Source organism: Lotus japonicus, chromosome 1 (genome assembly GCF_012489685.1).
Source record: "Lotus japonicus ecotype B-129 chromosome 1, LjGifu_v1.2".
NCBI lineage: Eukaryota > Viridiplantae > Streptophyta > Magnoliopsida > Fabales > Fabaceae > Lotus > Lotus japonicus.
The window spans coordinates 107,867,432-107,982,259 of record NC_080041.1 but is presented as its reverse complement, the minus strand read 5'-3'; the positions used below and the strand labels follow the sequence as shown (position 1 = coordinate 107,982,259).

The 114,828-nt window shown below is 34.3% G+C and overlaps 5 protein-coding genes, 2 long non-coding RNA genes and 3 pseudogenes across 9 annotated transcripts; 2 read left to right on the top strand and 8 right to left on the bottom strand.

Moving 5' to 3' along the window:
• Nucleotides 1-50,303: 50,303 nt before the first annotated feature.
• Nucleotides 50,304-51,359, bottom strand: LOC130728973 (ESCRT-related protein CHMP1B). Its single transcript, XM_057580560.1, has one exon. It carries the CDS (start codon nt 51,234-51,236, stop codon nt 50,622-50,624), a length of 615 nt encoding a protein of 204 aa, XP_057436543.1. The 5' UTR covers nt 51,237-51,359; the 3' UTR covers nt 50,304-50,621.
• A 5,630-nt stretch (nt 51,360-56,989) lies between these two features.
• LOC130718099 (histone H1-like) lies at nt 56,990-57,945 on the bottom strand (annotated as a pseudogene).
• A 6,499-nt stretch (nt 57,946-64,444) lies between these two features.
• On the bottom strand, nt 64,445-76,973 carry LOC130728971 (uncharacterized; annotated as a pseudogene).
• LOC130728972 (uncharacterized) lies at nt 71,674-74,076 on the top strand. Its single transcript, XR_009015843.1, has 2 exons — nt 71,674-71,792; nt 73,272-74,076. It is a non-coding gene; the product is annotated as an uncharacterized LOC130728972 (long non-coding RNA).
• A 1,536-nt stretch (nt 76,974-78,509) lies between the features above and the next one.
• On the top strand, nt 78,510-79,718 carry LOC130718068 (uncharacterized; annotated as a pseudogene).
• Nucleotides 79,719-81,881: 2,163 nt separating this feature from the next.
• On the bottom strand, nt 81,882-82,557 carry LOC130732399 (uncharacterized). The gene is made up of 2 exons (XR_009017028.1): nt 82,496-82,557; nt 81,882-82,318 (listed from the first exon to the last, which is right to left on the bottom strand). It is a non-coding gene; the product is annotated as an uncharacterized LOC130732399 (long non-coding RNA).
• Nucleotides 82,558-89,288: 6,731 nt separating this feature from the next.
• Nucleotides 89,289-90,380, bottom strand: LOC130728967 (histone H1-like). The gene has a single exon (XM_057580556.1). The coding sequence runs from the start codon at nt 90,330-90,332 to the stop codon at nt 89,436-89,438; it is 897 nt and encodes a 298-aa protein (XP_057436539.1). The 5' UTR covers nt 90,333-90,380; the 3' UTR covers nt 89,289-89,435.
• A 6,196-nt stretch (nt 90,381-96,576) lies between these two features.
• LOC130728968 (uncharacterized) lies at nt 96,577-101,270 on the bottom strand. Of its 3 annotated transcripts, XM_057580559.1 has the most exons (11): nt 101,153-101,270; nt 100,892-101,064; nt 99,839-99,934; nt 98,731-98,815; nt 98,462-98,583; nt 98,321-98,345; nt 98,138-98,221; nt 98,020-98,049; nt 97,816-97,921; nt 97,171-97,235; nt 96,577-96,878 (listed from the first exon to the last, which is right to left on the bottom strand). In XM_057580559.1, the coding sequence occupies exons 2-10, from the start codon at nt 100,979-100,981 to the stop codon at nt 97,172-97,174; spliced, it is 702 nt and encodes a 233-aa protein (XP_057436542.1). In that variant the 5' UTR covers nt 100,982-101,064; nt 101,153-101,270; the 3' UTR covers nt 96,577-96,878; nt 97,171. The 3 variants fall into 3 exon arrangements, with proteins under 3 accessions (XP_057436542.1, XP_057436541.1, XP_057436540.1); XM_057580558.1 differs by having other exon boundaries at nt 100,892-101,160; XM_057580557.1 differs by lacking the exon at nt 101,153-101,270 and having other exon boundaries at nt 96,577-97,235; nt 100,892-101,131.
• Nucleotides 101,271-104,622: 3,352 nt separating this feature from the next.
• LOC130728966 (U11/U12 small nuclear ribonucleoprotein 35 kDa protein) lies at nt 104,623-109,292 on the bottom strand. Its single transcript, XM_057580555.1, has 8 exons — nt 109,089-109,292; nt 108,914-109,011; nt 108,562-108,613; nt 107,875-107,945; nt 107,508-107,598; nt 107,350-107,425; nt 106,085-106,163; nt 104,623-105,607 (listed from the first exon to the last, which is right to left on the bottom strand). Exons 1-8 carry the CDS (start codon nt 109,231-109,233, stop codon nt 105,143-105,145), a joined length of 1,077 nt encoding a protein of 358 aa, XP_057436538.1. The 5' UTR covers nt 109,234-109,292; the 3' UTR covers nt 104,623-105,142.
• Nucleotides 109,293-111,553: 2,261 nt separating this feature from the next.
• Nucleotides 111,554-113,755, bottom strand: LOC130728965 (pentatricopeptide repeat-containing protein At5g64320, mitochondrial-like). The gene has a single exon (XM_057580554.1). It carries the CDS (start codon nt 113,600-113,602, stop codon nt 111,872-111,874), a length of 1,731 nt encoding a protein of 576 aa, XP_057436537.1. The 5' UTR covers nt 113,603-113,755; the 3' UTR covers nt 111,554-111,871.
• Nucleotides 113,756-114,828: the final 1,073 nt, after the last annotated feature.

Below are 114,828 nucleotides of genomic sequence, written 5' to 3'. Positions count from 1 at the left end.
TCCCTTATCACCATAAATGCTGAGGCGGGCTTGGTGGAATCTCTGGGAAATTTCTCCCTCCACATTGAAGACCTCCCACCGAAAGTTCCCACGACCATAAATACTCCCAATCCCAAAACCACCCATGAAAATCACAAAATTATTGTTGAAACTCACGCAGCCAACGCTGCTCTGAACCCAGGAGAGGAATCCCACACAGAACCTCCCAATCCCAAGATAGCGGAGGAGGACCCAAAGAATCCAAGTGCCCAAACTCTGACCAAAAATGTCAAAACATGGAAGAGAAGAGCCAGGGAGCCCACAGGAGATGAAACCCACACGCAAGGACATCAGAAGGAGACCAAGAGGAAGGATATTTCCATGGATGAACCCACTCTCATGGACACAGACCCCTCACCTGCCCCTCAAAAGGCCCGACTATCATCGGTGGAGACTGCGGAGCAGTCCCGCCGCCAACAATGAAAACCCTAAGCTGGAATTGCCGCGGGCTTGGGACCCCAGAGGCAATTCGATTTGCACGCCAACTCATCCACTCACAAGCCCCCAACCTCGTCTTCCTTATGGAGACAAGGAAGAAGTTCTCTGAGATTCAACGCCTTCGACGATTTGAGGGTTTTGACTGCGTTTTTGCTGTCGATTGCAGCGGAATAGGAAGAAGTAGGGCAGGAGGCCTCGCCCTCTAATGGAAAACAGAGATGGACATCACCATCCTCTCCTCTTCCCTGAACCACATCAGTTTTCAATTCCTCCTCCAACACATCAATAAGACCGCAGTGGCTACTGCCTTCTATGGGTTTCCAGAAAAACACAACAAATGGAGATCCTGGCAAATTCTTAGAAGTCAAAATCCTGGACACCAAACACCCTGGCTCTGCTTTGGTGACTTTAACGAAATTCTGTGTCAAGAGGAAAAGAGAGGGGGCCTAGCTTGGGATTACCTTCAGTCTCTCGAATTCCATAACACAATCACGGACTGTGATCTGAATGATCTGGGTTTCTCCTCACCCTTTTTCACTTGGTCCAACAATAGAAATCCCCCTCACACCATTGAAGAGAGACTTGATCGAGGTCTTGGCAATGGTGAGTGGCAACGATCCTTGAAGTCTATTCAGGTGATCCACCTATCCCGTTTTGATTCTGACCACAGCCCCATTACCATTTTGTGCTCCCTCAGATAGAAGAAGAAAAGGAAGAAGGTCCACCTTTACAGGTTTGAAGAAATGTGGCTCAAAGATGAAGATTGTGAAGAAGTTGTGGCTACGGCTTGGAGCCACACTAGAGGCGGGGCTGACCGTCGTATTGCTGCCACCAGTGAACATCTTGACATGTGGGGAAAGGCGCACTTTGGGCACCCAACTAAGGAAGTTAATGCTCTGAAAGATAGACTTACAGCCCTGCATGAGGAAGACCAAACCGAAGAGGTCATATGCGAATCCAAGAAGGTCGAAGGAGAGCTCCATGAACTTCTTAAGCAAGAGGAAGTCTACTGGAGCCAGCGCTCAAGAGCAACCTGGCTTTCTCATGGTGATAGAAATACCAGCTTCTTCCACAAGAAAGCCTCACAGAGGAAGGCACGCAACACCATTGAGACCATCGAGGATGACATGGGTAACAAATTTGTAGAGGAAGAAGAGATCGCAGAGGTAATTAACTCTTACTTTGAACATCTCTTTAAGTCTACTAACCCTCCAAACTTAGTTGCAGACCCCACCTCCTTGGTACAAGGCAGGATTACAGCCTCACACCGTCTCCTCCTTACAAGCCCTTACATCAGAGAAGAGGTGGAGGAAGCCCTTAAGAATATGCACCCCACGAAGGCCCCTGGAAGTGATGGCATGCCAGCCTTATTCTACAAAAAATTCTGGCACATCGTGGGTGATGAGGTTACAGATCTAGTTCTCCAAATCCTCAATGGACAGAAATCCCCCAAAGACATCAACCACACGTTGATAGTCCTCATCCCAAAAATAAAGAAACCCTCCCACACAAGCCACTATAGGCCCATCAGCCTTTGCAATACCCTTTTCAAACTGGTTACAAAGGTCATTGCAAATAGATTAAAACTCATTCTCCCAGAGATCGTTTCAGAGCACCAAAGTGCCTTCGTTTCCAACCGCCTCATCACAGATAATGCCTTGGTCGCCTTTGAATGCTTCCACCACATGAAAAATAATAGAAGCAGATCGGGCAACATGGCACTTAAGCTTGACATGGCCAAAGCCTATGATAGGGTTGAGTGGCACTTCCTTGAGAAAACGTTGACCCAGTTTGGCTTCCCCTCACAATGGATAAATGTTGTCATGAGCTGTGTGAGAACTGTCACCTTTTCAGTCATGCTTAATGGTAGCCCTGATAAACGCTTTGCACCGGAGAGAGGGCTCAGACAAGGAGACCCTCTCTCACCTTATCTGTTCATTTTATGTGCAGAAGTCCTATCTTCCATGTTCCAACAGGCCATTACCTCCAAGGCACTCTCAGGCATCCGCATCACTCACAGGGCACCCACTATATCACACCTATTTTTCGCAGACGATAGTGTGATCTTCGCCAAGGCCTCAACACAAGAAGCCACAACAATCCTCCAAATCCTCCACAGGTATGAAGCTGTTTCTGGGCAAAAAATCAATCTGGATCAATCAGAATTGTCTTGGAGCCAGGGTGTGCCTAGATCCCGTGTTGAGGAGCTTAAGCAAATCCTCATGATGAAAGCTGTTGATAGCCACCCTAGATTTTTTTTTAGGTAAGCAAAAATGATATAAATAGGGAAGTAACCCTAGATACTTGGGTCTTCCAACACTTGTGGGCCGTTCTAAAACTCAAGTTTTTGCCTTTGTTCGTGATAGGGTCTGGAAAAAACTGAAGGGATGGAAAGAACGCACCCTCTCGAGGGCTGGCCGTGAAGTTCTTGTCAAGTCGGTGGCCCAAGCTATCCCGACTTACATCATGGGCTGTTTCGCGTTACCCCAATCATTATGCAACCACATAGAGAGTCTAATCAGCAGATTTTATTGGGGAGGGGATGCTGACAAGAGGAAACTACACTGGCTTAGATGGGGAAAGATTACAAAGAGAAAGTCAAAAGGAGGCTTGGGCTTTCGGTGCATCAAGGATTTTAACAAAGCCTTGCTGGCCAAGCAATGGTGGCGGTTGAGGGAAAACCCTAATAGCTTGATTGCCAGGGTCCTAAAAGCCAGATATCATCCCAACACTGACATTCAATCTGCTCCTTTAGGTTACCGACCCAGTTTTACGTGGAGGAGTATGCTGGGAGCAAAATCCGTCATTGACCAAGGCTCCTCTTGGAGAATAGGGGATGGCAAAACAGTGAGAATCTGGCAAGATCGATGGCTGCCAAATTCTTTAGCCCCAAGGAATCTTTCGAGCAATCACCCAACAGCCTTGAATCCAGTTTGGGTCTCGGAATTGATCCATGAGGACTCCAACACGTGGAATACACAGAAAATTACCTCAATTTTTCCACAATCTGAAGCAGATATGATCCTTAAAATCCCATTACCCTCTCAGGCCAAGGAGGATCGACTCATGTGGAACCATTCAAAACATGGTAACTACACGGTGAAATCAGGTCATCATCTCCTTCTCTCAGGGAATGCAGAAGCTGAAACTTCCAATCAAAGCCCCAATTCGTTTTGGTATGATATTTGGAAAACAAGCACACAACCGAGGTGTAAGGAGTTTATCTGGAGAGCCTCCCACCATGCACTTCCAGTGAAATTAAATCTCCAAAAGAGAGGAATAGCTACTGATATTATGTGCCCTGTCTGCGGGGAGGAGCCAGAATCTATCTGCCATGCTCTCCTCTCTTGCCCGGAAGCCAAAGCAACCTGGTTTCTCTCCCCACTCGGCCTGCACATCAACCTCCAAGAAGGAATGGATTTCAAGACCTGGCTTGGAAGCATGCTCTCCTCCCTCCCAGAAACAGGTTCACAATGGCTCTTTGCAGTGGCCTGGGCAATTTGGAAGAAGAGAAATTCCTGGGTTTTTGACAGCAAAAGAACATTTCCTGACCAAGTCATCCTTAACGCTTCTTTCATGATCATCCCTGAGAAAGAACCTAGGGTCAAACAGAAGAAACAGATCCCCAAATGGAAACCACCACGCAGGGATGCTTTTAAAGCCAACTTTGATGCCTCGATTAGGGAAGGAATAGGCACAGGCCTTGGAGTTATTTTCCGGGACCATGGGGGCAATGTCCTGTAAGATCAAGTTTTGATCTAGTAGTACAACTCTATGTTTTGATGATTACAAGTTAACCTTTTGATATGAACAATTGTGGTACTCTAACGTGTTTTTCTGAGTGTGCTATTTACAGGCTCTGACCTCAACTCAATCTCACACAAATCAGAAGCACTGTGTATAAAGAGCAACCCAAGCAACGCTTTCGCATTCACCATGTTCAGTATGAACAGTGGAAAAGCTTCAGAAGTTCTGAAGTTATACAAACTCTGATGTGGACTCAGTCACTAGAAGCTCTGAAGATCCAGAAAGTCTGATAACCAAGAAACACTGAAGGCTCAGATATTCTGACGGTGTAGAAGACTCTGAAGATTCAGAAGCTGATTAGTGAAATTCTGTTGTCCAGAAGCAAGATACTCTGAAGACCATGTTCTTCCCTCTGAGTTCAGAATCAGAAGAAACAATGGTCAGAGGATCTGGGCTTTCCCTCTGACTCTGATCAACCGGCTTCACAAGTTCCAATATGAAGCATTCCCCTGATCAGAAGTCTCCTAAGTTTAAAGGTCAAGTCGCTATCCAAGTACAAAAGCAACTGTACCTTCCTGACGACCTACCTAACAGTCTCAGACACAGCAGAAGCTGGATTTTCCAGAACTGCCCTCCAACGGTAGCATTTTTCATGCAACACTCAACCCTAATCCTTGGAGTATATAAAGAGGCTGAAGACTGAAAGAAGCGGCTAGAAGCATTCACATACGCGCAAGACATATTCAAATTCTTCTAAGCTTTCTTTCATCTGAAATTCATTGAGTTTACTATTAGCTTTTTAGAAGCAAATCTCTTGTAAACAATTCTTTGATAAACAGTTTGTTTAGTTCCTTTAGGAGATCAAGGCTGATCGGATCCTAGAGAAGACTAAGAGAGTGAATCTTAGTGTGAGCTAAGTCAGTGTAATTGTTAGTCACTTGTAGGTTTCAAGTGCAGTTGTAACTCTTACCTGATTAGTGGATTGCCTTCATTCTAAGAAGGAAGAAATCACCTTAACGGGTGGACTGGAGTAGCTTGAGTGATTTATCAAGTGAACCATGATAAAATCCTTGTGTGCTTTTCTATCTCTTATCTTTAGCACTTAAGTTCTCGAAAGATTTGTCAAAATCTTTAAGGTGGAAATCTTATACTGAAAACGTTATTCAAACCCCCCCTTTCTACCGTTTTTCATACCTTCAATTGGTATCAGAGCGAAAGTTCTGATTACCACACCTAACAGTGTTCAGTGATCCGGGCCGGTGTGAAAAACAATGGCTGCCACCACCAGTGAAACTCAAAGAGATGGTTACAATGCAAAGCCTCCTATGTTCGACGGTCAAAGGTTCGAATATTGGAAAGATAGACTGGAAAGTTTCTTTCTGGGTTTCGATGCAGATCTCTGGGATATTATTGTGGATGGCTACGAGCGTCCAGTTGATGCAGATGGCAAGAAGATCCCAAGGTCAGAGATGACTGCAGATCAAAAGAAGCTGTACTCACAACATCACAAAGCAAGAGCAATTCTTCTAAGTGCTATTTCCTATGAAGAGTACCAGAAGATTACAGATCGTGAGTTTGCGAAAGGCATTTTCGAATCTCTGAAGATGTCTCATGAAGGAAACAAGAAAGTCAAAGAATCAAAGGCATTGTCTTTGATCCAAAAGTATGAATCCTTCATCATGGAGCCAAATGAGTCCATTGAAGAAATGTTCTCCAGATTTCAGTTGCTTGTAGCTGGCATACGACCTCTCAACAAGAGCTACACAACAAAAGATCATGTCATAAGGGTCATCAGGTGTCTTCCTGAAAGTTGGATGCCTTTAGTGACTTCAATAGAGCTCACGAGAGACGTTGAGAATATGAGTTTAGAAGAACTCATCAGCATTTTGAAATGCCATGAGCTGAAGCGCTCAGAGATGCAAGATCTGAGGAAAAAGTCCATAGCCTTGAAATCTAAATCTGAAAAGGCTAAGGTTGAGAAGTCAAAAGCTCTTCAAGCTGAAGAAGAGGAATCTGAAGAAGCATCAGAAGATTCTGATGAAGATGAGCTGACTCTGATCTCCAAGAGACTCAATCGCATCTGGAAGCACAGGCAGAGCAAATACAAAGGCTCTGGAAAGGCAAAAGGAAAATCTGAATCCTCAGGTCAGAAGAAGTCCTCACTTAAGGAAGTCACATGCTTTGAGTGCAAAGAATCAGGGCACTACAAAAGTGACTGTCCAAAGTTGAAGAAGGACAAGAAGCCAAAGAAGCACTTCAAGACAAAGAAGAGTCTGATGGTGACATTTGATGAATCAGAGTCAGAGGATGTTGACTCTGATGGTGAAGTCCAAGGACTCATGGCTATTGTCAAAGACAAGGAAGCAGAGTCAAAGGGAGCTGTTGACTCTGACTCAGAATCAGAAGGAAATCCTAACTCAGACGATGAAAATGAGGTATTCGCTTCTTTCTCTACCTCTGAACTGAAACATGCATTGTCTGATATCATGGATAAGTATAACTCCTTATTGTCTAAGCATAAGAAGCTGAAAAAGAACTTATCAGCTGTTTCCAAGACTCCTTCTGAACATGAGAAAATTATTTCTGATTTGAAAAATGATAATCATGCCTTGATCAATTCTAACTCTGTGCTTAAGAACCAGATTGCTAAGTTAGAAGAAATTGTTGCCTGTGATGCCTCTGATTGTAGAAATGAATCTAAGTATGAAAAGTCTTTTCAAAGATTCCTAGCTAAAAGCGTGGATAAAAGCTTAATGGCTTCAATGATCTATGGCGTAAGCAGAAATGGAATGCATGGCATTGGCTATTCTAAACCAATTAGAAATGAGCCCTCTGTGTCTAAAGCTAAATCCTTGTATGAATGCTTTGTTCCCTCTGGTACCATATTGCCTGATCCTGTACCTGCTAAAGTTGCTAAAAACCCTCTTAAAAAGGGATCCTTCTCTATGACTAAATATCATGCAAATATTCCTTTAAAATATCATGTTGAGACACCCAAGGTGATCAGAACCTCTGGGGTAACTAACAAGAGAGGACCCAGAAAGTGGGTACCTAAGGACAAGATTATCTATGTTGCAGATATCCTTGATAGCTCCACTGAAACACCAATCATGGTATCTGGACAGTGGATGCTCGCGTCACATGACAGGAGAAAGGCGTATGTTCCGAGAGCTGAAACTTAAGCCTGGAGGCGAAGTTGGCTTTGGAGGAAATGAAAAGGGTAAAATTGTTGGTACTGGTACTATTTGTGTAGATAGTAGTCCATGCATTGATAATGTGTTATTGGTAGACGGCTTAACACATAACTTATTGTCTATAAGTCAATTAGCTGACAAGGGTTATGATGTTATATTCAATCAAAAGTCCTGCCGGGCTGTAAGTCAAATCGATGGCTCTGTTCTGTTTAACAGCAAGAGGAAGAACAACATTTATAAGATCAGATTATCTGAGTTGGAGGCTCAGAATGTGAAGTGCCTTCTGTCTGTTAATGAAGAGCAGTGGGTATGGCATAGACGGTTAGGGCATGCCAGTATGAGAAAGATTTCTCAGCTGAGCAAGCTAAACCTTGTCAGGGGCTTACCCAATCTGAAGTTCGCTTCAGACGCTCTTTGTGAAGCATGTCAGAAAGGCAAATTCACAAAAGTCCCTTTCAAGGCAAAGAATGTTGTCTCAACCTCAAGGCCGTTGGAACTTCTGCATATCGACCTTTTTGGACCAGTGAAAACTGAGTCTATAGGTGGCAAGAGATATGGGATGGTTATCGTTGATGACTATAGCCGCTGGACATGGGTAAAGTTTCTAACCCGCAAGGATGAGTCTCATGCTGTGTTCTCTACCTTCATTGCTCAAGTGCAAAACGAGAAGGCTTGTAGGATTGTGCGTGTCAGAAGTGACCATGGTGGAGAGTTTGAGAATGACAAGTTTGAGAGTCTGTTTGATTCCTATGGAATTGCACATGATTTCTCTTGTCCCAGAACTCCTCAACAAAATGGTGTTGTTGAGAGGAAGAACAGAACTCTTCAGGAGATGGCTAGAACCATGCTCCAAGAAACTGGCATGGCTAAGCACTTTTGGGCAGAGGCAGTAAATACAGCATGTTACATTCAGAACAGAATCTCTGTGAGACCAATTCTGAATAAGACTCCTTATGAATTGTGGAAGAACATAAAACCCAACATTTCTTATTTTCATCCTTTTGGCTGTGTTTGTTATGTTCTCAATACTAAGGATATATTGCATAAATTTGATGCTAAGTCTTCTAAGTGTCTATTACTCGGTTACTCTGAGAGATCTAAAGGTTTTAGATTTTATAATACTGATGCTAAGACTATTGAAGAATCTATTCATGTTAGATTTGACGATAAGCTTGACTCTGACCAGTCAAAGCTAGTTGAAAAGTTTGCAGATTTAAGCATTAATGTTTCTGACAAAGGCAAAGCTCCAGAGGAAGTTGAGCCAGAGGAAGATGAACCAGAGGAAGAAGCTGGTCCCTCTAACTCACAAACTCTGAAGAAGAGCAGAATCACTGCAGCTCATCCTAAGGAATTGATTTTGGGCAACAAAGACGAACCAGTCAGAACCAGATCTGCCTTCAGACCCTCTGAAGAGACCTTGCTCAGTCTGAAAGGATTGGTGTCCTTAATTTAACCCAAGTCCATAGATGAAGCTCTTCAGGACAAGGATTGGATTCTGGCCATGGAAGAAGAATTGAATCAATTCTCCAAGAACGATGTTTGGAGCTTAGTGAAGAAGCCTGAAAGTGTCCATGTTATTGGAACGAAATGGGTATTCAGAAACAAGCTGAATGAGAAAGGAGATGTAGTCAGAAACAAGGCAAGGCTAGTTGCTCAAGGCTACAGCCAGCAGGAAGGAATAGACTACACTGAAACATTTGCTCCAGTAGCAAGACTGGAGGCAATCAGACTGTTGATCTCTTTTTCAGTAAATCACAACATAGTTCTACATCAGATGGACGTGAAGAGTGCCTTCCTAAATGGTTATATTTCAGAGGAAGTCTATGTTCATCAACCCCCAGGTTTTGAAGATGAGAAGAAACCGGACCATGTGTTCAAATTGAAGAAATCACTCTACGGTCTGAAGCAAGCTCCCAGAGCATGGTATGAGAGACTCAGCTCATTCCTTCTGGAGAATGAGTTTGTAAGGGGTAAAGTAGATACAACTCTTTTCTGCAAGACTTATAAAGATGATATCTTAATTGTGCAAATTTATGTTGATGATATTATATTTGGTTCTGCTAATCAATCTCTATGCAAAGAATTTTCTGAGATGATGCAGGCTGAATTTGAGATGAGTATGATGGGAGAATTAAAGTACTTTCTGGGAATACAAGTTGATCATACACCAGAAGGAACATATATCCATCAGAGCAAGTACACTAAAGAACTTCTGAAGAAGTTCAATATGCTGGAATCTACAGTGGCCAAGACTCCAATGCATCCTACATGCATTCTGGAGAAAGAAGATAAAAGTGGTAAAGTATGTCAGAAGCTCTATCGTGGCATGATAGGTTCACTTCTATACTTAACTGCATCTAGGCCAGACATACTATTTAGTGTTCATTTATGTGCTCGTTTCCAATCAGATCCAAGGGAAACCCACTTAACTGCTGTTAAGAGGATCCTAAGGTATCTGAAAGGCACCACTAACCTTGACTTGATGTATAAGAAAACATTAGAGTATAAGCTTTCAGGTTACTGTGATGCTGATTATGCTGGAGATAGAACAGAGAGAAAAAGTACTTCTGGAACTTGTCAATTTCTGGGAAGCAATCTAGTCTCATGGGCAAGCAAGAGGCAATCAACCATTGCACTATCAACTGCAGAGGCAGAATATATCTCAGCAGCAATATGCAGCACTCAGATGCTCTGGATGAAACATCAGCTGGAGGATTATCAGATCCTTGAGAGCAATATCCCAATCTATTGTGATAACACTGCTGCAATTTCATTGAGTAAGAATCCTATCTTGCATTCAAGGGCAAAGCACATTGAGGTAAAGTATCACTTTATTAGAGATTATGTACAGAAGGGCGTACTTCTTCTGAAGTTTGTTGATACTGACCATCAATGGGCAGATATCTTTACAAAGCCCTTAGCAGAGGATAGATTTAAATTTATTCTGAAAAATCTGAACATGGACTTTTGTCCAGAGTGAAGATGGATCAGAACCTCTGACTATGATACTTCTTGATCAGAAGATGTCTAGTCCAGAAGGTAACTCAATCAGAGTGTGTGTACCCACTGGTACTGATTCTGAAGCTGAGACAGCAACACGTGTGTCAGTATTTCTGATGCATAGTTCCTTGTGCCCGTGTGACAGTCTGTTATGATTGTGTGTAGATGTGCTTCTCTCCTGTGTGTGATTTGTGTATTTACTGTTACTATCTATCTTTAATTTTCAACCGTTGATCTTAAATTGCTTTTTGAATCAACAACGGTTATTTGTCAAAACCCACTATACACACACGATCTCTTTCACTTCCGGTTTTTACTCTCTCTCTCTCTCTGCTATTTCAAAACCGCTTATCCTCGTTTTCTCTCTCGATCTCTCTTCATCTTTCAACCTTCATCTTCTACCTCAAACCTTCAACCGCTTCAAAAATGGTGAGTCAAACCAGAAGAGCTACTGCAGATGCAACCCAGTTCCCTCACATGGTAGTTGGTCTAGCAACGGGTCAAAGGGGCCCTGAGAATCCGACACAAGATCAAGGTCAAGCTCAAGAGCAGATTATTCCAATTGCAGAACGGGGCTGTGCCGTTCACTGCGTTTATGCTCCTGAGGAACTTCAAGTCCTGGCAGAATGGAGATTCGACCTCGACAACCTGGCTACAAATGGGTATGATCTCCGTCCTGAAGTCCAAGTTCAAGGTTGGGGAAATTACTTCAACAGACTTCGAGGACCGGTGTATGGTAAATTGATCAAGGAATTCTGGAAGCACGCCGACTGCGATGATACTCAGGTGGTATCTCACATTCTTGGAAGAAAGATCACCATCACAGAGAAGTCTTTCGTGAATTTGCTGGGTGCAGACACTGCTTTTGGGTATCGTTTCCAATTCACGGAATCGAAGCTGAAACCCAAGACGAAGGATGAGATCAACAAGGCCCTGTACACCAATTACAAACCGGGCAAGACGAATTACAAGGTGATGGACCTTCATCCCAAGCTCAGGATCTGGCACAAAATTTTGCTCCACTGCATAAACCAGAGACCAAAGGGCAGTTCCCCAGACTACATCAACTTCAACCAGAAGGTGATGTTGTTCTTCATCCAAGACCAGAAGAAGATCTGCCTTCCCTACTTCCTGTTCTCCTACTTGAAGGAATGTATCCGGAAGTCTCGTACCACTGCCTCCATCAAGTCAGCGATCAAGTATATTCCCTTCGGGAGACTTTTGTCTGATCTCTTCATTGAGAGTGGCCTCATTCAAGATCTGATAAATGTTGGATGCACAGAGGATCTGACCACCATTGTCAGTGATGTCTTCACGGCAAATTCTCTAAAGAAGATGGGCCTAATCAAGAAGAAGATTGCTCCTTCCCATGAAGACACATCTTCTGAGATCAGAAGTAGAAGGATGCCTCTGAATGACTACCCTCTGTGGACACAGGCTGACAATCCTGACGCCATTAGGTGCTATGTTGAAGACCTACGGGCTCAAGGATTCGAAATTGATCTCGATGATTTCTTCAGCAGACTGCCGCCAGCTCCAGAGTTTCCTTCTCCTCCCAAGAAGAAAGTTCAGAGGAAGATGATCCTAGAAGAATCTTCTGAGGAATCAGATGTCCCTCTGATCAAAAAGAAGAAGGCTGGTCAATCCAAGAGAAAGCACGATGAAACCAGCAAGCCCGATGATGGTGATGATGGTGATGATGGTGATAATGAGGATGGTCCTCCTAAGAAGAAGAAGAAGCAGGTCAGAATCGTGGTGAAGCCTACTCGGGTGGAACCAGCTGCTGAAGTGGTCAGAAGGATTGAAACTCCTGCCAGAGTGACAAGATCATCAGCACATTCAAGTAAGTCTGCAATTGCTTTTGATGATGATTTGAATTTATTTGATGCACTCCCCATATCTGCCATGCTCAAACACTCTTCAAATCCCCTCACTCCTATTCCTGAATCCCAACCAGCTGCACAAACCACCTCTCCACCACATTCCCCAAGGTCTTCGTTCTTTCAACCTTCCCCTACTGAAGCACCTCTCTGGAATTTGCTCCAGAACCAACCCTCTAGGTCAGAAGAACCAACCTCTCCCATTACCATTCCGTACAACCCATTAACTTCTGAACCCATCATTCATGAACAACCAGAGCCTACCCAAACAGAACCTGGACCCAGAACCTCTGATCACTCTGTCCCAAGAGCATCAGAACGACTGGCTCTCAGACCCACGGATACAGACTCTTCCACAGCCTTTACACCTGTATCCTTCCCTATCAATGTTGCTGACTCTTCTCCCTCCAATAACTCTGAATCCATTAGAAAATTCATGGAGGTCAGAAAAGAAAAGGTGTCTACCTTAGAAGAGTATTATCTCACTTGTCCAAGCCCTAGGAGATATCCTGGCCCTAGACCTGAACGTCTAGTTGACCCAGATGAACCTATCTTGGCCAATCCTTTACATGAGGCAGACCCTTTGGCTCAACAAGCTCACCCTGCCCCAGACCAACAAGAGCCTATTCAACCAGAACCTGAACCAGAACAATCTGTGTCTAACCAATCCTCGGTTAGATCACCCCATCCTCTGGTTGAAACTTCAGAACCTCACCTTGGAACCTCTGAACCCAATGCTCAAATGTTTAACATTGGCTCTCCACAAGGTGCCTCTGAAGCTCACAGCAGCAATCACCCAGCCTCTCCTGAAACCAACCTCTCCATAATTCCTTACACTCACCTCCGACCCACATCTCTCTCTGAGTGCATCAATATTTTCTATCATGAAGCCTCTTTGATGCTACGCAATGTGCACGGTCAGACTGACCTAAGTGAGAATGCTGAACATGTGGCTGATGAGTGGAACAATCTGGGCACTTGGCTAGTGGCTCAAGTTCCAATTATGATGCAGCTCCTGCATGCAGAAGGAAGTCAGAGGATTGAGGCTGCAAAGCAAAGGTTTGCTCGAAGGGTGGCTCTTCATGAACAAGAACAGAGACATAAGCTTCTTGAAGCTATTGAAGAAGCTAAGAGAAAGAAAGCTCAAGCAGAAGAAGCTGCACGTCAAGCAGCAGCTCAAGCTGAACAAGCCAGATTAGAGGCAGAACGAATTGAAGCTGAGGCTGAAGCTCTTAGATGCCAAGCACTTGCACCAGTAGTGTTTACTTCTGCTGCTTCTGCTTCCATTCCAGCTCCTCAATCTGCTCAGAATGTTCCTTCCGGTTCTACTCAGTCAAGCTCGTCCAGACTCGACATCATGGAACAGCGTCTTGACACTCATGAATCCATGCTAATTGAAATGAAGCACATGATGATGGAACTTCTGCGTCGAACTGATAAACCCTAGTTTTAGGATCTCTTCGCTTTTCTTTTTCTTTAACGTTGTTTCATTTTGTTAACTTCTGTTTCTGTTTCTTTTTATTTAATTATTCTACTTTGTTCGTTTGTGATTATCTATGCATATCTATATATATTTTTGTCACATGTGTTTGCAAAAATCTTTTTATTCATAATCTCTTTATGTTTACATCATACATTCTTTCCCTAAGTCTAGAATGGAGGATCTCTCCTCATTCTTCTGCACTCCTGGCGCTGCTCTGACCTATCCTTCTCCAGACGCTCCAGTACATGCTGGATGTTGTTGAGCCTGTCTTTTAGCTCATCCCTCTCCAGAATCTCTTCTGCAGTCTTGAGCTTCTCTTCCAAGATCTCTTTTTCTTCCAGCAGCTTGAGTTCAAGCCGGCTGAGTTCTTGCACCTCCTCCACGAAGGCAAGAAATTCCCTCAAGTCTCTCTTCAACTCTGGACGCAGGTCCCCCTCCAGCAGTGTCCGTGTCAGCTCCGAGATGGTCGTTGTACCCTCTGGATGCCTGATGTTCAGGAACAAGTCCTCCTCGAAGGCCTTCTTCCTCAGCTCTTCTAGTGCTACGATGTATGATGCCATTTTTTCCTTACTGAAAATTGTTCGAGTTGTGAAGCTTACCTCTCTCTCCCACTCTTTATATAGGCTTCACTTTCTCTCTGAAAGTTAATGCTCCTACAGTTTCTCGAGATTAAATTCTTGGTAACTGACCCTTCTCTTTACTCCCTTGACCGGTGGTAAACGTTCTTCTCTTGCATTACCTCTTCTATTCATTTCGCCTAACTCTGATTCTTGCATCGTTTTCATTTTCTTTAAACTTAGACCTTCTCTAAGGGGGAGTACCTTGTACTTCAAGCTAAGTTTTTCACACCCCAAGCTTTTTGCTTATGACAAAAAGGGGGAGTAAACCCAGTTTTTGATGTGTAAGATGTGTTAGTGTGATTTATTTTTCTTTTGGAGAATTTAAGAGTTCCACCTTCATGACCATAGATGTGTCACTGGGCAAATACAAGGAATACATTTCACTTCTTCTGAAGTGATTCCAAGTTGACTCTGATACCCAAGACTCTGATACCTTGTCCGTGACTCTGATTACTTATGCGCACTGATTACTCGATTTTCATCTATGTCATAAGTTTTTCACTCTGAACTCTTATATCATTTAGCTCAGAATCTAGACTTTACTAACGTTTTCATCAAGTATTAGATTCAGGGGGAGCTAAGCTCAGAATCAAGCAGTGACTTGAATTCAGAATGAGCAAGATAAACTATTCACATCAGGATAAGTCTTATTCGATATCTCTAAACTCTGAGTGAATTCAGTTTAATGTTTAAGAATTGTTCATCAAAAATCTTAGTTTTGTCATCATCAAAAAGGGGGAGATTGTAAGATCAAGTTTTGATCTAGTAGTACAACTCTATGTTTTGATGATTACAAGTTAACCTTTTGATATGAACAATTGTGGTACTCTAACGTGTTTTTCTGAGTGAGCTATTTACAGGCTCTGACCTCAACTCAATCTCACACAAATCAGAAGCACTGTGTATAAAGAGCAACCCAAGCAACGCTTTCGCATTCACCATGTTCAGTATGAACAGTGGAAAAGCTTCAGAAGTTCTGAAGTTATACAAACTCTGATGTGGACTCAGTCACTAGAAGCTCTGAAGATCCAGAAAGTCTGATAACCAAGAAACACTGAAGGCTCAGATATTCTGACGGTGTAGAAGACTCTGAAGATTCAGAAGCTGATTAGTGAAATTCTGTTGTCCAGAAGCAAGATACTCTGAAGACCATGTTCTTCCCTCTGAGTTCAGAATCAGAAGAAACAATGGTCAGAGGATCTGGGCTTTCCCTCTGACTCTGATCAACCGGCTTCACAAGTTCCAATATGAAGCATTCCCCTGATCAGAAGTCTCCTAGGTTTAAAGGTCAAGTCGCTATCCAAGTACAAAAGCAATTGTACCTTCCTGACGACCTACCTAACAGTCTCAGACACAGCAGAAGCTGGATTTTCCAGAACTGCCCTCCAACGGTAGCATTTTTCATGCAACGCTCAACCCTAATCCTTGGAGTATATAAAGAGGCTGAAGACTGAAAGAAGCGGCTAGAAGCATTCACATACGCGCAAGACATATTCAAATTCTTCTAAGCTTTCTTTCATCTGAAATTCATTGAGTTTACTATTAGCTTTTTAGAAGCAAATCTCTTGTAAACAATTCTTTGATAAACAGTTTGTTTAGTTCCTTTAGGAGATCAAGGCTGATCGGATCCTAGAGAAGACTAAGAGAGTGAATCTTAGTGTGAGCTAAGTCAGTGTAATTGTTAGTCACTTGTAGGTTTCAAGTGCAGTTGTAACTCTTACCTGATTAGTGGATTGCCTTCATTCTAAGAAGGAAGAAATCACCTTAACGGGTGGACTGGAGTAGCTTGAGTGATTTATCAAGTGAACCAGGATAAAATCCTTGTGTGCTTTTCTATCTCTTATCTTTAGCACTTAAGTTCTCGAAAGATTTGTCAAAATCTTTAAGGTGGAAATCTTATACTGAAAACGTTATTCAAACCCCCCCTTTCTACCGTTTTTCATACCTTCATGTCCTTGCTGCGGGAACAAACTTCATCCCATTCACCTATGACCCAACACTTGCTGAGGCACTCTCCCTCAAGCACTCTATTCACCTCGCCAAAGAATTGGGATTTCAGGCCATGGACTTCGAGTCAGACTGCCTCCAGCTGGTTCTAGCCTGGGATAGACCAACTCCTCACAACAACTACCTGGCCTCTGTTGTTCAAGACTGTAGATGTCTCTGCTCGGGTCTCACTAATTTCAGCCTTAAGCATTGTAATAGATTAGCAAATGTTGTAGCTGATCATTTAGCACATTTAGCATTTGATTACCAGGACCATGTTTGGGTAGAATTTGATCCCCCTGGTACATCACTTTTGATCCGTCAGGATGCATCTAGCTGTACCGGTTTTGAGGCCTCTACCTCTTAATTAATTCAAGTTAAACTTAAAAAAAAAAAAAGACACTGATTTAAGAATCTAAATGTACTTTTGTTCTGGAACGGGATGTATTTTTATTCATGTTGGGATTGTTATTTTACTGATATTTATATTTATGTTTCCCTATTTTTTTTTTCTTTTTAATAATTATAATACACGTGGCAATTAGGAGAATAAAAATAAAATCCATGTCAGCCCCTCCGTTAGTTTTCTAACGTCAAACTAACGGAAGGGTACTCGTTACACATTTTAGAATCATCGAGGGTATAAACATAGACAAAAATAGATGGAGGATGTCTTTTGCACAAACATGATACATCAGGGGCAACAAATGCTTTTAAGCCTTTTATATTCCTTTCATTCTTATGGGAACGCTCAATTTGAGCAGTCCTGCAGTTCATATCTCAAAACTTTTGGGTCATCATAGTTGATCAATAATTCATATCTCAACATTTAGGATTTTTTTTTTTAAAATTGACAGGTAATCTTGCATGGTTGAATTAGTGGCGAGAATAGATCAAACTGCTTGTGAGAGCCTACGGAGTTTATAATTTTTCAAAAGTATATTTAATTAAAAATATTATAGTACTTATCAGATCATTTTTTTTGGTGCTTACTTATCAGATCATTTAGAAACCCTTATAAACTCTACATATTATTTAAATAAACATGATTAATATATATTTTATCAATTTTTGAACGTATATATTTTATCATTATTATTATTGTTATGTTAGAATTTTGTTATAATTAATATCTTAATATTATACACTTAGATATTTTATTTAAACAAATTCACTTATATAATGATTTAAATCTGTTTTATAAATAGATTTGACTGTTTAAATTTTAAATATCTTCGTTATGACTAGGATTTTAATATGTTTTCAACCCTTGAAAATACAACATAAACATATATATATATATAGTTTAGCTTGTATCCATCTTTATGTATTTCCTTATAATTATACTCGTCTATTTGTAGAAAAAGTTGTTTTTCGTTTAATTTAATTAAGTTATTAGACTACAAGTCTTTATCCTCTTTACAAGTAATTAGTTTGTTGATATGAGATAGTTTTAAAAATCTATCAAGTTAGATTAGACTTTTAAGAAGGAAATATCAAACCCGATAAAAGAACTTACTACATATAAAAAATTAGGCTTATACTTTGAAAATTTTAAGTATGTCATATCTATTTACATAAAGTTTATCTCAGTCCAACATATTCTTATTTCTAGGTATGTTGTGATAGACTCTTGTAATAGATGACTTTAGCGGAATATTCGAATTTTTTCATCTTACATAATCAAACATGTCTATCAGACTACCACTAAACTAGCCTATATAATAATTAATCATCTAATGCATGTGAAAATTTTCTCATGTGTTTTTCATGTTGAAAATTTTAGATCTATCTCACTGTTTATAAACAACTTAAGGATTCCACTTATACCTAATTAAAACATTCATATAAAAAGAAAGATAAGTTACAAAGTTTGACACAAGAATTTATTCTCCACTTAATGGTAGCGGTTCTAGTAATATTACTATTGCTGTCTACTATTGAAATTGAAATTCTTTTACATTTTTTTTTGTACAAAATTCTTTTACATATGAATATGCTTCCAAGATCATTGAAACTCCCTTAAATTAAAGATGGGCTGGACAGGGAAAGCAGTGAGATTCTGATGATAAAGATATATAGGCAGTGGCATGGGCTCAATTTAATTAATTTTAAAAGAAGCGCGAGGTGGAGTGATATACACCCCTAGCAAGCTTGATAAGGGTATGTGATTCTGCAACTAGTATAGTGCTGCGCCCTAACGTCGTAATTTCTCTTGTGAGTGTGACACCTTGTTTGTCAAATCAATTAAATGTAGGTTGTGTGCACAAGGTGTACCATTTTTTCTGTTTCCTTTTTACATATAAGATGTTGAATATCAAAATTATTATCGTGACTTTATAACTTTAAAGTGTTACTTCATGCTGTAATCAGAATGGTTACTATTATCAATATCAATATCAATATCAATATCAATATCAATCAATATATATTAGAAAAGAAGAACTTTCATAGTGACGTGTCAGCACTAGATTAATTCTTAGTGACGTGTCAGCACCAGATTAATTCTCATAAAAATTATTCCACGTGTCAATTTGTTAGAGGATATAATTTTTAATTGATATATGTTTTAATTTTATATATTATAACCTAATTAATTGATATTATTTTAGAAGATATAATTTTCAATTGATATATGTTTTAATTTTATATATTCTAAAATAATTGATTGATATTATTTTAAAAGATAAGATTTGGTCTTTTAATTTATTTTAAATTTATTTTTAGAATATATTGATTAATTTTTATTGAATTTTCGAATTTTTTATTAATTCGGGATTTTATGAGTTTTTATTGTGATTTGCTAGATTTTGTTAGTTTTTATCTATCTTTATTTAATACCATTTTTAATATTAGATTTGATTGGGATTTAGGTTGTTTATTTCTTAATTTTATTTTAATTTATCGTATTATTTATTTTAAATCCAGAAAATACTTTATTTTATTTTAGATTTACTTTTAGAGTATATTAATTAAATTTTCTTAAATTTTCGGATTTTTAATTAATTCAGGATTTTATGAGTTTTTATTGTGATTTGCTAGACTTGGTAGTTTTTATCTATCTTTATTTAGTACCTTTTTAAATTTTAGATTTGATTAGAATTTAGGTTGTTTATTTCTTAATTTTATCTTATTATTGATTTAATTTTATTTCCAGGAAATATTTTATTTTATTTTACATTTATTTATAGAGTATAATAATTAATTTTTATTGAATTTTCGAATTTTTAATTAATGCAGGATTTTATGAGTTTTTATTGTGATTTGCTAGATTTTGATAGTTTTTATCTATCCTTATTTATTATTTATTTAATTTTAATTTCATGAAATATTTTATTTTATTTTTGAGTTACATTTAGAGTATAAGTGAATTTTTATGGTATTTTTATTGAACTTTCATATTTTTATTTAATTCAGGATTTTATGAGTTTTTTATTGTGATTTGCTAGATTTTGGTAGTTTTTATCTATCTTTATTTAGTACCTTTTTAAAGTTTAGATTTGATTAGGATTTAGGTTTTTTATTTCTTGATTTTATCTTAATTTATCTAATTATTTATTTAATGCTAATTATAAGAAAAGGGAGTTGATTTGGTACTGAGGGTCCACAAAGCTACCATGGACGCGCAGAGATTTGATAGCAACTATTTCTACCTCTGCCACATGTCGCAATCAGGACAGAGGTATGCCGTAAGATGATGTTACGTGAAGAAGAGTTTATCATGTTGTGATTGATGGTTTGTGTCATTTCAGTTCATCATTTGTTCGTAATTCAATCCTGGATTCTTAAATTTCACATATTTTGTGTGTTTTGATCCAAAAGTTTACAAATTTTTGCATAGACCCTTTAACGAATCATTGTTGAAGACGTAATGTTTTGATTCTGATGTAATGTTTTTTCTATTGTTCTTCTTCCGCTTTTGTATTTTTTTAAACCAGATTTTAGTATAGTTTGTAGAAATCCATGCGTGTGAAGCTATTCTAAACCAGATTTTGGTATAATTTATAGAAATTTACGAAACTTAGGATAGCCTGAATTTATATTCATTTCTCAAATTTTGCACGTTTTTATTCATCATGTTTGAACTGTGTGTATAAGCATACTATTTGCATTGTATGTGAATGATGCACAACTTACTAATTTTTTTTTTAATGATGCACAGGTCACTCAAATTGATGAAAGCATATGAAGAGCTCACATTTAATCTTCATGAGTATGTTTAGCCCATTCTTAAGGTTGATTCATGTTTTCCTCAAACTCATTAGTTTTGCATATACTCATGTTTTAGTATGTCAATTGGGTGACTTATCTTACTTTGCTCTATATATTTCCTTAAGTTCAATTTAAATTGATTGTTAGTATAAGTTTATTGGTGAAGTAACACAATTATTTTAGGTGGGAGAATTATTTTGTTTTTTTATCACATATATAGATATTTTGTTTTGACTGAAATGTTCCTTTGATTTTTTGTTTCACAAGGGTTCCACCCCAAGATTCACAAATACACTAAATACAATTCTTTCACCACAGTCATTTCAAATTGGTGAAGGAGGGTATTTTGTTCTTCAAGACTTCATTTTGGGTTTCTGTTTCAATCTTCTTCATGAATTGATTTTGTTCTTCAACTAATTGTAAGATGTCATATGCTTCAAGGATTCCTGCTTTTCTCTTCTTAATCAAAAAGCAAAAGGATTGAGGAAAAGAAAATCTTCTAGGGTGCAGAATATTCACTAATTGGAAAAAAAAAATAACACATGTCATTCTCAGATTAATTCTCATAAAAAAATACATTTTAAAATTTTAGATTTGATTAGGATTTATGTTGTTTATTTCTTGATTTTATCTTAATTTATTTTTGATTTTTAGATTTGATTAGGATTTAGATGGTTTATTTCTTGATTTTATCTTAATTTATTTATTATTAATTTTTAGAGTATTAATTAATATATTCCAGACTTTTTTTTAAAAAGAGTGAGTTTGAAAGCTATAGCTTAAGTTAATTTGTTAATATATTCTCAAATAATAATAATAATAATAATAATAATAATAATAATAACATGTGTGTGCGGATATGGGCCGGTTGGGTACTATAGTGCCCATACCCGCACCCATACCCTCTGTTTTTTGCGGGTAATTATCTATACTCAACCTCATACCCATTTAGCGGTTTTTTACCCTACCCATAGTGGGTACTTTTTGCGGGTACCCTATGATTTTGAGACCCATTGTCATCCATATAGATTTAGATTTTGGCAAAGATGGATAGCTTCCTGTAATGACATTGAATTGTCTAAAGGTGGAGAGCTTCGAGTTGCTACCCACGTGAGTATGGAGATGGGTACATGTAATTTTTAAAACGCGGGTATGAAGATGGTACTATAGTACCTACCCATTGTCATCCCTACTTAGTTGGAATAAATACAATAATGTTATACTTTATGATATATCTTACACAATCCTGATTTGTGCTACTATCACATTAATTTTTTTTAAGATTAATATGTTGATAATTCCTTATATCTATGATTTGTGTTATCGTCTTCATATTTACGAAGAATGTGAAACGAGTTCCTCTTGGTCTCAATCGGGCTTAGAAGAGAAGTCTTTATGTCCACTTTACTCATCAATTCTGACTTTTCTATTTCATTCGTTGTTTAATATATTTTTAATAATCAAAGTATTAATTAATGTATCAAATACAATAGACATATTTCCTGTGCAACGCGCGGGTAAAAAATACTAGTTAGAATAAAAAAAAAAGAATGGTTTCAATCTTCTTTTTTTAAAGTTGAATCAATCTTCTCTGCGAACACAACAGATTGTAGGTTTTGAGTTTAACTTTTCATTTCTCTATAGATCGAGGATTCATACATTTCTGTACGTGTTCAGTAAAATCTCAATTAGTATTGGTGGGCATATATCCCTCTTCAGAAGATGCTCTAACGCTTCTACTTAGAAGTGAGCATCTGTTGCCAACATGCCTCACGTTGATCGCTTTCTCAATTTTTTACCTTCGCTATGTTCTACCATCTTATCTGATAAAAAAATTCATATAACTCTTGTAAATTTGAAGACACCTAATTCATTAGGTTTGTTCATATATATAGTTACAACTACCGTATATTAACTGACATGAAGTTGTTCTAACTAAAGCAGAGGTCGTCTCAAGTTTGTCTATATGAATGCAACGCGTTAAATATTTAGTAGAAAGAGTTTTGTCACTTATAGTTATCATACCCGACTCAAAATTGCCACTCATAGTTGTCATAGCTACCGTACTTCTTTTTATTATTATTTTTTTGGTCGAATTCACTTTATTGTTCAATGTCTCGTAAACCCAAAATTCACTTCAAGTTTCAAGTTCAAAAAAGAATTGGGCTAGATTAGAGACCTTGAGTTTTGAAAATGGACCCAATAGACCATATATAACCCATCCCAGAAAAGGCCTACGCAGTAGTCCATATGTCTTGTCATAGGTCCATCCCAAGAGTTGATTATGAAATAAACCCTCATCTGATGGGGGAAAAAATCTAATCTCAACTTTTCAAAGATCATGAAAATAAATGTTTTTAAAATCATAGTCTTACACTTTCGACAACTCCACTAAAGTAGAATAATGATCATGGGATATGAATATAATCCTTACCCGAAATAGAAATTTTTGTGTTTGTGGAATATAGTAATTACTTTTGATTCGTTTTGACTTCTCTTTGTTGGGTGAATCTCTTCTGTTTATAATATTCCCTTTCTCCTTAAAGTTACCTTTTAATCTATTCTTCATAATTTTGTAGAAATTAAGCTACCTTTATGCAGAAACCAATCGAATCATCAATTTTTTTGATTCAAAATGCATATTAACATTAAATAAAAGTCAAAGATGCATATAATATATTCTCTCAGCCATTCATTGTCAACTCCAGATGAGATTAATGTACAATTCACTCAAAAGATGCCACACATGCCATTTTGGTAACATTCTGTTACAAGTGTACAAGAAGCATCTCCACACATGCGGATCTGTATTATTTTGATCAGGGAAGGATCTTGAGGCATAAGATTAATTATTGGTGTTAAAGAAAAAAGTTATCATATCTTAATTATTTGGGGAATCAGAAACATAAACAGTGAAATATAGACAATAATAGCTAGCAAATCAGCTGCATAACTTCTCAAGCTAATTCACTACAAGGAAAGCGTCGAAAGTCGTCGGTATTCAATAAAAATTGTCGGTATTGTTAATTTATTGATCGCTTATCGACAATTTGAAATCCATTGATAGTGGACTCGTCAGAAATAATTACAGACGACTTTATGTAAAGCCACCAGAAATTTACCAACAAACTTTTGTCGGTAAATTTTCAACGGTCAATTTCATCGGTAATTTCAGTAGATCACTACTGGACAAAAGGTTTTTCGCAGCAACAAATGTCGTTGCTAAATTGGAAAAGTCGTTGGCAAAACTATCTTTCGCAGCAAAAAAAGTTGTTGCATGTTGCTGCAAAAAACCCCGTTGCGAAAAGTTTTGCAACAACATTTATTATCGCTGCCATTGTTGAGGATTTCACAACGACTTTTGTCGCTGCAATTTTAAACAATTTGTCGTTGTTATAGCTAATTTTTTACAACCACTCACGTCGTTGTCATACCTAACATGTCTTAATGACTAAAGTCGTTGCGATAAAGTAGTTTTCTCAACAAATCAAGTCGTTACGATAAAATCTTTTTTCTCAACAACTAAAGTTGTTGTGATATGAATGTTTTTTCTCAACAATTAAAATCGCAGCCTTAAGTATTTTTCTCAACCACTAATTTCGTGACCAATATACAAGTTATATTTCGAATAAATAACAAAAGTCGCAGCGATCTATTACCATTTAACAACAACTTTAATTTTCGGATTTGATAATACTGATTTTGTTTTATAAATATGAATTTTTTTCTTTTTAGGATTTATATTAATTATATATACTAATTTAATTATTATAGTAAGTATTTAAAATGAAAAACTTGAAGAAAACTGTCAACGAAACAAATAAAAAAATTGAAAGCAAAAAGTGATATTTATTCATTGGTCTATTGAAAAGAGAGAAAGCTTTATTGATAAAATGAGTAAGACATACAAAAACACCATAAAAGGAAATTACAGAGTTTTGCAAGGCTTGAACAACTCTCCACAATTATATTTCTGAAGTTGAATTGCTCGCATTTGGGATCGTTAAAATCTCTGCTTCGTAGAAATAACCCAAAGACTCGCTTCTTTTCTTCACGAAGCTCTCTTCCTGTGCCGCTAGGCCTTGGATTTCCACTTGAGGTGCCATCTACATTGAAATTTAGAAACCCAACTTCAGGTGCACTCCATTCTGATGATCTCGCAGGCTATGAGAAACACTGATTCTCATGGAACAGAGAACCTATAAAAATATCAAATTAAGTATATAAGAAATGCAGCTCAATTAATCTCAAAGATTTAAAATATAGCATCTAAATAAATAAGAATTTAACAACCTACCTGTAACCCCCTGAAAAAACCACCTAAAAATTTAAAACTAACTTATCATCGAATAATTAAACAAAACAAACAAACAAAAATTCTTAGCATAAATGAATACCATAAAATTAGAAACTCATTAAGAGTCCTTATTCTAAAAAAAAAGTAGAAAGATACATGATCTGTGAATTAACTGAATTAATGGAATTTACGAAAGAAAGTTAATTGTTTAACTGATATTCATTCATACTTACCCAGTGCCTTTTATGGCCGCCATCATTTCCACAAATTTCTTTTCCATTCTTTCACCAAGTTGTTTCTCCACTCTTTCTTCAAATTATTTTTCTCATTCTTCAAGTTGTCTCTGACTATCTTCCGTTCGTGTAGACATTTCTTCTTTCTTTTTGTTATGCTCTTCTTGAAGTTGCGCCTCACTCTATCTTAATTTCATTTCTATTCTTCATCGCTTTTCATGTCCACTTTCTACCTTTTTCCAATCTACACTTGCCTTTAAAGAAAAGGGAAAACAAGCATAAAAATCACAAAAATAAAAGAATTGTAAGGATTGTGTTAAACTTGATAATAATTAAATAGTGAGATTGTCTTCCTATAATGCCTCAAACAAAAAAAATTGATTGTATTTAAAAAAATATACGAACTAAACCTGTGTGCGTCGTAAGCAGCTTTGGTTGATGTAGAGAAGCTACTAGAAAACCATCAAGAGGCCGCAACAATTTCTGCCATTTTTTGGTGTGAATGAAGCAGGGACCTAGCAGTTTTGTAGACAGTTTCTTAAGGTGGAGTATTTTTAGGAAAACTAAAATATTTTAGCGCCTAAAACTCTAAAAGAAACGCCAAAACTTTTAGCGCCTAAAATTTAGCTTTCAATTTTGAAATGTTTTATGAATTTCATTAAGATTAAAATCACTTATATTTTATAATTTAAATACTATACTATTATTACTTAAAATGATTAAAGTAAATTATTATCTAATTTTTTTTAAAAAAATTAGTGCTCAAAACAAAATAAATATTTGTTATTTAAATATTTATTAGATTTTTTTATAAAAATATAAGTTCATTCATTAATAATTTATTTTATTATCATTTTGAAGATGTTAATTAATCTTACTGTATAAAAAGATGTTAATCTTAAATTTTGAAATATGAAGTAAGTTAGAGTAACTGAGCCCCACGTCTATCAGTGCTGCACCAATTTCGGACGAAAACATGGATCAAGTCTGCAACGAAATTCGGAGTTAATTTTTGAGTAACTCAGCATCACGTCTTTTTTTTTAAGTGAGCACCACACGTCTACTAGTGCTCAATTTTTGAGTTAATTTTTCTCATCAAATATATATATATATATATATATCTATATTAAATTTAATTGTGGACTTTGTTCACCCATATATCCAATAAAAATTCGCCACATCAATTTTTTTTAATTAAAATTTAAATAAAAATTATTCTCCTACTTGACACACTGTGATTAGTTATTAGTGTAAACAATACATATCCATTAAACTATATATATATATATAATATATATATATATATATATAATATATATATATATATTACATTAACAATGTTTCACATATTTTTTAGATATCTTCTAATTTTTTTATACAGTACTATTTTAATTTTAAATTATAAGGATTAAGTTTTGAGTACACATTAAATTATATAAAAATTATATAAAAACTGTCCCCGAATGATAGCTCAAGTGATAAGAGTTAGGGAACATATGAGTTGGGTCGGGGAGATCTCGGGTTCAATCCTAAATGGTGTAATTTATCTTTATGACGTAAAAAAAAATTATATAAAAACTGTTAACGATAAAAATTTAGTAATCTTTAAAAACTATTAAAATTGTAGAAAATGTTTCCATGTTAAACATGTTTCATTTGGAAGAGTTCATTTGACTTTATCTTATAACATAAACACTTATGCAAAGTGTTTGTCGGAGCTTATATAAATAGTGATCCAAACGAATCGAACCAATCACCCCAAATTGAGTGTTTCTTTCTTATGGGAACTTGGCATGGATGGATGAGTAGCGAGGCGTCATTTGTGCCCCATCGCTTTTCTTCAGCGTCAGACCATGGTGGTACCTTTAAAGAAACTCTGATGCTCAAGTAAATGTTTAGAAGAGTTTCATGAACAAAAGAGGGGTTATAGAGTTACCTTGGGTTTTCTCTTTGGGGAGTATTTATAGGTACGAGGTCGACAAAATCCTAGGAGATGCCCACATCGTCGAAGGCGCGTATCATAATGAACGACCTGATTGGCCTACTGCTCCTACTTTGTTTTTTTCCGGCTCTACTCTACTCTGGTTCTCTCTTTCTATTTTGTTTTTCTTTGTCTTCTATTATTGCGTTCCATGCATGTGTAGGAGTCTTAGGAGAAAAATCTCATGGGGATATGTACCGGGCCCTAACCTGGGTTTATTCCATCTAGACGAAGTCTATGGATCTATCGAAAGAGATCCCCCAAGATCTGACAAAGATCTCTAGATGACTCTTACAGTCTCGACACTTGTTATAGATCTCTAGGCAGAGATCCGACGAGATCTGACAAAGATCTCTTGATGATTTTTACAAAGTCTCAACACCTACTACGAATCTCTTGGTAAAATTCCTCCGAGATCTGACAAAGATCTCTCGATAACTTTTACAAGTCTCGACACCTACTACATATCTCTCATAAGAGATTCCATTGAGACTTGACATAGATCTCTCGATGACTTTTGCAAAGTCTTGACACATGCTACGAATCTCTTAGTAGAGATCCCCTCGAGATCTAGCAAAGATCTATAGATAAGACAAGTCTCGACACCTACTACGAATCTCTAGGCAGAGGTCACTACCGATATTCGATTTTTCACCAAAGGAACTTCATAGATCTTGTTGTGAGAGTCAGCACTAGACTCCCTGTCAAATTCAAATTCAATCTATTCCAAATTAACTATACTTAAATCATATCTATTATTTAGTTACCCCTTAATTTTAGTCATCAAATTCAAATAACTACATGATATATATATATATACATATATATATATATATATATATATATATTAAACTCAAAATAGCAACAGACTAATTATCTAAGTTAAAAAAACAAACTAAGTATCTAATATCCATATCTCGAATTAAAAATTAATATCAATATATTTTCTGTTTCCAAATAAATAACAAAAACTTAAATAATTTCATTTATGAGATTAACTTATGTACATTATAAATGAATATAATTTATAGACATATTAAAATGTGTCAATCACTTAATAATTACACAAGTTATGTATTGTTTATTTATTAATTACTTACCTTTTTCATATCATATTTTATAAAGATGAAATTTTTTAAACTTTATCTAGTAACATAGTTGTCATAAAAAAAGTCTAAGAACATGCTAATATAAAATTACATTTACTAATTTAACTATAAAAAATTGTTGGTAAACATATATATAAACCTTTGTCATGGTTATCATTCTCCACAACTTAACATTTCGATGATATAAATTTATACATTTTGCGTCAATCCTTAAATGTTATTGGCATATAATAGCTATTTCCCAAAGACAATTAAAGTTGCTGGGGAAAGTTCACAACAAAATTAATGTTGTTGGCAAAACAAAAAATTTGTAGCAACAAGTTGAAAATGTTGTTGCCATATACTTATTTTTACCAACAACTTTTCCATTGTTGGGCAAAAGTCGCTGTGAATTAGCTTATTTCGCAGCGACCAGTAAAATTGTTGGGATAAGTACATTTTTCTACAACAATATTAGTGTCGTCGTGGAAAAAAATTTATTTTGGCAATAACTTGGAAATGTTGTTGCCATATACCTATCTTTAGCAACAACCTAAATGTCGTTGGAAAAAAGTCGCTGCAAATTAGCTTATTTCGCAGCAACCAGTACAGTTGTTGGGATAAATACATTTTTCTACAACAATAATAGTGTTGATGTGAAAAAAATTTCTTTTGTCAACAACTTGGAAATGTTGCTGTCATATACCTTATCTTTAACAACAACCTAAATGTTGTTGGAAAAAAGTCGTTGCGAATTAGCTTATTTCGCAGCGACTAGTAAAGTTGTTGGGATAAATACATTTTTCTACAACAATAATAGTGTTGATGTGAAAAAAATTTCTTTTGCCAACAACTTGGAAATGTTGTTGTCATATACCTTATCTTTAACAACAACCTAAATGTTGTTGGAAAAAAGTCGTTGCGAATTAGCTTATTTCACAGCGACCAGTAAAGTTGTTGGGATAAGTACATTTTTTACAACAATATTAGTATTGTCGCGAAAAAATTTTCTTTTGGCAACAACTTGAAAATATTGCTGCCATATAGCTATCTTTAGCAACAACCTAACTGTCGTTGGAAAAAAATCGCTGCGAATTGATTGAAAAAAAATCTTCATTTGCTATGGATGAAAGTGCTACGTCGGTGGAAAAATTTTCAACTCTTAACCTTTTACATCCTTCGTGATAATGTCGCAATCCTCATTCACATAAGTGTCGTATTTCTATCTATGTTCCCAATGTACCACAAGCAACTAACAATCATCAATATGATATTTGATCAAATGATGGAAATTACTTAGCAAATTACAAATTGAATTTTGAAAGAGCTCCAAACATAACATTTATATAACTTTGAAATCAGTTGGTCGTTGTTTGAGGTTCTCTAAACTGGTATGTATTGGGCAAGTGCAACACCTCCCTCATCGTGTTGCTATGCAAATTGAGATGAATCAAAATATTCAACATTGTTAGTTCGAATATCATGATCCATGTCAAACTGCCCTACACACGATATAAGAGGTGTTGCTACCATATCAAATCTTCCAACTCAAAACTTTCAAACAAAAAATAACAAATAAATGACTAACTTGATATACGTGATAAATTTGAAGGTCTTCCAAAATTCAATTTGTAAACTTTTAAGTAAATTGAAGGTCTTCCAAAATTTAAGTTTATGATTGTTTGATAACACTAGTCGTAGTAGTATGAAAGTTAAATGAGTAGGAATCACATCATTATAAATTAGAGGACATAAAAAATTAAAAGATTCAAATTCTTCCACCAAAGTAACATACAACCCCCCCCAAAAAAACCCAAAAAATTATCATACATGTATTAATATAATTTCTAATTATACATGCTGTCATATATTTATAATATTCTTAACTTAGTCAATTAACATACAGTGTGTAATCATACATGCTCACAAATATTAATTTCACACTTTTACATGCTGACAATATAAACATGCTCAATATACCAAAAATTGATTACTAATCTCAATATTGCGCAAGACATCATATATAAATACGTCATGTTGGAAGCATACATACTTAAACTTAAAAAAAAAAGTAAATAAAAAAGATGAAAATAATTGAATAGAAAAGATAAAATAGGATAGGAAGATCAAGAGGTCCGGCCGGTGAAAGTGAAGTTCCGACTTATATATATACAGCGGCGGATCCACCACCAGGCTTGGTGGGTCCATTGCCCTAACTCAAACAAAAAAAAGATAAAATTTCTTTGGACCAAGTAAGTTTTTTGGCCAAAAAAAAATTGAGAGAAAAGACAAAATTTATAAGGTAAGACAAAATTTAGAGACTCAATAATAAATTTGCCCCAACTTCCCAAAATTCTGGTTCCGCCACTGTAATATATAGGTCACTAACGCTGTGCCTTTTATGTCAGTAAAATGTTCATGTTACTGGCTATAAATGTTGTTGTTGATTGGGTTACCGACGACCTTAATGTGGCCGGTGACCAAAATGACGTTCATAACCGTTGGTAAAATTTCACTCTCTTTTCCCATAATTTTCCCGCCGCAGGCCCATTTTGTGATGACAGAGACCATCAATAAAATGATTTTTGTTTCCTAGAAGAGAAGCTATATATTCAGACGACCAATCTGCTGGTAATTCAATCATCTACAAACGGATTTGTGGCCGTATATAATAGACCATCATTGATAAATGACAATTTTTAGTTAATTCCTAACTAATCGTGGTGTCATTTACTCATTTACACTTTCACATAATGTCATTATCTTGAATAAGTTTTATCACTTGTGTTTAAGTGTTGGATAAACTTCTTCTATTTATAATATTCCTTCTATTTCTAAAGTCAAATTATGGATCCTGGAGTGGAGACTAATCAATCCAAATAATCGAAATCCAAATGAATTCTTATTAAAGTCAACTATATCCTCACCCAGCTCCACTGAATTATAAGTCATATATTTCCTTTTTGTTAACATTCCGTATTTCCACTAAAAGCACCATATCTCCACCGTGGTGGAATATAGCTGAGATGTAAATTCTGAAATTCGGATCAAAAAAGCAATCATATCTTGAATTGGCGAATCAAATTAATCATAGACAAAGAAAGAAAGTAAGATGTAATTTAGTTTGGCTTATTATATAGGTAATAGGTGAGCATGTGTCTATATATATGGACTGACTACACATGCATTCATTCTGTCAAGGTATAGGTGAGCTTCAATGAAAATAAACGATTAGTTTCTTAGACCCATATATGAAATTTGAATAGAGAATGCTTTTAGTGACCCTCAAAGGCTTCCACTACTCTATGTTATAAGCGATTCAATTCATGTATGGATGAATATCCACAAACATGGAGGCGTGGGGGCTATTGGGGACCATTAAAGGCCATTCTGATGTTTATATATATTATCCAAACAACAATGTTTTTGAGTCAAATATTGTGGCTATTTAATTTGAATCAATATTTTCTAACTTGTGTTATTGCAGTTATTGGACTTCCAGCCTACTCTGTAATTAATTTATACTAATTTCATTGTTGCAGCAAAACTCAGAGTACGTACGTACACATTGTCTCCATGCAGCATTCGGGATTTTAGTTTACATGTTTGCTTATCAAAGGCACACCAACAGAACTTCAACCTAAGCATGATTATTTAAGTGACTAAGGTCTTAAATTGCAGTCATGGTCGGTCATGTTGTGATCCTTGGTATTGCGGAAAATGAAGGACAAATGCGGCCTGCAATCGCAGTCATGATACAGTTAGGAAGACCTTCGAAATCCTTGAAACTAAAGTTGCAGTTTCAGTTGCAATCGCCGATCTTTATTTAAAACCATGTAACATGTAACCTTATAACTTCCTTTTGGACCATTAATTTGTAATCTTTTGACATATTATTTACGCTAGAAGATTTTATAAACAGTGATATATTTCTGTTGAAGGCTTTAATATGGTTTGGTATTTTTCTAATATATTCAGTTAAGAAAGCTCTAAAAAACTTTCTCTTCTTCAGTGTGTCACATCAATATATGTAGTGTTAGAGATTTCCGTTGAATTAAGAGCAAAATAAGGTAGTTAAGTCAATTAGTTAATCATCTCATATTAAAGCTGACTTAATTCTTATCCAAAATGTATCACTTTTTTTTACGGGAAACAATTATATTAACGATCTTATTTAATAGAGGAATCAAAATATATACTTATTGGTCAAAATATATAAGTTCTAATAGGGTGTAACCGCACAACTAGTCTTTGAAAATGTTATATAGATACCCATTGTTATTTGTTTTAGAGATAAATGGGTGAGCAAGTTGCTCTGAAAGCATTATAGTGAGTTACATGCATGTTGTTTGACTTATTTCTTCCTTGAAGAATAACATTTAATTTATTCGCTAGTTGTGCGGTCTCTGCCTCTATCAATTTCATCTAGTCAAAGCTTCTCTATCATTCATGAGTGGTTCAATCATTTAAAAGATTTGATATTCTCCACAAAACTAAACAATCTTTTTCCCAGCAGTCAATTTTTTGTGTTTATTGTGATGTATAAATCTTCAAATGGTAGCGTTTGATATGTAAACAGAATAAAATTTGAACAAAAAGGGATTCTAACATACACTATAGTAGCTAAATGAGCTTAGAATAGCTGCTATAATAAGAGAAAAAATGACTCGAGAGGATCCAAACTAATCGGTCACTTATCTACAACTAAATCATTGTTAAAGACATCAAAATACTCCATCAGCCCCAACCATTTATCAGTTTAATCAAGAGAATTGTTAAAAGAAAAAAAAAGTAATGCAAAGAGAAAAGAGAGAGGAGAAAATGGAAGTGTAATAGGGTTACATTGTGACGGCTTATATTCCAATAGAAAACAAATGAACAAATATAAATAGGCAGTAAGTAAAATGCTAAAAGACCAACTATCCATAAGACCTAAATAATAAAACAAACTTATTTTATCTAACATCCCCTCAAACTCGTGACGCATCAACATGAAGCATCTATAGTTTGCTAATTAAGAAAAAAAATAAACGTTTTTACTTTTTAGTATTGGAAGCAGAAACACCCAATCTCTAAAATCAAAACCATTATCTTCATCCAATATTGCAAGCCACATCATGGATGAAGCATGAAGCAAAATTCTCATACTCCATCGTCACATCAGAGGGCCAAACAATCCAAATTCCTCAGACTCCACAGTGGCACCGTCACACCGAAAAGCTAAATGATGTAATCCCTCATCAGGGCCAAACAAATGCAATCTCTCACACTAGAGAATCAAACAATGCAATCTCTCACATCAGAGAGCTAAATAAACGGTTCAATCCTTGATCAAACAAGAGGGCCAAACAAACATATTACCATTGTCAATTGCCATGGTATGCTAAAGAAGAGGAAGATTAATTACCATTTGCATGTTATACCAAATTACCATTACCAATTGTCATCGTCATGGTATGCTAAAGAGAAAGAAGAAGAACAATCAAATTAACTAATGTTAAAAATCCATACACCAATAAATCACACAATGCAAAACCAAATCTCCACTTCAATAGTTATTAATTTGGTATGACGGATGCACTGTCACAAGTATTCCATTTTACCAATGATTTTTCGCAAATTATCGATAGGTTTTTTATCGTAGGTAATCAATGAAAATCTTGTGATCAATTTTAATAATGAAACTCTCAAAACTAGTTTAGATACAATAAATCCTCCACCAACTTAACAAATTATCCATAACATCGATGTTTTTAAATCTAAAAATTACCCTGCAAAACAAAAACCATATCACAATTGAGAAGATAACTTCTCTTGCAAAACAAGATTATAATTTAGCACCAATGTATTGTGGACTGTTATTACGTTGTTAAATGGCCCTGATGTAATGCGCGCCTTCATGAGAAGATGTTCTCTCATGATTCAAGGTTTTGAAAATTTGACATTAGTGCATGTGCTGCAAAACTTTTTATTTCTTCTGCAAACGAATTTTAAAAGAGAATTTAAATTGCAGACAATCAATCCACGTGGCTAGTTAATTTTCTGAAACGTATATGGAATTCAACTACTATTCAAGCCATATTCAGATTCTATCTTTTTTATATTCCCCGTTTGCCAACTATATGTCAACAGGCACAGGCTAGAAACTTCATTTCACGAATCAAACAAATCTAAGCATACACAGTGTTAGTGTAAAATAGAAAAAGTATTAAGCCTTCTATAACTTTGTCAAATAGGCCAAAATAGATGTGTACAAATACAGTTTTTTTTTTAATTGTTGTACGATTACAAGCTTAAATTTACTCATAAATTAATTAAACGATGCATTACACATTGTTTCAAATCGAATTTAATAAGTAAAGCAACTATACATTATCTATTTTGGTTACGTATGGCAGAATTCCCCTTATCCTAAAATTAGGAATAAATTTACATATGCTTTTTTCATATGCCATTGATAGTTGCACATTTTTTTGGTAGCTATAGGATTAATGGAGAATCGTATCTGGAAAATGAGGAACATTTTTTACAGAGCAGGGAACACATCTCTTTACTCTATAGGAAATATTATTCTTTAGCTGCGTGGTGAGGCGAAGGGACAAAACCATCAGTATATAAGGCCACTAAACCTTAGTTTTCATTAGCAAAGTGTGCTAATAAACTTGAATGCTTACAAAGGAAGAAGCAGTTTCTAAGTCCCTTCAAAGAAGCCCTTTGTTCTGTTGGTGTGATTGAATGTAGAAAATGTCTTCTGTGACCCTCAAAGGCTTCCGCTACATTGTGTTTCAAATCGATTCAATACGAAGAAACATGTAGTAGCGGTCGCCCGTAGGGGGTTCACTGAAGGCTTTTATTCTATGTGTTTGGATAGGAGCACCTCTCGTATATCCATGGTGTATGATTATCTTTTGGTTTTGCAGCATGTTAAATTCTTTCATTTTGGTTTTGACTTAAATACTATGTAGGTCCATGAAATTGTCTGTCGTACGAAAACAAGTCCTTGAATTTTTTTTTTCGATTCCGAATCCCTGGATTTTTTTTAATCAGAATAAGTCCCTACTCGTGTTTCCAGCCTATGTGGCACATATTTTGCTGAGTCATTTATTCCACGTGGCTTTTCTATTTTTTTAAATACACATTGATTAAAAAAATAAAATTAAACATTTAAATTTAAAATTAAAATCTTTTTAGGGATTTAGGGTTAATTAGGTTAATAAGATTTTAATTATAAATGTAATAAACATTAAATTTAAAATTAAAATATTTTTAGGGATTTAGGGTTAATTAGATTTATTATTTTTTTCAATTTATTAGATTTATTGTTAATTAGGTTAATAATATTTTAATTTTAAATTTAAACATTTAAATTTAAAATTAAAATCTTTTTAGGGATTTAGGTTAATTAGATTTAGGGTTAATTAGGTTAATAACATTTTAACCCTAAATCCCTAAATCTAATTAACCCTAAATCCCTAAAAAGATTTTAATTTTAAATTTAAATGTTTAATTTTATTTTTTTAATCCAAGTGTATTTAAAATAATAGAAAAGCCACGTGGAATAAATGACCAGCAAAAATTGAGCCACATAGGCTGGAAACATGAGTAGGGACTTATTCTGATTAAAAAAAAAATTCCAGGGATTCAGAATCCGAAAAAAAAAATTCAGGGATTTATTTTCGTACGGCAGACAATTTCAGGTACCTCCAAAGTATTTAAACCTTTGGTTTTTTACAATTAGAAGCTTCGCATTGAACTCTCCAAATTGCATTTGCACTTTCTTTGCTTTATTTATTACTAGCAGAATTACCCGTTCCCTGCACGGGTTACTTGCACGGGTTACTTTTGATATTTACAATTTAAATTTCTAGTAATATTATGTTTTGTATCTTTTTGGTAAATATATTTTAACAATTGTTTGAATTATATGTTCTTAATAGTGATAATTGGGTATTAATTTACCATAATTTTTTACTTATAATTTTTTTTTTCTGAAACAAAAACTTTATTGAAAAATTGTTAAAAATCGTGAGAACATTTCTCTCATGTGAGTTACATCAAAGGATCAAACCCACAATACATCTTCCCTACCACATCCCTGGTTTGCAGTGTTTCCTTCTCGCAGTACATGCTGAATACCTACGCAAGAAACCAAGTGCCACTGGTAATCAATCTGGTTAAAAATTTGTAGCAGTTTCCAAGGCCTTTTATTACCATCCAGAGTCCAACCAATTGCCAATGTTGAATCACTTTCAATAAGCACATTATGACAACTATGTTGATGAGAGAATAATAAAACATTGAGAATAGCATGTACTTCAGCCTCATATGCCCAAAACACACCTGTTGATTTTGAAAAATATCCCAATATATCTCCATTAGAATGCGCAATACGCTTCCAATTCCACTTTGCTCAGGATTCCCTTTTGAAGCCCCATCTACATTGAATTTCAAAATTCTCACAGGTGGAGGATGCCAAACCACAACATCACGCTGCACAACTTGTGTCTTCAATTTAATAAATTCAAAACCAACTATAAATTGCTCCATAAAGTATGAAAAATCTGCTGCGTTCCCTTTAACCCACCAATACACCCTTACTTATAAACTTTTACTTATTTAAATATGAAAAAAAATTAAATATTTTAAATTATAAGACTTAATCCACTCTAATTTTTGTATATACATTAAATCAGTATTTTTAATTTTTTAATACATGTTTAATTATTCATATTTGATTGATTATTTTTCATATTAATGTTTCTATTTATAATAGCAATAACAATAATAATAATAATAATATATTTTGATTCAAAATGTTAATTTCGAAGAGAAATCAATATGTAACAACAAAATGAAACCCCACTTCTAATAAAACTCAAATCAAATCATAGGAAAAAATCACCAGATTAAATAAATCAAAATAATAGATAATTTACCAAAATTATTTAGATCCAAATGCTTCTCTTATTTCTGATTTCACGTGACTATTACTTTTAAGTTTGAACTCGTTCCCCTTTTTTATCTTAGGCTCTTCGATCATATCTTTGGTAACCACAGCCTACCAGGGGCGATGGAGGAAAAATCCATTTTATCAATCCAAGCAGATAAATTGAAGGATTTCCATCTTTCCCATTCATGATTTAAAAAAAGGGTGAAAATAGATCAATCGAAAATGGATGAATGAGTAAATAATAGGATCATGAAATAGGGGTGTTCATAACCGAACCAAACCAATTGAAACCGCTCAAACCTATCCAAAAAACCAAAAACCGAAAAAATCGATAACCAAAAAAAGCGAAAACCGCAAAAACTGATATTTTGTTAATGGATCGGTTTGGTTTTCAGTTCCCATGTTCATAATCGAACTGATCCAAACCAAACTGAAAATATTTTATTTATTTATACATAATTACCCATTTAAACATACTTATAATGTTTTATTCCATGTATACCCAAACTTTTACAGTAATGTGCTTAACCCTTTCCAAGTTAGGAGACATATGTCTTCTTTTCATTCAACGAAAGTGAAACCCTCATTGCTCTGCTTCTTAGCCTCATACTCAAAACAATACGTTTGTAACATTGGTTGATAATCAACTTAGATTGATTTAATTAGATATTGTCCATGAAATGCAATAGTGTTACAAATTACAGTCATCACTTAACAATCATCATATTAGTGCGTACATAATTCATTTTTTACAATATTGATGTTAGTGTTAAGCATGCTATCTTGTCCCTGTAACTTTTACAGTGCTTCTTGTTTTATGATTTTATTTTCTATTTCGTTATTTATTTCAAGATTTTTAGTTTCTTCGAAAAACTGAAATCCAATCCAATCCAAACTGATAAAAATTGGACTGGATTTGAAAAAAAAAACACGTTTGGATAATTAAATTATAAAACCGAAATGATCGGATCGGATGATTTTTTCCTTTAAAACCGAATCGCGAACACCCCTATCATGAAACATGAAATAAATCATTTAACACAACAAATAAAAAAGAGTGAATAAGAGGATAATGTAACCAATAATAAACTTTAATATTGCGATCCTACAGTAGTGGTGGAGAATTATAAAATAAAAATGGAAATAAAACTCTTAAAACAATAAACCAAAATAAGATAAACACAATGCCACAAAGACCGGGTGAAACAGAATGTTATAGATTAAAGAAATAATGTGAAAAATGTCTCAAAAGAGCAAATGAATTCTAACCAATGCGCAGGTATAGCAAAATTAATTATTTTTGCATTAAGATAAAGAGCATTACCTTACACATGATTGATAAATTATTTTTTTCTATAGTTATTTCAAATGAAAGAAAAATTGAAGGTGAAAATTCCTTAACATAAAATCGAATAACGAATTGAGAAATAGAAAAATGAAAAGTAGGAAAGAGAGGAGTATGGAAAATATGGAAGAAGGTTGAAAATACTTTTTTTTTAGAAATCCTTACCATGGAGTAGACGAACGGAGAAAAAAAAAACAGGATGAGTTTTTTTCATAACAAATCCCAAAGATGGGAGGAAGAAGTATAGAATGAATAGAAAATGGAGGAAAACGAAAGTCCTTACCTTGTTGTCGAGGAGGTATGCACAAAATGATGCTGCAATTGTTACTAATGCTATAAATTTAACATGTAATTTTATTTCCTAAATTATTAATTTTGATTTATTAATGCTTAATTTTTTCCTAAAATGAAATATTCATTATTAGTTAATGAAAAATTAATCAGATATTAAACATATCAACAAAATTATTTGTATTAAATGTTCTAAGGATTCATTAATTAAATTATATCAATTTAATTTCGAAAATGTGGAATATTCCATTTTGAAAATTCAATTCTTTAAATAATCTTGTCTAATGTAATTAAATTTTTTCGTTATTAATTTATTGCAAATTTTTTCGTTGTTCCAATAAATTATCAATTATTGAGCATCAATGTTTTTAAAATTTGAATTTCAAAAGCTAATTAATCATACTCATTAGTTTTAGGAATTAATTAGAGCCATTAATTCAATTATAAGAAATAAAAATTGTAGTATCTATAATAGAAAGTATTAATTCAATTGGAAAATTTTCGAAAAAAATCAAAATAAAAAAATAATGATGCTGAAAATTTTAAAAAATAAATATTTATTTTATTTTAAAAAATTCATTTGCTCATCACCCTCATTTTACAACTAATCTAGTATTAATTAGATTTTAAAAAATTACTATAATAAAGGAAATTCGAATTTTTAAAAACAGTTAATTTAACTTTTAAAATCATTTTAACCATTATATTAAAGAAAAACAAATAAATTAATTTTAGAAAAATTAAAATTAAAAGATCCCATCTTTATTTTTATTCGAAATTATTACGAATATTTATTATTAGTATTTAGTATATTATTAATTAAAATAAAAAGGACTCCAATTATTTTTATGAATCGTATTTTCTAATTTCTATTTTTTTTTATATTTGATATATCTTAGAAAATAATTTAAGGGAAAATAAAAATTGAATTTTTTTAATCAGAGTTGATTATTTTCAAAAATTTAAATCTAATATGGAATTTTTAATAATGGAAGAAATGAAATAGGTTTAGAGATGTTCATGTATTGTAACATCTTTTCAAAAATTTGGAGGGGTTGAAAATAATACTATTTTGAATTTATATCCTTACTGTGATAGTTTTTATAAGTATTACTTATGTCTTATTCTTAAAAAAGAACTTGCCTATATTAAACTTAGTAATTAATGTGACAAAAAAGTGGAAATATATTTTTTTGTTTTGGAGGGAAAATGAATTACTTAAGAGGAGACATGTGGCATAGGTCTTCTAGAAAAAAACCTTCTTTTCATATATATATATATAGATTGGATGTGTAGACTGCTCATTGATATTTGCCAGTTAAGAATAGCTAATTCTCACGAGTTATTTTAATTTTTAAGTGTTGTGGATGAAAGTTTACATATGAGAAAAAGGTACATGTACTCATAATTTAAATATTTTTCACACTATTAAACAAACTAGATTTTAAAGATATGAAAAACAATTATTTATTTAATTAATTGATTTATATGACACATTATTAAAATCTAATTGAATGACAGTGTAAAATATCTTTACTGTTAGTGCATAAAAATAAACTATTTACATATCTATAACTACTACAAAGAGATATAATTTTTTTACTATTCACATTAGGGTTTTTAAAAAATGTTTCGCAGGTGCACCATAAGGATTACTTTTTGGTTTTTCTATTTAGTTTCAATAATCAGGTGTTCTAATCTCAGCCATTGATTTCAATCTAATGGTTATAAAATCATTCTCATTTTTACTTTTCGCTGTGTTTTTCTATTTACCTTTTATGGCTACTTTTCCCTTTCAGTACTTTTCTGAGCACTTTTCATTTTCATTGCTTTTCTGACCACTTTTAATGTTTTTCATCTTCATGGAATTTTACTTTTGAAGAACAACTCACCTTTTAAGCACACTTTTGATAATTTAAAACGCTTATAATTTCTCTTCTTCATCTATTTAATCCCTCAACCATCTATTACTGTCGGGTTTTGTTCTTTATGAGTAGCAATTGAAGTCTGGGTGTAGCGACAAGAAAGGTTGGGTCTTTGTGAGTAGCGATTGGAATCGGATCCATCCAGGTCTATATTTCTTGCTTTCAATTGGTGATCGGAATCAGATCCATCTTGTAGTGTAGAGGTGAGGCACAGCCGTTCTTCCTGATCTATATTTCTTGCTTTCAATTCACATACATATTTTCTTAGGGTTTCTTACCGTTTTTTTTTGGTGTTACAAGGCTCAGGTTTGTTATCATGATGGAGTATATTTTTTATTGTAGGATTTGTTAGTATGAAATAGCCTTACTATATTCATTCTTTATCTTATCTGATTACGTTTTACTTGTAATTTTGCGACTCTAGCATATTGCTGGACGCCTAGAGCGAGAGGGGACTTCTACCGATCGGGGTATGAGGGGTCAAATACAGTCAGAGTCAATGCATATAGGACTTGCTATGCAACATTTGGGTGTCGAACAATATTGACACTGCGTATGGGACAATCTTATGTATGTTTTGATTATTTTCTTAAGTGATCTCGCTTACTTCATTGTGTCAAAATATTGTTCATGATCATATTCCAATTTCAGGCAGAATCAGTTGTGAATGTTGGACCAGCAGTTTATATTTCTCCATCAGGGCCAAATCCTATAATGGTGCAGGTTCGTCATTTATTTTGAACTATTCACATTAGCTGATGTTTCAATCAAGTATTCAAGTTGATTAACATGCCATAAACTGAAATGTGAAAATTATGCAAGATTAGCTTGGTTTAACTGCAATTAGATTGTTAGCAGCACATTGAAGATTGAAAGAAACACAGCTGATAACCACTTTTATTTCGGAACCTTGTCGTAGTTATGTTGTTCAACAAAAATATTAATTGTGGAACTTGAGTAAAAAAATATGATATTCACATGTACTCTTAAGTCTTAACATATTACACTGTATGCTTTTTTCTTGGCTTCAGAAACAATATAAACTAAGTATTCAATAGATAGTGTCATGATATGTGAAAGAATGAATTAAAAGAATGACTGAGGATTGCTGCGAATCCGATTATATTAATACTCGAAGGAAGGGGAAATCAGATAACATCTTTATTGAACTTGTAAGAGAAAAGAGGAAAATTAGGGAAATATGTCTCTTTAAAAGTGGCTAGATTAGAGACAATTAGATTGAAGAAAAATCAACAATGAAGCTAGGCTTCCCAGTCTTTCTGCGAGAGAAGGCAGTGGACTTGGTTTAGTTAAGTTCTATATTGAGCATCATTCAAAATTTGGTTCACTTGTTTCCATTTTGTCAGATGACAGTGAGAGAGGCTCTCAACTCCGCACTTGATGAGGAAATGTCAGCAAATCCTAAAGTCTTCTTGATGGGTGAAGAGGTCATTCAATTGTCCCATTTATATAACACTGAATTTTTTAACCAAAAAATGTCTATTTCTTACTTCATTTTTTGTTGTATTGAAGTGCAGGTTGGGGAATATCTAACCTTTAACCCTTCCAGCTCATGTGATGAAAATAACAATCGTTTAAATCAGAGGTAATTTCTCTGTTTATAATGTTGTTGGAATTGTTATCTGTTAAACTAGGTTTGGATTTGCAGAGAGTTATAAGAGAATGTTGTTTTTTTAATGGAAACTGGTATGTTCCTCCCTGATTATCTGATGTTTGATCCTATTGTTTTTCATTATTACAGAACATGACATATATCATGATAACAATGCCCCATTGGTTTCTGAAAAACCTGTGTGGTTAATGAGACATTTTCCTTCTGATGTAAACCTATTCTTCCCCTTTCCGGTTACTATGTTGTTACTTTCCCTGCTTCTTTTGCTTACTGTCGTTTTCCTTTACTTGCAGGAATGATTTCATTCACTTGGAGGGACAACTTCTTAGAGGTATTTTGGTTATGATCTCTTATGTTTGTTAATGGTTATCTGAAATTTTCTAATTGTAGTAAGTTTACCCATGACTGAACTAAGATCCTCATCTTTCTTTCACTGCAAGTAGTGACTTTCATAAAATGTGGAAGACTGTGATATTAGGCTGTTACTTGCAAATCAGGGTGCTGTATTTTAAAGATATATTGATCCTGTCTCATAAATTTTAGGATGAATAGCTTTGGCAATAATGATTTGTTGCAATTATCATATTACCTAATTCCTTTACTCCTCTTTTATCTGGAGTTGCCCATACGGGTGTTGAAGTTCATGAAAGTTAGTATCAGTCATATATCATGAAAAAAGCCACTTACAAATATGTGCCATTTCTTTCTATTTGCTCTCTTTATTAGCTTAGTTACTTCACTCAGTTTTTTAAATGAATCTTATATTTTCTACAGCTCAAACTGTGTCCCAACACACTGCATGGTTCCAATCCAATTAATGTGCTTTCACTGAACAATCACATGTTCTTAGGACAATTTCATCTTGAAGTCAAGAGTCACTGAACGATCATTGGTATATAAAGGATCTATAACAGCGTCGAGTCCGACGCCGTAGTTGGAGGTTGATCGGTGACATTGCAGAAGTGTCCTGCCTTATAATGTTGAAGAGGAACCGTTGCTGAACACCGTTTAAACCTTCCACCTCCGTCTTTTCCATGCCGCCACCGCCAAGTTCCAGTGAACAAACTCTAGCTTATTTTCCAGGTTTCAATTTCGATTTCTTAGTCCTCTTTCTTATTACTTTAGGTTCCATATCCAATCCTCACAACACACTGTTATTTTCAATTCAGATTCTTACTCCTTTTATTTTGATTTCTCAGTCGAAGTCGCATTCTTTGCTTCAGTTTCAACTTCAGTTTAAGTTCTGACTTATTACTTATTAGTTTAGGGAAGCTAAATTAATTATCTATACTGCTTTTATAATGTGATCCTTTCATTCATGAGCAAAATGGTTTCTTCAAAAAAATTAGAAAGCATGTACTAAATGCTAAATTTTAGTCTTTGATTTGAGATTACTTTGTCACTGGAAGAATGGAAGAATTTTTCATGTCGCTGGTTATCTCTCTTTCCAATTATCTGAAAACCGTGTTCCAGTTCAATATGTAGAATAATAAGAGAAATTTTCTAAGTACAAGATTGTAAGCAATGTTTCTTACTTTGACTATGTTCCATGGATATATTGCAGGTTATAATTGATTCACGTCCTTTAATAGTGGCTTTACTTGCAGCTTTGTTATTTGGTGAGTCAGTTAGAGTTATTAGAGCTGCTGGGCTTTACTTTGTGTCATAGTAGATGTTATGTAATCATTAATATTCTCTCTCTCTTTACCCCGCCCCTTCTGCCTTTTCAATCAATTCTATGATATGTATAGTCTGAACTTCCCTCCTTCTGCCTTGTGAGAAAATTAATATGATGTATATTGTCTGAATTTCCCTCATCACGCCATTTTTTTTTTTTCGTTTTGCAGTTCATTTTTCTCTAAAATTTTCCGCCTTAGCTGTTTTTCATGCATTGAGTCTGTTACTTGTTCTTATTTCTTTTTTGGATTTTGGTTTTTGGGTGGCGCAGGTGTGTGATTGAAGCCACTTGGAGGATTTATGTGTTTTGGATCTAAGATTAGGTTTTGATTTAATGTCAATCAAGTTCTTGGTTTCTACCTATGCCCCTTGATCAATAATGACTAAAAATATCTAAAACATTGTCTGGGTGCAAGGATAAAATGATATATGGTATTATTAAATTAATTTGTGAATGTTAGTAGTGATGGTTTTGTTTGTTTTTTAATAATAAAATTTGTACAATATTTTTTTCCTCATATTACTTATGTAGTTGCATCTCTCATGAATTAATGAGATCCAAATCTTTTATATGCATTTCAATATATGATTTCTATTGAATCATTTGGTTTCTATCACTGGAATTCAAATCATTGTCTTCCTCATCATCCTAATAAACTTATGATTGTTATCTTTTCCTTGAAAGTTAGATTTGGGGTATGAAAATGTGCATCTGTCAAAATAAAGACAAATAAGCATATTGTATTTAGAGACACCACTTAGAGTGAAGTTCCCCCATGTTTAAGGTAGTTCCTCCTATATGAAAGTCAATGATGAGTCATAAGATAATCTACCTTCCATTAATATCAATTACTTTTGATCATTTTTTAATGTTATACAAATAAATTCATATTTAGAAAGGTCCTACAAATCTTACACACTTGGTTATTAGTTGATATGGTGACATTGATCATCTGTTGCATGACTATATTGCATGATGGTAAGCACATTCTAATGCATTTCCTTAAAAAAACATAAACTTGCTTTAGTTTACTTTTGATGGGATCTATTTACACTCTTCACATGGGAAGTAAATGTGTATATCAGAGATAAAGAAGGAATGAACAAGTGTTTTAGTATGGCTGAATAAACTATTTATCTTATTGAACACTAGAACCTTCAAATATGGTTCATGTGATGCTCCATCCTTGAGAGGCACATTATTTTGCTGTAGTGCTTGAGTTTCTTTTTTTGGTTCCTGCAGTGTATTTGCATACTCAAATCTTTTGGACTACAATGATTCTGGAAATGTGAGCTCATTACGGAAGGTCGACCATTTTCCACATTAAGGTAAATTTATCCTCCTTCCCACAGAGCACGCTATAGTTTTTCATTTTTTTTTAATATTCAATTGCTTTTCTAACATTTTACTTGTGCGGTTGTGTTTATTAGCAGTAGAGAAAATGCTAAAAGGAATGCATGTATAGTTTTATCATCCTTGACATGATGAGGTATTATTTTTCTTTTTTTCATCCATTCATCTTTCCCCCCTTCATTCTGTCACAGTGATCTTAGAGTTTTGGCTTCCTGCATCAAAACTTGACAGCGAAAAATTTCAAGGAATGAACATTCTTTGGTATATTTGAGTTGGTTCATACGTGGTATTTATCTTAACCCAATTATATCAATCACATTGAATCAAGAATTTGAGTTGGCTCGGTTTTATTTATGCTACTGTATTGACCATTGATTTGTCAATTTCCTTAAACTGAATTATTGTTATTTGGTTTCTTTCTGTTTCTGGTGTGAGTATTTAACTTTAATTAAAGCAGCTGTTAGAATATTAGGGAACATTAACACAAGAAGATGTTAGGGGAATATGCTTTTCTTTGGTTATTGATATGTTTATATTTTAAAAATATTCAACTAAGTACCTTTATTTAATTTATTCAGCATTACAGTAGGGTAGGTTTCTGCCTAACTGTAGGTTAATCAAGAACTATTACTTCATGTGACTGATAACTATTGGTGTATAAGTTGTGGCACTTTGTGGGTGGGGTGTGTTAAGTGCATGATATGAGAAGGTAGAAAATGACAATGAAACTGGACTTAGTTTATTCACTTCAAATCCAATAAACTAATTGTTTTTTGCCACCTGCTCATTTTGATTCCTACTAGTGGGTGGGTTAAATTACATGGACATATGTGAAATTAAGAATTCTCATATGTGATTTGAATTCCCTCATTGATGGTGGGGTGAATATTAATCCTTGGACCCATATTCTATGATGCCAAGGAGAAAAAAGGACTGAAAGAGGGTTGATGTTGTTGTCTTTTCTTTTCTTTTGCTTCCCCATTATATGTTTTTATTTATGTGATTGGTTGATAATTTAGATTATGCTATTTTATTACACTATTTGAGTGGTGATAGCCATCTATTGTTTTAAGTATAAAGGTTTATTTGGCATGGCAATAGTAGGATTGGAGTATGAAATTTTCTATGTTGTGACTTTACACCCTCTCTTTTTTCCCTAAATGGTATGTAGTTCATAATTCTTTGTGGCTTATTTCTTCAGTAAATTATCATAGACTCTATTTACATTGAAGCTGACAACTATTCTGTTGTTTCTTTTTCAATGGGTCTTAGTAACAAAGCCAGAATGACAAGGTAGATCTCATCCATTGTGGTTGGGGTTGATTAAGTGAAGTTTGAATTTGAGAGACATGTTATTTGGGTTATGTTTTTATTTACTTAGTATTGGGATTGTTTTTGTCAGGATTACTAGGATTACTGTTAGTGGTTTTTAAGTTGTGGTGTTTTTTTCATGTTTATTTTATAGTTTCAATAATGTGTATTGTTTCTGAATTGGTTCTTAGTAGCAAAGCGAAACTGAGAATAACAAGGTATATAGATCTCTTCTCTTATGATTTGTTTTCTTTAGTTAGTAGTACCTAATCATTTAGGTCGACTATATATTGTCAATGATTTTGTTTTTGTATCATATAAGAGATTGAATTGAGCTTTTTTTTTATATATTTAGATTTTGCTCCTTCGAAAGACTTTTTGTATATTTATTAACTCGGTGGTGATATGAAAAAAATAAAAGAGTTTAAAAAAATAATTTAAGAAAATAAAAAATAGAAATGAAACATAATAATCTAATTTTGTTTCCCTCATGTAACAAAAAAAAATCTAATTTTGTATTTAGAGATATTAGATGAAATATAGTGAACAATAATTAAAATAAAAAACCAGTTCGTATATCATAATTACCTTGCATAGCATTTATAATTAGAATAAACCAAATCTAAACACAAATTTCTTATCAAAATTAATTGCATTTTTATATGATAAAATTAATTATGTTTTGTATCTATTTGAATACAAACAAAAAAAATATTTGTCACGTGTATTTATTTTATTCATTTTTTTATATTCTACAATAAGTAATTTAGAAACGAAAAATATTAAAATTTCAAAAATGAAGAGGTATGGTTGGATTTTAAAACATTTTAAAACTCTTTTCCCCCCTTTGGTTTTTTCCCACTGGGTTTTTCCTTAGGGGATTTTAATGAGGCTCCGCTCTAGCTCTATTTTGGCCTCAATTTTCAGCTAGGGATGATTAAGCTTTTGCTTATTTGCTAGTGTTTGAACTCTTTTGTTCGGCTTAGTGCCCCATCCACTTGAGAGGATTGTTCTCATGTTTTGTTTTCCCATTAATAATATCATGATTTTAGTTCTCAAAAAAAAAACATTTTAGTACGATGAAAATATATGAATTAAATTAGATCAAATTGTAAATTCTACATAATATAATATCGTATATTCTTTTTTATTTGGTAAAAATATATAGTATCCGTGCATCGATGCACGGGTAACTACCTAGTTTATTACACATACACATAGATATCATAGTCTCAATTCTTAATTTTAAATTTTTGTCATTAGTTGTATATGGAACAAAAAATACTTGCAGACATCTTTTGACATGGTGAAATGGACAAAAATCATGAATGAGTAGTGGGGTTAACTTTCATTTCTTATGTTTCATATTTTTTTAACATGTTTCACTTTTCAATGATAAACCAGGCTGACTGGAGTCAAGTTAATGATTTTATGCACCATTGCCTGACCCAGATTTTAAAATGGTCCTCCATTAGACACTAGACAGTGTGTATTTGTTCAGGAGTTGAATTAAAGTGAATGCACTTTCAAAAAAACAGAGCATGCAAGTTATTTTTCACATTTTTATCTAGATGAATGTTTGTTTCCATTAGAAGTGGGAAAACATTGGGGGAATGTGTTTCCAAACATATCCAATTCTACTTATCAACAAGGCTTGGTTCTAAGGATGGAGAAACTGATTCAAACATGCTATAGATGTCGATGGAAATCTGTATATCGTACTGATAGCACCATAGGAAGGGGACAACAAGAATAGTGTACCACTTGTTGGTCTTTTCTATTGTATTGGGTAGTTAAGTGACTATTATTTGAAGATGGAGATGCATATCCGGCAATGAGGAAATAAATGTTCTTCAACTATATTAGAAGCATCACTATGTCATGTTTTTCAAGGGGCTTTTACTTTTCAGCAACTTGTTAATTTCAGCTCTTAAAACTCTACTTGGGTAGGGAACCAATAAAATCCTAAATATCCAACACTTTATCCATCGGCAACCTGAATAGAAAACTGCATCATACAATGAGCAGTAACATGAAGAGGGGCGAGGAATAAAAATCTGAGGTCTGTGATAGGTTCTGTACAGAAAAGTAGGCAACTTTGGTGGACGAACTAAAAAGTCAGGCAGGCAAACAATATCAAAATAATGAGAACGCCGTTGACTGTAAGAACTGTCAAACATCAAATATTCACAATTCCCCGCAGAACTGTTATGAAACTGAAAGACAACTTTGAAATGGAATTCAATATTGATCAAGAATGTGCTTTCCAAGCCTTAGAATATTTGGATTAGCTTCCCTTTCACCACAATCAATTTTGAAACCCAGAAGCTACTCATAGAAGCTTCTCTCTTGGCTTCAGAATCAACTCTAGATGGATTTCCAAGCGTAATCTTATTTCTTTCCATATTCTTTTCTATTATCAACTGTAAATCAATTGTTCCTGGAGTCTCATGGGGTTACAATCATTTCTAAACAGAACTGGAGAAATGTATATACTGGCACTGCTTACTTGAAGATACCCTATCTAGTTCAGTAATTTACAGAAGGACAAACTCCTTAAAATTGACATGATTATATGATAATAAGAAACCAGTTTATGTTGATTATGAATCAAATTTAAAACCAATGAAAAATTCATTACTCCACTGAAGAAAAAAAAAAGCAAAGTATCAGAAAACAGTCTCAACTCTCAACACATAATCACTGTGTTATCATTTAAATGCATTACCCAGCTTCAACCCTCCTCCTTGAATTTCATCAGCAGGGGTGGATAAGAGGTCATCATTCCGAGACAGAGAAATGATACTAACACACTCTTTGTCATACAATCTTAAAAACACACTTCTCCTGATTGGTTTCTTCCCTAAAAACTCAAAACATTCTCAAATAAGCAATCCATTTATGAGACAACTTGATTATAATTTTTAGGGGGAAAATAAGAAAATAATCATAAAAGGGCCTATAATTAATTACTGATATCGGCACTCCTCTCTCCAATTCTGATGAATTCATACCCTGCATTACTCCAAAGAGAATTACTAGGCCGTGTTGGCATTCCTCAGAGACAATAAAGAATAGATAAATAGCATTCTATTATCTTCTATTCCATTCTACTCAGCATTCCCACATATCAAAGTCCTTAATTTTTTCAGTAAGCAGTAAGCACTAGGATTTCCTGTGCCAAAAGGGTGGCATACTATACAGGTTCATTACAGAGACAGTCAAAATAAATACATAAGAAACAAGCAACCAAACAAGTTAAACATAATGGGAAGGGCACAAAAACCCCACCAAGCAAAGTCTATATACTTGACAATATCTCCCAATATTGGAGCCTGCCTGTCAAATTCAGTTCAACATTATGCACAAATCACTCTTAAACAACTTAACACAACACAATAGTAATAAAAGTAGTATAACACTGCATCTATCCAAAGGGCAATATATTTTAGCGACATTAACATTAACCTCTAGTCAAATTCAGTTCAATATACACAATAGTATCTTGCTGCCATTGATCAAAGACACACAAGACAAGCACAGATAAAAGCATTGTATTATCTTTGATCCCATTCTACTCACCATTCTCACAGATCAAAGGCCACAGAGCTAGTCAAGATTGGAATCAAGCAATCAAATGTCTTAAATATAACAGGGAGGGCACAGAAATTCGACCGAGCAAAGTCTTCACACATGACAATATCATGGAGTCAGCCAGCCAGCCAATCAAATTCAAATTCAGTTCAATATACACAAATCATTCCTCAACAAGTTAACAATCCCAAAATAGAAATATAAGTAATTTATAACACAGCATCTATCTTATAGTGTGTTTGAATTGGTGGTATAAACACACAATTCAAACCATTGTAGCTTCAAAAGCTACACTTTGTAATAATTTATCTGCAGTATTGATCATGAAAGTACCAAACACGAATTAACCTCTAGCCTTGAGCTCCGCGAGCCGTCTGGTAAGATCATCCTCATCAACCTTGTCAGCTTCCTTAGCCGGAACCGCGTGTGCAGCGGGCTGAGGGAGACCGACCGATACCTCGAGGCCGTAATCATCCGCGACCTGCTGCATAAGACTGTTAACCTCCCCCTCAGGCGTTGAAAGAGAGGTGGAACCAGCCATAGCAGACTCCATGAACTCAGCCTGAACCTCCATGTTAACAAACTGCTTCTCAAAGCTATCCATGGTCTCCGACATCTTCTGGAGGTTGCCAGTAGCGAGGGAGGACTCAAGAGACTTGACAATGTTCCCCATGGACTTGCTGATGGTGGTCATCTTGGCCTGGGTGTCGAGGCGGGCGACGACGGCGTCGAGGCGGGAAGAGAGGCGGAGGTAGTTCATCTGCTCGGTGCGTTTGCGGATGGCGTTCTCGGCGTAGATGCGTGCGCCGTCCATGTTGCCTTTCTCGATGGCTTTCTTGACCTTGAGCTTCTCGGATTTCTCCTCCTTCTCGCATTTTCGAGCTTGGCGTTGAAGTGATTTGGAGGTGAATTTGAGTTCCATGATCTGGTTCATCAGCTTCTCTGTGCTTCCTCCCATTGTGTTTGATCTTCGATTCCTTCTTCTTCTTCTTCTTCTTCCTGTTAGGGTTCGTTCGTGTTTGATTGATTTGGGAATTTCTGAGAGAGAGAGAGAGTGGGGAATTAGAAATTTGATTTTCCTATTTTATGGGACTAAAACTAAAAAGTGAAAAAAAATAGTATAATAGAGAATAGACGCGTTACTTTCTATCATTCTATAATTCAAATTTCTTTGTTTAAATAATATAATAACACATACTTATTTTAGGGTAAAACCTCAACTCCTCCAAAAGATGACATAAACTCTGGATTCTAAGATATAATTCTATCTTTTAGTGCTTCTAAAATTACATTAAGGATTTAATTCTATGCGTAAAAATATTAAAATGTGAGAAATGAAGAAACTCTTGTATCTTTAAGATTTCTTCATCTTCAAGTAACCCATCTAAGACTAAGTGAAAATAAAACAATTTAACCCATCATAAGGAGGTTGGGTTTAGGGTGTCTAGCGTTGGCGTTGGAGGAATGTCGCGGTGCTGGGTGATAAGCGTTGGACGATTGACTATGTTTGTAATTAAATTCGCTAGGAGAAGGCAGATTATGCTCAAGTAGTGGTGACTAAGATGGATTAGGTGGTTAACCCCAGCAAACTTCCTCTTTGGTGTGCCCCACTTCCCGATTTCTGTGCATTGATAGTAGATGGGGCTGTTAGTCCCTCCCGTGATTGTATGGGTATGGAAGAGCTTATTCGTATTTCAACGGGTCACTAATAATAGGGCTTTTATGCAGGGGCTTTTGCAGTATAGTCCTCTCCTGACTGAGATTAAAGCTCTAAAGATTGAATTGTTGTTGCTTTGGAATAAAAATATTTGACAAGATGTGTGTGAAACTAATTCTTTAGAAATAGTAGAGACTTTGAAGGGTGGGCAGTATCGTTTCCATGCTTTAGCAAGTCTCTTCATCAACATCCACCTCCTCCTTTTGCGAAATTGGATTATTTAGTTCCATCATATTTCCAGAGAAACCAGTTGCCCACCCGATCATTTAGCAGGCATTGGTGCACCCTTATAGTGTGCAACCATTGTCATGATCTCCCTGCCTGCTGCGGTTGATCCCTGCTTGTCAGGGACCTCCTTGCTTTATAGTTTTGTTTAGTTTTCCAAGCAAACAAAGTAAAAATACACGTATTAACAATGAAAGAGTAAATGCATTAAAGAGTAAAACATTTCTTTTGTATTAATACCTTTAATAATAAAATTAAAAATCAAATAAAATTTCTTAAATCATAATCTATTCAACTACCCACTTCTATATATATATATATGTAAATGAGACTTGAGTTTTTTGCACTCCTTTACATTAAATGCATTAAAGAGTAAAACTTTTCTTTTGTATTAATACCTTTAATAATAAAATTAAAAATTAAATAAAATTTCTTAAATCATAATCTATTCAACTACCCACTAAATTGTAAAAACTAAAATATTAAAAATGAATAAAATTGTTCAAGTCATTAGCTATTCAACTACCTACTAAATGTAAAACTCACTTGAAAGTTTGTTACAAATACATCAAGAAATAAAAAAAAATATTTTGTATTATATACATTAAAATAAAAACAGATCAACAAAATTTACAACACAATAAGTTAATCAACTTCCAACTAATTTTCGTGTTTGTTGTATAAGGTAGAACAGAGCATAACACTTTAGTTCTTTAAAAAAGTGTGAAACAAAAAAGAATGAAACAGACACTCTAATAAAAAAAATTACACTGATGTTTATCGACCAAAAAATTACATTGATAAAAGTACCCATAATTTACATGTGAACAATTTTTGTTATATTATGATAAAATATTAAAAATAATTTATATAAATAAATATCTTAATAAAAAATTGATTTTAAAAAATATGCGTGCCAACTAATTTCCGTGTTTGTTGTATAAGGTAGAACATAACATAACACTTTAGTTCTTTAAAAAAGTGTGAAACAAAAAAGAATGAAACAAACACTCTAATAAAAAAAAAATTACACTGATGTTTAAACTTCGCTGAAAGAGTTAACTCCACCAATATGTGAAAATTCTTGACTCGAGCAGGATTGCCTATAAAAGAGGATTCCTCTCAATTAGGAGGATGCATGTAAGCAAAAAAAGAGTTAAAAATTATTTGTTTGTGGTAGGAAGTTTATATGAGTTAATATAATGATTTAAAAATATTTTTACTTTAAAAAAATGAAAAATATATTAGTCACCATTTTTTATTTAATTAACGTAAAAAAATTAATGAAATACATTAAGAAGTAAAAGGATCCTGTATTAAAATACATGAATCAATAACAAATATTTTAACTATTTTTTGATAATCTGAATTGTAATTTTCTTGGTTCTAAACACCATTATTATTTTTTAATTTATAATAAAGATATTTTAATATTAATGTATTAATCGAGGGATAATCATTTTATACAATGTTAAGAATGTTGTAAATAAACCAGTACAACATGTTATATCTATTGTATAAGAACATTGTAAGTAAACCCGTGCAACGCACGGGTATTATATCTAGTATATATGTAAAGGAGACTTGAGTTTCATTGCGCTCCTTTATATTAAATGCATTAAATGATAAAAACTTGCTTTGTATATTAATATAGCAAAATGGAAGAGAGAGCACTCTCAAATCGCGCTATATGCTAAAAGGCGACAAAAAACCAACAAGACCCAACAAAGGAAAATCTGAAGGAACCCCGAAAAAACACGAAAACAACCCGCAACACTAAAAGACCCAAGGGGAAAAAACCAGCCAAAACCCCAAAAGAAAAAACACCTCAAGAGGCAAGACCCTACAACAAAGCCTCGCTAAGAACCCCCGTAGAGTCTCGGATGGTTAGCAACTAGATGGTCGACAAGACTAAGAATAACTTCCTCGTTAGAGCCCACAGGGACAACACCAAGTTGTTTGACAATAGCGAAGACCCTGCGAGCTCTCGTCAATGCACCCTTGTAGCCTTGAGCTTCAGGTAGAATCAGAGAAGTGCTATGGGCCAACGTGGTCTGAGTCCTCGAAACCTCGGCGACCTCCTCGATTAGAAATCCTGTGTGCGACTGCCTCAATGTACTGTAACCTTCCTGGGTCGTCCTCTTCGTCGTCGTTCAGTCCCCACCGCCACCTCAGAAACCATCGAGCCCTCCTCCAACACGTCGCAAACAGGAAAGGAAGAAGGAGCCTCCAAGCAAGCAATTGCAACAAAACCAGGGAGGCCCGCCCCCAATTCAGGGAACAAAGCCTCACTGGGAAGCCTCCTCACCCCACCAGAAATAAAAAAACTAATTAAAGTTTCCTAAGTCATAATCTATTCCATTACCTACTAAAATGTAAAAGTCATTTTGTATTAAATAAATTAAATTAAAATATTAGAATTGAATAAAATTGTCCAAGTCATTAGCTATTCAACTACATACTAAAATGTAAAACTCAATTGAAATTTAATTATAAATACATCAATAAAATAAACAATTTCCTTTGTATTATATACATTAAACTAAAAACTTATCAATAAAAATTACAAATCAATAAATTATTTAATTACCAACTAATTTTTATGTTTGTTGTATAAAATAGAACATAACATGACAAAAGGCTCCAAGACATAACACTTTGTTCTCTAAAAAAGAGTGAAACAAGCCACTCTAACAACAAAAATTACACTGATGTTTATCGATAAAAAAGTTACACCGATAAAAGTACACATAATTTACATGTGAACAAAAAAATTATTAAAATGATTTATGTAAATAAATATCTTAATAAAACATTGATTTAAATATATTTGTGGGTTTGTTGTTGGCTTTGGGGGCGGTTTTTTGGGTCTTCCAGGCGGGTTTTTTTCTATCTCTAGGCGTGGGCTTTTGAGTAGTACACTTTTTGGTCCCTTTGAGGGGGGTGTATATCTTGCTCTATCTCCTCCATTTTATATCAATATATTTTTACTTTCGAAAAAATAATATTTGTGGTGCATTATTCTCTTTAAAAAATGTCCTGGATTCGAATATTGTATATTTTGTCTCTGTGTGTGTCATATATGAAGGAGACTTGAATCATAGCATTAAATACAATGGTAGAAATGAAGGCCCCCCTACTCACTATCCTTCATGATAATAAACCAAATTTGCCTACATAACCAAATTAACATCAAGAATAAAAAGTAAATAATAATAAAATATGATATTAGTAAATAATTTAGACAAAATAGTTTTAAAATTAAAATTTTCGCAATAAGATATTTGTATATTATTTAAAAAAATTAAATATATTTTTTGATCCACTATATATTAGTGCAAATGACTTGAGAAGGCATAACAAAGGAAACTGATTAAAAAGAACTATATAATTTTAAATTTCATAGATACAATTTTACACTATTTAAGTTTTTTTAAAGAGCTATTAAAAAGTTATAATTTATTTAAAATTACTTTTTTGTTGATATAAAGCACATAAATTATGTTATTATTATATCTTGTTTGAAGATATTTTTTTTGAGAGATTTTTTGAAGATATTAAAGCTTAATATTTAATACAAAATATTTCAAAATTTCATAATTATTTTTCATATAAACAAATAAATTAATTATTAAATTATTAAAACTAATTCAATGCTAATTATTAAATTAAATTATTAAATTTGAGTATGTGTTGTTTTACACACAAAAAAACTCTAAATTATCTCAAGATAATTAATTTTAATTCTACAATACTTATAATTAAAAATATTTTAATATTCATTTAAAGTATAATAATTTTAATATTACATTAAAAAACATTGTAAATAAGCCTGTACATCACACGAGTATAATATCTAGTAGTCTAAGGGTAAAGTATGCTTTTATTTATATATAATTGTTTGAACTTAGAAGTATTCATTCTTAGTCACTACCATTTTAGCCACTAATTTATGAAATAATATCTCACGAGTCGACGGAGAAGAGATTTTGCTTTACGAAAGGCTACAATCAAAATCAATTAGCATGTAAGAAAATTTAATTGCTAATTCAAATTTAATATATAATTAACATACATCAACTGGCGAGTTAAAAAAAAAACTTATATCAACCCGCATTTCAAAAAAAAAAAAACACATATATCAACTGAAATAAAATTTAGTTCTCAATTTAACATGCAAATTTAGTTTTAGTGCTTAACTTGTATTGAGCTCGCGCCATACACGGATGAAACAAAAGTACTTTGTCAACATACATCAGACATTTTTATATTTCCTCTCTCGTTTTTCTTTTTTAAATACGTATATTACTATTTATGTTTTTTTTTCTTTTCAAATTATAGTGATATTCTCATTTTTTTTCTAATTTGTTATACTTTGAATTCATATAACAAAATAATTTCAATCTTCCAGATGTATATACGAAAACATAAAATACACAATTTTTGAGTTAGTTTCCAAATTAATCCCTTAAAAATATTTGATATCAATTTTCTTACGACATATTTGATATCATTTTGAACGTAAAATATTACATTCAATTTTTTTATTTTATTTTGTTATATAAAAGATAACTATAATCATTAAAAAAAGACTTTCTCAGCATGTTTTAGAGGAAAAAAAAGGTTTTCATAGGAATCTTAAACATGTTGATTTTCATCAACACCTGTGATGCAACTACAACCCAAAGGGTCTGAGAACTACAAGACTAAACCTACAAACACTAGGCTCCAACCATTCACTTCCTCCCACCCCTTTTGGGGACAGTCCTCTACGCCGACAACTTCACAGTGTTAGCCTTCGCACTCTTCGTCGGAGCCTTCTTCACAGGCGTAGCAGCCTTCTTCGGTGCAGGTTTTGGAGGAGGAGGCGCTTTCTTCTCGGTGGTTTTTCTTGTCGAGGTCCTCGCCGCCTTTGCAGGTCTCGCCGCGGGCTTCGCCTTAGCGGCAGGCTTCACCTTCGGAACAGGAGGCTTCTCATTCATACGAGGCGCCGACTTATACTTCGCCTCAGCCTTAGTCTTAGTCGGAGAAGCTTTCGCCTTAGCAGGAGCAACCGCCTTGGTCTTAGCCATCGGCTTCGCCTTAGCAGCTGGCTTCGCCTTAGACTTGGCCGCCAGGCTTTGCCTTGGATGTTGCGGTAGTGGTCTTAGTCGCTGCCTTCGGCTTGGGAGCAGGTTTCGCCTTGGATGCCGCCGGCTTGGCCCTAGCCTTGGGCTTGGGTTCGGCAACTGCAAGCTTCTTCTTCGCCGCCGGCGGCCTGGAAGCAGCGACGGAGGACTTCACCGACGGAAGCTTGAAGGAGTTTTTCACCCTAACAAGCTTCCCGGCAGCAACAAGCTTCTTCAAATGGAACAACAAAAGCTTCTTGAAGTTCGATGGAAGCTGCTTGTGCTTCTTCTCTAGAAACTTCGCAATTGCGTACTGGCTGGAACCGCTCTTCTCCTTTAGCGTCACAATCGCATCCTTCACCATCTCTTCGTAGGAAAGATGTGTGGCCTTCTTGGCAACATCGCATTTCCTAGGTTTGGCTTCCTTGGTAGGGTTGGGATCGGGCTGAGCAAGCTCATCCTCAGCCACCGGTGGAAGGTCAGCGGTTGCCGGCTCCTTCGGGACAGGCTCCTCCATGATGATCGAAGCGATGGGCTCTTCCGTCGACGCCATGGGTTCGGAATTGCTGCGAATTCGATAGAGAGATCTACGAAGAAGAAAGAAGAGTTGCTGCGAAATTTTTGGGTGTGAGGTTTTCTCAGCATACATCTTAATAGTAGCTAGAAAAGTCACAATTGACTTGACTTTTAGTAATTATTATAATGTCATTAAAACTATTAAATGTCAAATTAATACGGTAGTTATTTTTAAAAAAAGTGACAATTGACTTTTGTTAATTATTCTAATGTCATTAATAATCATTTAATATAGTTCAAAAAATATATTTAATGTGATATTAATACATTAATTATTTAAAAAATGTAGAATTATTTAATTTTTAAATTTTTAACAAATTAAAAAATAAAAATATGACATTATCTATCTACTAATTATAGTATGAGAGAGAAAACTTGTGAAGAAAGACATAAAATGAGAAGGTGACACTTGTTAGAGTTACCACTTTTTAGTTTCGAAAATATTATATGGTATAAGATTTTACAAATAATTTTAGTTTCTCTTTTTTTTTTTTTTACATCGGAAAGATAAATTGCACCCGCCCGAAATTGATCACTGGACCTCCCTACCCAACCTATATGTCCCATAGCTTTTACTACTTGATCTATCTTTCGGGAAAAATAATTTTAGTTTCTAGGACTACTAATAACTTATTATTTTTCTGTGTACACTAAGGGTTCTATCTCATACATGGATACTTAGGTTGGCTGATTGGGTGATGCGTATCTAACTAGCCAAACAATAGAGAACACATCCATGGATTCTCAAAGTACATAATTCCTCTGCACGTAGAGATGGTAGGAAAATTCACACGCGCGAGGTCTGATCTGAACCCAACCCAACCCAAAATTTCGGGCAAAACCTGATTTCTTTGGGTTTGGGTTTCACCTGAATTTTAAAACCCGTTTGGGCTCGGGTATGAGATTGATTACACCTACACCCAAACTCAAACCCGAAGCTTTTGTATGTAATTACTAGCCCTTATATATATTATTAAAGTTACTAAGTAGAGTTTTCTTTAACGTAAAAAAAAACTTCATTCTCAACTATATATGCTGGAAGAATACTGAAGAATGAAGTATTAGACATTTAGAATTGGGATGCTTATAAATCCATGAATTATGTTGTTTATCAACTTATGTTCAAGAACTATATTTTTTTCTTTGTATCAGAAAGATGATGAGGTTTAATCAACTTATGTTTCCGGGTTGGGTTTTGAATTTTTTGCTGGTTCGGAGCTAATATCGGATTTTGGGTTTGGGTAACCCGAAACCCAGGGTTTGGGTTTAACTTTTGCACTCATATTAGGTTTGAACATGGGTTTGAATGTTAAGTTCGGGTTTGGGTGTGAGAATGGTCAAACCCGCACCCACGGGACCCGTTGCCAATCCTTACTGCACGAGTACAATTTTTTTAATTAAGGAAATTAAAAACAAACAACAGAGCAATGTCTGTCCAATGCAAGAAGCGAATTGAACTTAGTCGGGGGGCAAGCACCAATGTCGGAGACCAAATTAAAAATACAAACCCAGGAAGCAAGTATGTCAAGACACATATTAGCCTCACACGGGATATGTCGAAAACTAACTCACCACGGGCAGGTATAAATATCACTAATTTCCATGAGCAAAGCTTTCAAATGTGATGTTAAAGGGGGTAATCCAACATCTAGATAGCATCAATCGTCGCTCCCATAATCTGTTTGCTCTTATTAATTTATTTTAAATTCAGCATATACTAGACATACCTAGTTGTTTCTTATGCACTCTAGTTGGTGAGAGTGCCAATTTCTAACGTGGTTCACCATAAATATTGACTTTATTTCTACATTTGTAAACCTTCTTTACTTCCATATGTAGTAGCTAGATCATCCCCAAAGACTGAATATCGTGCTTTGACAATCTCTGTTGTTGAACTAGGTTGGGTTCACTCTTTACTTACTGAGTTGGGGATCACACTTTTATAGTCTCCTACAATTCTATGTGATAATTTGAGTGCTACTTATCTTACTCAAAATCCAGTCTACCACAAGCGCATGAAGCACATTTCAATTGATATTCACTTTGTACGAAACTTAGTACAACAAGAAAAACTCAGTGTTCATCATGTTCGAAATGCTGATCAATAGGCCAATTGCTTAACTAAATCATTATCTAAGGCACACATATGAGCACTTAAGAACCAAGATTGGTATCTCTGACGGATCACCAATATCTTGCGGGGGAGTATAAGAGTAGCTGATTAATTGGAACAAAATCATGTTTTGTCTCCTAAATTTAGTGACTGTGATATGATGCTGCCTTAATCTACTGTATATATTAATATAAAGAATTAATGACAGATTACATGTAATTTGAAATTCAAATATATACAACAAATGTAATGAATGATACACAATATAGGTAATAATACAAATATATACCATGAGCAAATTAAGGCAACATCACATCCATTAATTTTAGGAGACAAATCAGAGATTCAGCTGCGCTCACAAAAGGTCATGATACAAATTATATTAATGAGAAGATTGATGCAGCATCACAGTCATTATTAATTTAGGAGGTAAATCAGAGATTTGTTATAATTAATTAATCAATTGCTCTCACTAAAACCAAAATAAAGAACCTTTTCTAGAAATAGTTGTCAATGCTTTTATGTAGTGAACAAACCTGAACTAATGGTCAAAATGGTAGGTTCATGGTGCCACTTGAGGATGAAAACAAATAAGCTCAAATTCTGGTGTTTAATTAATTAACTCACTGATTTCACTAAGCTGAAGATCTCAAAACAGGATTAAAAACTTCAGTGGCCCCCCAAAAGGTTTCCACAACTCCACGTCTCTAGTCATTTTACTTATAACTTGACGCAACTTGGTGCTATGGAAGCCTCTGAGGGTTACTGAAGGTTTTCCCCTTCAAAGAATTGAAATTCCCTTAAGCCACATATATTTAAGATTATAAACATTGGAACACCTATTTATACACAGATGAAAGATTGATTCTCTCATCCCACAATTAATTTAAATCAGCCACCTATTCACATGCATTTTTTTGTCCACTGCATGGAGATTGATTCGCCAAATTTTAGATAAGGTAACTTTATTGATATACTAGGTAGAACTTATTCCCAATATAACTTGTCTGGAGGAAAATGATGTAAATTAAACATGCAAGTTTGTTCCAAGTTAAGTAAATGTCTTGAATTTGATTGAGTTGTGTTAAATATTTGATAATGAAAACTTTGCTAGCTGTCTATAGGAGTTTTATTAACTCGAACAAGATTATCTCATTGAAAAATACATGGGTTTAATTTGAAACAGAAATAAAGAGAAAAATAGAAAATTAGGATATGATATTCCAATATCCAATATAAATATAGAGAAGACACGATTCATTGTTAATTAATATTTTCCATTCATGCACAGTGACTGTGAGCCTATCTTGGCTTTAAAATGCTTTCATAAACAGCTACGATTCGGTAAATTATATACATGTGGGCATTCCATGTAACAGAACCTCTCTACTTTATCTTGGATTAATTTCAATGCCACTTTCAAAAACAAATTCAATTGCCATATATAGATTAAGAAAATTTGGCTAATGCTGTTTGTGCGTTGACATTCTGTGCTAGTATCAGATAAATTAATTAAATAGCATCCATCATTTCAAACATCGATCAATTTGAGGTTGTGATCCTTCTCATGTCTAATAAGTCATCCATATTATATTCGACCAAGATCATTACAATTCTGAGTTGATTGAATTTCATAAGCGTGTCATTATCTTCTTTTAGTGAATCTTGTGCAATCTAACAATCAAGATAACATTCATATATGGGAAGATAATTATAACGTCTTGAGCTAATTTTTAAGGTAAATATAAGTCTTTTAAATTGTAACAACTAACATGGTATCCGGAGCGGGACCAACATTGAAAGGGGAAGAAGGTGAAACCCCATATCCACCACCACCTATTGGAACAGCCACATGATACCTCCACTCCACCACACATTTGGCCACGGTTTTTTTTAAAATAGGTCAATGTTAGTTATTAATTGTTGGTAAATTAGTTCCTTCGTCATTATTCGAACTCTGACCCTTCACCTACAAATCCCATCATTCCCTTAGCTCACCAAGTGAGCTACCCATCATTATAATTCTCATGTCTAATAAGTCATTCATATTATATTCGACCAAGATCATTACAATTCTGAGTTGATTGAATTTCATAAATGTGTCATTATCTTCTTTTAGTGAGGGAAAGGTTCCATGTGAACGGCACTTGCACATGAGTTAGTCTAAGGGACGGGGGAAGCTCGTCTGATAGCGTTCTAAGCGCGTACTCCGAAAGGGAATCAGGTTAAAATTTCTGAACTAGGACGTGGGGGCTCAGGAGGACTAGGTGAGTTGGATCTTGGTGGAACACCCCCCCCCCGGCATTCGGCCACGTGACCTCCACTGTGTGACCAACCTAACCCGTAAACTAGCCCCAAACCGAGATGCTAAGTAGAGTGCAGAGAGTGACCTTTCTAGCTTCCACCACCACTTCATAGAGTTCCTCTCCGCATCGACAATGTGAATACTTGTCCACATTTTCTCTTCTCTTCTATTCATTTCCTTTATCTCATTCTCCCAATTTCAACCCATTCTTTAAATTCATGTTGCAATCATTTGCATTCTTTTCAAACACCGAAACGGGATGCACTACAGAGGATTTGATCATTATGTGCTTTCTTGGCCTCAATTGTCACTTTGATCTTGTGCATTTCTCCCGAACCCTCATTGAGGAGGGGAAGGAAGAAGAAGAAGACGAGATGAAGGTGGGGGTTGAAGGATAGGACAATGTCGATACTAGAGTGAGGGGCAAAGTCCGACAATGGTTAATTCTATGTGTAAAATGGACGTTGGTCGAAAGGTGGTTTATGACTGATTGGACCCAATCGGTGAGAATGTGAGAATTATATTTCTTAGGGTTACTTTTGTATTTTCATATTCTTGGAAAAAAATCTCACATTTTTACATTATAGTTCACTTATAGACTATTAGAAACTATGGTGGATCAGGTTCATACTATACACCGCGATAAAAGAGAGAAGAAATATATCTTCATTTCATTACTCATTTCTATTTTATTTCTTTCTATTAAGAGACATAACGATAAGACATATGACAATAAAAGATGGGAAGTAAATTAAAGCAAAACCATAGAGAACCGAATAATGAATCAAATAAGATATGATATTAGATTCTTTTCACCTCTCTTGAAGAGCAAGGGCCAACCATGCACGTCTATAAATATAAACCCAATTATGTTTCTTCACTAATTAATCACATACACATAATAACAGTGAGAGATTGATTGAAAAAAGAACTCTTCATGTTCCCTCAAAGGCTTCCAGTATTCAGTGATCTCAACTTGAATGCTGGGAGGTTTTGAAGGACCTTGATGGGTTACTTCTCTTCTTCTAGATGTATGATCAAATATTCAAAACCACCATTTTCAATCAAAATTTCTATATTCTAATTAGAAGATCCTCCTTGTGTATGATAGATCAAAGGGTATGGAGCTGAACCAAAGGCTCCAAAAGGAAAATTTTTATGCAAAATCATGAGTGAAACCTATCAATTTTTCATAATAATTAAATTTTATCAATATCAATCAAAACACCTTTACCCTCATGGATATATCTTATGCACTTTTATATTTTAGTTTATGCGCAATTGTTTTCAAGTTTCAATTTCTTTTTTTTAATCTCATCTCTACAAGGCTGAAGCATGTGCCGTATTCTCCAATCCACCCCACATCAAGATTGAACTTGGTGCTAGAGTAGTAGTGCTTTGAGAGGATCTCCAATCTAATAGAAATGAGTTTGCGATGTAGAGGGCATCTATCTCCAGTTTGATTTGTGTTACAACAACACGAATACATATTAGAGTAGAGAGAGTGGAGCCTCATATTTGAAATATAAGAGGCAATGGGTATTTGAACCACTCTCTTATATTTCAACTAACTCATTCTTAAACAATATGAGGCTCCAAACTCACATTTGAAAACCCATCAATTCCCTCTCAAGTGTTATTTGAGTCACCAGTCACCACCACACTACAATGCTACCACTCAGACATAGATTATCTTTGAGTCCAGATAAACGAACAAAGAACACTCCACAATCATGGGACGAGACCGGACAACTAGTCGAACACTCTACTCCACAAACTAATCAATGTCACCAAATTAATACTCGAGAACCGGAACATCAGCTATGATACAACTGTTGGGATGACAGGGGAGTTCAAAACAAGAAAACCTACACCGATGGGTTAACAAAGAAGACCACCAAGGAAAAGGTTATAGTTTCACCTACAAATCTTCCTCAATAATTCGATTCATGAACAAGTTTCCTATACAAAAACAATCATATACGACGCAACCCAAATAGGCTGCAAAGAATAAAATCTGCCTTTCAATTTATCAAAAAAACTCTCTTCAATAATAAAGTTGTATCTTTGTCAATTCACCATGAATAACTCAATTAATATTGAATATGTTTGATACATTAATATTGAGTTATTCATGGTGAATTGACAAAGATACAACTTTATTATTGAAGAGAGTTTTTTTGATAAATTGAAAGGCAGATTTTATTCTTTGCAGCCTATTTGGGTTGCGTCGTATATGATTGTTTTTGTATAGGAAACTTGTTCATGAATCGAATTATATATACTATTTTTGTCCTGCTTCTCAGAATCATCATTTTCTTCTTCCTCTTCTTTCTCTTCCCCCCTCTTTGTCCTCTTCAATGGGAGTTGGACCACCTGACTTAGGTCTTTCCCTTTCCCACTCCTGTCAATATATGCATTCAACAATAAATCAGCTTGTGTATTGAATTGCCACAAATAGAGAAGTAGACTTATAAGAGGGTTAGTGAAAAGTAAGTACTTGTAATTGTTGTAGTGGAAAGGGTTAGTGGAAAGATTTTATTGGCATTGATATCAAATTCAATGTTTGAACGATTAACTTCTATTTTTTTAGGATTAATGTCTTGTATAAATCCTAACTAACTAATCATGCCCTATGAAATTCCTAAATGTTATTAATTACTAATATGTAACCACTAAATTCTTCAATATCCACAATAAGCACATATAAATGAAAGAGAAGATGTCACATTTGGCCTTATAAGAGTGCTCTTCCAAAATGAGGGCATTGAAACTTGTAAATGTATGAGTGACAATTCTTGGTCTTAAAAAATTAAAAAGAATATCTTTTTAATAGAAAGTATAAGAGAGGTTTAGTAAATAATTAGGAGAGAATCAATTGAGATAACAGGTTGAGGAGAGAATAAAAAGAATTATAGTATTGGGGAACTTCTTAAGCTAGGGGATACCTCATAAGGTGTCATTTTTGAAATCATGCACCCATATGAGGAATAAAATAAAGAAGATAACAACCTAATGTGAACAAAAAAATGAATTGAGGAATAAAGAGTGTATCTTACTGGAGTGGAAGATGAGAAATGAGAATAAAGAAGACAACAACCTAATGTGAAAAACAAATTGTAGAAAAATTAAAAGTCTGTACTCTGAAGTCAAAACACAAAAAGAAGAGAAAAAAAAGAAAAGGTTCTTACTACAGTTGGAGAGAACGATCTTGCTCTTGCTCTTTGTGGATTTCTTCCCTCTCGCTTCGTTTTCCACAAAACAAATGGTAGAAAAAATTAGAAGAAGGGTTCTTACCACAATTTGAGAGAACGATCTTGCCCTTCACCGTTTGCAGATCTTTAAGCTGCAGATCTTTCCTATTATGAAAATGTTTAGCTTGCCCGAAGATGGCAGCAAGTTGAATTTGTATTGTTCTATGTCTATCAAAAAAGTGCAAGAAGGTAAAATTGCACAAAGTAGATAAAAGCTCCTTTTAGAAAAGCTTATTTGATTTTATTTAGAAGAGGTTATGTAAACAAATATCAACCTCCAACTCTGAATTAAAGAAATTAAAATACTAAGGAGTTGTACTCTTATGCATAAAGAAATAAAAAATTGAGGAGGTTCTCTTTGTCTTTTGTGATCTCTTTTTGGAAAAAGCAGAACCTCAAAGAGTTATGAAACTTTGATCCAATGACATCCAAAATCATGTGAATATAGAGGACAATCAAATTAGTCCGAGGAAAATGTACTCAATTAATTCATGAAAAAAAATCAAATAATCTGAGACAACATGTGGTTAATTAATTTCCATTAGCAAAGAGCTTGAAGATTTCAGAACGACTTATGGTTCTAAAATCTTCAAGCGGGTTTTGTGTGAAAGCTCCATCTCCCATGATTTTATGGCGTTTTGCATAGTCTCCTCTAATGAACCTTTTGGCCATTCCTTCAAAATAAATAAATAAAAATAGAAACTCATGAATCATGAGCAACCATAGATCAAATATAGAGAAGAGAGAAAATAAATAAAAGTGGATTGATGTGGGACTATGGTATATACTGCATCTGGGTAGTAGCAAGTTGAGTTTAGTATTGTTCTATATCTATCCTCCTGAAATTAAGATAAAGAGGGGTGAGGGAGTTATATTTTTATAAGAATTAAATTTATTTTTTGCATAATAGTTTTTTATGTGTGTTCATTTTTTTCAATGTTTATAAGAATTAACATAAATTAATAGTGCAATACTTCATTATGGGAAAACAATTTATAGATAATAAATTTAATTTTTGGTTCAACCACTGATTCTCTCTTTGAAGTATCATGTTTGAAATAGGTGTGTTAAAGATTAAAATTCTTTTCAAGAATACGTCTTATAGCGAAGTAATTATTTTTTAATAATATTTATTTTAAATTGGTATAATTAACTATGATTTTTTTTTAATTTGGAATAGTTATGAAGTTTTATTTTTTAACAAATCATTAAAGAAAAGAAAGTATTTGTAAAATGCATAATAATCCTTTAAAAAATACATAATAGATTATATTCAAATATTTTAAATCATCTAATTTTAATTTTTTTTAAAAATTTTCTGGTTTGTTCTTTTAATTTATCAAAAAAAACTAGATCATCAACGTCAAAAAAGTAACAAATTGGATCATCAGATTCTTCCACTGAGTAATTATACTTGTAACTTTTTAACTATGTATTTAACAACTTGACCGCGAAAATATAAAACTTAGTGGTATGGTACCTAGACATTGTGTTAAAGAAGGATAAGCTTAAAAAGTTATGATAAAATGATAAGCTTTTATGTATGATTTAAATTCACTTTATATAAATTTCTATTTGTGAACTTTCCTGGTAATCAAGGTGGCGGCTTGTTAATAAAGTGAATTAAATATTTTTTCATGATATTAAGTTTAAATTGCCATAATTTTTTATGATTTTTTTTTTGAAATTTGAAATAGTTATGATGTGTTTGTTTTTATCAAATCTTTTTTTACGGTTAGAAATCTTTAAAGAAAAGTATGTATTTCTAAAATACATAATAACCCTTTAAAAAACATATAATTGATTATATTTTAATATTTTAAATAATTTAATTCATAATTTTGTTTATATTTAAAACACAAAAGTAAAAGATCAACAGAAGGGGAAAATCACGTGAATGGGGCTCAAAGTGAGAAACATGAAATTTATGGTCTATCAAATTTGTGGCTGTAAAAGGGGGAAATCAAGAAGAAAATTGAGCTCCTCTCTCCCAATTCGTGGTCGATCTCAACAGACATGGCGGCGTACTTTGATTTGTATTGTCTCTCCCTAACCCTAATCAATCCTTCGTCTAATCATGGCCACCGATACCCACCATGGCAGAAGTGTTAGGGAAAGGTTTACAGTTAAGGGGAAGGAAACTGATGTCATTTTCTGGTCTCTTTCTCAGGTACCCGAGCAATGCAGATAAGCATCTGTTGGCAAGAAAGATTGGTCTATCCCGAAATCAGGTTTGTACCTCTCCACTCTCAGCTTTCCACAATTCACCACACTTTTACATTGTATCTAAGAGGGAATTTTTACTCTGTTAATTTTAATGTAATTATAGTACATGATGAACGAACGGACCACATAAGAAAATGAAAGATAATCTGTTAAGGGAATGGAAGAAAAGGGGTCAGTTGTAGGTTCAGATAAAATTTGCATGGTTTTGGGTTTTTGTTGATTTCTCTGGTTTCATACTGGCATTTGTGGTGGCGTGGTGAGAGGTGTTGTGGGACAGTGTGTCTTGGCTTCAACAGGAACGTGGGCGAGTTCATCTTTGACGTCACCGCCGAGGTAACTTATCTCACCAATATTGCTAAGTATTTTTTCCGGTCTATCTCTGCATTCTAAGGAGTAGTTTCTTACAGTCTATCTCTGCATATTATATCATGTTTTGTATAAAGTATTTTTTGTGTTGGGTATTTTTTATGTTGTTGATTTGTCTTATATAGATTAAGAATTTATGATATTTTTGAATGATTCAATTGAATGAATATTATGTTTAGAAAAGAATAAGGTATTAAGTAGTTAATTACCTGATGAAGCAACAGCAAGCACAATTTTCTTTGCAGCCCTGAGCCTTGCAATGATTGTCCTATAGAGAAAGGTTTTTCCGGTACCTCCATGGCCGTAAACAAAGTAGAGTCCTCCTGTATTACTTGTCACAACATCTATAACATGATTGTATATTTCTCTTTGCTGCTCATTTAGTAATGGGTGGCATCTTTCATGCTCCTCTTCTAATTCCTGAATATTGTAATTAAGCTCTTCTCGAATAAGTCTATTATCCAAGGCTTCTATTGCTGATTTTTCTGGTAATGGCATTCCATCATAATCAATTAGCTGCTTTCCATTCTTGATCAAAAGTTTCTCAATTTCAATCAAGCAGTATGTCTGAATTTGTTTTTCGGTTAGCTGCAAACCGAAGTGATGAAATAATCGCCTTTTGTTGTAGAGTATGTCCTCAGACAACAATTGCCAATTCTTCTCCCAGAATTCTTTGACATTTGACACTTCTGCAAAAAGGAGCAGAGTGACAAATAAGTCCCGCAGTTGGAAACCTGTTGCCCAATGCCCTGATTCAGCCAATGCTTCATTCAATTCCTTATCATCATCCAAGAGACCTAGAGCATTACATGCTTGTTTGAAAGATGCATGTGTCACGCCACCTACCGTCTTGATTTCTTCGTAGTTTTGTGGCCCCCGAACTATATTTAATAGAATTCTCAAGTAATATCTTTCACCTGATGTTGGGTGTGCATAATAAATTCTGCCAATTGTTGTTCCGACCTTCCTTATTTTCCATATTTTGTTTTGTTTATCCCAAACAAATTTGGTGGGGAATTCCAAATATGTTAACTTTCTTGCATCGAGGTGGATTGAATTCATTCTCATCCATTCCGTGAACATGGTGTCTTCAATTCCTTCTCTTGTAATGACATTTGACAATCGGTCTGAATCTCTTAAAGTGATCGAGTTCTCACCGGGCAAATGGAAGCTTAATCTGGTAACTCCCACAGTTTTGTAGTGTATATCAAAATAAAAAATTCTCCAGCATGCCTCACATGCGGAGACATACCTGCATATGATATTTTCAAGTGTTTAAAATAATTTTTTTTAATCAAAATTGACATTGATAATTAGTATAAATTTAAAGACTTAAACAGATGAATATACCTGCAATCCAAGTATGTTTTGATCTCATTAACTTCTGTTATCTTGAGTGGTGTTTGTGTGTTTTGGGGAGACACATTATCTTCTATCAGCACAGTTGCTCTATCAGGGCCTTTGTGGATATATTTAAAAAGATACTTTATGGCTCTTGACTTGTTGCACCATTCCACATTTATGTGTGCTTGAAATCTGAGTAACAAATCTCGGTTATAAGGAACGACATAGCGGTTGTCTAACCTGATGTCTCCTTTTTGGACATGTCTTCCATCTTCCCTTCTTCTATAGGTAGGAAATCCATCCTTATCAATCGTTGTTTCAGGGCTGTACCTTTTTGGATAATTTTTGCTACAAAAACCATCAACCATGCAAGGTGAATTTTTGTTTGCTTCTCCACATGGTCCATGCACCCATTAACTGTGTGACAGCATTAAAACCCTCTGGATCTTGTGTTTCAGATGGTAATTATGCTGTTATTATCTTATCTATGTCTTGTGTTGTTGGGTACTTATTTTTCTGATGAAGCCATAGAAGAATATGAGCATGAGGAAGTCCTCTCTTTTGGAACTCTATGGTGTATAATGCTGAAAAAGAAAATATTAGATTAAAATAGAATGTCCATTTTTTGTGTTATACACACACATATATGTATATATATTTACAAAGAAGTGTAATTTTTTTAAACATGTATATTTAATGACAATGATATTCATATGTATATATATATATTATTTAAATTACAAAATATTGTTTTAACTAAGAATTTTAAATTCTTAATAGGGATAAAAGGTATGTGTAGTGTAGTTGATGAAGTTAAGTTTAAAAGTAAGGATCTTTACCTGATATTATTTTGCCAAAATGTTGTCCTTGCACTACGTGTTTCATGAGTTGATCAAGTTTGAGCTTGAAAACTCTAGTGATGATGTCTGGTCTGGATTCAGGAAGTTGTCCCGGAATTTTATCAAGCATATATTGTATCTCAGGCCATTTTGGATTAGCAGTAAATGTCATAAAAATATCTGGATTCCCAAAATGTCTGCATATGGCCATAGCATCTTGATAGTTTTGGACCATATATCGTGGTCCGCCTGTAAAAGATGAGGGCAATACCATTCTTTTACCAGTAGCAGCCGCTATGGTATCTCCACGAACAACTGCATCACATACATTCTTGTACAATTCAGTGCGTAGCTTTGTTTGATTTTTTCTTACCCATCGCAACCGATCTTCTTCTATAGCTGTGAAAGCATCAACAATATATTGTTGAAATAATCTTCCTGCACAGATGAGGGTCTTTCCTTCCAAGCTTCTTTGTTGTATTCGATATGCATAATATTCTCTTATTGTCACATTCTCTCACTTTCTTCCATTCTTTTGAGAATATGGAATTTCCAAGTGAAATCCATCCTCACCATAGGGAAATAACAATGGGTACTGCATGGCCATGAAAGAAGGATTTAATTCAGTTATCCTTTGGAACCCCATAGTTTTGTGTTCTATAATTACATCTCTTTTTCCATTAGAATTTCCAAAATCTCCAACTATAAGAGCAGCAATTTCTGATGAAGTTGGTTTGCTATATTGTCTTGATTCTGTTGATCTAGTACCAAGTAACTTGATACGGACATTTGTTGTTCCAGGTGCAGATAATCGATCTCTTGCCATCCTGAAAAGTTGGGCAATGGGATTTTCTCTGTCAAGCATTTCCTTTAGATCTTCAACTATGGTTGCACCAAGTTCTTCTGCCTTTGCTCCCTTTTTTAAGGAGCGCATTCTATTTTGGATTTCATTTTCTGTATCATGGATATAAAGCTGGCAGAATTTTGGGGTTTCTCCTTCTTCAGGTATGAGCCCTCCAATTTTATGATAATTTTGCCCACTAATTTTGTATACATATGGACCTGGTCGTATGTTGACCGTATGATCTATTTTAGCACCCATGGATGTGAATGCAAACATAGAATTAAATGCTCGAATTTTTTCCCTGAATTTCGCTGAGCGGCGACCACCTTCATAGCTTAGAAGTGTTTGCAAAATCTCTGGTGGTTCTAAAAGTAGTGGTAGTTGAAATTTTCCTCGTTGGCAACAAATAGAGAATTTTGGCTTTTTTGGTCGATGTGGTTTATCCACTCTTTCCTCATACCACATAAAGCTTCCACAATCTTCGCATGTGATATTTGGACATCCTATATCCATATAAACTGATCCGTAACCTGCAAATTTCAAGTATATTAGTAATAGTGGTTTCAAATGTGTTGCTTTCATTGGTATTGAAATAAGGTATTGTACTAACCATTTTGGTTTGGGACCAAATTTGAGGTTTGGGCCTTTTTCTTATTTGTCCTTTTATTTTGAGTTTTTTTTGATCTGGGTCGTGCATTGGATGTGCTTGCTTCTGCAAATATTAAAGTAATTAGTGGGAAAGATGTTATGTTAGGTTTCTTTGCCACATTTGTATGCACTTAGGAAGGGGCAAGCAGCAGAACCTGGAAAACAATTCACTTTACATTATATTTAAAATTTTTTGAGGAAAGGAAACAGAAGGCATCAATTTATATACAGGGATGAGAAAAATTATTTTTCTGAAAGGATCTAAAAGCCTTTCAGGTCAAGTAATGCATCACCTTACAATAGTGGCATAGAATTGAACTCCTAAAGTGAGCATTTTCAAGTCCAAGAAAGATTACGGTCAGATCTAGAGTAGTCAACTGGGGCAGAAATACTTAAAAATGGGAATGTGGAATAACCAAGATTTTATAACATTGGTAAATATATCTAAGATAAGAGTCGTTCAAGAGTTATATCAACAACTATTGATGAAGAATACATTTAGTAAAAGAAAGAAAAATACCACGTATTCATTCAAAGACAGAAGCAGGTGATCAGAAAGAAGCAGCAAAATTACCCCACTAAACATCCCCAACAGCTACATAAACATTAGTGCTTGTCATCCTTAGGAATGTCTTTAGGAGGAACGTTTGTCTCCTTTATTTTCATTTTTTTTATAATTACATTTAGGATGTGGAACTGTTGACATGTTATTTTTAAACATATATTTAACATTGAAAACAATTTTTTTTGGACTAACCGTTTTGTTGTATCTGTGTTGACGTGCTCGATCTATGGTGCTTTCTTTTCCTTTCGAATGTATTTTGGTAAATTCCTCTTTGCATTGATGCTGTTGATAGATTGATTGTATCTGTTTAAAAATTCAGCAAAATAATTAGTAATTATTATCTCAAATGATAATATTTATATTTAAATAATTTTGTTTTCAGAGCATGATAATAAAAATAATACCTAAGTTTGCAGTTGTCTTTTCACAATTAAGAGTGAGGTCGAAAAAGTTTTGCACTCTCCCATTAGGTAAAGATATTATTTGTGATCGCATTTCAATGTTGGCTGGAAAATCATGGAGTATGCTCTTGCCCCTTTCTGCAACTTTGTTGGTGAAATGTTTAAATTTGTATTGGAGTTAGTATCATGATATTTTTTCGTTTTTTTATAATTTGGTATGAATAAGACTGTGTTTTTTTGTCAATTGACATGTAAATAGTTGGAAAGAAAGACATAATTTACAGAAACTTAAACAAACTTGAAACAACAAAATAATTAGGTATTTTTCTTCACCATTGTACAATAGAGCTGACCTGTGTAAGATCAAGTTTTGATCAGTGGTTGCATCTCTATATTTTGATGATTACAATTAAGGTTTGTGATGATGAACAATTGTGGTACCCTAACGTTTGTCCTTCTTAGTTGTGACAAACAGGTTCTGAATCTGATCCAAGCCTATTTATTCAGAAGAAGAAGAACCAAGGGATACTAAAAAGAGAGCTCTAAAGCGTACCATGTTCGTTCAGAACAGTGGCAAATCCTTCAGAAGTTCTGAAGATGCAAGCTCTTAAGAGGTTCTGAAGAACCAGAGTCAGAAGTTCTGAAGACCAGATGTTCCAGTGGAACGGTCCAGAAGCAGAAGACTCAAGTTCTGAAGACCTGCAAGAAGTTGGTTCTGAAGACCCAAGCTATTCTAGCTCTGACGTTCAGAAGTTCTGAGGAACTTGTTCAGAAGCAGAAGTTGCAAGGTCAGAAGAATCCAAGCTTTAATCTGACAAGGATCAGAAGCTTCACCAACGTTCATCTGAAGCCTTCAGATCTCAAGTCAACTGGTGAAAGGACAGGTCGCTATCATAGTACAATATCGTACAAGTCTCAGTCTGTCCGCCACCTACCTCGTGCAGCCTAGCAGTCTGATTTTACAAGATTTCCACTCCAACGGACAAAACCCTAGCAACGGCTACATCACAAGTCTTGGAGTATATAAAGGCTGAAGAAAGAAGAAAGAGGCTAAGAAACTTTGTTGAAATCATTCAACATTTACGAACCAATCTCTTAGCATTATTTCTTCACTGTTCTTAAACATCTGAGTTTACTATCAGCTTTTTAGAAGCACTTATTGTAAACCCGAAACCTTTACATTACTTTGTAAAGTTCCTTGTAAGGCCCTAGACTTGTCTTAGTGCCATTTATGCAAAACTTTGAATAAAATGAATTTTTAAGTTAAGTTTGAAGGTTGACAGATTCCTCCTGTCAACTTGTGTGAATTTTTAGAGGGTCTTAACGACCTCATTTAGGAAAACTTTCTTCATGAGAGTTGTATCCCTTTAAGTTAAGAAAATTCTCCAAGTGGTTTCGCGTTAATCCGATGTCTGTAGCTCCAGATATTCGTGATTCAATGGACAAAGGTCCAACTGTCCAGACCTTGCGAACTCTAATTTAAAACTTTGGGTTAAAGCCTTGTTTAATGTGTTAATTGGGCTGATTAGTGGGCTCAGGAGATCATAATCAGAAGATTAAGAGGAAGCTTAGTGGGCCAAGTGTGTTTGGATTGCAAAAGAGGGAGCTATGGTTATGAAAACCCTAGCCACACTAACAAAAGGGGGGAAATCCTATTTCTTTTTTTTCCTACTGTGCAAAACAGAAAACAAGACACGTGAAACACCAAACACTACAGAGAGCCATCATCACCATCTCCTCACCATCACCGGCTGCCACCCCAGCACCCACCCAACCACCACCGGCCGCCGCCAGCGAGAGAGGAGGAGGGAGCGACTGCGAGAGAGAGTGCGACGCGAGCGGGAGAGGGAAAGGAAGAGGAACGTGTGGAGAGAACATTGGACAGCAAGGGGAGTCGACTTTCTGAACCTTACTTCCTCTATATTCATATCACCCTCAAGGTAAGGGCTGGTCTAGGATGGGTGGCTTCATTAGGAAATTGTTTGCCATGACTTGATATGAAAGGTTTGTGTTGGAGGGTTTTGCATGAGGGTTGGATATTGGGATTAACTTGCTGGATTCTTCTTATGATCATGTTCTTACTGGATTTGCCATGAGCCATGTGTTATTCCATATGCTATTCTTGCTTTAGTTCTTGATGCTTTGTGAAGATCCCATGCAATACTTGCTAAGTTTGACATGAAACTTAATTGTCCAACATGATGTTTGAGATGTGTTAGGTTCTGAAATCTTTTCTATGGATGATTCCACATGATTATAAAATGTTTTAGTTGCTGGAAAATGGCTTTGAAACCGTGTACTTGCATCTCCAAAATTTTAACTTAGGGCAGAAGTGACCCTGCCAGTTTTCTGCACTGGACAGCGCACTTCATGGCCCGATATCACCTATTTCTGGTCTTCAGATGAAAAAGTGGTAAACTAGAAAGTTGTGGTATTTTGAATTAGCTTTCCAGAAATGAGTATTGCGAAAATTTTGGTTGAGAAACGTGCTCTGTAGGTCGATTTTAGTGAGCGTTATTCCTACTGTCTTTTAAAAAAAATGGCCGAGACTCTTTTAAGGGTTTTGGGTGAAATTCTTTCTTCCGATTTATGCACAAGTTCACATGGTGCTACCTAAGTATTCCATGGTGAAATTGTTGTATTTGTTCTTCCACTAAGTATTCTTACACGGGTAGAGTTAGGTAGAAAGGGTTTGAACTGTGGCAGTTCTGAGAGACCTTTTGTGTACAATTTCTCTATAATAGTGGAAGAACTTTCTCTGGGTGAAAACCCTCCAGACGTAGGTGATATTGCACCGAACTGGGTTAACAATCCTTTGTGTCCATCTTTATTATTTTACTGATATATTTATTGTACTGTGTGTTCTGCATTCCATATGTTGTACTCGATGTCTTAGACATTTGGCACAACATCTGTCCAGTGTGTGAACCAGAATTTCAAAGACGGTAGGTGGCGTGACACATGCATCTTTCAAACAAGCATGTAATGCTCTAGGTCTCTTGGATGATGATAAGGAATTGAATGAAGCATTGGCTGAATCAGGGCATTGGGCAACAGGTTTCCAACTGCGGGACTTATTTGTCACTCTGCTCCTTTTTGCAGAAGTGTCAAATGTCAAAGAATTATGGGAGAAGAATTGGCAATTGTTGTCTGAGGACATACTCTACAACAAAAGGCGATTATTTCCTCACTTCGGTTTGCAGCTAACCGAACAACAAATTCAGACATACTGCTTGATTGAAATTGAGAAACTTTTGATCAAGAATGGAAATCAGCTAATTGATTATGATGGAATGCCATTACCAGAAAAATCAGCAATAGAAGCCTTGGATAATAGACTTATTCGAGAAGAGCTTAATTACAATATTCAGGAATTAGAAGAGGAGCATGAAAGATGCCACCCATTACTAAATGAGCAGCAAAGAGAAATATACAATCAGGTTATAGATGATGTGACAAGTAATACAAGAGGACTCTACTTTGTTTAGGGCCATGGAGGTACCGGAAAAACCTTTCTCTATAGGACAATCATTGCAAGGCTCAGGGCTGCAAAGAAAATTGTGCTTGCTGTTGCTTCATCAGGTAATTAACTACTTAATACCTTATTCTTTTCTAAACATAATATTCATTCAATTGAATCATTCAAAAATATCATAAATTCTTAATCTATATAAGACAAATCAACAACATAAAAAATACCCAACACAAAAAATACTTTATACAAAACAAGATATAATATGCAGAGATAGACTGTAAGAAACTACTCCTTAGAATGCAGAGATAGACTGTAAGAAACTACTCCTTAGAATGCAGAGATAGACCGGAAAAAATACTTGGCAATACTGGTGAGATAAGTTACCTCGGCGGTGACGTCAAAGATGAACTCGCCCACGTTCCTGTTGAAGCCAAGACACACTGTCCCACAGCACCTCTCACCACGCCACCACAAATGCCAGTATGAAACCAGAGAAATCAACAAAAACCCAAAACCATGCAAATTTTATCTGAACCTACAACTGACCCCTTTTCTTCCATTCCCTTAACAGATTATCTTTCATTTTCTTATGTGGTCCGTTCGTTCATCATGTACTATAATTACATTAAAATTAACAGAGTAAAGATTCCCTCTTAGATACAATGTAAAAGTGTGGTGAATTGCGGAAAGCTGAGAGTGGAGAGGGACAAACCTGATTTCGGGATAGACCAGTCTTTCTTGCCAACAGATGCTTATCTGCATCGCTCGGGTACCTGAGAAAGAGACCAGAAAATGACATCAATTTCCTTCCCCTTAACTGTAAACCTTTCCCTAACACTCCTGCCATGGTGGGTATCGGTGGCCATGATTAGATGAAGGATTGATTAGGGTTAGGGAGAGACAATACAAATCAAAGTACGCCGCCATGTCTGTTGAGATCGACCACGAATTGGGAGAGAGGAGCTCAATTTTCTTCTTGATTTCCCCCTTTTACAGCCACAAATTTGATAGACCATAAATTTCATGTTTCTCACTTTGAGCCCATTCACGTGATTTTCCCCTTCTGTTGATCTTTTACTTTTGTGTTTTAAATATAAACAAAATTATGAATTAGATTATTTAAAATATTAAAATATAATCAATTATATGTTTTTTGAAAGGGTTATTATGTATTTTAGAAATACATACTTTTCTTTAAAGATTTCTAACCGTAAAAAAAGATTTGATAAAAACAAACACATCATAACTATTTCAAATTTCAAAAAAAAATCATAAAAAATTATGGCAATTTAAACTTAATATCATTAAAAAATATTTAATTCACTTTATTAACAAGCCGCCACCTTGATTACCAGGAAAGTTCACAAATAGAAATTTATATAAAGTGAATTTAAATCATACATAAAAGCTTATCATTTTATCATAACTTTTTAAGCTTATCCTTCTTTAACACAATGTCTAGGTACCATACCACTAAGTTTTATATTTTCGCGGTCAAGTTGTTAAATACATAGTTAAAAAGTTACAAGTATAATTACTCAGTGGAAGAATCTGATGATCCAATTTGTTAATTTTTTGACGTTGATGATCCAGGTTTTTTTTGATAAATTAAAAGAACAAACCGGAAAATAAAATAAAAATTAAAATTAGATGATTTAAAATATTTGAATATAATCTATTATGTATTTTTTAAAGGATTATTATGCATTTTACAAATACTTTCTTTTCTTTAATGATTTGTTAAAAAATAAAACTTCATAACTATTCCAAATTAAAAAAAAATCATAGTTAATTATACCAATTTAAAATAAATATTATTAAAAAATAATTACTTCGCTATAAGACGTATTCTTGAAAAGAATTTTAACCTTTAACACACCTTTTTCAAACATGATACTTCAAAGAGAGAATCAGTGGTTGAACCAAAAATTAAATTTATTATCTATAAATTGTTTTCCTATAATGAAGTATTGCACTATTAATTTATGTTAATTCTTATAAACATTGAAAAAAATGAACACACATAAAAAAACTATTATGCAAAAAATAAATTTAATTCTTATAAAAATATAACTCCCTCACCCCTCTTTATCTTAATTTCAGGGATTGCATCACTATTACTACCCGGAGGTAGAACAACTCATAGTAGATTTCAAATACCATTGGATCTTTTTGAAGAGAGTACATGCTCAATAAAGTAAAATACTCACCTTGCTCAATTAATAAATCAGACATATCTGATTATTTGGGATGAAGCACCAATGACTAAGAGATTGGCATTTGAAGCCCTTGATAGAACATTGAAAGACATTGTTGGTTACAAGAACCCTGACAAAGCACTCAAGCCATTTGGAGGAAAGACACAACCCTTCTTGGGGGAGATTTCAGACAAATACTACCTGTAATACCAAAAGGCCAAAGACAAGACATAGTCCAATCATGTATTAACAGGTCTTACTTATGGGACCACTGCAAGATCTTTATGCTGTCCAAAAGTATGAGAGTCAGTGATAGTTCATCATCTTCACGACTTAGTTCATTGGCATATGAATTCAACAAATGGATATTGCAGATTGGTGATGGAAAAATAACAACAATTTGTAGAGAAGGTGAAGATATTCCAACATGGACAAAAATACCAAGCCAGTATCTTCTAAAGCCAACAAGTGATTCAATTAAACAAATTGTTGACAGCACATATCCAAATTTGCAGAAACAGTTCAAAAATGAAGACTATCTCAGAGAAAGAGCAATCTTCATTCCTTTGAATGATACAGTTGATGACATCAATAATTATATTATTCACATGATTGAAGGGACATCAAAACAATACAGGAGCTCAGATCAGATAGACAAGGCAACTGATAACATAGTTGAACAAGAGATCATGTACCCGGTGGAGTTCTTGAATACTTTAAGTTTCAATGGATATCCAAACCATTGTTTGGACCTCAAAAAAGGAATGCCAATTATGCTACTCAGGAACATCAATCCAGCCCTAGGATTGTGCAATGGAACAAGACTAATTATTTTACGCCTAGGAGACCGGGTAATAGAGGCAAAAATACTAACGGGAAGCAACATTGGTGCAAAAGTGCTTATACCACGGATAGTTCTGACGAAAAATGATTCCAAGTGGCCTTTTATCTTGAGAAGAAAACAATTTCCAATAAAAGTTTGTTACGCAATGACAATCAACAAAAGTCAAGGCCAGTCATTGAACTATGTGGGATTATATTTGCCAAGACCTGTATTTAGTCACGGTCAACTATATGTTGCGGTGTCAAGAGTAACATCACCAAAGGGATTGAAGATACTTATTGTTGAGCAAGACGACACATATGCACAATATACGAAAAATGTTGTGTACAATGAAGTTTTTAATGAACTTCCTCAATGTAATTACAGTTGATATATCTATATATTCTACATTTTCATCAATAATGAACAACAAAACTTAAAAACATACCCGTGCAACGCACGGGTTTAATTTCTAGTGAACCATGATTATCTGCTATTATAAACTCTAACTAGCATTAATTAATTATAAGTCATTTTCCAGATAACTATGCATGCTTATCTAAAAAAAAATGTAGTGAGGTTTTTTTTATCTTTTATTTTTGTTGAACTTAAGTTTTTTTTTATCATGATCACATGTAATGATGTTTATTAATATATTCTTTTCAGAACATTTTTATATAATACTTCTTATTCGACCTTAACTAATGTATTTGGTAGCATAGAAGAGAATTAATTATTATGGTTAATTAAAATATTAAAATTACAAAAAATTAATAAATGCAAGGCATATGTATATATGAAAAAAAACAACAAATATTTCTGAAATTCAATGAGAGTCTTAGATAAGAAGATATCTAATATGTCTCTAAATGGTCTTATATAATAAATGGATTAATTATAGATGAAGTGAGTAATTATTTGGATGACACTAGTAATTTAGAACAATTCTCTTTTTGAAAATTTCTCTTTTAAATTATGTTATTTTTTTTGAAATAATTTTAAATTATATTATTAATTATAAAAATCTCAAACATTTAATTAAAATATTAAATATTTTATTTGAGTTCAAAAATATTAAATATTAAAATAAATTAAAACGTTAATAATTAATTAAATTCAAATGTAAAACTCAAAATTTTAAACTTCATTTGAACTTTTCACTAATGATATTTTTCATTCATTATTATTTTTACAGCAAAAGAGATATATTATTAATGATCTTTGTATGTTATTAATTATATTAATATTAATTAAAAATTCTCATACATATAAATAAATAAAGTATTAAATATTAAAACTAGTCAAATATTAAATATTATTCATAATTTGAAGTAAAAATTCAAAATAATTATATTTAATTAATTAATAATTCTAATTAAAAATAGTATTGAAAATAGCATATTATTTAATGATAGAAAAGTTTTACTTTTTTAATAATATTATGCATTATTTTCTATTGACTCTAATGACAATGCATATTATTTAATTTAGATTTTTAAATATATATTATAATATTATATATATATATATATATATATATTACTTTATGGAACTGACTTGAGAAACAATCAAATAAATTATCTATATATCTATCTAGTAAAATTGACTTGAACATCTTAAATATATTCAAATAAAGAATATATAAAGTATAATTAATATATCAAATCTATATATGGTAAAATTGACTTGAATTTTATATCAATGTCAATTTAAATATATTTAATAATATACATATATATATATATATATATATATATATTTATATTAATTAGTGAGGTTCACTTGAGAAAGTATCATATAAAGAGGCGGTGCGCGGCTGGAATCGGTGCGGTGCGTTACAGTGTGGTGGCTCTAGTGTTGATGGAGGCCGTCGCCGAGGATATAGTGGGGAAAGGGGTTTGGGTTAGACGGTGGCTGGTGTGATGGAATTGAGGTCGCCGGCGGCAAAGGTGGTTGATGGTGTTGGTCTAAACTAATGAACTGTTTGAAATTCTGTAAAAGACCATTGAAGAAGAAAATTGAAGAGATGACAACTGTTTATCTTTTTCTTGATTAGGATTACGGTTGATTTTTTTTTAGCTATGTCATTTGTAAATAATAATAATTCATTTTAACCTAAATCTAAATACAATATAAAAGAAACCCTAAAAGATGGAAACTTTTGACACTTTGCTTCCAATTTTCAATTAAAATAATAGTGATCACTATAATAATAGGAATTTGATTCCAATTTTCAATTAAAATAATAGTGATCACTATAATAATAGGAATTTGATTCCAATTTTCAATTAAAATTTGCATGAAAATAATTGAAACTTATAGAATATATGTTTTAATTTAATTTTTATACTTTTTCCATACTTTTTAAATAATCTTAAGAGTAGATTTATAAAAGCATTGAAAATAGGGATTCCACGGGAAAGAAAATTTACATTAATATATTTCCAAGTAAAAAACAAAAAATAAAATTTAATGTTTCATTTTTTTTCATAAGTTTAGAAGTAAATATATAAAAATAAAACGAAGTTTTGATCTAATTACTAGAGTTGGAATAAATTAACAAATATAATCTATACTTTCAAGTTGGAACTAATAGAGTGTATGTTTTAATTTTACTTTAGTATGTTTCCCATACTTTATAAATAATTTAAGAGTAGATATACAGAAGCATTATAATTTGATTGTGAGGTATGGAACAATCTTCGTCATCCTGAATAAGATCTATACTTCTGACTTTTGTAGGGAAGAAGCCCATACCTTTAACAGCGCCTTATTTAAAATCTTTATCAGTCAAGTCTCCAAGAAGAATGAGGAATCGAGAAGAATATTCACCCCATTATCCACTGATCACATTTCAAGAACAATTTTAAGAAGTTCTTCAAAACTCAGGACAAAGTGCTTCAGCCATCAAAAAATGAAGTCACTAAGTTGCGTATGTTTGCGTTTACGGCCATTGCGATTTAAAATATATGCACTTCCGTCAACATCTGCACTTAAACAATTCATCCTGTGCCTGACCCATGGCACAATAAATGTTAGTTGAGGGAACAGTGCAGAAAAGTGAAAAATGAGATGTTCAACTCTAATTCAAGCATCTCGCGCCCAGACAGACATCCAAAATTCCAAGACCATTAACATATATACAAACCCAAACACCTCATATTTAGAACTGAAGTGACACGATACTAACCAGGTGAAGTGGTCTTCACAGCATATAGAACCCCATATAATTGAAAGCCCAGTTCCTTTCCTTCATATGACAAGCAAATAACATCCATATTAAGCTCATAAGAAAAGAAGAAAGGAGGACAGAAGTTGACATTAAATAAAACAAAAAACACAAAAAAGACTTAAATATCTTGAATACTATACATATATGTAAGACATTATATAAAACAGTTAAAAATTGAGCACCTGATATTTCTGATGTCCAACCAACCCCTAAGTTAGTCCTGAGTTGATCGTTTTATTGTAAAAGTAAATTATAATTGAATGGTACTTTGCCTATAAAAGAGGATTTCTCTCAATTAGGAGGATATATGTAAGCAAAAAAAGAGTTAAAAATTATTTGTTTGTGGTAGGAAGTTTAATATGAGTTAATATAATGATTTAAAATATTTTTACTTTAAAAAAATGAAAAATATATTAGTCACCATTTTTTATTTAATTAACGTAAAAAAATTAATGAAATACATTAAGAAGTAAAAGGATCATGTATTAAAATACATGAATCAATAACAAATATTTTAACTATTTTTTGATAATCTGAATTGTAATTTTCTTGGTTCTAAACACCGTTATTATTTTTTATTTTATAATAAAGATATTTTAATATTTATGTATTAATCGAGGGATAATCATTTTATACAATGTTAAGAATGTTGTAAATAAACCAGTACAACATCTTATATGTATTGTATAAGAACATTGTAAGTAAACTCGTGCAACGCACGGGTATTATATCTAGTATATATGTAAAGGAGACTTGAGTTTCATTGCACTCCTTTATATTAAATGCATTAAATGATAAAAACTTCCTTTGTATATTAATATAGCAAAATGGAAGAGAGAGCACTCTCAAATCGCGCTATACGCTAAAAGGCGACAAAAAACCAACAAGACCCAACAAAGGAAAACCTGAAGGAACCCCGAAAAAACACGAAAACAGCCCGCAACACTAAAAGACCCAAGGGGCAAAAACCAGCCAAAACCCCAAAAGAAAAAACACCTCAAGAGGCAAGACCCTACAACAAAGCCTCGCTAAGAACCCCCGTAGAGTCTCGAATGGTTAGCAACTAGATGGTCGACAAGACTAAGAATAGCTTCCTCGTTAGAGCCCACAGGGACAACACCAAGTTGTTTGACAATAGCGAAGACCCTGCGAACTCTCGTCAATGCACCCTTGTAGCCTTGAGCTTCAGGTAGAATCAGAGAAGTGCTATGGGCCAACGTGGTCTGAGTCCTCGAAACCTCGGCGACCTCTTCGATTAGAAATCATGTGTGCGACTGCCTCAATGTACTGCAACCTTCCTGGGTCGTCCTCTTCGTCATCGTTCAGCCCCCACCGCCACCTCAGAAACCATCGAGCCCTCCTTCAACACGTCGCAAACAGGAAAGGAAGAAGGAGCCTCCAAGCAAGCAGTTGCAACAAAACCAGGGAGGCCCGCCCCCAATTCAGGGAACAAAGCCTCACTGGGAAGCCTCCTCACCCCACCAGAAATAAAAAACTAATTAAAGTTTCCTAAGTCATAATCTACTAGACTACAACCCGCGCGTTGCGCGGGCGAATACAACTGACTCAATAGATAGTGAATTTCCGCAAAAATCTTTATTATATTAATGATCATTGTTAAGACATACAAAGCGTTATTTCCACAAAATATACTTTTGATTTAGAAATAAAATAGTGAAATACATGATATAAATTGCAGAAAATAAAATATAAGCTGCGCATATGGAATTGCTCTTTTTATTTTATGTCTAGCTATTCTTGTTGGCTTCCTCGTAGTGTTTGTATTTTGTATTGCTAGCTTTGGTTCTCCTAGATGTGTTTGCCCTTAAGGTTTGAATAAAAATTTGTTCTTCATCAGAGGAGGTAATGCCATATGTGTCGTTGATTTCTTCCTGATCAAATGATGCACATTGCCTCAGCTTTGTCAATGTTGCCTTTGTTTTCTTTTTAAACACCAATGGTTATTCTTCTTCATCAGATGATATTTGTTGTGGTGACATTGGATCCTTTTATAATCAAAAGAAAGATATTTAGTATTTTGTTCAAAGTTATTAAAGCAATTATTTAAATAAGATTAAATGGTTGAGTTGTTTACCTTTTATATTGTTTTATGATGAAAATCACTTCACACTTGCTTGGTGGTCATCCTAGAACAAAAAATGATGGAAATATAAATATAATTATGTTGATGTGACACATGAGAAAAGAATAAAACAAAACCAGCAGAGGTGAGACAAAGCAGCTAGATTAGTTAGATAGAATAAGGCAGTTAAAACTGTTAGGTGATCTAACAGTTTAAAGGGAATGTAGCAGGGGGCATTTTCCTTAAATTGGGGGGGGGGGTGCAGAATAGAAGGCTTCTGAATTGTTAGTATTGCAGAACCAGAATCTAAGGGGAACCCATTGTTGAAGGGAAATATTTCTATATTCTTTCCATGTCCTCTAACCTCAAATACTATGTCAAAATAACACATCATTAAATGAAAAATAAGAGTCAAAATTCAATCTAATCATTGGATTTTTAAGTCTGAACCACACACAACCTCTAATTGTTTCATCTGCTGTAATAATAATCGGGGAATATGAAGAGAAATCTTCTTATAGATCAGACTTTTCTCATAGAAGGTTAGAAAGAACCAAGAACACAAAATTTGTTCACAACTTTGTATAGAGCAAAATTTTGTCATAGAAGGTTAGTTTTGATATCACAAAAATATGCTAACAATATAACACCATGATATTAAGTGGCATTAAACTCACCAAGACATTGAAGCATCTCTACCATATGCGCAATTTCCGTATCCGGTTTCTTGGCAACCATCTCCATGGGTCTCTTTAACCTCTCTATCTTGCTCCTTAATCTACAGAGGCCATATTCAAAGGTGGGACAAATGTATCCATGGACAGACACATCAGATTCACTGTTAGTCATGGTAGTGCAACAATAAATAAAGAGAAAGATGCAAATGTGGATTGAAAGTGAATTGAATTGTATGTCTATGCATATTTATACACATTACAATGTGATAACTATTTTCAGTATTTTGAATTCCAACAAATTTGCATCCATTTAAGTGAATGTCAACAGATTATTCTTAGATATATAAGTGTGTTAACTCTTTGAATTGTTCTTGTAACCTTCAGATTTAAATCATAAATACGTGACAAATAGTGTACAAATCTAGAGATTATATTTAGAAAAACTGACTAAAAATATAGTGGCGCATAGAAAATTAGAAAAATACCACTCTTTGAAACAACTGGGATGGTCCCATATACAAATTTGAAACAGGCAGTCATCCTACATAAAAAATGATATTACTATCAGTCCACCTCAATAGAGAGATTGGAAGCACATTTGAAGCAATGCTCATTTTTTGGCTACATCATAAGCACGTTACTTTGCATTCTAAAGGTGACACTCACAAATTTATACATGTAGTGATTGAGATTTGAAAGTTTAAGATTGTTTCCCTGTTCAAAAAAAGACATGGAATCCAATTAATTATGAAATTAAAAATTGAACAAATCAAAGAGAAAACCAGGATTACTATTAACAATAAAAAGAGTCACTACTCCAATCTTGAGTATTATATGCAGCCATCACAAAGAATGAATCTAGTAAACAATGACATGGCAATTGATGTCTCAAATTGGATCAAACGCTCCAATTCTCTGATAAATAGAAGCAAATGTAAGTTGACAAAAGATTCTTCATTTATCACTTAACACACAAAAATATTCTTTTGGTCTCAATAAAGCAGAATTGGAAAACTAAAAATAGAGAGTAGCATTTTTCAAATAACATGCCGGAAATTGGGGCATAGCAGATCCATCAGAGGCACAAGTCAGTGGCTCGAAGAGGAAAGACTGGGGAGGGAGGTTGAGATCGAAAGGGAGGGGTTTGCGGAAGGAGGACTCCGCTGCTGCGAGGACGCGTGGAGGCTGAGTTGCTGCAGAGGTACAACCCTGGTGTGGATATCAGGCAAGGAAGGGGCCTGGTTTTCATTCAAATATCACTGAATTGTTGGGTTCAGATGTCACGGCTGAGGGGCTGCCTGAGATCCAAGAGGGTCTGCGGAAGGAGGATGCGAAGAAGCAATAGTCGATGATAGAGGAAGAGGAATCGCAATCAGAGAGTAATTTTGTGTAACCGAAATTGAAGGCGCGAGCCCGCGCGGTGAACTCGTCGGGGCCAAAGGAAAAGAGGGCAGCCATGGTTGGTTCTTGAATCCAGCGGGAGGGGAGGGGAACCGAACGAAGAAAAGGGCTGTGTCGCCATCGCTGACGAAGAAGGGTCTGCCGATGCGTGTCTATTGCTGAATCCTGCGTGATGTCGTTCTATTCTGTGGCTGGGATAGGTCTCTAGCTGTATTTTCGATACTTTAGAAGCTACAACGTGACACGTCATCAAAATTGCTGATGTGGGCACTCTTGTTAGAAGTATAATCGCTGAGGTGGCGGCGTTAGATTGCGCGCTTCTCAATTACTATATTATAAATAGATTCCACTACCTACTAAAATGTAAAAGTCACTTTGTATTAAATAAATTAAATTAAAATATTAGAATTGAATAAAATTGTCCAAGTCATGAGCTATTCAACTACATACTAAAATGTAAAACTCAATTGAAATTTAATTATAAATACATCAAAAAAATAAACAATTTCCTTTGTATTATATACATTAAACTAAAAACTTATCAATAAATTATTTAATTACCAACTAATTTTTATGTTTGTTGTATAAAATAGAACATAACATGACAAAAGGCTCCAAGACATAACACTTTGTTCTCTAAAAAAGAGTGAAACAAGCCACTCTAACAACAAAAATTACACTGATGTTTATCGATAAAAAAGTTACACCGATAAAAGTACACATAATTTACATGTGAACAAAATAATTATTAAAATGATTTATGTAAATAAATATCTTAATAAAACATTAATTTAAATATATTTGTGGGTTTGTTGTTGGCTTTGGGGGCGGTTTTTTGGGTCTTCCAGGCGGGTTTTTTTCTATCTCTAGGCGTGGGCTTTCGAGTAGTACTCTTTTTGGTCCCTTTGAGGGGGGTGTATATCTTGCTCTATCTCCTCCATTTTATATCAATATATTTTTACTTTCGAAAAAATAATATTTGTGGTGCATTATTCCCTTTAAAAAATGTCTTGGATTCGAATATTGTATATTTTGTCTCTGTGTGTGTCATATATGAAGGAGACTTGAATCATAGCATTAAATACAATGGTAGAAATGAAGGCCCCCTACTCACTATCCTTCATGATAATAAACCAAATTTGCCTACATAACCAAATTAACATCAAGAATAAAAAGTAAATAATAATAAAATATGATATTAGTAAATAATTTAGAAAAAATAGTTTTAAAATTAAAATTTTCGCAATAAGGTATTTGTATATTATTTAAAAAAATTAAATATATTTTTTGATCCACTATATATTAGTGCAAATGACTTGAGAAGGCATAACAAAGGAAACTAATTAAAAATAACTATATAATTTTAAATTTCATAGATACAATTTTACACTATTTAAGTTTTTTTAAAGAGCTATTAAAAAGTTATAATTTATTTAAAATTACTTTTTTGTTGATATAAAGCACATAAATTATGTTATTATTATATCATGTTTGAAGATATTTTTTTTGAGAGATTTTTTGAAGATATTAAAGCTTATTATTTAATACAAAATATTACAAAATTTCATAATTATTTTTCATAAAAACAAATAAATTAATTATTAAATTATTAAAACTAATTCAATGCTAATTATTAAATTAAATTATTAAATTTGAGTATGTGTTGTTTTACACACAAAAAAACTCTAAATTATCTCAAGATAATTAATTTTAATTCTACAATACTTATAATTAAAAATATTTTAATATTCATTTAAAGTATAATAATTTTAATATTACATTAAAAAACATTGTAAATAAACCTGTACATCACACGAGTATAATATCTAGTAGTCTAAGGGTAAAGTATGCTTTTATTTATATACAATTGTTTGAACTTAGAAGTATTCATTCTTAGTCACTACCATTTTAGCCACTAATTTATGAAATAATATCTCACGAGTCGACGGAGAAGAGATTTTGCTTTACGAAAGGCTACAATCAAAATCAATTAGCATGTAAGAAAATTTAATTGCTAATTCAAATTTAATATATAATTAACATACATCAACTGGCGAGTTAAAAAAAAAATATATATCAACCCGCATTTCAAAAAAAAAAACACATATATCAACTGAAATAAAATTTAGTTCTCAATTTAACATGCAAATTTAGTTTTAGTGCTTAACTTGTATTGAGCTCGCGCCATACACGGATAAAACAAGAGTACTTTGTCAACATACATCAGACATTTTTATATTTCCTCTATCGTTTTTCTTTTTTAAATACGTATATTACTATTTAAGTTTTTTTTTTCTTTTCAAATTATAGTGATATTCTCATTTTTTTTCTAATTTGTTATACTTTGAATTCATATAACAAAACAATTTCAATCTTCCAGATGTATATACGAAAATATAAAATACACAATTTTTGAGTTAGTTTCCAAATTAATCCCTTTAAAATATTTGATATCAATTTTCTTACGGCATATTTGATATCATTTTGAACGTAAAATATTACATTCAATTTTTTTATTTTATTTTGTTATATAAAATATAACTATAATCATTAAAAAAAGACTTTCTCAGCATGTTTTAGAGGAAAAAAAGGTTTTCATAGGAATCTTAAACATGTTGATTTTCATCAACACCTGTGATGCAACTACAACCCAAAGGGTCTGAGAACTACAAGACTAAACCTACAAACACTAGGCTCCAACCATTCACTGCCTCCCACCCCTTTTCGGGACAGTCCTCTACGCCGACAACTTCACAGTGTTAGCCTTCGCACTCTTCGTCGGAGCCTTCTTCACAGGCGTAGCAGCCTTCTTCGGTGCAGGTTTTGGAGGAGGAGGCGCTTTCTTCTCGGTGGTTGTTCTTGTCGAGGTCCTCGCCGCCTTTGCAGGTCTCGCCGCGGGCTTCGCCTTAGCGGCAGGCTTCACCTTCGGAACAGGAGGCTTCTCATTCATACGAGGCGCCGACTTATACTTCGCCTCAGCCTTAGTCTTAGTCGGAGAAGCTTTCGCCTTAGCAGGAGCAACTGCCTTGGTCTTAGCCATCGGCTTCGCCTTAGCAGCTGGCTTCGCCTTAGACTTGGCCGCCGTGACAGGCTTTGCCTTGGATGTTGCGGCAGTGGTCTTAGTCGCTGCCTTCGGCTTGGGAGCAGGTTTCGCCTTAGATGCCGCCGGCTTGGCCCTAGCCTTGGGCTTGGGTTCGGCAACTGCAAGCTTCTTCTTTGCCGCCGCCGGCCTGGAAGCAGCGACGGAGGACTTCACCGACGGAAGCTTGAAGGAGTTTTTCACCCTAACAAGTTTCCCAGCAGCAACAAGCTTCTTCAAATGGAACAACAAAAGCTTCTTGAAGTTCGATGGAAGCTGCTTGTGCTTCTTCTCTAGAAACTTCGCAATTGCGTACTGGCTGGAACCGCTCTTCTCCTTTAGCGTCACAATCGCATCCTTCACCATCTCTTCGTAGGAAAGATGTGTGGCCTTCTTGGCAACATCACATTTCCTAGGTTTGGCTTCCTTGGTAGGGTTGGGATCGGGCTGAGCAAGCTCATCCTCAGCCACCGGTGGAAGGTCAGCGGTTGCCGGCTCCTTCGGGACAGGCTCCTCCATGATGATCGAAGCGATGGGCTCTTCCGTCGACGCCATGGGTTCGGAATTGTTGCGAATTCGATAGAGAGATCTACGAAGAAGAAAGAAGAGTTGCTGCGAAATTTTTGGGTGTGAGGTTTTCTCAGCATACATCTTAATAGTAGCTAGAAAAGTCACAATTGACTTGACTTTTAGTAATTATTATAATGTCATTAAAACTATTAAATGTCAAATTAATACGGTAGTTATTTTTAAAAAAAGTGACAATTGACTTTTGTTAATTATTCTAATGTCATTAATAATCATTTAATATAGTTCAAAAAATATATTTAATGTGATATTAATACATTAATTATTTAAAAAATGTAGAATTATTTAATTTTTAAATTTTTAACAAATTAAAAAATAAAAATATGACATTATCTATCTACTAATTATAGTATGAGAGAGAAAACTTGTGAAGAAAGACATAAAATGAGAAGGTGACACTTGTTAGAGTTACCACTTTTTAGTTTCGAAAATATTATATGGTATAAGATTTTACAAATAATTTTAGTTTCTCTTTTTTTTTTTACATCAGAAAGATAAATTACACCCGCCCGAAATTGATCACTGGACCTCCCTACCCAACCTATATGTCCCCTAGCTTTTACTACTTATCTATCTTTCAGGAAAAATAATTTTAGTTTCTAAGACTACTAATAACTTATTATTTTTCTGTGTACACTAAGGGTTCTATCTCATACATGGATACTTAGGTTGGTTGATTGGGTGATGCGTATCTAACTAGCCAAACAATAGAGAACACATCCATGGATTCTCTAAGTACATAATTCCTCTGCACGTAGAGATGGTAGGAAAATTCACACGCGCGAGGTCTGATCTGAACCCAACCCAACCCAAAATTTCGGGCAAAACCCGATTTCTTTGGGTTTGGGTTTGGGTTTCACCTGAATTTTAAAACCCGTTTGGGCTCGAGTATGAGATTGATTACACCTACACCCAAACTTAAACCAGAAGCCTTTGTATGTAATTACTAGCCCTTATATATATTATTAAAGTTACTAAGTAGAGTTTTCTTTAACGTAAAAAAAAACTTCATTCTCAACTATATATGCTGGAAGAATACTGAAGAATGAAGTATTAGACATTTAGAATTGGGATGCTTATAAATCCATGAATTATGTTGTTTATCAACTTATGTTCAAGAACTATATTTTTTTCTTTGTATCAGAAAGATGATGAGGTTTAATCAACTTATGTTTCCGGGTTGGGTTTTGAATTTTTTGCTGGTTCGGTGCTAATATCGGATTTTGGGTTTGGGTAACCCGAAACCCATGGGTTGGGTTTAACTTTTGCACTCATATTAGGTTTGAACATGGGTTTGAATGTTAAGTTCGGGTTTGGGTGTGAGAATGGTCAAACCCGCACCCACGGGACCCGTTGCCAATCCTTACTGCACGAGTACAATTTTTTTAATTAAGGAAATTAAAAACAAACAACAGAGCAATGTCTGTCCAATGCAAGAAGCGAATTGAACTTAGTCGGGGGGCAAGCACCAATGTCGGAGACCAAATTAAAAATACAAACCCATGAAGCAAGTATGTCAAGACACATATTAGCCTCACACGGGATATGTCGAAAACTAACTCACCACGGGCAGGTATAAATATCACTAATTTCCATGAGCAAAGCTCTCAAATGTGATGTTAAAGGGGGTAATCCAACATCTAGATAGCATCAAGTCGTCGCTCCCATAATCTGTTTGCTCTTATTAATTTATTTTAAATTCAGCATATACTAGACATACCTAGTTGTTTCTTATGCACTCTAGTTGGTGAGAGTGCCAATTTCTAACGTGGTTCACCATAAATATTGACTTTATTTCTACATTTGTAAACCTTCTTTACTTCCATATGTAGTAGCTAGATCATCCCCAAAGACTGAATATCGTGCTTTGACAATCTCTGTTGTTGAACTAGGTTGGGTTCACTCTTTACTTACTTAGTTGGGGATCACACTTTTATAGTCTCCTACAATTCTATGTGATAATTTGAGTGCTACTTATCTTACTCAAAATCCAGTCTACCACAAGCGCATGAAGCACATTTCAATTGATATTCACTTTGTACGAAACTTAGTACAACAAGAAAAACTCAGTGTTCATCATGTTCGAAATGCTGATCAATAGGCCAATTGCTTAACTAAATGATTATCTAAGGCACACATATGAGCACTTAAGAACCAAGATTGGTATCTCTGACGGATCACCAATATCTTGCGGGGGAGTATAAGAGTAGCTGATTAATTGGAACAAAATCATGTTTTGTCTCCTAAATTTAGTGACTGTGATATGATGCTGCCTTAATCTACTGTATATATTAATATAAAGAATTAATGACAGATTACATGTAATTTGAAATTCAAATATATACAACAAATGTAATGAATGATACACAATATAGGTAATAATACAAATATATACCATGAGCAAATTAAGGCAACATCACATCCATTAATTTTAGGAGACAAATCAGAGATTCAGCTGCGCTCACAAAAGGTCATGATACAAATTATATTAATGAGAAGATTGATGCAGCATCACAGTCATTATTAATTTAGGAGGTAAATCAGAGATTTGTTATAATTAATTAATCAATTGCTCTCACTAAAACCAAAATAAAGAACCTTTTCTAGAAATAGTTGTCAATGCTTTTATGTAGTGAACAAACCTGAACTAATGGTCAAAATGGTAGGTTCATGGTGCCACTTGAGGATGAAAACAAATAAGCTCAAATTCTGGTGTTTAATTAATTAACTCACTGATTTCACTAAGCTGAAGATCTCAAAACAGGATTAAAAACTTCAGTGGCCCCCCAAAAGGTTTCCACAACTCCACGTCTCTAGTCATTTTACTTATAACTTGACGCAACTTGGTGCTATGGAAGCCTCTGAGGGTTACTGAAGGTTTTCCCCTTCAAAGAATTGAAATTCCCTTAAGCCACATATATTTAAGATTATAAACATTGGAACACCTATTTATACACAGATGAAAGATTGATTCTCTCATCCCACAATTAATTTAAATCAGCCACCTATTCACATGCATTTTTTTGTCCACTGCATGGAGATTGATTCGCCAAATTTTAGATAAGGTAACTTTATTGATATACTAGGTAGAACTTATTCCCAATATAACTTGTCTGGAGGAAAATGATGTAAATTAAACATGCAAGTTTGTTCCAAGTTAAGTAAATGTCTTGAATTTGATTGAGTTGTGTTAAATATTTGATAATGAAAACTTTGCTAGCTGTCTATAGGAGTTTTATTAACTCGAACAAGATTATCTCATTGAAAAATACATGGGTTTAATTTGAAACAGAAATAAAGAGAAAAATAGAAAATTAGGATATGATATTCCAATATCCAATATAAATATAGAGAAGACACGATTCATTGTTAATTAATATTTTCCATTCATGCACAGTGACTGTGAGCCTATCTTGGCTTTAAAATGCATTCATAAACAGCTACGATTCGGTAAATTATATACATGTGGGCATTCCATGTAACAGAACCTCTCTACTTTATCTTGGATTAATTTCAATGCCACTTTCAAAAACAAAATTCAATTGCCATATATAGATTAAGAAAATTTGGCTAATGCTGTTTATGCGTTGACATTCTGTGCTAGTATCAGATAAATTAATTAAATAGCATCCATCATTTCAAACATCGATCAATTTGAGGTTGTGATCCTTCTCATGTCTAATAAGTCATCCATATTATATTCGACCAAGATCATTACAATTCTGAGTTGATTGAATTTCATAAGCGTGTCATTATCTTCTTTTAGTGAATCTTGTGCAATCTAACAATCAAGATAACATTCATATATGGGAAGATAATTATAACGTCTTGAGCTAATTTTTAAGGTAAATATAAGTCTTTTAAATTGTAACAACTAACATGGTATCCGGAGCGGGACCAACATTGAAAGGGGAAGAAGGTGAAACCCCATATCCACCACCACCTATTGGAACAGCCACATGATACCTCCACTCCACCACGCATTTGGCCACGATTTTTTTTAAAATAGGTCAATGTTAGTTGTTAATTGTTAGTAAATTAGTTCCTTCGTCATTATTTGAACTCTGACCCTTCACCTACAAATCTCATCATTCCCTTAGTTCACCAAGTGAGCTACCCATCATTATAATTCTCATGTCTAATAAGTCATCCATATTATATTCGACCAAGATCATTACAATTCTGAGTTGATTGAATTTCATAAATGTGTCATTATCTTCTTTTAGTAAGGGAAAGGTTCCATGTGAACGGCACTTGCACATGAGTTAGTCTAAGGGACGGGGGAAGCTCGTCTGATAGCGTTCTAAGCGCGTACTCCGAAAGGGAATCGGGTTAAAATTTCTGAACTAGGACGTGGTGGCTCAGGAGGACTAGGTGAGTTGGATCTTGGTGGAACCCCCCCCCCCCCCCCGCATTCGGCCACGTGACCTCCACTGTGTGACCAACCTAACCCGTAAACTAGCCCCAAACCGAGATGCTAAGTAGAGTGCAGAGAGTGACCTTTCTAGCTTCCACCACCACTTCATAGAGTTCCTCTCCGCATCGACAATGTGAATACTTGTCCACATTTTCTCTTCTCTTCTATTCATTTCCTTTATCTCATTCTCCCAATTTCAACCCATTCTTTAAATTCATGTTGCAATCATTTGCATTCTTTTCAAACACCGAAACGGGATGCACTACAGAGGATTTGATCATTATGTGCTTTCTTGACCTCAATTGTCACTTTGATCTTGTGCATTTCTCCCGAACCCTCATTGAGGAGGGGAAGGAAGAAGAAGAAGACGAGATGAAGGTGGGGGTTGAAGGATAGGACAATGTCGATACTAGAGTGAGGGGCAAAGTCCGACAATGGTTAATTCTATGTGTAAAATGGACGTTGGTCGAAAGGTGGTTTATGACTGATTGGACCCAATCGGTGAGAATGTGAGAATTATATTTCTTAGGGTTACTTTTGTATTTTCATATTCTTGGAAAAAAATCTCACATTTTTACATTTAAGCTGTTTGGGCCTGGTGCTGGTTCACTTATAGACTATTAGAAACTATGGTGGATCAGGTTCATACTATACACCGCGATAAAAGAGAGAAGAAATATATCTTCATTTTATTACTCATTTCTAATTTTATTTCTTTCTATTAAGAGACATAACGATAAGACATATGACAATAAAAGATGGGAAGTAAATTAAAGCAAAACCATAGAGAACCGAATAATGAATCAAATAAGATATGATATTAGATTATTTTCACCTCTCTTGAAGAGCAAGGGCCAACCATGCACGTCTATAAATATAAACCCAATTATGTTTCTTCACTAATTAATCACATACACATAATAACAGTGAGAGATTGATTGAAAAAAGAACTCTTCATGTTCCCTCAAAGGCTTCCAGTATTCAGTGATCTCAACTTGAATGCTGGGAGGTTTTGAAGGACCTTGATGGGTTACTTCTCTTCTAGATGTATGATCAAATATTCAAAACCACCATTTTCAATCAAAATTTCTATATTCTAATTAGAAGATCCTCCTTGTGTATGATAGATCAAAGGGTATGGAGCTGAACCAAAGGCTCCAAAAGGAAATTTTTTATGCAAAATCATGAGTGAAACCTATCAATTTTTCATAATAATTAAATTTTATCAATATCAATCAAAACACCTTTACCCTCATGGATATATCTTATGCACTTTTATATTTTAGTTTATGCGCAATTGTTTTCAAGTTTCAATTTCTTTTTTTTAATCTCATCTCTACAAGGCTGAAGCATGTGCCGTATTCTCCAATCCACCCCACATCAAGATTGAACTTGGTGCTAGAGTAGTAGTGCTTTGAGAGGATCTCCAATCTAATAGAAATGAGTTTGCGATGTAGAGGGCATCTATCTCCAGTTTGATTTGTGTTACAACAACACGAATACATATTAGAGTAGAGAGAGTGGAGCCTCATATTTGAAATATAAGAGGCAATGGGTATTTGAACCACTCTCTTATATTTCAACTAACTCATTCTTAAACAATATGAGGCTCCAAACTCACATTTGAAAACCCATCAATTCCCTCTCAAGTGTTATTTGAGTCACCAGTCACCACCACACTACAATGCTACCACTCAGACATAGATTATCTTTGAGTCCAGATAAACGAACAAAGAACACTCCACAATCATGGGACGAGACCGGACAACTAGTCGAACACTCTACTCCACAAACTAATCAATGTCACCAAATTAATACTCGAGAACCGGAACATCAGCTATGATACAACTGTTGGGATGACAGGGGAGTTCAAAACAAGAAAACCTACACCGATGGGTTAACAAAGAAGACCACCAAGGAAAAGGTTATAGTTTCACCTACAAATCTGCCTCAATAATTCGATTCATGAACAAGTTTCCTATACAAAAGCAATCATATACGACGCAACCCAAATAGGCTGCAAAGAATGAAGCCATGGGAGTAACATGGAGATAGCCAACTCCCAGCAGGAAAATAAGTATATCTAGAGCAAAAATCTGTATACAAAAGATCAAAGTAGCAAGGGTCAAGCTATTGGCAGTTCCATACATATTTCTCATGTGTAAACTTTCGCATGTTCCCTTATGTTGAAATGTTGAAATTTTGTGCCTAATCTATCCCTCTTTCCATATGTATCAAATAGGTGGAATCCCTTGAACATTTATGAAGAGAGAGAACTGATAGACGCAGTGTTTCACTTGATAGTGTTATGTGAAATGAGAGTATCCTGATCCTCGTTTAAATACTGAAACATGATTAAATATGTTATAGAAGAAGTTGTGTGTTTACCTCATGATAATATGACCAGTCCAAGGTACAAAGATCCACAAAGAAACACGAATGATATCATCCCCCTAAAAGTAGAATGCATCACAAAAAGTAATATTAATTATAACTGAGTAATTATAGAAAACAGTACATAAATTCAGTTTCAGCTGCTCATTCATCTACTTCATATTGCTATGCCTATATTGTTAATACTTAACCCCATCTCAAGAATTAATTTTGGTAGAGCTTGATGAAATTCATAAATTATCTGTCAAAATGAAAAACAGCAAGACCCCGTTCGAAAAAGCTTATTTGAGCTTATCTTATCGTATAAGTGTTTATCCAAGTGTTTGTGAAATAGCTTATCACCTATTTTGAGCTTATTTTCAAAGGTTGCTCATATTAGTTTATGAATAAGTGTGTATATCTACCTATAACCTATTTTAAGCTTATTTAAGTAAGCTTCTCAAATTAAATTATGAATTAACACATATGATAGGTGCTTAATTAAACTGTTAATCAAACACACCCTAAAACCACAGTAGCAAAATGGAAAAAAGGGTTATTATTAAGATTATAATTTTTGCAACCAAATATTCCAAAATGTCAATCCTATAAAACAAGTAACTTTTGAACCAAAAACAATATTCTTTGCATTAAACTCACCAAATAACTCCCCATCCTATACCATTACAGGGGCATGGGCAAACTTCAGCAAACTTCTCAGCATCACTAGAGTGGACTCTTCTAGATATTAGATCATCATAAATATCTACACATTGATAATTTCAATCAAATGATAAGAGAGATTTCAAGAGATTTGTCATCCAAAGTGAAAATCAACCATATAAAAGGTGCTTAGAAGCATACCATAAACTGAAAACAAACTGTTCATCACACCTGGAAACCAAATCATAATCAGTTGCCTGTCCACCAGAAATAAATTCAAATTGTGTATAGGAAACAGATGAAGAGAACAAGAACATACCGATAAAGAGAATGACATAGCGAAGGGCTCGGACTTCCGTTTTCTCTTGTAGAAGCCAAATTACAGCAATAAAAATAATAAATCCTGATATCCATTGAACAAGAAGAATAATGTCAGAAATCTTGTCAATAACTTCTTTCCATATTTTTCCATTTTCTTTGAGAATATCAGAAAATAACTTACCAATACAGAGTCCTCGGAGTGTCCACTTTAGGGATAAAATTATGTAGCACGGAACAGGAAAAGGGAGAAAAAGTCAGGACACAATCAGCTTCAATAGATTTGATAAAAGCATTTTTTATTTCGCATATATAAGCATCTTACATTTTTAGCAACAAAGAGGACAATAACCAGAGCAGCAATAAAGCAACCGGCAGCAATTCTCGCAGTGAGAATATTTGTCGAAGCAAGTATCAAAGCCATTCCCCAAAATGATGAACCGAGATCTAGAGTGAAAACCAATCAGAAAAAAAATAGTAAATACAACTGAAAAGTTCTCTCATCAAATTCAAATTATTGCATAAAAAAGTTTAGGTGTTGGTATATGAATCTACTCCAGGTTTACTGAAAATTAAGGGAGAAAAATGCATTACATCCAGCAGGCAAGATCACCCAGTATATGCCACCACGGGTCTGCGTCGAACCACCCTCGTTTGCATGAACCTGGATTCCCTCCACCTATTGGCATCAGGCTAACAATGATTCAGCCCTCAGATGACAGAATTTATATAAAGAAGATTACAGCATAATCAAACTTCTAAAATATATCAGTTTTCATACAATGATGCTTCTGTGGTCCTGCCAGAAGTAGAAAAATGCATAATGCTAGTTCATGGTTGAATGTATTAGTAACAATATGGTATACAATTTCACTTCATTGGAATATGCAACACTGATGCACTCGGAACTCAGGGTTCATAAGAATTGACTTCATATGAATAAGTTACACGTCTTATAAGTTATAACAACTGAATGGAAAATTATCCTTAAAATCCTTATATCTAAGGTGCTAGGCCCCCTTTATTTGTTCATAAAAATCATTATGATCTCACGGCCCAACCTTAAGAAATCAGAAGCATGCCATTTAATCGTTGGCTGTGACATCAAAACTTTCATAAGCTTCAAATTGAGCATTATTTTGTAAGTAAAAAGATAAAAATGCATGTATAACCCGTTCCTTTCAAACCAAAATTATGTTTGGCCCCTACTCAACACAAATGCAATTACTAAGTGAATAGGTATTTGTCATTTTCATGTTATTATATCTGTAAACACAATTCACCATCTTAAATCACCCCTGCTAATAACTATAAGTTGGTAGAACGGAAAGTCTCCTGTGTATGAAGTGCAACAATTGTTATTACCTATTTCTAACACTCTAATTAAATGAAAGTACTATCTGATTTCACAACAGATGTAAAGTAAAATTTAGCATTTATCAGCTATCTCGGTTCAAATTCAGTTGCTAGTGGATACATATTTAATGATATACTTCAAAATTAAGAGCCATCATTGGCCCTAGAAATTCTTGGATGTCTTGCAATATGATATTGAAAACCATAACAGATGTCTGTATTTTTATGTCATTCAGGGCATAGAATACTAGCTAAAACTTGTAGTACATTGTAGAGGAAAACATTGCTAAGAAGTTATTTATTTGCATAACCAAAGAGCATTAAGTTCCTACATTTACAGTTTTACCTTGCCACAAGTAAGCAAGCAAGCAATTGCATGACTCGCTTCATGCAGAAACACGGTGATGAGCTTAAAAGGCGTGAGCAGAACAGTCCTCCATAACTACAGCCACCACAACAAATTATATGCATCAGATCAGTTGTACAGCTACTGAGATCAATTCAACATAAATATCGACATAACATTGTGCCCAAAAGAAATCTAGATGACATAAATTTATGTGATTATTAAAGCTAGATAAATATCTGGAAACTTCTTTGTTTAAACCAATAAATATTCCTCTATGATGTAGATATAAATGTATAATATATGATGATAATCTAACGACCTTCTTCTGCGAAAGCCCATTGTTAAATGTTAAGGTTGTGAACCGTGACTAGGAAACCTTCTACAATTGATTCTGAAGCCAAAATCAATTATGGGAAGAAGCTTCTTTGAGTAGCTCCTGGGTGGCAGAATTGATTCTGAGGAAAGAGGAGTTGATCCAAGCTAATGTCTAATAGTTTTAAGAAACCCTGATGTAATTGGGCTGGTCCTATCCTCTCATGAAAGTCTTCCCAGATAGTAAAATTCATGGGTTTGAGGGCAAAGAGCAAATGCTAGCTAAAAAAAGGTTACATGCCAAAATCACAATTCACAACCCCATTCCCCATTTACCAATATGTGAAAGCAATTGTTTACTCTCAGGATCTCTTTCCTACTATACTCAACTCAATGAAATCAAATAAAGCAAATCATGATGTTGCATTGTAGTAGCAAAACTACCTGCCAACTGTGATCACTAATCATAATTTACCCATCATAAAAAGCCTATGAATCTGAGAAACAGTTAACAATAATCCTAATTGCTGAATTGGGTGTCCATTACTTTCTAAGAACAACAAACAAAAGTGGGTTTATGGGGTGTTGTTTTTTTTACCATTTATGGATCAGCTTCTCTTTGATCACAATCAATTTTCAAACTCATACCCAGAATTGATTCTGGCTTTAGAATCAATTGTAGAAAGATTTCCAACACACACACATATAGAGAGAAAGAGAGAGAACTAGAAGTGGTACCACGAGGATGACAACGGTGAAAGCAGCAACACAAGCAAGGAACACTTTCTGGTCGTGATCACAACAGTTCTTGAGCTCCCAGTTCGGCATTGCTGCTTTGATGTGCTTGATTGAACCGCAGAGATGAAAAGATTCAAGCTTGATTGAGAATGGCAAGTGGGGTGCTTCTGATTCTGAATATTACAGAGCGTTTGGGTGAGCGAAAGTTGCGAAGAGAGAAAGTAAGAGGAAAAAGACAAAGACAAAAGGAGACAGTATTACATATGCATGACTTGGCTCCGTGTACAACGCGTGAAGTCAAAGGACCAATCAACATATCTTTCAGTTTGGCTGAGTTTACAGATTCCAATGTTTTTTTTTTGAAATTTAAATTGTGTAAAGTGTATCTATCACTTCTGAGTTCTGACATCTTGGACATAATTGGTTTGGTAGTACAATACTTACAAGGCAAGAGTACTTGAGAATTATCGTCACTATGTTAATTCACATGGTTATAGCTGAAATTAATAAGTACTCCCTCCGGTCCTATTTATAAGCATGAAAGAGAAGAAAAATTTTGGTCCTTTTTATAAGAACCAAATGAAAGTTTGAGCTATATTAATTATTTTTTTCCAATAATACCCTTATTAATTCTAATTTGTAAAATGTGTCTCATTAATCATTCTCTCTCTTTCCCACTTTCCAACACTAATAACAAAGGACAATTTTGGAAGTTTATTTTGATTTAAGACATATTTAATGCATTTTATCTAGTTTAACTACATTTCTTAAATTATGTGAATTTTTTTTTTGTTGCTTATAAATAGGACCGGAGGGAGTAGTAGTTAATTAAATTCTATCCTTAATAACTTTGATTTTTAAACTTTATTTTTTAAAAATCAATGATAAAATCAAAGATTTTTTTGGTACATATGAAATAGATAAATACGCCAACATTCACTTTTTAATGGACATACTGCACACATATACAATTTGATGGTTTTTAAATGCTGCAAAACTTAACCAATGTGTGTCTATTGTACGTATACCTTACCTAACATTTTCCTTCGACATATCTATCTATATCTATATATATATATATGTAAAGCACACTTGAACCATTGCATTAATTACATTAGTAAAGATTGCATACTCATGATATTAAAAGTGTGAAAAGCTTTGTATCAAACACTCATGTTATTATTTGTATCTTAATTATTTTTTATTTTTAAAGAGACATTAAGCAATGAAGTTCAACAAAAGCTATTCCACTTAGTATTTTGTAACAGCTTCCATAACCTGCATTATGTAAAAAAAAAACAAAAACTATTTAAATCCAAAAAGGCTACTAAAATATATGTAAAGCTCATACATAAAGTTGAATAAAGGCTATTCAACTTAGTATTTTGTAACAGATTCCATGTCCAACATTATGAAAAAAAAGGCTATCAAAAGGTCGTAACCTGCATTATGTAAAAGAAAGCTATTAAAAGGACACATTTCGAAAACACATGATGTGTGAACGGTGAACCATTTGGTAGTAACAACTTTAGTAACTAAGGCTATTCAACTTAGTAATTAACCTTCATTATACAATCATGTGGCAGTACTGTTACTTTAGAAACTGATTAAAATGTTTAATGTTTAAAGACTATTTAGCTACCTACATTAAATTGCCTCTATAGTATATCTCTATATAAATAAATCACTCACACGTACACTCAAATGATACATATATTTTCGACTCCAACAACCGGTGAGGAAAAAATGACAACTTAGTTAATCTCAAAACGGCTTTTTTTTTTTTAAATTACACATTTGTTGTTTCTTTGTTTCAGGAAAAAGATCATCAACAACAACAAAGAACACACATTCCTTAACGATCTATCATGCACTGCTGATGATTGGAAAATAAGAGTGCGAGTTTCACAAATATGGTAATTTACTACTTTATATTCTACATTATCTTTTCTAAACAATTCTTTTCATTCAATTGAATCATACATGATACATATATCATCATTTCTATATCTATATGATACAAAGTAGTAACAAAGTGTGAACCGCATAAATTTCTATACTGCACTAAACAAATACGTGTATTGCTCACTAAGTCCTTCACTTATGATGTGATGAGAAATAAGAATCTTACACTTCTCAATATTGTCATATTTTGTCATTATGGACAAAAAAAAAAGCAACCCAACTCAATCCTTCAAAGAGAACAAATGTCCAGCTAGATAGAAATCTACTTTTTATATTTGTGAAACTGACTTTAAAAGAACTTCTTCAATGCCATCAGCAGTTGTAAACAACTACATCAACCTGGATAAAAAAAAAATCAACACAATTGATAACATGGTTGCAATGACTTAATCGGTATTAGGAAAAAATACTAAACTTAGTTACTTTCATTTCAATTCTAAGCCAAAAAAGTAATTAAATTTATGTTATATCAAATTAAAACTACTCTCATTTCAATTTCAATGGAAATCAACCAGTTTGGTCCCTTTTTTCCGTTAGTTATTATGCATTTTTCCCTCTTCAGTTACAAATCACTCATATAACACTTTTACTCATTGTGCACCAACGGTAATTGCCCACAAAAGTTCGTTACGCAATGACAATAAAAAAAAAAACCAAGGCCAGTCATTAAACTATGCTTGTATTTTGTCACAGTCAATTATATGTTTTATTGTCTAGAGTAACATCACCAAAGTGAATGAAAAATACCTATTATTGAGTCTAATGATACATTATGCACAACATACTAAAAACGCAATATACAATGAATTTCCTCAATGTAATTAATTATATTTAATATATTTATATATTCTAATTTTCTTTCATTTAATAGTTTCTTACTTTTATATAAATCTAAATATCACAATTAAAATTAAAAATATAACTAAAAACGAACCCGTGCAACGCACGGGTTTAATTTCTAGTAATGTATAACTTTTTAAAAGCTTTAATGGATGTAGTTAGAGAGCATTTATGTAAAAACTTAATCATACACTTATGAAAATAAATGTTCATTCAAAAGCTAATTGTAGAAGGTTATTCAAATAAACTCAAACTTAATTACAAGTAGGTATACACATTTATTCACAAGCTAATTTTAACCACTTAATTCTCAAATGATAGCTCAAGTGGTAATAATTATGAGACATATAGGTTGACGAGAGAGATTCAGGGATCAATCCCTGGTGGGTGCAATTTATCTTTTCGATGTACCAATTTTTTTTAACCACTTATGAAAAATGTTCAAAATAGTTTATATGTATCATCATACGCTATTTACAAAACATCTCTCAAATACTTGATAAGAACTAGATGAGAAAGTCAAAATGAATTAAAGAATATATTTGTCGAGGAAAGTTGTCAGTACTAAAATAAAAATGTTTGAAAGTTAAAAAAAAAAAAAAGGATGATTGAGTTAAGGGTTAAATAAATAAATCTAAAACCCGAATTGATAGAACTTAATATAGTTTGAATTATCGAGTTTGTCATCTTATTACAATCTGATATATCTTTGGTAGAGGTATGGTTCCAAGTGCCTGATGTTAGTTTAGCTATAAGTAAGAATGATCATCATTAGTGGTAATGTTACAAATTAAGAGAAGGGTATCGTGGACTTTAGAATGTTGTAAATTGTGGAAAATATTATAAGGTGGTATGTAAATCGTGAACCAGATAATGGTATATTGCCTTTGGCTGTAAATGTATCACCTCAGGGAAAAAACAAATCATACTCGAAAAAGATAATTTACTATTGAGAATTGATGTTATGATACATACCAATTCAATCATAGATCACTGGTATTAGATTGAGTGCTCTTGCATAACAAGTAAATAAACAAACAAAAGTTTTATCCAACCTAGTGAAATCGGCTATATGGATCACGGATCTATATTAAAAATATCGGTCGATTATACCCCCAATAAAAATAAGAACCAGAAAATGATCATCATTCAGCCTGTGCATGGACTTGCATATCATGCACCAGTCTCATGTTTATCACTAAATGATGATCCCTGGACCTCACTAAGCATTCCCGTTTCTACCTTGTATATGATATAGTATATAAGTACACAAAGTAGAAAAGCTAAATAGTAGAGTGATAATGAGTTGTATAGTGTGTTAGGTTATGCAGTTGGAAACCCCATAATCCTTTCTTTAGAGAAGCCACAAAGTATAGTTTCTGGAATTACCATGTTTTGAATTGTGTGTCCACCATCAATCCAAATGCACTAGTAGTGTTGTAGACCTTAATCCTCATGAGGAGAATAGCGACTATATCTTTCTCGCCTCCGAGAGTGATCATCATCTCTTTCCTTTCTTTTGCGTGAATGTTTCTCATCAGATTCAGAAGAACTAGTGTATCCATGTTTCCTCCGAGAGTTTTCATCTCTTTCCTTTCTTCTATGAGAACGTTTCTCATCAGTAGAACTCCTATACTGGTGTTCTCTCTCACCTGAACTCCGGTCATGGTAACGGTCACTCCTCTCCGAAGAGCTCCTATGCCGGTGTTCTCTCTCAGCTGAACTCCGGTCATGGTAACGGTCACTCCTCTCTGAAGAGCTCCTTCCACGTGAGTGGTCTTCCCGGCGACTTGAACTCCTTTTGTAGTGCCCTTCATCCATGTCCACTGAGCTCCTGTCATTAGAACCCCTTCTATGAGACTCTTCTTCCCTATCTAAAAGGCTCTTTTCTCTTCTAGGAGGGGATGGGACCTGTGCAAATGCATTAAAAAGTAAAAGACATTAACAAGAGCATTGTAAAGTTCAAAGTTTTGGTTTAAAACACTAACTTCTACTAAAACTTGAGTTATCAAAAGCAACACCAAACAAGCAATGAGAAATAATGTGCCATGACCAGACCCACAATGAACAATATTAGACCAAATACAAGTGCATATGTTGTTTAATAAACAACAACAACAAAAGTTTTATCCCACTAAGTGAAGTCGGCTATATGAATCACTTAATCCATATTAAAGATACAACCAGTTTTATGTTGGTTGCCGCAGGCCTACACAACTTTTCTCTTTTATCCAGGCTTAGGAGCGGATATGACACAGCAGACGCGGAGTTTCACATGTTGTTTAATATCTTAAAATATTCCAAATGGATAAAATGTTTTTACACATGAGATTATAAAACACCTGCTCTAAATAGGAATGCTCCAAAGTCAAGAGACAAAATAACAACCTGAAAGCGTGACATGTATCTTCCCTCAGGTGGAGGTGGGATGCCAAGCTTCTTCAATTCCTCATATGGAATTGGTTTCCTGGTTAAATAGTTAAGAAAATACAAAATTAAATAAATCCATAGCTCACAAGTCAGTGAAAAGAAGCTAAGGGTTGGGTCAAATTCAAGCAAGTGTCATAAAGCAGACAATAGAATCAAGCTAAACAGTAAAGGGAGATATGTCATGTTTTTGTGTGCAATCAGCAATGCACTAATAACATGCTTGGTTCCACGGTGAAATGCTCCACAATCGATTCTGGTTGAAATTTACAAGTCTTAACTTCTGAGTAAATGTAAATTTAATTGTGTGCAAATTGTGAAACCAAACATGTTATAACTAGCTTTAAACCTTCTCCCAAAACTTATCCAATGAAGAATACAAGTAGGATTTATCAGTCTTGAGAATCATAGCTTCCACCACATAGAGACGCTCAATCATCTTGTGGTGCTATAACTTTCAGTACACCTGTCGTACTCGTAGTCACATAAATCATTTGCCTCATTGCTTCCCCAATTTCACTCTCAATCTCCTTATCTTCCAGTCTTTTTATATTTGAATCACTAGTCATTTTAGACCAACTAGTCCAAGAACAAAATAAAAAATGAACATCAATTGGGATATTGATGTCCACATATAACCAAATTTCAAGGGCACTTCTATATTTACATTAGAGACTATAAGAAATGGCGCCGCTTTCACATTCAGAGTACTTATCAGAGCACCATATACAGTAATATAAAACCGAATGAAACCAATTGTCAGCTACATGGTAATACAATAGCTTATGCATTTAAATTAGTATATAATGAGTGAATAACACTGGCCCTTGAGGTTTGGCTAAATTACAATCACTTCTCTTGTTTCAAAAATTACATTGACCTGCAGTCCTTTGAATTTCCCTTAAAAAATAGTGATAATAAAAACAACCAAACCATATCTCACTAGGTGAGATCGGCCCCACTAACATTTTAGCCTACATACTCCCACTCTTACAGCCTTCAGTTCAAGTGAGAGATGCAAAAAAACAGCTTGTTACAATTTAGACAAATTTCATGTAATGTCAATATAATTTTACTCTAATAATCAAATAACTAAAATAATGACTCAATATTCATTTCGAAATTAACACGCTAGAAGTAAACACACGTCATTCAAAACTAGGTAATAAGTTTTTTCATAAAGAACGAAATATATAATTAACAGATATAAGAGGACTGATATGTACAAGGGTGCGCGAAACGGTTTTTCTCTTCCCCCAAAACGAAGTTGTCCTGATTCCTTCTTACCACTAAGACCACCACCTGTAGGAGAGAACAGAGTAATCAGACGGCTCTGACTCAAAGAGTACAAATGCAATATCAAGAATGAGCCGCTTCAACTAACCTAACCTTCTGGGAATCCATCCGGGCATCAATCGCTGTCTGTTGTAATCAACTATGATTTCACAATCGTCAACAATCAAATGATGAGCATCCTGCAAATGAGAAAGTTCAATGAGCATCAGTAATATTAACATTTCAAAAAAGGCACGGTACAACAAGCCAGCTAAAGTTCAGATGATTTCATTTGCTACTTTATCTGTAAAATCAGCTGGGTTTTCTCACAATTCAATAATTTGAACATGACTTGTGTGTATGGATGCGTGTAGATACATGTATAATGAGGCCTGACAGGGTTTTAATTTGTCATGCAATAAAGCTTTGTTATTTTAAGCTACAAACTAAAACAATGTTTTAACATGTTGCCGCACCATATATGCCCGTCGCATCTCCCTGTCTTTCTCAAATTCAACGAAAGCATAACCACAAGAAGCTCCGGTCACTGCAAATTCGACATAAAGATTTAAATCCCACAGGTTGAAAATAATAAATGTTAATGGGTAACTACCAACATATATCATTCAACAGATCAAATGGGAATGCTACAGAAGCTTAACATAAAAGCATGACTATACAAGATCCTGTACAAATAACCCAATGGGAATGCTACAGAAGCTGGTAAGTGAACATTGATAGACAGTTAATAGGGAATTAGGATCCTTTTCAAGTATGTGGGCATACCATAAACCAAATTAATAAAAGAAACAATTAAGTTAACAGAAATGGAAAACAAATTATACTAGAGAAACAATACAAAATAAAAAGGAGCGATATCTTGATTCTTGAGAGTTTTACATATTCATAGTTCTTAAGATGGACTAAATACAAGAAAACATATTCTTGAACCTAAAATATTAGTTTTAGACAACACATTCAAATTCAGAGCATTACACAAGAAAGCAATCAGCAAGTATTCGATCATATTGACCTCCAAGCTCAATCAGAAATATAACTTCTTTTAGATGTTTATCAGAAGCACCCAATTTAAAGATGCAAAAAACAACAATAATAATAATTAAAGACGGGGTTACGAACTAAGATAGACGAAAGAATATTACCAATGTCCCTGACCAACCGCAAGTTCTTCACCCTACCATACTTGCTCATAACCTGAAAGAAAAAAACCACACATTCCATAAGCATAAACATACAAATTAAGAAAATAGAGAAATTGATTATGCTATAAAAAATGAAGCAGCAAAAATGTGCCCTAGCCCCTAAGCTTCAAGGAACTTAATTGAGTTTCAGATGCTGCTCTTCAACTCATAAGCTGTATATTCATTACACATACATATGGAACAGTTTTTTTTACACATTTGTATCTATCATATTCTAACATACAAGAAGCACCCAGAAGAGAAAAAAAAATTGAAAAACAAAAAGAAAAAAAGAAAAAGAGAACCTTTTTACCTTGCGGATAGTATCTTCAGTAGTGAGAGGAGAGAGGCGACCCACGAAGAGAGTGCAATAAGGGTCTCCAATGGATTTAGGATCACCAAATGGGTCATCTGCAAAATTCAATTTTGAAACTCAAAATCAAAGAAAAATTGAAAATTTTGAAAGGGAGAAACAGAAAAAGACATACAGAGGCCAATAGAGGAACAGAGTTGAGCACGATAGATGGCATTGTCGTGAGGAACAATATCGGTGCCGTCGATGCTGCCAGCTTGAATGGGGTGGTAGGAATCCGCATAGAAAACACAGTTCAAGTTTTTGGCCCTCAAACTCATTGCTCTTCACTCTTCACTCTCTACCTATGTTTGCTCTTTCTGTACTCTTCAAAAACAATCCTATTTTGTCTTCATAATAACTTCTTTTTTATTTTTTTTGTATCTCATTCCATGAGTTTTTTCTGCAACAATGGTTGATTTTTATATATTATATATTTCATTTCAATAAGTTTTATCTAACTCAATAATTTTCTTGAGTATCATTTTATAATATGTTTAGGGATGGTTTGGATATGTGTGTGTGTGTGCCTTTTATGTAAGATTTTAAAAAGGTCTTATAAAAATAGCAAAACTACTCCATGTTTTGAATATAATGTTTAAGAAAAATATATTATAATTTATGATATTTTAAAAATGAACACAAATATTTAATTAAAAAAAGACAAAATGCAATGTCATTTGTGATGTTATTATTTTTAAAGAAATGCATCCAAACACAATAAACCTAAGTACTTTTCTATTCAGAAATTCTTTGTATATGAAGAAATGCATATTTAAACAAAGATAATTAGCAAATAAAAGACTTGTGAATTAGTGTAATGATAAATTCAACAACACATTAGGGAAATAATGTTTGGATTCAAGTTGAACCAATTTGAAAGCACATTACACTCGGTGGAAGCAAGAAGTTTCTTTCACATATACTTAGTTGAAATTCATGGTTTTCCATTGAAGTTATCTTATAACGCGTGTGAACTATAGAACAAACACACTAATTTGTTGCAAACCAACATTCTTCAGAATGTTCATCATATCAAGCATAAGAGGATTTCACCAAGTGTGTCGTATATCAAATTCTCATCCTATTCCTTTTTTAATGAAGAAATTAATTGCAGAATTCAATCTTGGTCAGCTGATGCAGTAAAAACTATGCATAAGTAACTACACACATTATTCACTTTGGATTGAGCAAGAAAAACTTTTGCTGAAGTATGGCCAAAGCTTGTAGGTAGCATTGCTGGTAGTCTTATGAGAGAAGTACACTTCATTCTTGTTGGAATCAAGTGTTAGAGTCAAGTCCCACATCGGAGAAGTCAAGGCAAGAGGGAGAGTTTATAAGGAGATGTGACCCATAAACCTAATGCCTTAAGGTTTTGGGTTAAGATGTGGTGTCCAAGATCTCTTTGGTGTCTCCCCTCAGTCTTGCCCCATGGGTGCAGATCTTCATAGGGAAGTTCGAAATTCGTCAAGGTGGAGATTGTTGAGATTTGGCTCATTATATTTTGGGCTAAAATCTTTAGTTTATTAGGATTTGATTTAATGTGGATTGTAAAAGGTTTTAAGGGATTGTTATAGGATTTATTAGGATTTTATTGTAAAATAGAGATCAATAGAATCCATTATAAATAGGATAACAATGTAACCCTAAAAGTTGTACTTGGTACCACATGCTTCATGCCACAAGTAATACAAAGGAGCTATAGCTACTCTATAACCGCAGAGGTAGGCAATTTGGCCGAACTGCGTGACCAAAAATGTTGTGTGCTTTATCTGTGATTCCTCGCTCTACTACTCCGTGCAATTGAGGTGCTTGAATCCCCTACAAGTGGTATCAGAGCCGATGGTTCGTGGGACCATGACAGCGAACGGCGGTGCAAGGTGGATAGCTTCCGCAGATGGGAGGACCATGAGTGATGTGGTTGAGGGACTCACACTTGAGGGGGAGATTGTTGGAATCAAGTGTTAGAGTCAAGTCCCACATCGGAGAAGTCAAGGTGAGAGAGGGAGTTTATAAGAGATGTGACCCATAAATCTAATGTCTTAAGGTTTTGGGTTAAGATGTGGTGTCCAAGATCTTCTTGGTGTTTCCCCTCGACCTTGCCTCATGGGTCCTCGCCGTGACTCTCCCCAACAATTCTTCTTGAGGTAAAAGGCAACCAAATATGATTCACATGTTAGACAGGAACTGAAATAGTTTACATATGAAACCCCCAAGATGATAGACATTTATTACCATTGATTGTTGCATCAAATTGAAAAGATATACTTCAATAGAACAATGACACTTTCAATGCTGGCATGGCACATGACAGAGGGAAACTTTAGCTAAATCCCAACACATTTTTGTGATGATAATAATTTATTATCAAAGCATAGGATATAATGGAATGAAGCAAGAAACAACACACTCTACACTAGTAAAACCCTTGTATGCAAATTCCTGTAATAATTATACAAAATAAGGGATATTCAAGTATAACAATTAACAAATAAAGGGAGAAACTAATACCATCAAAATCAACAGACAATGAAGAAATGTTGCGATAGTCTAATAGAGAAGAATTCTGCCACAGTACAGAAGTACAGAAAAAGCATACACTCAGAACTTAATTGCAGTTTAGTATTATAACAGACATCATTGTGCAAGTGACAAATTGGGGAGCAAACTAAGTTGGAATAATGTAAGCTTGCATGGAAAAGGATCTAGAATTATAGGTTTATGAACTTTCTGTCATTTAGCTAAACTTTAAAGTACTTTAGTAAACACAGAAGACTTTAGAATGTTCTGTACTGGACAATGTAAGACTTCAGAGTACAATTTAGAAAAGAATTGTATTAAATTATTAAAAAGTGTCAACTATAAAATCCAAAATTGTTCCAACAATATAGGAATATATATTTTTTGGCTAATAACTAGTCAAGTTCTGTTAGTTTCCTCAGGCTCCTGAACTCTCCGAGTCGTTTCCAGTAACTGACGTGCTATTTTTAACTTGCCGTTCTTCTGGAACACATGCTCAAATGTGTCTCTAGCATAAGCTGATAAATGAATACCCTTTTCCAGCATTGATTTTGCTTTCTCATAAGCAGCATCTAGTTGACCTAGCTTGCACAGCTTCTGCAACTGATGGTTCTCCAATTTCCTTTCCAGTTTGAGGCATAGATCCGAGCGATCGTGTTCTCTCAAAAGATTGTCCACTAAATTGTAAGTCTGAAGCTCTGGAATCCAGCCCAAACCCAACATTTCCATTAACAAGTCATAAGCAACTTTCCAGTTCTTAACCTTACCATGAGCATGGATCAAAGCAGTGTAGGTTAAATTATCAGGAAGGCATCTTTTCTTGTTCATGAGTTCAAAGACCCCCATAGCATGGTCCAAATTTCCCAATGTACATAGCATGGATATAACAGAATTGTAAACACCCAACTTTGGCTTCAAGCCACATGCTAACATTCTCCCAAACAGATTACTAGCTTCCTCAACTTGACAGTGATCACACAATGCCTTCATAACAATAGCATATCCCTCTTCAACACATGTTAGCTTCCTTTCCTCAACAATCCTCAACAATTTTACAGCTTCCTCTGTCTGACCTAAGCGACAAAGCTCTGACATAAGCTTGACTACAACAAAAGTACTTGGCAATAAGCCAGAATTAAAAACTGCCCAAAACACTTCAACAGCAGGCTGAATTGCACCACTATTTCCTCCCATATTAGGAACTAATATAGTACACGGTCTACGGGTATTCCTCACTCTTACCTTCTCAACAGACCCTTTTTTTTCACTCAATGAGCACAGCTCCCCAATAAGCATGTTCACCGCAGAACGAGTTGGTAACACACCAATCTTGTTCATTTGGCTGAAAATTTCAAGAGCTGCCTCTAATCTACCAAGTCTACACAAACCAACAATAGTGTTACTACAGGAATATGTATCAGGAGATTCCATCTTGTGGAAAATCCTAAGCGCAAGCTCAATCGTCTCCTCAGATGACTGCTTCTTGCAGAGCACATAAAGCACATTGTTAAACACAAGGTTATCAGGCTTACACCCAAACACAGTTTCCATTTCCTCAAACAATGACAGTGCTTCATGAATCCTACCATGCCTACCCAAAAATCTAATACAAATTGACATTGCCTTAGGAGAAACTTTACCCTTTTGAGATGCCACAGTCATCAACAAACACTTCATATCATCAAAAAGCTTCCTCCTACCCAAGAAATCAGCCATATACTCAACCACAGAGTCATCAAACTGAAACCCCATCTGGGTCCCTGCCCATGAGAAGAAATTCAAGGTTTTGGCTCTGCCCAAGTGCTGGTAACTCATCAAGACCCGAAGAACAAAGTTGGAGCTCAAATCACCCTTGTAACGATCCAAAACATGATCAATGGCAGTGTCACCTGGGAGAGAGACAAGGTCAGAAAGCAGAGAGTAAAGGGAAGAAACACTTGAAGGAGGGGTTGTTTTGCGTGAAAGACGTGAACATGGAGCAAGGGGCGAAGTGGGTTTTGTGGAATTTGAAGAAGTTGTTTCAGGGTTTGTGACATTAGGGTGAGTTTTGCGGGAAGATGAAGAGTGGAGAAAAGATGCAGAAGGCTTGAGAACATGAGAAAGAACAGCGTATCTAGTCCTACAAAGCATTCCAAATTCAGTGGTTTTGGTTGTTCTGTTGAGCTCTTGCTACACACAGTCACTGTCGATTCCTTGTTCCACCATGTTCCTTCTTCATTTCTTCGAAGAATTTGCAGAGGGTGGAAAGGGGAAATTATAGAGGATGTTAGTACAATAATATCAAATCTCAGGGAGGTGAGTGCAATTTCTCTTTAATGAACAATTGGAAAATGTTGAAATAAGTGCAAGCAAGTAGCAAAGAATGTAATTGAGTGCTTAAACTCACACCCCCTCATCTTACCTTTGAGTGACAAAAATAAGTGAATGTTTTTACAAATGTTCAAATTTTAGATCACTTGATCATAAAGAGTGTAATTTTATGCCAGAAACTCCATCTATTGCTGTCAATTTTGATGGTAGTTGTGGGTGTTCTCTGTCAAGTGTTGGATTTGGAGGTTGCTTGAGAAATAGTGGGGTCATTGGCTTTTATGTTTTCTTGGCTCGAGAAGTGATTTATATATTCTTCATATGACTTGCTAGTTATTTGGCATGGTCTTCATATGACTTGACTTGGGATCAGGGGTACATAATGGTCATTTGGAATTCTGATCATTTACATGGAGTTAATTTGATTCTGAGACCCCCCTCATATCACCATGTTTATGTTTCCTTGATTTGGAATGCTAGAGACATACTCATTTAGATAATAGGAGGCTCGTCAAATTCATACCATTAGGGAAGATAGTGTGCAGATTTTAGGGCTATAACTGGAGTGTGTCAATCTTTGAATTTCCTTACCGTTGACTAGGACCCCTCCTGAATGGGTGTCTCTCCTATTTGCAGATGCTATAGGGAATAACTTTGTTCGGGCCTAGATGGTCTGGGGTGTCATTTTTTTTTATTTTATACCAAAAAACAAAGTTTCATATTTTACTATGAACAAGTTATTTTGAAAGTTCAAATTGTTGGGTAAGAACACGTAAACCTTTTTTTTATTATTCTGAACTGAGATTTGGCAAGCCGACCTAAAGACTCAAGACACTAATGAAAAAGTCATTATTAGGACGAAGTCCAACTTATTAAACTAAGGTCCAAAACCATGCATATCAGTTATACCACGTAAGATGAAGTCGATTAGGTCGTTAAAGTTATGATTAAGCGGTTATGCCACGTGACCAAACAATTACTACAAAATAACTGAAGAAATGAAAAATGCCTAGACAAAACATATACACATGTCATGTAAACGACAAAAG

Bases quoted from the DNA above. Each gene is read 5' to 3' on its own strand.
- LOC130728973 (XM_057580560.1), bottom strand. From the start codon at position 51,236: ATGGGAGGAAGCACAGAGAAGCTGATGAACCAGATCATGGAACTCAAA.
- LOC130728967 (XM_057580556.1), bottom strand. From the start codon at position 90,332: ATGGCGTCGACGGAAGAGCCCATCGCTTCGATCATCATGGAGGAGCCT.
- LOC130728968 (XM_057580559.1), bottom strand. From the start codon at position 100,981: ATGCCGAACTGGGAGCTCAAGAACTGTTGTGATCACGACCAGAAAGTG. The intron at 98,816-99,838 runs GTAAAACTGTAA...TGATGCCAATAG, and splicing joins GCTTGCTTACTTGTGGCAAG to GTGGAGGGAATCCAGGTTCA. The intron at 97,236-97,815 runs GTGAGTTTAATG...TTCTACTTTTAG, and splicing joins ATAGGATGGGGAGTTATTTG to GGGGATGATATCATTCGTGT.
- LOC130728966 (XM_057580555.1), bottom strand. From the start codon at position 109,233: ATGAGTTTGAGGGCCAAAAACTTGAACTGTGTTTTCTATGCGGATTCC. The intron at 107,946-108,561 runs GTAATATTCTTT...TCGAATTTGCAG, and splicing joins GCGGTTGGTCAGGGACATTG to TGACCGGAGCTTCTTGTGGT. The intron at 107,426-107,507 runs GTTAGTTGAAGC...TCTCTCCTACAG, and splicing joins ATGGATTCCCAGAAGGTTAG to GTGGTGGTCTTAGTGGTAAG.
- LOC130728965 (XM_057580554.1), bottom strand. From the start codon at position 113,602: ATGCTTTGTAGGACTAGATACGCTGTTCTTTCTCATGTTCTCAAGCCT.